General features: G+C 40.6%; 2 protein-coding genes across 15 annotated transcripts; one reads left to right on the top strand and one right to left on the bottom strand.

The window, feature by feature from the left end:
• Positions 1 to 60,636: 60,636 nt before the first annotated feature.
• LNP1 (leukemia NUP98 fusion partner 1) lies at positions 60,637 to 102,900 on the bottom strand. 13 transcript variants are annotated; one of them, XM_069551382.1, is made up of 7 exons: positions 102,098 to 102,835; positions 84,344 to 84,715; positions 82,908 to 82,956; positions 81,855 to 81,968; positions 76,661 to 76,858; positions 66,018 to 66,248; positions 60,637 to 61,796 (listed from the first exon to the last, which is right to left on the bottom strand). In XM_069551382.1, the coding sequence occupies exons 5-7, from the start codon at positions 76,817 to 76,819 to the stop codon at positions 61,647 to 61,649; spliced, it is 540 nt and encodes a 179-aa protein (XP_069407483.1). In that variant the 5' UTR covers positions 76,820 to 76,858; positions 81,855 to 81,968; positions 82,908 to 82,956; positions 84,344 to 84,715; positions 102,098 to 102,835; the 3' UTR covers positions 60,637 to 61,646. The 13 variants fall into 13 exon arrangements, with proteins under 13 accessions (XP_069407483.1, XP_069407491.1, XP_069407518.1 ...); XM_069551390.1 differs by having other exon boundaries at positions 102,634 to 102,835; XM_069551417.1 differs by lacking the exons at positions 84,344 to 84,715; positions 102,098 to 102,835 and adding an exon at positions 102,838 to 102,861.
• Positions 102,588 to 139,363, top strand: TOMM70 (translocase of outer mitochondrial membrane 70). Of its 2 annotated transcripts, XM_069551295.1 has the most exons (12): positions 102,588 to 103,432; positions 114,696 to 114,869; positions 117,322 to 117,448; positions 119,073 to 119,182; positions 119,950 to 120,098; positions 123,074 to 123,281; positions 125,494 to 125,628; positions 126,689 to 126,796; positions 127,664 to 127,780; positions 132,447 to 132,544; positions 133,150 to 133,272; positions 138,909 to 139,363. In XM_069551295.1, exons 1-12 carry the CDS (start codon positions 103,106 to 103,108, stop codon positions 139,060 to 139,062), a joined length of 1,830 nt encoding a protein of 609 aa, XP_069407396.1. In that variant the 5' UTR covers positions 102,588 to 103,105; the 3' UTR covers positions 139,063 to 139,363. The 2 variants fall into 2 exon arrangements, with proteins under 2 accessions (XP_069407396.1, XP_069407404.1); XM_069551303.1 differs by lacking the exons at positions 132,447 to 132,544; positions 133,150 to 133,272.
• Positions 139,364 to 142,929: the final 3,566 nt, after the last annotated feature.

Genomic DNA, 142,929 nt, shown 5'->3' with positions numbered 1-142,929 from the left:
GCTTTGGTGTAGTCAATAAAGCAGAAATAGACATTTTTCTGGAACTCTCTTGCTTTTTTGATGATCCAACGGATGTTGGCAACTTGATCTCTGGTTCTTCTGCCTTTTCTAAATCCAGCTTGAACATCTGGAAGTTCACGGTTCACATACTGTTGAAGCATGGCAGAGAATTTTGAGCATTACTTTGCCAGCATGTGAGATGAGCACAAATGTGTGGTAGTTTGAGCATTCTTTCACATTGCCTTTCTTTGAGATTGGAATGAAAACTGACCTTTTCCAGTCCTGTGGCCACTGCTGAGTTTTCCAAATTTCATGGCATATTGGGTGCAGCACTTTCATAGCATCATCTTTTAGGATCTGAAATAGCTCAACTGGAATTCCATCACCCCCACTAGCTTTGTTCATAGTGACGCATTCTAAGGCCCACTTGACCTTGCATTCCAGGATGTCTGGCTCTAGGTGAATGATCACACCATCGTGTTATCTGGGTCATAAAGATCTTTTGTGTATAGTTCTTCTGTGTATTCTTGCCAGCTCTTCTTAATATCTTCTGCTTCTGTTAGGTCCATAACATTTCTGTCCTTTATTGAGCCATCTTTGCATGAAATGTTCCTTTGTTATCTCCAATGTTTTTAACGAGATCTCTAGTCTTTTCCATTCTATTGTTTTCCTCTAATTCTTTACATTGATCACTGAGGAAGGCTTTCTTATCTCTCCTTGCTATTCTTTGGAACTCTGCATTCAAATGGGTATATCTTTCCTTTTCTCCTTTGCCTCTAGCTTCTCTTCTTTTCTCAGCTATTTCTAAGTCCTCCTCAGACAACCGTTTTGCCTTTTTGCATTTCTTTTTCTTGGGGATGATCTAGATCACTGCCTCCTGTACAATGTCATGAGCCTCCGTCCATAATTCTTCAGGCACTCTGTCTATCAGATCTAATCTTTTGAGTCTACTTCTCACTTCCACTGTATAAGCATAAGGGATTTTATTTTGGTCATACCTGAATGGTCTAGTGGTTTTCCCTACTTTCTTCAATTTAAGTCTGAATTTGGCAATAAGGAGCTCATGATCTGAGCCATAGTCAGTCAGCTCCCTCTCTTGTTTTTGCTGACTGTATATAGTTCCTCTGTCTTCAGCCACAAAGAATATAATCAGCCTGAATTCAGTATTGACCATCTGATGATGTCCATGTGTAGAGTCTTCTCTTGTGTTGTTGGAAGAGGGTGTTTGCTATGATCAATGCATTCTCTTGGCAAAACTCTATTAACCTTTGCCCTGCTTCATTCTGTACTCCAAGACCAAATTTGCCTGTTACTCCAGGTATTTCTTGACTTCCTACTTTTTTCCAGTCCCCTGTAATGAAAAGGACATCTTTTTTGGGTGTTAGTTCTATAAGGTCTTGTAGGTCTACATAGAATCATTCAACTTCTTCAGCATTACTGGTTGGGGCATAGACATGGATTACTATGGTATTGAATGGTTTGCCTTGAAAATGAACAGAGATCATTCTGTCTTTTTTGAGATCACATCCAGGTACTGCATTTCAGACTCTTTTGTTGACCATGATGGCTACTCCATTTCTTGTAAGGGATTCTTGCTCACAGTAGTAGATATATGGTCATCTGAGTTAAATTCACCCATTTCGGTTCATTTTGGTTTGCTGATTCCTAAAATGTTGATGTTCACTCTTGCCATCTCCTGTTTGACCACTTCCAGTTTGCCTTGATTCATGGAACTAACATTCCAGGTTCCTATGCAATATCGCTCTTTACAGCATCAGACTTTACTTCCATCACCAGTCACATCCACAACTGCATATCGTTTCTGCTTTGGCTCCATCTCTTCATACTTTCTGGAGTTATTTCTCCACTGATCTCCAGCAGCATATTTGGCACCTACTGACCTGGGGAGTTCATCTTTCAGTGTCCTATCTTTTTGTCTTTTCATTCTGTTCATGCCGGGAGAAATATTAATAACCTCACCTATGCTGATGATACCATTCTTATGGCAGAAAGTGAAAAAGAACCAAAGAGCCTCTTGATGAAAGTAAAAGAGGAGAGTGAAAAAGTTTGCCTAAAACTCAAGTTTCAAAAACTGAGATCATGGCATTTGGTCCCATCATTTCATAGCAAATAGATGGAGAAACAATGGAAACAGTAAAGAACTTTATTTTCTTGGACTCCAAAATCACTGTGGACAATGACTGCAGCCATGAAATTAAAAGATGCTTGCTCCTTGGAGAAAAGCTATGAAAAACACAGACAGCATATTAAAATGCAGAGACATTACTTTGCTGACAAAGGTCCATCTAGTCAAAGCTATGGTTTTTCCAGTATTTATGTCTGGATGTGAGAGTTGGACCATAAAGAAAGGTGAGCACCAAAGAATTGATGCTTTTGAACTGTGGTGCTGAAGAAGACTCTTGAGAGTCCCTTGGACTGCCAGCAGATCCAACCAGTCCATCCTAAAGGAAATCAGTCCTGAATGGACTGATGCTGAAGCTCGAAAACTTTGGCCACCTGATACAAAGAACTGACTCATTGGGAAAGACCCTGATTCTGGGAAAGATTGAAGGCAGGAGGAGAAGGGGACGACAGAGGATGAGATTGCTGGATGGCTTCACTGACTCAATGGACATGAGTTTGAGCAAGCTCCAGGAGCTGGTGAAGGACAGGGAAGCCTGGCGTGTTTCAGTCCATGGAGTGGCAAAGCGTCCAACATGATGAAGGCCTGAACTGAATTGATAGAAAACCAGGCTTGAACTGTATTGCTACATGATCAAAATAAAAAACAATAAAAAACAGAAATATCTTCCTTTTTGGGTCAGTGCTATAGAAAATCAGAGTCTTCCCTAGTGGCTCAGACAGTAAAGAGTTTGCCTACAAATTGGAATACCTGGGTTTGATCCCTGAGTGGGGAAGATCCCCTGGAGAAGGCAATGGCAATCTACTCCAGTATTCTTGCCTGGAAAATCCCATGGATGAAGGAGCTTGGTGAGCCCCAGACCATGGGGTGGCAAAGAATCAGACACAACTGAGTGATTAACACACTCATAGAAAATCAGTCTTTAGTTATATGAGTTTTGAATTACATGAGCAGCCTTTTGTTCAAAGGTATTGTATCATCTACAGAATAACAACGAGAGTGTTCAGAATCACCCCCTGTGGATCCTACAGTGGGCCAGTGCAGGAGAACTCATGAAAGGGGATTTCAGGATTCCCTTCAGCTCAGCAGGGGTGGGTGATGGATCTCTCAGTTCAGGGAAAATCCCTTTGAGTTACTTCCACATCCCTCTGACAGAACTGTGAAGTTTCAAAGATGAACTATGAAGCTGACTCAAACACTAAAAGGCTCTTAAATCCCAGCTGAGACGCCCGATAGACATTTTAGCAACCCCAGAATCATCCATACCATCCTAGAGACTCTGCCTCAGTGTATCACAAAGTGCCAAATGCAGCTTCTTATCCAGACTGACTCTAATGAGGGGTGTGACCTGGATGAGGTCCCTTAAGCTCTCTGAGCCTTGGTCCTTAATTAATAAAGAAGGAGGTGGCTACCTGACACCTGGAGTTCCTTCCTGCTCTAACAGATTCACTGATTCATTATCCTAACCACCATCTTTATCACAGTGTCACTGAGTCCTCTTGTATGTCATGGCTTAGACAATCACATGAGATTGAAATATACTTCTATGTGGGATTGAGAAGTACACACAGACTCTAAATATTTTTAACTTTTCTGAAAAAGAATCTGATATATTCTAAAGGAAGCTTAAAATTTACATTCTTTGGTACAGGGAATCCACTTCCAGGAATTTATCCTAAACATCTAACCAGAAATCAGGAACCAAATTAGAAGCAACATACATGTCTGAAATTAAGAAAGAGGGGATATATTTACTTAAAAAAAAAAAGGTTGTTAAAAACTGAGGAGAGGGGACTTTAGATTCAGATTGACTAGAGATGAATCCTAACTTTACTGTTTAACAGTTCCATGACTTTGGGAAAGTTATTTAACCTCTCAGGGTTTTAGCTCCCCCTTCTATAAAATAAAACAAAGTTTCAACCTTATAAAATTAAAATGAGTGGTTCCAAAGCAAATAACCCACAGTATTATTAGACGAGCTCCCGCTATACTCAACATCACAAACTATGAAAGTAAAGCCAAATGAGAGATCCTACTTGTATAACAATTGCAGAAAAGCAGGAAGCACCTACACAATTCACTTAGCACTCATTCATGGACTGCCTGTAACATTGCTCCTGCTGCTGACTTAGAGAGTCACTAGCTACTGCAATTAGAGAATAAGCTCCTTGAAAGCAGGAACCATAAATCTACTCTTCCATTCCCCACAGAGCCTGTACAGTGCACTATATACTGTGAAGTTGTAAGTTAAGGGTAAAGAAGTCCTTCTTGTAACACAGGATCACATATTTACTCAACACCACCATTAAACTTGGGGGCTTCCCTTGTAGCTCAGTCGGTAAAGGATCTGCCTGCAGTGCAGGAGGCCTCGGTTCAGTTCCTGGGCTGGGAAGAGCCCCTGGAGAAGGAAATCGCAACCCACTCCAGCATCCTTGCCTGGAAAATCTCATGGACAGAGGAGCCTGGTGGGCTGCAGTCCATGGGGTCGCAAAGAGTCAGACACGACTGAGTGACTAACACTAACACCATTAAACTAATTATCTTATTTAGCACCCAATACCAGAAAATAATTTTCCTCTAGTTACCACCATTCACCTGCTTGCTCAAATCCAAAATATGCAGGTCATCCTAGAGTCCATGTATGTCCCTGAAAACTAGTTGATTATCGAGATTTCTGCCTCTGCTTCTCTATGTGAACCCTCTCCTGCCCTAAACTAGGCTGACTTACCTTAGCCTCTTAAATTTTTCTGATTGGTGAATCTGCCCTGATGGCCCAGACAGGAGATGCTAATACCTTCTCAACGTACTGAGTTCTTACCTTACTGCGTTCTTTCTGTAATTAGTCACTGGAAGCTGGCCTTCTCCATTAGTCTCTATATTTGTTACTATGTTGTGAGTGCCTGTGAGGCAGGCAATTGAGGCCTCTCAGAGGTCAAATGCCTAAACCATCCTTATTTATTTTTTTAGGCTTCAGGTACATGAGAAAAAGGGGAAGAAAATTCCAAAACAGGTTACCAAAACTGGCTGCTTTTAAATGTTTAGGTTTCCCTAGTAAATACTTTGAATCCACACATAGAATTTATTGCCTATCTTGGTAATAACATGAAAGTTTCTGAATTGTGCAGCCCTAGGCCAAATCCACCTCTACGACCAGCTAACAGATTACCACACCCCCAAAAGCTGAACACACCAAAGTATCTTAGAACAGCCCCTGGGATGTGATAGGGTGGCAATGAGGAATAGTTAGTTGAAAGATTTTGAGATGATCAGAATGGGGTGAGAAATGACTTCTTTTCCTATGTCAATTTTAGATCTTCTGTATCTTTAGCTTTTTAATCTGAAACACTCTGGTGGTTCCGATCTTTCTTTGTTTAAAAAAGCCAAACAAAATGAAGTCAAAGCAGGGTTGCTATATTCGCCTGGTTAAGGGACCCAGGAGACCCAGTTTCTCCTAGCAACAAAAATGGCACTCATTTGATTTCACTTCCATTGTGGAGAGAGAAAGCTCACTCAGAACCTCAAACATCACTCCAGTCAACTTCTAGACCACCACCACCTGTATATCAGTCCATTGTTCCCTGCTTTACTATTGCCTGCAGGTGCAACTGCTGGTAAGAACCTAGGAATCCAAGTTTAATTAGATCTCAGTCCATAAAGCAGATATGTTGCCCTTGGAAGGAGAACACGGGGCCCTCCTCCACAAAGCAGAGCATACCTGCCAGGCAGACAGCAGAAACCCCAGGGAAATCACCAGGCTAGCAAAGCAGAAGGTCCTTCCTCAGCATCCTCCCTGCTTGATTGCACCACTTGCAATCTCGTGCAGAAGAGGTTCAGGCAGCCCTAAAGTGGTGGGCTTCAAGGTTCAATCACTAGCTTCCAGCTGCCAGCCATCCTAAAAATGTATACCCTTCCCCATCCAGGAAAAAAACCTCCCTCCTAATGACACCAAACATCACCCCCTGAGCTAAGACAAGAAACAATACCTGCAACCCACATTGGCTGCTTTTTTCTGAACACCCCCTGACATACACGAATACTCACCACTCAAAAGGGAAATGTTTTTAAACTCTCTCACTTAAGGAGAATGGGAAAATTTCAAGGTCTAAATCAGGTGTTAGGGATTCATTCCCATTAACCAAAGCCACTTAAACCAATGGCCAGGCCTGTGTATGGAAAGAGAGAACTCCAAATAGCCTAGAGATAGAGATTCTACAATTTACTTATTGGATTTGCAACCTCAATATAAAATGAATACTATGGAGAAAAACTTAAACTAAAAATTCAGCTTGAACCATCACCAAGATGAAGTATTCTTAAATCTTAGTGATTCATATTTCAAGACATATACATATTCAAATACACTAAACCAATTTGAACTATTTCCTGAGTTCATTTTACCTCTTGTCTTAATTCTCAAAGCAACGTATATACAAGTATATGTAGCTTTAATTATATTTTATTTTCCATCATTCCATACCAGTTCTTTCTCTCCCAAATTTCAACTGTTTTTAAAGACTCTTCTTATTTATTAGTAGTATTCTGAATAAATATATTATTAATAAGTTAGCCTTACATTCACACTTTCCTCGGTGTCAAGTCCTATGCAATTCTCTTCTTCTAGAAGAGAATTTACAATGGTCCCAGTCTCAGGAAGGAAAGGCAGATACTGACTGACTTAAATCTAAAACTGCCCCCTCTTCCTTCTTGGAGACTATTCCAATGTCCTCACATCTTTCCAGCTTGAACTTGAGCAGATACGTCTTCCGAACCTGTCACAATGCCTGCATAAATGTGAATCTAAGGACCACCCCCTTTTGAACACCATACCTTCCGGTCCAAATGTGCCATAGAGTATTTCTCAATGAGACTCACCTTGACACTCCATTCACACGACCACAGTCATGTCCCACCTGCTGTGAAAACCAGAGCCAGAGCGCATGTCTGGTCTTTACCCTCTCTCTTCCAGGCCATCAAGATGGATAGACGAAAAGGCAATAGCAGCGGTAACATAATAAAGCCTGACTGAAAAGACTGATAATGACAAACCATTCTAACATACAGTGCCTCAAGCAAGAGATTGGCACAGGTGCTTAAGTTGGGAGCCACAGCCAAAACAAAGTTATAGGAATAAGAAAAGATGATGGGAAAACATTTAACTAGGTCAATACTGAAGGTCACTTGTCTTCAAAGAATACACAAACTGAGCTGGGTGAATAAGTAAGTTAGAATACATTTTTATAAATCAATATGAAGCTTGCACAAAGTGATGTGAACAAGAAAGAAGCAATGGTCTGACTCTAACCTGGAGAGCCAGAAACTGCTACCTATCTGCATTCAAGTCTTATTTCCTCCTTCAGTGGAAACTCTTGGTGAACAAGGGCCATGTCCCCTAGAATGCTTCACACCTAGTTAGCACTCAATAAGTAGCCGATGAATGATGAGCTCCTGCTTGGGACCCCACCTCCCTGAAACCCTGGCCTGGGTGGCAACCAAGATCAGAAAGAGTCAGAGTGACTAATTGCAAATTCCCGGGCTCACTTCATATCTACTAACTCAGATTTCAATGTGGCCTCCCCATCAGCATACCCAGAGGCATTTGTCTCCCATCAGTACGTAAGCCGTGATGTGTCTGCTCATATCAGGCTTCGTATCAGACAAGGGTGGATGGTGCAATAGCTGCTCTTGAGACCAAACGATAATCTGGCTCTGTCACATGACAATAACCATTCTAGAGTGCTTCCATTCTATTTATTTTACTCTATTTTATCATGTATTACTAAGACATTATTTTATTTTGCTCTCTTCTGTACAGTTCAGTTAGGTTCAGTCACTCAGGTGTGTCCGACTCTTTACCCCCGCCATGGACTGCAGCACGCCAGGCTTCCCTGTTCATCAACAACTCCCAGAGCTTTCTCAAACTCATGTCCATTGAGTCAGTAATGCCACCCAACCATCTCATCCTCTGTCACCCCCTTCTCCTGCCTTCAATCTTGCCCAGCATCAGGATCTTTTCCAGTGAGTCAGTTCTCTGCACCAAGTGGCCAAAGTTCTAGAGCTTCAGCTTCAGCATCATTCCTTCCAATGAATATTCAGGACTGATTTCCTTTAGGATTGACTATTTGGATCTCCTTGCAGTCCAAGGGACTCTCAAGAGTCTTCTCCAACACCACAGTTCAAAAGCATCAGTTCTTCGGTGCTCAGCTTTCTTTATAGTCCAACTCTCACATCCATACATGACTACTGGGAAAACCATAGCTTTGACTAGACAGAACTATGTTGGCAAAGTAATGTCTCTGCCTTTTAATATGCTGTCTAGGCTGGTCATAGTTTTTCTTCCAAGGAGCAAGTGTCTTTTAATTTCATGGCTGCAGTCACCATCTGCAGTGATTTTGGACCCCAAGAAAATAAAGTCTGTCACTGTTTCCATTGTTTCCCCATCTATTTGCCATGAAGTGATGGGACTGGATACCACGATCTTAGTTTTTTGAATGTTGAATTTTAAGCCAGCTTTTTCACTCTCCTCTTTCATCAAGAGGCTTTTTAGTTCCTCTTCAATTTCTGCCATAAGGGTGGTGTCATCTGCATATCTGAGGTTATTGATATTTCTCCCGGCAATCTTGATTCCAGCTTGTGTTTCATTCAGCTCTTCTGTACACTTGGTTCTTATTCCCATAATTCTTTGCATTAAACATTCCCATAACTCTTTGAGTTAAACATTGAGATGTTTAAATAACTAAAACCATCCATGTCACATACATGGGCTATCCTTAACCACACATTCAGAACAACAAACAGAACACTTAACCTGAAAATATAAGACAGGATAAGGCAATCCAAAGACTTATATCTTGAAAAATAAAACCGACAAGTAGTAAGAACAAGTATCATGTCACATTACCTGCCTGTAGCCAACTCTTCAAAATGTAGAGGCCTAGATTGTTTCTGTTAGAAGTGTTGCACCTGAGGTAGGTAGGAAGCTAGCATCTACTATGTGCTAAACTTTTCATGTATTTGATTATCCTTTGAGAAAACCCAAGAAGTATTCTTTCTACCACAGGTGTGAGTAATATGAGACACCAAGAGATTAACTAACCAACACTAGGGCACAGAGGCTCCTCCCAGGTAGCACTAGTGGTAAAGAACCCTCCTGCCAATGCAGGAGACCTGGGTTCTATCCCTGGGTCAGGAAGATCCCTTGGAGAAGGACATGGCAGCCCGCTCCTGCAGTCTTGCCTGGAGAATCCCATGGGCAGAGGAGTCTGGCGGGCTGCAGTCCTTGGGGTCACAAAGAGTCGGACATGACTGAGAGACTAACACAAGGCACAGAGTCGGTTAAAGATCAGAGCCAGGATTTCAAGTTCTTTATATGTCTGACTCCAAATCCCATTCTGTCCCCCTAGATCAGGGCAAAGACTAGAAAAATCTTCTGAGCTAGCCCCATCAGACAATCTTCATCAACTACATTTGTGTAGGTTAAACATAGTAGGGAGAGGGCTCCTCCGTCTAGGACTGTCTATAACTGAATTGTCAGCACATGTGAAGGAGGTGAAGCTTTGCACGTAGTCAGAGCGTTTATTTACCACTGTGGTAATGAAAGTCAGAATGCACAGGGCTGCCAGCAAAAAAAAGAACTGAGTAGCCTGAGACATCATTTGACAAAGGTCTAGACACTGAGATGAGTATCAGCGATGTGGTAAGAATCTAAAGCAGTCATCTATAGTTCCAGGCTTCATGCTACTTCACAAATCATATCAACGAAAAATGTCAAAAATATGTTGTCAAAAATCGTCAAATTACACACTTAAAATTTAGGGCTAAACTTTATTGTATGTAAATCATACTTCAATTGAAAAGGGAGAATGAACTGTTCTGCACTTCCTTCTCCCCTGGCAGCCAGGAACACAATTTTGATGGATGGAGCCTTAGCAACTATTTTAGATTATAAGGCCCAAGTTGACGAGAAGGAGCAGTGAATCTGAAAGCAGCTTATTCCTGACAACTTTGTCAGGATCCATTCCATTCCTGAATACTTCTGTTGTTATGAATGTTTTATGTAATATGCAAATAAATTCTATAGTGTATAAAAGAAAAAATCTTTAAATCTATCTTATATAGCAAAAAAATAAAAATTATATGTGTCAAAATAATAGCTAACATTTACTGATTGCTTTCTGTATACCAATCTCCATTCAAGTAAGTGCTTTGCATTTTAACTAACATAACCTTCATAAGAAACCTCTGAAGTAGATACTATCAGATACTATTGTCACTCTAATTTTGCAGATAAAGAACCTAAAGCAAAATTAGGAACTAAAATGTCTATAATCACACAGGTGATAAGCAATAGAACTGGAATTCATATCCAGCTCTGGGTCTATAGCACCTCTATGACAATATACCATAAATACAGTTAAAAGACACATGACCAAGAAGATATTGACAATTAACATAAAACTGACAAAGGCTGAGTAGGCAGAATGTCATTTTTAATCAAAAAAAAATCTGCTCCCCTATACCCCTCTACCATGGGCAAGGAATTGTTCTTAACAGACAATTCAACACAGAGAAAACCTTAATGCCTGATAATCAAATGAAAAAAGTCCAATCTCATGAGAAATCAAAGAAAATTAAATTTAAATCAGAGCTATTTTTCTACTTATTGGATTAGAAAAATTAAAAAGATATTATATCAAGTGTTGGTGATAGTATGAGGAAATGGGAATGCTTATACACTGTCAGAAGTATAAATTTGATTGCTGACTACAGTCCAGCATGTCCATTTGTACTATATACTCTAACAAGTCATAGATATGTTCTCTTGACTATAAAAAAAAACTATTTTTGCATTGGTAGTAGTAACATGAAATTAGAAATAATTTGAATATCCATCAACAGAGAAATAGAAAAATAACATGAAGTAACCTATACAGTAGAATATGATGTGTGTGTGTGTGTAAAAGTCACTCAGTCATTGTCTGACTCTTTGTGACCCCGTGGACTATACAGCACATGGAATTCTCTAGGCCAGAATCCCGGAGTGGGTGTCCTTTCCCTTCTCCAGGGGATCTTCCCAACCCAGGGATCAAACCCAGATCTCCCGTATTGCTGGTGGATTCTTTACCAGCTGAGCCACAAGGGAAACCCAAGAATACTGGAGTGGGTAGTCTATCCCTTCTCCAGCGGTAGAATACGATACTAGAGTTTAAAAAGACCTTTTTAAAGATAAAAGCATTAGATCTATATTGAGCAACATGGATAGGTTTTTTTAAAGCATTAAGTTGAATGAAAATTGCAGGTTGCCAAATACAATTATGGTTTGATGTAACTTACGTAGTTCTTGAACACCCGAAACATAATACAATTAACTGCTCAAGCACATATGTGAATATAAAAACATAAAAGCAAGGATAGGCATTAGTAATAGTAGTTTCCTTTGGGGAGAGTGAAGGAGACTAGAAATGAGGGATGTCATGGAGTGCTTGTTCTGTAATACCGTATTTCCTTTATTTAAAAGAAAAACTTGAAGCAAATAATACAAAATGTCAGTTCTGCATGGTAGGAAGACTAGAGTATGCCATACATTATTTTTATGCTTTCAATTTTTTAAATTGATATACTCTATTTTTTAGAAAAGCTTTCGGTTTAGAGAAAACGGCAAAAATTACAGAGTTCCATGATTTTTTCTCCCCAACTCTCACAATTTCCCAATTATTTACTTCTTGCATTAATGTGGTATCTTTGTTACAACTGGAGAACCAATCAATACACTTTTATCACTGAAGTTCATCATTTACATTAGGGTTCACTTTGTGTTTTACAGTTCTTTGCATTTCACAAATGCATCACGTCATGTATCTCTCATTACAGTAGCATGCAGAATGTGCCACAAAAACCTCCTTTGTTCCACCTACTCATCCCTTTCTTCCTGCCCCTGAGCCCTTGGCAACCATTGATCTTTTTACTTTTTCTATAGTTTTGTCTTTTCTAGAACGTCATATAATTGGAATCATACAATATGTAGCCTTTTCAGACTAAACCCTTTTATTTAGCAATAGTGCATTTAAAGTTCATCCATGTCTTTTTCTGGTTTGATAGTTCATTTCTTTGTAGTGCTGAATAATATTCCATTGTATGAGTGTATCACTGGGCTTTTTGTGGGTTTTTTTTTTTTGCTGTAGTTGTTGCTTGTTTTTGTTTTTTATCCATCCCCCCTATTGAAGGGGGGGGGGTGTTTGTTCCAGTTTGGGGTGACTATATTATACAGCTGCTATAAACATTTAAACATTTATGTGCAGGTTTTTGTATGGACATTAGTTCCCAACTCATCTGAGTAAACACCTAGGAGCCTATTCCTGAATCATATGATTAGGGTACGATTTATTTTGTAAGAAGCTGCCAAACTGTCTTCCAACATGGCTGTATCATTTTGCATTTCCAACAATAAATGCAGAGAGCTGTTTCTCCAAAGCTTCTCTAGCATCTGATTTTGTCAATGTTCTAGACTTCAGCCTTTCAAATAGGTGTACAATAGTACCTCATTGTCGTTTCCATTTGCAGATCAATCAAGATACACAATCATTTGCCATCTGCATATCTCCTTTGATGAAGTGGCTTACTTTTTACTTGGGTTATTTATTTTCTTATTGTTGACTTTTAAGAGTTCTTTGTATATTTGGATATCTATCTTTTTATCAGACACATGAATTGCATGTATTTCCTCCCACTTTGTCGTTTGTCTTTTCAGTCTCTTAAAAGTGTCTTTCACAGATTCTGAGTCAAAATCTGAGTTAAGTCTGAGTTAAAAGTTTCAAATAATACGGTATAAATTATATATGCTTTTCTTTGATGGGTTGTGCACTTGATGCTGTATCTAAAAACATCATACCCAAGGTCATCTTGATTTTCTCCTATGTTATCTTCTAGAAGTTTTATAGCTTTGCTTTTATATTTAGGTCTATGATAAGAAAGCTCTCTTCAATGCAAAGAAATAGAGGAAAAGAACAGAATGGGAAAGACTAGAGATCTCTTCAAGAAAATTAGAGATACCAAGGGAACATTTCATGCAAAGATGGGCTCGATAAAGGACAGAAATGTTATGGACCTAACAGAAGCAGAAGAAATTAAGAAGAGGTGGCAAGAATACACAGAAGAACTGTACAAAAAAGATCTTCACGACCCAGATAATCATGATGGTGTGATCACTCATCTAGAGCCAGACATCCTGGAATGTGAAGTCAAGTGGGCTTTAGAAAGCATCACTACGAACAAAGCTAGTGGAGATGATGGAATTCCAGTAGAGCTATTTCAAATCCTGAAAGATGATGCTGTGAAAGTGCTGCACTCAATATGCCAGCAAATGTGGAAAACTCAGCAGTGGCCACAGGACTGGAAAAGGTCAGTTTTCATTCCAATCCCAAAGAAAGGTAATGCCAAGGAATGCTCAAAGTGAAAGTGAAAGTGAAGTCGCTCAGTCATGTCCGACTCTTTGCGACCCCATGGACTGTAACCCACCAGACTCCTCCGTCCCTCGGATTTTGCAGGCAAGATACTGGGGTGGGTTGCCATTTCCTTCTCAAGGAGACCTTCCCGACCCAGAGATTGAAACTACCACACAACTGCACTCATCTCACATGCTAGTAAAGTAATGCTCAAAATTCTCCAAGCCAGGCTTCAGCAATACATGAACCATGAACTTCCTGATGTTCAAGCTGGTTTTAGAAAAGGCAGAGGAACCAGAGATCAAATTGCCAACATCCACTGGATCATGGAAAAAGCAAGAGAGTTCCAGAAACACATCTATTTCTGCTTTATTGACTATGCCAAAGCCTTTGACTGTGTGGATCACAATAAACTGTGGAAAATTCTGAGAGATGGGAATCCCAGACCACCTAACCTGCCTCTTGAGAAATCTGTATGCAGGTCAGGAAGCAACAGCTAGAACTGGACATGGAACAACAGACTGGTTCCAAATAGGAAAAGGAGTACGTCAAGGCTGTATATTGTCACCCTGCTTATTTAACTTATGTACAGAGTACATCTTGAGAAATGCTGGACTGGAAGAAACACAAGCTGGAATCAAGATTGCCAGGAGAAATAACAATAACCTCAGATATGCAGATGATACCACCCTTATGGCAGAAAGTGAAGAGAAACTAAAGAGCCTCTTGATGAAAGTGAAAGAGGAGAGTGAAAAAGTTGGCTTAAAGCTCAACATTCAGAAAACGAAGATCATGGCATCTGGTCCCATCACTTCATGGGAAATAGATGGGGAAACAGTGGAAACAGTGTCAGACTTTATTTTTGGGGGTTCCAAAATCACTGCAGATGGTGATTGCAGCCATGAAATTAAAAGACACTTACTCCTTAGAAGAAAGGTTATGACTGACCTAGACAGCATATTCAAAAGCGGAGACATTACTTTGCCGACTAAGGTCTGTCTAGTCAAGGCTATGGTTTTTCCAGTAGTCATGTGGATGTGAGAGCTGGACTGTGAGGAAAGCTGAGTGCCGAAGAATTGATGCTTTTGAACTGTGGTGTTGGAGAAGACTCTTGAGAGTCCCTTGGACTGCAAGGACATCCAACCAGTCCATTCTAAAGGAGATCAGTCCTGGGATTTCTTTGGAAGGAATGATGCTAAAGCTGAAACTCCAGTACTTTGGCCACCTCATGCGAAGAGTTGACTCACTGGAAAAGACTTTGATGCTGGGAGGGATTGGGGGCAGGAGGAGAAGGGGACGACCGAGGATGAGATGGCTGGATGGCATCACGGACTCGATGGACATGAGTCTGAGTGAACTCTGGGAGTTGGTGATGGACAGGGAGACCTGGCGTGCCGCGATTCATGAGGTCGCAAAGAGTCAGACATGACTGAGCAACTGAACTTAAAAAATTTGTTGTATGAATAAAAGGCATATGCATCTAGAAATTATGAAATGGTTTATTCATAATTTGCCAATCTGCTATAAAATGTTGATATGTGACAGTTCAAAGTTGTGAATCTTAGTTTTCACTGAAAATTAGGGTTACTAGAGATTAAATTTTTAAATAATATATGTAATTAAAACTATTAAAATAATAAGAAAGCTCTATATGCAAAGTATATAAGGAAAGTAAGATGTACTTTTGGTAAGAAAAGGTATGAGGTATGAAGATGCTTTTTTGTTCACGGAAATGGGGAGTAATTTTGTCCTGGCTTAGAGGTTATTTAAAGGCTGTTTCAGAATAATAAAGAAGAGAAAGAGAGGAAAAAATAAAGGAGAACAACTGAAAATATTTAGAAAGTTGGAAATAGAAAATCTTGTATAGTCAAGTTGGTTTAAATTGAATGAATTTATCAGAATTTTCTTTTTAATAAGCTTTAATATAAAAATGTGGATATATATGAAACTAAAATTTAATTGTGTTTCTCTGTTCAAAGAACAAAGTCTTTTTGAGGTTTTTCTCTTTACCTTCTAAGCAATCAGCTTAGGAAAAAAGTCCATAAAACCAAGAATTTATGTCTTATCAAAATATTTCTTATGCTTCATGTTACCTTTACGAGGTGTTCAATTACTTAAGAAAAACTGAGTCAATATTAAGAGAGTTAAGATTTTTATTACAACATAGGTAATTGTCTTATTTGCCTTTGAAATCTTTTTATTGTCACCTTGGTTAAATCGGTAAATATTAATTCACTGTGACCTGTGGTCCTATTAATGTTTCAAACCTTTTGATATTTTTTTTACAAACTTCCCAAAACCAAATTCTAAGTGAAATCTTTTATATTTGGAACTAACTGTGGGATTTTCCCAGAGAGTCCCGGGAAAACTTCAAAGAATTTGTTCTCTCAAAAGAAAAATGTTAAATTAATTAGGCTTATTTGATATGTCTAATTACATGAGAATAAGAAATGATGCTAAACCTTCTTTAGGTTATATTTGTACGACTGCATGTTACTATTTTAAGTGTTACCAAGTCCAAGCTCACTCTGCTCACCACACGATAGGCCAACAAATCCAAGAAATGAGTTGTTGAGGCAAAGAATATGACTTTATTCAGAGAGCTGGCTGACAGAGAAGATGGCAGACTGAAGTCTCAAAGTCATCATCTTGTTGGGGGCCTTGACGTCAGGTTCTTTTATGGATCAGAGATGGAGAGAGGCGAGGAAACAAAGTAAAAAGGCCATTTGATTCTGGCAGATTTCTCTGAGAATGACACGCCTGACAGGGTCAGATTGTGTCCCTGTGAGCTAAATAAAAGCACCTTAAGGGTTGGGCTTCCCCGGTGGCTCAGGGGTTAAAGCGTCTGACTGCAATGCAGAAGACCTGGGTTCGATCCCTGGGTCGGGAAGATCCCCTGGAGAAGGAAATGGCACCCCACTCCAGTATTCTTGCCTGGAGAATCCCATGGACAGAGGGGCCTGGTGGGCTACAGTCCATGGGGTCACAAAGAGTTGGACACAACTTAGCGACTTCACTTTCACTTAAGGGTCAGGCAGAGGGGGCAGGATTCTCTGAGGCAGGCCATTATGTATGATTTTCATAACAAAAATGGCAAAAATAAGGTTAAAGTCACAGCATGAAGTCAAAATTAACCCTTCCCAGTTCCAATTCCCCACTGTCAATGGCCATCTCACAATCTTGTGGGGAAAGGGGGTAACAACTGTTCTGCTTGTCAGATGGATCTTTCTGGGAGTGTCTGTCTTCAGTGCCAATGTTTCAAATGTCATGATTTGTCTTCTTTTTGTTCTTTTTCGCAAAGTGTCCATTTTACACTTGTAGACTTAGAAATATCGAACTTCAAACCCAAGAGGCAGCAACTCAAGTTAAGAAATTCAGCGCTTCTCTCTACGGAAAGATGCAAGAGTCGGGGCTCATTCGAATGATTTCTGTGGTGTGTACCTCATCTGTCTTGGGACACTACTCCTATATTCTCAGTTTCCTCAGAGTTCACCATAGGAAGTGACTTCAGTCTAATTCACCTTCCTCGGGGCTCACTGGCTCATGCTGAAGGGCTGCAATCCCTGATTCCATTTCTCAGGTCTTTCTTCTTAGTTGTGGATTTGACCGATATTTGGGAAACATTTCCTGATTAACTTTTGTCTCATGGTGCTGAGAAGCTCATCCCAGATCAGGCCAAAATGCTTGATATATCACACCTGTTGGTAAATTTTGAAACAGGCCCCGTCAATAATTGAAATTCTCTGGCTTCTGTCTAACTGTTAATATAATCCAGGAGACATTTCCCCTTGTTGTTTCTTCTCATACCCAGAATCATATTATTACAATTATTTCCTCAAAATATTTAGCCACAGAAGTTTCATTGGAGGCCTGATTTGCACATTACTGCAAGAGATAACAGTCATAAATTGGACAGAATGTAAGTAGTGCAGCCAGGAACACTGACAATGACCTGGTGCAGCAGTGAGACACAAAGCGCAATTTGAAGGCAAAGAACAAACTTAAACAATGATTAAATTTATAATCCAATTGCAATGGCTGAGAGACCCAAAGCAGGCATAACTGATTTATTGAGCTGTTCACAGTTTCAGTGTACTGGCCATATGTACTTAGACATTCATAGCTTAATCTTTGAGACAAGTATATGTTACTGGTAGGATCAACAAAGTAGAGAGAAAAAGATACATATTTCAATTTTGCTCACAAAAGATATAACTTACCAAGTTGTTATAAGCCATAATTTAAGGAGAAGATTTTCCTTATACTTGGAAAACACAGATTTAAATCAGTAATCCTTTTAGATAAAAACCATAAAAATTACAGTTTACTCAGTCCTATGTAACTAATCCTTTTTGTTAACAGCTTTATGAAGTCATCGGCTTTCTCATTAGAATTCTTTAATTCATTACTCAGTTCATCATTGTGGTCTGAAAGTCAGAAATTTGTATTTATCCTAAAGTCCTTTTTATAAATCTTGAGGAGGAGACATTTTTGCAAAGGTATTAGACTGAAACCATAACTGTCTGCAAATAACTTTAAAAAGGCACAGTTTAAATCTGAAAGTGAAAGTGAAGTCACTCAGTCGTGTCCGACTCTTTGTGACCCCATGGACTGTAGCCTACCAGGCAATTGACAGAGCCATCCGTTTGCTACTGTGACATTCAACACTTTCAGAAAATAACTAGAATTATGACTGACAATATTCCACCAGGATATATCAGATTATTAGGAACTCCATATAATCTCTAGAATATCTGCATCATTTATCATATAATGTAAAATTTATTAGGTGGCACTAGTGATAAGAACCCACCTGCCAATGCAGGAGACATTAGAGCTGCAGGTTTGATCCCTGGGTTAGGAAGATCCCTTGCAGAAGGACATGCCAACCCACTCCAATACTCTTGCCTGGAGAATTCCATGGACAGAGGACCCTGGCAGGCAATATTCCATGGGGTCCCAAAGAGTTGGACACGAGTGAAGCAACCTAGCACAAAATTTATAATTCATTTGACATCCCCCTTACAGTTAGGGCTTCCCTGGTAGCTCAGCTGGTAAAAAAAAATCTGCCTACAATGCAGAAGACCCCGGTTCAATTCCTGGAAGATCCCCTGAAGAAGGAATAAGCTACCCACTCCAGTATTCTTGGGCTTCCACGGTGGCTCAGATGGTAAAGAATCCATCTGCAATATGAGAGACCTGGGTTCAATCCTTGGGTTGGGAAAACCTCCTGGACGAGGTCATGGCAACCCACTCCTGTATCCTTACCTGGAGAATCCCCATGGACAGAGGAGCCTGGTGGGCTACAATCTATGGGGTCCCAAATAGTCAGACACGACTGAATGACTAAAGCACAGCATAGCACAGCCCTTACAGATAAATATACCGAGTGAACCTAATTAATATCTCCTTTTGGTGTGCCTCAGGGGCCCTTTGAAGCACACCAAAGTTAGCTTAAGGTCAAAGAAACTATATTATAATTTGATTTGGGAAGTTTTGTCAAAGGAACACCAAAAAACTTTTAAAAATACAATAGGACCATGAAAGTGAAAGTGAAAGGGTTAGTCACAGAATCATGTTGGACTCTTTGTCATTCCATGGACTGCAGACTGCCAGGCTCCTCTGTCCATGGAATTCCATCCACTGGAGTGGATAGCCATGCCCTTCTCCAGGGGATCTTCCCTATCTAAGAATCGGACCTGGGTCTCCCATATTGCAGACAGATTCTTTACCATCTGAGCCACAAGGGAAGGCCATAGGTCACTGTGAAACTTTGCCAAAGTGACAATAAAAGATTTCAAAGGCAAATACAGATTACTACAGAACTAAATTAACTTAAAATCTGTTATCAAAGGCAGTTTAGCATCTTCAGAAAACGTGTCTGTTTTAACAGGGAGCAAAGCCAAATTTATGTTTTGCCTCAGTTTACTTTAAAGTTTCATTTACTGAATTAAACTTGTTTTAATTTGGCCACCTCATGCGAAGAGTTGACTCATTGGAAAAGACTGATGCTGGGAGGGATTGGGGGCAGGAGGAGAAGGGGACGACAGAGGATGAGATGGCCGGATGGCATCAGTGACTCAATGGATGTGAGTCTGAGTGAACTCCGGGAGTTGGTGATGGACAGGGAGGCCTGGCGTGCTGCAATTCTTGGGGCTGCAAAGAGTGGGAGACAACTGAGAGACTGAACTGAACTGAACTGAACTGAACTGAAACTTAGTCAATCCTGACTGATCATGTACAAAACCCTTTTGGGGTTCCATTTTCCATAAACCTTTCATCCCTTCAATTATTTTAGCACAATTTTAACTTTTAAGTTGTAGAATATCTGGAGAGATCCTAAAAGATGTATTTCTAAAGGTCTACTCAAAAACTCTTTTCTCATTTGCACTTTCTTTCCTCAAAACTTTCTTCACATTAAGTTACTTTCCTTGCTGACAAATTTGCAACAGATACAACAAATCTTATTTAGCTGATACTAACCTAATGCTGGGAAAGTGTAAAGACAGGAGGAGAGGGGGATGACAGAGAATGAGATGGTTGGATGGCATCACTGACTCCACAGACATGAGTTTGAGCAAACTCAGGGAAGCCTAGTGTGCTACAGTCCATGGGGTCGCAAAGAGTCAGACACGACTGAGCAAGTGGACAACAAAACCTAGGCACAATGAAAGCATTATATTTAATATTTTATTTCATGTTGATATAGACATGCCTGTTAGATCAACTAACTTAAATTTTAATGTGCATGCATGCTAAGTTGTTTTAGTCATGTCTGACTCTGTATGACCCCATGGACTGTAGCCTGCCAGGATCCTCTGTCCATGGGATTCTCCAGGCAAGAATACTGGGTGGGTTGCCATTCCCTCCTCCAGGGGATCTTCCTGACCCAGGGATGGAACCCACTTCTCTTATGTGTCCTGCTTTGCAAGTGGATTCTTTACCACTGAGTTACCAGGGAAGCCCCTTGTTCGTAGGATAACCCGAACCCACTTTGATAGCCAGTTCAGCAGGTTTGTTTATTTGTGCTTTTGTGTATCCTTTTGTGTTGCAAGTTGATGAACCCAATTTTGTAGGCTAAGTTGCTCCAGTGTGCACATCAAAAACACATTTCCCCCTCAGTCTGGGCTTTTCCTTTACAGGATAAGCCAAATTGTTCGGGCACCCTGTTGGAGGTGGGGAGATTTTGTTGGTTTCTACTTGAGTGTGAACTGGTTCATTGGGGAGCTAGTATCGTGTGGTGAGCTACCTGGTTGGAATTAGTTCTTTTTTTTTTTTTTCTTTGTAGGGTAAATTTATTTACCTGAGTTGGGAGCTGGTTCATCTGTGCATTGATACAATCTGTTTGTGCCATTTTTGTTGAGATTTGTCTATGTCTTTTGTGTTTTCGTGTTACCAAACTTATAAAAATGGGAAATGTTTCGTCTGTCCCATAGGATAGCTCTTTGGGGAGCATATTAGATATGTTAAGATCAGAAGGCCCCTGAGTGACTCACAAGTATACAATCTCATAGTTAGCAGTGCTTTGCCAAGGAGAGGAACACTGATAATGAACAGGCATGGCGTCTCCCTTGGACTTGAGACATCCAATTATAATTTTCCCTACAGGAGCCCCAGGTAACTTTGGCAGTGGGAGCTTCAGCTCCAGTTTGGGAACTCTCCCAGCGAAGTAAAACTACAACATTATAGAGAAACATCCAAGGCTCAGTGGGACTTCGAGTCACATTTGGAGCATTCTTGCCATTTGGTTTTTGGGTTTCTGGGCATCTTTATGCTACTTGCTTTTTTTTTTTTTTTTTTGGTGATTTCCTGTTAGTGTGGTTTGGTAACACACAGACCTCTGGTACTAACTGCTCAAGGTAAAATGAAAAGTATGAAAAGTACTTCCTGTAAGGCTTGTTTCTTAGCAGAAGGCCTTCTCCCCTAGGCTATAGTAGGAGGGGGTGAAGCTTTACAAGAGGGGTGGATGGGTGTGTCAGTCCTTTGGTTTCATTGAGGTGGCCACTGATGCTGAAGCACCAATACTTTGGCCACCTGATGCACAGAACTGACTCATTGGAAAAGACCCTGATGCTGGGAAAGACTGATGGCAGAAGGAGAAGGGGATGACAGAGGATGAGACGGTTGGATGGCATCGATGACTCAATAGACATGAGTTTGAGCAAGCTCTGGGAGTTGGTGATGGATAGGGAAGCCTGGCATGCTGCAGTCTATGGGTTGCAAAGAGTCAGACACCACTGAGTGACTGAACTGAAGACAAATAGAAATCCTAAATGCTTTTTTTTTTCTGCAAATATTTAGCTGTCTAGTTGAGTGAGCTTGATTTGTTCCATCTGTGAAAAATCCAACTTTAATCCAACCCCTTTTGTAAACTTATAGGTTTTACACTGCTGTACCTAACTCAGGATTAAAGTCTTGAAATAAGAACTGAGGTCTTACTGTTTGTGTGTCTGTACATGTCTTTGTCTTAGTATAACATTGCTGTGGTTGATCTGTAAAAGAGCTCTATTTAATTGGCTTAAACAAAAGTTAGCACTTGCAAACCCAACAATTCTAAATACAAGAGAAATTAAGCAAAGTAAATTTCAGGTTCACATGAATGGGAAATACTAGGCTTCCCAGGTGGTGCTGGTGATAACCCGCCTGCCAATGCAGGAGACGTAAGAGACATGGGTTCAATCCCTGGGTCGGGAAGATCCCCTGGAGAAGGAAATGGCAGCCCACTCTAGTATTCTTGCCTAGAGAATCCCATGGACAGAGGATCCTGGCAGGCTACAGTCCACGGGTCGCTACGAGTCGGCCATGATTGAGCGCATATGCTAGGAACCTACCAATGAAATTGACTTGTAGTTTTGTCAGTTCCTTATACCAACTGCCAAGCACTGTGCAGCCAGTGCAGTTTCCATGAAATTAAAAGACGCTTACTCCTTGGAAGAAAAGTTATGACCAACCTAGATAGTATATTCAAAAGCAGAGACATTACTTTGCTGACTAAGGTCCGTCTAGTCAAGGCTATGGTTTTTCCTGTGGTCATGTATGGATGTGAGAGTTGGACTGTGAAGAAGGCTGAGCGCCAAAGAATTGATGCTTTTGAACTGTGGTGTTGGAGAAGACTCTTGAGAGTCCCTTGGACTGCAAGGAGATCCAACCACTCCATTCTAAAGGAGATCAACCCTGGGATTTCTTTGGAAGGAATGATGCTAAAGCTGAAACTCCAGTACTTTGGCCACCTCATGCGAAGGGTTGACTCATTGGAAAAGACTCTGATGCTGGGAGGGATTGGGGGCAGGAGGAGAAGGGGACAACAGAGGATGAGATGGCTGGATGGCATCACGGACTCAATGGACGTGAGTCTGAGTGAACTCCGGAAGATGGTGATGGACAGGGAGGCCTGGAGTGTTGCGATTCATGGGGTCACAAAGAGTCGGACAAAACTGAGCGACTGAACTGAACTTTCCCAAAACGACTGAAACTAGACAACCTGATATAAACAGAAATATCATCCACAACAGCCCATGTATGAATAACCTTCATGCCTGTTGTTGTGTAAGTCACTCAGAAGGTTCACTGGAACACACCTGATGGCAGCCTCAGAAACATTCAAACTGCAAAACATACTTTGAGCTCAATATCTTGAAATCTGCTCAGCTGGCTGTCATCTGGACTCAAAAACCAGTTTTACAGTCTACTCCAACCATTAAACTTCATTTTCCTTTTGTTTCTATAGAAATGCCTCTTACTAAATCCCTGATTGCTCAGATCATATAGTGGAAACCCACGCAAACATCACCTCCTGAAATGAGACACAACTGTTGAACCAAAATGACCTATTACCAAATTAACAGACAGTCTCAATCAAACAGAAAACAATGTTCTTAAATTCACTCTATTCTGCTTGTTCCTGTCTATATTTTTCTCCCCCTGTGCTGATCTCTTATCTCACAACTTCTAACCCAATTCAGCTTTAATATGTTCAGTTCAGTTCAGTCCCTCAGTTGTATCTGACTCTTTGCGACCCCATGACTACAGCATGCCAGGTTTCCCTGTCCACACCAACTCCAAGAGCTGCTCAAGTGAAAGAAAGAAAGTGAAAAGTGAAGTCGCTCAGTCGTGTCCAGACTTGTTGAGACCCCATGGACTGTAGCCTACCAGGCTCTTCCATCCATGGGATTTTCCAGGCAAGAATACTGGAGTGGGATGCTATTTCCTTCTCCAGGAGATCTTCCCAACCCAGGGTCTGAACCCAGTCTCCTACATTGTAGGCAGATGCTTTACCATCTGAGCCACAAACTCGTGTCCATTGAGTTGGTGATGCCATCCAACCATCTCATCCTCTGTTGTCCCCTTCTCCTCCTGCCTTCAATCTTTCCCAACATCAGGATTTTTTCCATTGAGTCAGTTCTGCGCATCAGGTGGCCAAAGTATTGGAGTTTTGACTTCAGCATCAGTCCTTCCAATGAATATTCAGGACTGATTTCCTTTGACTGGTTTGATCTTCTTGCCATCCAAGGGACTCTCAAGAGTCTTCTCCAACACCACACTTCAAAAGCATCAATTCTTCAGTGCTCAGCCTTCTTTATGGTCTAACTCTCATATCCATACATGACTACTGGAAAAACCATAGCTTTGACTAGACAGACCTTTGTTGGCAAAGTAATGTCTCTGCTTTTTAATAACCTATCTAGGTTGGTCATGTGATACTTTCTAAAAACATGCAACAGTTTATAGAAATAAAGCTACAAACTGGGAACTAAAAGAATCTATAATACACCATCCCAAAGTATGCCTATTTGACATAAAAATATTTTTGAGCTGAAGGGTGGCTCAGTGGGTAAAGCGTCTGCCTACAATGCGGGAGACCCGGGTTCGATCCCTCGGTTGGGAAGATCACCTGGAGAAGGAAATGGCAACCCACTCCAGTACTCTTGCCTGGAAAATCCCATGGACTGAGAAGCCTAGAGTTGGACACAACTGAGCAACTTTCCTATTCCCTTCCCTTGAAGGAAATTAAGAAGCAGCAAACGGAGGAAAAGATTTTTCTTTTTCCCTCCTTTCTGCCTAGAGGCAGGATATACATTCTTTCACTAGAAACAGATTCTTATCAGCGCAGAGGTGGCAAGTAGAATCTGCAAACAAATCTTAGCCAAACTTAAACAAATCTTAGTTCCCTCCCATATGTTTATATTTCCACAGTTCACTGCCCTTGAAAACCAAAATTGTTTTCTTTTGTCTTATCATTTCTCTACAAATTCATTGTTTTTCATTGAAGACGCTCTATAAGTCAGAATTCTAAACTGTCACTTTGAGTTATTTTTCATTGAGGTTTCTCCTGCGTGATGTGTGCTGCACATGTTTAAACAAAAACAACAAAGACTGTTAATTTTTCCTCCTGTTAATCTTTTTGTTAAAAATACCAGTTGAAAATCTAAAACGCATAGAGATCCAGTGTTGCCGTCCCAATATATGTTGTTGTTGTTATTGTTCAGTCGCTCAGTCGTGTCTGACTCTTTGCGACCCCATGGACTGCGGCACACCAGGCTCCCCTATCCATCACCAACTCCCGGAGCTCGCTCAAACTCATGTCGAATGAGTCAGTGATGCCATCCAACCATCTCATCCTCTTTCGTACCCAATACATGTAAGGCAACACATTCTTATTTCCAGAGATTAGAATTTGCCCATCTTTGAGCCAGAGGGCAGGGGGACCTTATTCAGATTGCCATATCCTGTTAGGAATGCCAGTCAGAGGGAGGGCCTCTGACCATCATAAAAGTAAAAACTTTAAAAATCACCAGCAGATGGTGGGGAGAGAAGAGAACAGAAATAGAAATGTTACAACAGAAATGCGAACTGGGTTTTTCTGCTAAGTGAAAGTGAAAGTGTTAGTTGCTCAGTCTAGTCTGACTCTGCAACCCCATGGACTGGAGCCCATCAGGCTCCTCTGTCCATGGAATTCTCTGTCCATGGAATTCTCCCAGGCAAGAATACTGGCGTGGGTTGCCATTTCCTTCTCCAGGGGATCTTCCTGACCCAGGGATTGACCTCAGGCCTCCTGTGCTAACAAGCAAGGAAAACAAAGGAATGAGTACAGAAATCCCCAGAACAGGCCTGTAGGAATTAAGCAATCCTGATTTTACTTTGACTGTTTCTAATCTTTGGTGCACATAACTAGACCTTTCCTTCACAAAGTTAATTTCTTAATCACTGTCTGACCCTAGGCATCCTGCCCCTGCATTCTTCCCCCACACACCCTTGTAACACTCCCTAGCAGCATTCTTCAGAAAGAAAGTCACAGGCCAATAACCTCAGGGATGACCAAACCCAGTGTTATGGCTGTGTTAGAACTTTGCAGAAGAAAGAAGAAAGTAAAACCGTCCCTGCCCTGATCCTTATCATATACCGCTGATGAAAACATCAAACTATAACACCACTCCCTATTTCCCAGGGAGAGGGGCACAGTTGAGGTGCTAGCCTGATGCGGTCCCTCCTTGCCTGGCAAAGGAATAAAGCTACCCTTTCTTTCTCCTCCATAACTGTCTCTGTACTTCTGTTTGTCATCGGCGCACAGAGAGCCAGATTTCGGCAGCAGCAGGAGCCCCGTTAGACTCTCAGATTCCATCATTGAAGAAAATTCAAGGGCTTAGTATTGTCTACTTCTCAATCCTGGCTGCACCAGAGAATCCCCTGAAGAGCTCATAAAAAATAACTAATTCCTGGACCTCAATTGCTAGAGATTCAGCTTCAATTATACCAAAATCTGCCTTTATATATAGAAATAAGTCTGCTTTTGTGTGTGTATATACATATATAAACTAAGATCACGGCATGCAGTCCCATCACTTTCATGGCAAACAGATGAGGAAAAGATGGAAGCAGTGACAAAGAGTTCCTCTTCTTGGGCTCTAAAATCTCTGCAGATGGTGACTGCAGCCATAAAATTAGAAGCCAATTGCTTCTTGGAAGGAAAGCTATGACAAACCTAGACAGTGTATTAAAAAGCAAAGACATCATTTTGCAGACAAAGGTCTGTGCAGTCAAAGCTATGGTTTTTCCATAGGCTTGCATGTATGCATCCAGCCTCACATGTACGGATGTGAGAGCTGGAACATAAAGAAGGCAGAGCACCAGGGAATTGATACTTTTGAACTGTGGTGTTGGGTAAGACTCTTGAGAGTCCCATGGACAGCAAAGAGATTAAACGAGTCAATCTTAACCAAAATGAACCCTGAATATTCATTGGAAGGACTGATGATGAAGCTGAAGCTCCAATACTTTGGCCATCTGATGTGAAGAGCTGACTTGTTGGAAAAGACCCTGGTTCTGGGAAAGATTGCGGGCAGGATGAGAAGGGAGCGGCAGAGGATGAGATGGTTGGATGGCATCACTATTTCGAAGGATGTGAACTTGGGCAAACTCTGGAAGATACTGAGGGACAGGGAAGCCTGGTGTGCTGCAGTCCATGGGGTTGCAAATAGTCAGACACAACTTGGCAACTGAACAGCAACAAACTGTATATACATCTCCTGGCTTCTCTTTGAAGCAGTTTCTCAGAGCTACTGTGAAGCTATTTTCCAGACTAGACAATAGCCTCAGTAACTGAAAGTGAGTGAAGTCACTCAGTCGTGTCCGACGCTGCGACCCCATGGACTACAGCCTACCAGGCTCCTCCCTCCATGGGATTCTCCAGGCAAGAGTACTAGAATGGGTGCCATTTCCTTCTCCAGGGAATCTTACTGACCCAGGGATTGAACCTGGGTCTCCTGCATTCCAGACGCTTTAACCTCTGAGCCACCAGGGAAACCCTCAGTAAGACCCTGAATAAAACTCAAACTCACAACTCGCATGTTGTACATTTTTGTTTAAGTGGACGGTTTGTTAGCTCTCCAGATGATACTTGTTAACTAGAGGTTAAACTGCTAAGCCCTCTTCTTATTCCTGGTATCTGAGTTTCATTAGCCTCACCAATTTCAACAGTAAATGCAGGAAGGGAGGGGAAAGAGTGGCTCGCCATGAATAACCGGTTCCTATTATGTGTCAACACCTAATACATTCTGTAAGCTCCAATTAAGTTAACCTCTTGATTATCGTTTACATTTTTAAAGATAAGATAATGATCAGTTCAGTCACTCAGTCATGTCCGACTCTTTGCGACCCCAAGAATTGCAGCATGCTAGGCTTTCCTGTCAATCACCAACACCCAGAGTTCACTCAAACTCACGTCCATTGAGTCGGTGATGCCATCCAACCATCTCATTCTCTGTCGTCCCCTTCTCCTCCTGCCCCCAATCCCTCCCAGCATCAGAGTCTTTTCCAATGAGTCAACTCTTTGCATGAGGCGGCCAAAGTATTGGAGTTTCAGCTACAGCATCAGTCCTTCCAAGGAAACCCAGGACTGATCTCCTTTAGAATGGAGTGGTTGGATCTCCTTGCAGTCCAAGGGACTAGGGTCTTCTCCAACACCACAGTTCAAAAGCATCAATTCTTCGGTGCTCAGCCTTCTTCACAGTCCAACTCTTACATCCATACATGACCACTGGAAAAACCATAGCTTTGACTAGATGGACTTTTGTTGGCAAAGTAATGTCTCTGCTTTTGAATATGCTATCTAAGTTGGTCATAACTTTCCTTCCAAAGAGTAAGCATCTTTTAATTTCATGGCTGCAGTCACCATCTGCAGTGGTTTTGGAGCCCAAAAAAATAAAGTCTGACACTGTTTCCACTGTTTCCCCATCTATTTCCCATGAAGTGATGGGACCAGATGCCATCATCTTCGTTTTCTAAATATTGAGCTTGAAGCAAACTTTTTCACTCTCCTCTTTCACTTTCATCAAGAGGCTTTTTTGTTCCTCTTCACTTTCTGCCATAAGGGTGGCGTCATCTGCATATCTGAGGTTATTGATATTTCTCCCAGCAATCTTGAGTCCAGCTTGTGCTTCTTCCAGCCCAGCGTTTTTAATGATGTACTCTGCATATAGGTTAAATAAGCAGGGTGACAATAGACAGCCTTGACATACTTCTTTTCCTATTTAGAACCAGTCTGTTGTTTCATGTCCAGTTCTAACTGTTGCTTCCTGACCTGCATACACATTTCTCAAAAGGCAGGTCAGGTGGTCTGGTATTCCCATCTCTTACAGAATTTTCCATAGTTTCTTGTGATCCACACAGTCAAAGGTTTTGGCATAGTCAATAAAGCAGAAATAGATGTTTTTCTGGAACTCTCTTGCTTTGTCCATGATCCAGTGGATGTTGGCAATTTGATCTCTGGTTCCTCTGCCTTTTCTAAAATCAGTTTGAATATCTGGAAGTTCATGGTTCACGTGTTGCTGAAGCCTGGCTTGGAGACTTTTGAGCATTACTTTACTAGCGTGTGAGATGAGTGCAATTGTGTGGTAGTTCGAGCATTCTTTGGCATTGCCTTTCTTTGGGATTGGAATGAAAACCGACCTTTTCCAGTCCTGTGGCCACTGCTGAGTTTTCCAAATTTGCTGGCATATTGAGTGCAGCACTTTCACAGCATCATCTTTCAGGATTTGAAAGAGCTCAACTGGAATTCCATCACCTCCACTAGCTTTGTTCCTGGTGATGCTTTCTAAGGCCCACTTGACTTCACATTCCAGGATGTCTGGCTCTAGGTGAGTGATCACACCATCATGTTTATCTGGGTCATGAAGATCTTTTTTGTACAGTTCTGTGTATTCTTGCCACCTCTTCTTAATATCTTCTGCTTCTGTTAAGTCCATACCATTTCTGTCCTTTATCAAGCCCATCTTTGCATGAAATGTTCCCTTGGTATCTCTAATTTTCTTGAAGAGATCTCTAGTCTTTCCCATTCTATTTTTTTCCTCTATATCTTTGCATTGATCACTGAGGAAGGCTTTCTTATCTCGTCTTGCTATTCTTTGGAACTCTGCATTCAGATGCTTATATCTTTCCTTTTCTCCTTGGCTTTTCACTTCTCTTCTTTTCACAGCTATTTGTAAGGCCTCCTCAGACAGCCATTTTGCTTTTTTGCATTTCTTTTTTCTTGGGGATGGTCTTGATCCCTGTCTCCTGTATAACGTCACAAACCTCTGTCCATAGTTCATCAGGCACTCTGTCTATCAGATCTAGTCCCTTAAATCTATTTCTCACTTCCACTGTATAATCATAAGGGATTTGATTTAGGTCATATCTGAATGGTCTAGTGGTTTTCCCTACTTTCTTCCATTTAAGTTTGAATTTGGCAATAAGGAGTTTATGATCTGAGCCACAGTCAGCTCCCAGTATTTTTTTTTTTTTTTTTTGCTGACTGTATAGAGCTTCTCCATCTTTGGCTGCAAGGAATATAATCAATCTGATTTTGGTGTTGGGCATCTGGTGATGTCCATGTGTAGAGTCTTCTCTTGTGATTTTGGAAGAGGGTGTTTACTATGACCAGTGAGTTCTCTTGGCAAAACGCTATTAGCCTTTGCCCTGCTTCATTCCATACTCCAAGGCCAAATTTGCTTGTTACTCCAGGTGTTTCTTGACTTCCTACTTTTGCATTCCAGTCCCCTATAATGAAAAGGAGAGTGCCAGGCTGCGAAGGTGCATGAGCGGCTGAGAGGAGCTACCCCATGCCCAAGGTCAGGGGTGGCCGCTGAAAGGAGCCACCCCACGTCCAAGGAGCAGTGGCTGTGTGAGTGCAGGAGGGCTGAGAAGAGCTACTCCACATTCAAGGTCAGGAGCGGCGGCCCTGAGGAGATACTCCTCATCCAAGGTAAGGAGCAGCAGCTGAGCTTTGCTGGAGCAGACATGAAGAGATACCCCACATCCAACGTAAGAAAAACCCAAGTAAGATGGTAGGTGTTGCAAGAGGGCATCAGAGGGCAGACACACTGAAACCATAATCACAGAAAACTAGCCAATATGATCACATGGATCACTGCCTTGTCTAACTTGATGAAACTAAGCCATGCCATGCGGGGCCACCCAAGACAGGTGGGGGTCATGGTGGAGAGGTCTGACAGAATGTGGTCCACTGGAGAAGGGAATGGCAAACAACTTCAGTATTCTGGCCTTGAGAACCCCATGAACAGTATGAAAAGGCAAAATGATAGGATACTGAAGGAGGAACTCCCCAGGTTGGTAGGTGCCCAATATGCTACTGGAGATCAGTGGAGAAATAACTCCAGAAAGAAAGAAGGGATGAAGCCAAAGCAAAAACAATACCCAAGTGTGGATGTGATTGGTGATAGAAGCAAGGTCCAATGCTGTAAAGAGCAATATTGCATAGGAACCTGGAATGTTAGGCCCATGAATCAAAGCAAATTGGAAGTGGTCAAACAGGAGATGGCAAGAGTGAATGTCGACATTCTAGGAATCAGAGAACTAAAATGGACTGGAATGGGTGAATTTAACTCAGTTCAGTTCAGTTCAGTTCAGTTCAGTTGCTCAGTCGTGTCCAACTCTTTGCGACCCCATGAATTGCAGCACGCCAGGCCTCCCTGTCCATCACCATCTCCCGGAGTTCACTCAAACTCACGTCCATCGAGTCGATGATGCCATCCAGCCATCTCATCCTCTGTTGTTCCCTTTTCCTCCTGCCCCCAACCCCTCCCAGCATCAGAGTCTTTTCCAATGAGTCAGCTCTTCGCGTGAGGTGGCCAAAGTATTGAAGTTTCAGCTTCAACATCAGTCCTTCCAATGAACACCCAGGGCTGATCTCCTTTAGAATGGACTGGTTGGATCTCCCTGCAGTCCACAGGACTCTCAAGAGTCTTCTCCAACACCACAGTTCAAAAGCATCAATTCTTCAGTGCTCAGCTTTCTTCACAGTCCAACTCTCGCATTCATACGTGACCGCTGGAGAAACTATAGCCTTGATTAGACGGACCTTTGTTAGCAAAGTAATGTCTCTGCTTTTGAATATGCTATCTAGGTTGGTCATAACTTTCCTTCCAAGGAGTAAGCGTCTTTTAATTTCATGGCTGCCGTCACCCTCTGACCATCGTATCTACTACTGTGGGCAGGAATCCCTTAGAAGAAATGGAGTCATCATCATGGTCAACAAAAGAGTCTGAAATGCAGTACTTGGATGCAATCTCAAAAACAATAGAATGATCTCTGCTCGTTTCCGAGGCAAACTATTCAATATCACGGTAATCCAAGCCTATGCCCCAACCAGTAATGCTGAGTAAGCTGAAGTTGAACGATTCTATGAAGACCTACAGGACCTTTTAGAACTAACACCCAAAAGAGATGTCCAAAAAAGATAATGAAAAAGAGATGCACTTCATAAAGATTACAACACCTATCACAATAATGTTGTGACAGAACCAAGATTCAATTCCAAAGCCTATGTCCAAAGGGGACAAAAAGGAAAAATAATATTTTTTGAACATCCACCCATCTAGGAACTCTACAGAATCTTCTCAATTCCATGAGGTAATATTTTCCTCCTAGGTCAGTAACTTGAAAGGCTAGCTAGCTTGTCCAGGCCACACTACTTTATACGTTTTCTCCTCTGGGTGAGAAAGCCCAGCTCCTGTAAGATGTTACCTTGAACTTCACAGACACTCTCATTTCAAAAATATAGTCTGACCATTGCAGGTTCACATGGGAGTGTCCCCTTCACCCTTCAAACTTATTTTAGAGGGATTCTTATCCCACTGCTGCTGTCCATTAACAGTCTGCTATGCTTAAGCGAAGAATTGATGCTTTTGAACTGTGGTGCTGGAGAAGACTCTTGAGAGTCCCTTGGACTGCAAGGAGATCCAACCAGTCCATTCTGAAGGAGATCAGCCCTGGGTGTTCTTTGGAAGGAATGATGCTAAAGCTGAAACTCCAGTACTTTGGCCACCTCATGTGAAGGGTTGACTCATTGGCAAAGACTCTGATGCTGGGAGGGATTGGGGGCAGGAGGAGAAGGGGACAACAGAGGATGAGATGGCTGGATGGCATCACTGACTTGATGGACGTGAGTTTGAGTGAACTCCGGGAGATGGTGATGGACAGGGAGGCCTGGCGTACTGTGATTCATTGGGTCTCAAAGAGTCAGACATGACTGAGTGACTGAACTGAACTGAACTGACTGATACTCAAAATAGTGGCACTTTGAAGAGTTGACTCATTGAAAAAGACTTTGATGCTGGGAGGGATTGGGGGCAGGAGGAGAAGGGGACAACAGAGGATGAGATGGCTGGATGGCTTCACTGACTCGAAGGACATGAATCTGAGTGAACTCCGTCAGTTGGTGATGGACAGGGAGGCCTGGCATGCTGCGATTCATGGGGTTGCAAAGAGTCTGACGCGACTGAGCGATTGTACTGAACTGAAAGTTCCCCAAATATTCCAAACTCTCTAACATGCTTCCTTAGCTCTCTACAGTCTTACTGCTGCTTGGAACCCTTCCTTCCCTCAACCAATGACATACATCCTGCATGACTCAGTTCAAGAAAAAAGGAGGAAGAAAGAGATAGAAAAACTCCATTCAACAGTCATTTCATCTCAGTCAAGCAATCTCCCTGATCCACCGTGCAGGTGTGAGGAACCCTATTCTGTGTTCCCAAGGCACTCTCACGGAAATTTCCTGAATGCCATCATTACACATCTAGGGTCTCTCTCACTGCACTGCGAGCTTCTAAAAAGCAAGAACTATGTCTCTGTCTTTACATTCTCATTGCCCAGCATTTACTGAATGAGTTGTTAAACAGGTAAATAAATGATTGGTTGGGTCGGTGAGTATGCTTATAGCTCTGTCTGAGTATAAGAAGCAATACCCAATACCACATAGTCTTAAGAGTTAAAAGAGAACTAGAGTGCTCTTGCAACATTGGCATCCCAACAGACCAGGTGTCAGGGTATTTGTCATAGGGACAGGAACAGACAGTCTCCACAGGGCATCTGGTGATGCCCTCAACCATTTCATAAGAAGCGATGTTCTAAGCCACGAGTCCTCAACCTTTTTGGCACCAGGAACCAGTTTCACAGGAACTTTTTCCGTGGGCGGGAGTGGGATGGTTTCAGGATGATTTAAGCACATTACATTCATTGTGCTCCTATGATAATCTGATGCTGCCTCTGATGTGACAAGAGGTGGAATTCAGGTGGTAATGCAAGCGATGGGGAGTAGCTGTAAATACATCACTCCTTGGCCACCACTCACCCCCTGCTCTACAGGCCAGTTCCTAACAGGGCACAGACTGGTACTGCACCATGGCCCAGGGGGTGGGGACCCCTGCTCTAAGCTGTGCAGAAGATGTAGCAAATCCGGGACTAGCCCCATGTTAGCTCCCAGGGGGCAGGAATGTGTGGAAATGGTGAAATACCTCATAAAGTAGTGAGTAGGAAGAAGCCTGCTAAGCATCACATTGTGGCCATAGAGGCAAGGAGCCCAGGCTCACTGACCTGGAAGGGACAGGGGACAGAAAGTGTTGGCATCCATCTATGTCTAGAATAGCAGATGGTGGCAAACTGTACTGAGCAAGGGGCAGGACCACCGGAACTTAGTTCTCCCTAACTCACAACACTTGGGTAAGTATGCTGAGAGATGTTCCTGGATACCTTAAAAGATGTTTACAGATGTTGACTGCACTGAGATAGTGGTCTACACCAGGTCTTGGACCTGAACCTCTAACCTTTGATGCAGCACACGGGTGTGCCCCTGAGGGGTGCAGCTGTGGCAGAAGAAAATACAAATGCACTCAGGCCCAAGAGCAGTCAGCTGAGTGCAGGGGATCCAAAGCCTATGAAGGCAGACCTCCCCTGGCCTGTTCTCTAAGAGTGAGCCCTCTCATCTACATGGTGTCATGTTCTATGTATAGTGTGACAGAAATAAATGATGAGACTCGTCGGGTTAGACTATATGAGACTGATGAGCAGCACCAGGGGTTGGGGATGTCAAAAAAAAGGATTTCACTTTGTAACTAGGACAAGAATTGTGACCTCTCAAATGTACAGACCAAGGTCAGCCTATTTGTGTGAGGGTTTCTGTGAGTTCAGATGGAAGATGGGACACTAGAGTGTTGTACCATTAAAAAGAGCGTAACAGTAGTAACCCACAAGAGTAAGTCCCATGTTCTCAGCAAAGGTTCTCAGCAGGAGTTATTTACTCCTGAAAAGCAAATAAATGAATGTGAGTGGCATGTCATCCCCCAAATAGCCCATATTTCCTCATCCCAAGAAGAAGATCAGGGGCCAGAGCAGCCTACAACCACCGCCTGGCACCCACTCTCCTGCCTCTACTGCAGAATGGCCCAGGGAGAAATTAATTCTTAGGAATTGCAAATTCTCATGGAATTTCTCATGAGAAGCATCATTATAGCATCATGGGCCAGGTGGCAAGTGAGGGAGAAGAGGGCATGATTGTCAAGGAGCTGATGGCTCAGTGGTAAAGAATCTTCCTGCCAATGTAGGAGACGCAGGAAACATGGGTTCAGTCTCTGGGTTGGGACAATCCCCTGGAGGAAGGCATGGCAACCCACTTCAGTATTCTTGCCTGGAAAATCCCATGGACAGAGGAGCCTGGTGGTTTGCAAAGTCCATGGGGTAGCAAAGAGTCAGATGCAACTGAGCTACTGAGCATGCACCCGTGGGCCATTATCCCCATGGAAATTTACTCACCAAGCACTATTTGGCTTTTTTTTTTTTAACTCTGTTTATGGGTTCTCAGTTCCCAGACCAGGGATGAACCCAAGCACAGCAGTGAAAGCACGGAGTCCTAACCACTAGGCAACCAGGAACTCCCTGCCTTGGTCTTCTTAAGGGCAGATCTGAACTCAGGATTGGACACTGCTGGGCAGGGATCCAACTGGAGAACCAGAGTGCTCCCTGAGAGAGGACTAGAGGTGTTAGGCTTCTATTGAAATCCTGTTCAACCAGAAACAATAAATAATTGACAACAAACACATCCCCCCACATTACTAAGCTGATTAGATATACTCTTCAGAGTCATGCTAAATGGCTTAGAGATATCCTGGAGCCTGGGTGCAGGCACCAAATGTGGCAAGGAGGCTCTGGTCACTCCCCACAGGTGTCAGAGCAGTCCCACCTGTCTGAGTGGTTCTGGCTACCATTGCTCTGCTGTGACCTGAGTGGGCAGGAGAAGGCCAGACCCAGCTGGTACAGAGTAATAGGAGTCAATAGCCCCAGGGGTCTGTGTGTACGTGCTGAAGTGAGCGTGGCACTATAACAGCCCTAGCCTAGAAGCAGCTAGCTCAGAATAAATAAATAAACAAACAAGTGTGTCATCTAAAAAAGCAGCTGACAACTGATATCCAAATACACCCTGCCAAGGTGGGGCTGATACCAAATAGAGGAAGCTAAAGCTAATTAAAACACATCCAACCTCAGCCAGAGGTGCCGATGTCCCCTGTACTGCATCTGTCAAACACTGCCAGTTGGACTTAAACTCTTCTACATCCCACATTAAAAGACCTCCAGGACTTCCCTAGTGCTCCAGGGGTTAAGAATCTGCCAGCAAATGCTGGGGACACACCTGGTCCAAGAGAATTTCATGTCCCGTGGAATATATGTGCATCACAATTCCTGAGCCTGCACTCCAGAGCCCATGAGCCACAGCTACTGAAGCCCACGCACCCTGCTTCCCATGCTGAGCCACAAGATAAGCCCCAGCAATGAGAAGACCACACACTGCAATGAGAGAGAGGCTCCCGCTTGCTGCAACTAGAGAAAGCCCGCACACCGCCATGAAGACCCAGTGCAGCAAGAAATTAATAAATGAATGAATGAATAAACAAATAAAGCAAAAATACCATGTGATATAGCGATTCCACTTCTGAGTATTTACACAAGAGAAACAAAAATCGCTATCTCAAAAAGACATATGTACCCCCATGTTCCCTGCAGTATTATTTATTGTAGCAAAGACATGGAAACAATATAAGTGTCAATTGATATAAGTGTCAACTGACAAATAAATGGATAAAGATGTGATACACATATCACACACACATACATACAATGGAATATTATTCAACCATAAAAAGGAAGGAAATCCTGTCATTTGTGATAACATGGATGGACCTTGAGGGCATTATGCTAAGTCAGACATATACACAAACACTACTCCATGAGAATATATGTGACCTTAATTATACATGGAATCTACAAAACCATAAACTCATAGATACAGAGAACAGTCTGGTGACTGCCACAGGCTAGTGGGAGAGGAGGGGTAAAAGAATAAAGGTGGTCAAAAGGTATAGCTATCCAGTCATAAGAAAAATAAAACCTAGGAATGTAATATTCTGCATGGTGACTGTAGTTAATAATACTATAGTGTGAATTTGAAAATTGCTTAGAGAATGGGGTTTAAAGTTCTCATCTCGCACACAAAAAATATGTACCTGTATGTGATGATGGATGTTATCTAAGTTTTTTGTGGTGATCATTTCTCAGTAGATATGGGATGGACAAAAATGTTCACTTAGAACAGCTTATGAAAAAACCCAAACAAACTTTTTGGTCAACCCAATACATATATCAAATTATTATCTTATACACCTAAAACTAACACAATGTAATCTGTCAATTTTATCTCAATAAAAAAGAAAGGAAAACAAAACAAACAGCCAATTTAAAAGTAGGCAAAAGGGCTTCCCTGGTGGCTCATTGGTAAAGAATCCACGGAAGACACCAATTGTCTCTGCCAGTGCAGAGACACAGGTTTGATCCCTGGTCTAGAATATTGTAATGTAATTAGCCTCCAATTAAAATAAATAAATTTATATTAAAAAAAAAAAAGAAAGATTCCACACGCTGCAGAACTATGCCTGTCCCCCACCCCCGCAACCTCGGGATCAGGCAGGTAGTCACATTTCTACCTCCAGATGTGAAGGGAAGAAACAATCAGCTCTGTACCCCAACAGAGGCTCCCTGTTTGGCGGAGCATCCCATCCTGCTGGCTTGGTAGCCCATTCCAAAAGAATTGAAGGTTGCTTACAACAATTAATGGAATTGGCAAAATAAGATAAAGATGAATCAGAAAAATGGGAAGGTGAAGGGCTTGGTTCCTCTGGATTGGGAGTGAGGAAGACTGGTAGCAATTTAATGGTCACTAACTTCATCTCTCCCTGCTTCAACCTGTCCCTTCTTTACTGGACCTTCCTGATTCTAGCTCTCTTGTCCAGGTCACTGAAATCCCAACTTGCTGCATTCAACCGCCAATTCTGTCCTCATCTTACTTGAGCCACTAGCAGAAATTCACAGAGTGGATCAGGGCCTTCTGCTGGAAAATATTTTGCCCCTGTTTTTCCTCCTTTCTGGTTCCTCCTTCTTTTCTGCTTTCTTTTATCTCACAGGTCCTTAAAATTAGCAACTCCTCTGGCTCAGTTTTTAGAACTCTTTTCTACCTGCCCTCCGTACTGGGGTATCTAATTCTGCTTCACAGCTTTAAATACTACATCACGTGTCCACCACTCCTAGATTTCTATCTTGAGCCCAGCCTTCACTGCTTAACTCTCAACTCCCAAATCCAGCTTCCCACTCAGTATCTCCACTCAGGTGTCTGACTTACACCTCAAATCCCAAACCATCCAAAATAGATCTCCTAACACCCGGGACGAGATCTGCTCCAGTTTTTCCCACTCAATGACAGCTTCATCTTTCTAGTTACTTGCCCTCTCCCTAAAATGTAGAGTCATCCTTAACTCCTCTCTTTCTCTCACTACTCACATCTAATCCAATAGAAAATCCTGTTGGCTCTATCTCCAAAATATTCCCTGGGGCTGTCTACTCTTCACCCCTTCCCTGTAACCACTTTATACAGGTCTGTGTTATTACAATGGTCAAAGTAGACTCTGCATCCACCTCTGCCCTTCACGTTGTCCTCAACACAGGAGCCAGTGTTACTCTATTGAAGTGCCAGTTGCGCTCAGGTTTTCACAAGAACCTCCATAGCCCCAAGTGATTTAGCCGCTGTCCCAGACTTCTCTCGTCCTCTCCTCCACCAGCCACACCGGCTTCCCTGTTTCTCCTTGCACAACAGGCTTGCATCCACCTTCCAGCCTTTGCACTTGCCACTTCTCCTGCTTGAAATGTTCTTCCCCTTTTCTCCTTTTAGCCTTTGCTCAACAACTTTCTCAGGGAGGCCTTCCCTGATTCACCTTGTTGAAAAACTGTAGGGTGCCTCAAACCCCAACCCTTTTTCTTGCTTTACTTTCCCCATAATAATTCTGCATCTAACACACTACAGACTTTGCTGATTTATTTTGTTGATTGCATCATGGCTCGCTAGAATAAACGCTTCAGGAATGCGGGGGTTTTTTTTCCTAGTTTTCTTTATTGCTTAATCTCTGGTTCTTAGAGCTGTGCTTGGCATACACTGATTCAGTACACAAATGTTGGATTGATAAATGGATGAATGGATAGATGAAAGAGTGGACAGCTGGATGGATAAATAAATGGCTGGCTGGCTGGCTGGCTGGCTGGCTGAATGGATGGATGGATGGATGATGGATGAATGGAAAGAGTGGATAGCAGAACCTATGCTTTAGTTGCCACATCCTGAAAGATCTCAGAAGGAAAAAATGCTCCACATCAAGCAAAGTAGAATTCAGCGTTTGAGACACATTTCTTCCCACATTTACTCTGCCTATCTAACTACACTGCTAGAGTCTAACATGAAAGGAAAGGTCCATAGAATCATTCAATTAGGCTAGTCTTAGCTTTGTCTTAATCTGCCACAACCTACAATTAGTCAGCTGTGGAAACACCATTAAGGGAGTTGAGAATGGCAGGACGTGACTCCAGTGCTGGGGAAGCAGAGCTAGAGAAAGAGTTGATAAACTGGAGGTAACCATTGCTGCGTTTCTACCAGGAGACAGCTGCTGCACTAGGCTCTTTGCGGGCATTATTTCATTAAATCCATACCACTCTGCAAGTTCAGAAAGATTAAGTTATTTGCACAATGTCACACATACACAGAAGAGTCAAGCTAGGTCAGTGTGAATGAAAAGTTCTTGCTCTTTCACACTAAAGACTACTCTAGAAATGGTGAACTACTTTTGACCATTTCAAACCAGTTCTCCGTCTAATCATTTATCATCCATGGTCTGAGTAACACCTTAGATTTGAGGCAGAAGAGTTAGGGAATACGAAGTTAAAACAAAGCCTTCATGTCTTGGTTAATGCTGAAAATGTGCCAACAGAATAAAGAAAAAAAATCAATAGACTGTAACCTGACAACTTTCAGTCAGTTTTATACACATATACACATCCAGGTGCACACCAAACCCAAAGAGTAGGAAAACACAGTATTAAAATATGCCACACTCTTACCTTTGCCCGCATTCCCCATAGTTCATGAGTACGGAGACGTGCTTCTTAGTAGCTGACAATCCTGGCAGATGCTGTTTTAATGCTCGAGAAAGACAAGCATCTTTCACCAGCATCAGCCTTGGAACAGCTCCAGAGAAATCCTTTTCTTCCTCCCACTCACACATTTCTCCCTGGGCATGGCACACATTGCCAGTGGCCTCCACCTCCACCCAACCTACAGAAACCTGGCCCATAACACCCTGTAATTAATGTCATCAGACAAGCAACACTGAGTGCCACTCCACTATGCACGCTCTCTGCTTAGCAAAAGACACTGTCCTTTGCAATCAGGGAGGCACTCCCCAGCCACTGTCAGCAGGTGCTTCTCCAGGTCCTGAGAAGGATTTACAGCCTTTATGCCCACTCTCACCAAGTCTGCCTCCTGACTAACCATTTCTATGAAACTGCTCAGTCATCCAGCTTAGGTAGCCAATGTGTAAGCACAGGAATAGTGGAGGCTTCCACAGGGATAAGGCCTACTACCCATGACCCTGCTTCTCTCTCCTGGGCCAGTCCACCAAGCCAGGCTACTCACACCCATTCCCACCCAAGGGAAATAGATAAAAGCTGCAGGGTACAGCCCTCACCTGTGCACAGCCTATGAAGATTAAGAAAACTCAGGAAAGAATATTCACAATCACTGGGGCTGGTTTCAGTATTTGGACCCACCAGCCAATAAGAATATTTCTTAGTTCTTGCTTAAAAAATAAGACATACTGAACTGTGTGTAAAATGCACCCATGAAATTGAGGTTGTGCTAGATAAAGACCATAACACAAAGTAAACCAAGGAGATGTAGAAAATTCATCTTTTCAAAGGATATTGCCAAGACCTAAATCATTCTATTAACTAGAGTTTCTGAATCATTATGGAGATGGTTCTAAAAGGGGAAAAGAGACCTCTGAAAACTTCCTTTTAAAGGAGGTTAAATATGCTATCAATTAAGATCAAGGGGAGGAAAAAAGGGAAGTAATGACAGATTTTCTCTTCTTGGGCTTCAAAATCACTGTGGATGATGACTGCAGCCATGAAATTAGAAGACGTTTGCTCCTTGGAAGAAAAGCTATGACAAACATAGACAGCATATTAAAAAGCAAAGACATTACTTTGCTGATAAAGGTCTGTATAGTCAAATCTATGGTATTTCCAGTAGTCATGTACAGATGTGAGACTTGGACCATAAAGAAGGCTGAGGGCTAAAGAATTAATCCTTTTGAAATGTGGTCCTGGAGAAGACTCTTGAGAATCCCTTGGACAGCAAGGAGATCAAACCAGTTAATTCTAAAGGAGATAAACCCTGAATTTTCATTGAAAGGACTGATGCTGAAGCTCAAGCTCCAATACTTTGCCCACCTGATGCAAAAAGCCAACTCACTGGAAAAGATTCCAATGCTGGGAAAGACTGAGGACAAGAGGAGAAGAGGGCAGCAGAGGATGAGATGATTGGATGGCATCACCAACTCAATGGACATGAACTTGGGCAAACTACAGGAAATAGTGAGGGACAGGGAGGCCTGGCATGCTATAGTCCACGAAGTCACAAAGAGTCAGACACGACTTAGCGACTGAACAACAGCAACAGAGGTCAAGGAATGGGTAGCAGTTTCATTAGGCGCTTATCTGGATATATAAACTCAGAGGAAGATGACAATAGAGGTTCTTATTTTTTTTTTCTCACTCTTATTACCTCACTCTTGCATGACCTTGGATGCATAGAAGCAGAACCAGCTTCAAGGTTTGTATGGCCAAGAACAAAATGAAAATGTGGGTCCTGTGTCTATAAGTTGTTGTGATGTTGACAACAGTAACAGTAGAGCATTAAAATAAGACTGGAGCTCTCCCATCTAAAACTGGACACTGTACAACTATACAAGTTGCACAAACACGAAGCTGGCTCTGAAGATAAATAATTTCTCTTTCTGTTTTTAGAGCAACCTGCATGGAAACTACAGTGTAAATAAATGCTCTTGGGCACCATCAATCCTGGGTAGAGTGCCTGAAAGCTCAGTGTCCCTGTGAAGCATCACTCCATGCTGGTATCACTTGGAGAGAAGAGTAACTCCTGCCATCTGACAGAATCCTGAACTGGACTTCCACAAACATGGCTGTTCCGCTGGAGATTCAAAAGCTTTCTGCCCCTGAGACTAAATAGACATTTCTCCAAAGAAGACATACAGATGGCCAATAGGCAGAGGAAACCATGCTCAACATCATTATTAGAGAAATATCAATCAAAAGCACAGTGAAGTACCACCTCATACTGATCAGAATGTCCATTATTAAAAAGTCTAGAAATAACAAAAGCTGGAGAGGATGTGGAGAAAAGGGAACTCTCCTATATTGTTGATGGGAATCTAAGTTGGTGCAGCCACTATGGAGAATGGTATGGCGGTTCCTTGAAAAATTGAAACAGAATTACTACATGATCCTGCAATCCCAGTCCTGGGCAATATACAGAGATAACTATAATTTGAACAGATACATGCCTCCCATTGTTCACAGCAGCACTATTTACAATAGCTCAGACATGGAAACAACCTAAATGTCCCTCAATGAATGAATGGATAAAGAAGATGTGCTCTGTATACAGAATGGAATACTACTCGGCCATAAAAAAAGAAAATAATGCCATTTGCAGCAACGTGGGTGACCTAGAGATTATCATACTAAATGAAATAAATCAGAAAGAGAGAGACTGTACCATATGATATTACTTATATGTACAATCCAAAATGAGACACAAATGAACTTATTTACAAAACAGAAACAGTCTCAGAGAAATAAAAAACAAACTTAGCTATCAAAGGAAAAGGGAAGGGAGGGTTAAATTAGGAATCTGGGATTAGCAAATACAAAGTACTATGTATAAAACAGATAAACAGCAAGATCCTACTGTATAGTTGTGTGTGTGTGTGTGTGTGTTTGTGTGTATATATATATATATAACTGAATCATTTTGCTGTACACCACAGATTAACACAACATTGTTACACAATGTAATGCAACATTAACACAATAAATCACCTACACTTCAAATATAAAATATAAAAGAAAAAAGCTTTCTTCATTGTCAGGAGAAATATCAACAACCTCAGATACCACAGATGATATCACTCTAAAGACAGAAATTGAAGAACTAAAGAGCCTCTTGATGAGGATGAAAGAGGAGAGTGAAAAAACTGGCTTACAATTCAACATTGAAAAAACTCAGAGCATGGCATCCAGTCCCATCACCTCAAGGCAAATAGAAGGGGAAAAGTGGAAGCAGGGGCAGATTTTATTTTCCTGGGCTCCAAAATCATTGTGGATGGTAACCAGAGCCATGAAATTAAAAGATACTTGTTCTTTGGAAGGAAAGCTATGACAAACCTAGACAGTGTATTAAAAAGAAAAAAAGAAGTAACATCATTTTGCCAACAAAGATTTATATAGCCAAAGCTATGGTTTTTCCAGTAGTCATGTATGTATGTGACAGCTGGACCATTAAAGAAGGCTGAGCACTGAAGAATTGATATTTTCAAATTGTGGTGCTGGAGAAGACTCTTGAGAGTCCTTTGGACTGCAAGGAGATCAAATCAGTCAATCCTAAAGGAAATGAACCCTGAATATTCATTGGAAGAACTGATGTCGAAGCTGAAGCTCCAATACTTTGGCCACCTGATGTGAAGACCTGACTCATTGGAAAAGACCCTGATGTCAGGAAAGATTGAAGGCAAGATGAGAAGGTGACAACAGAGGATGACATCTTTTTTAGGTGGCACCACTGACTCAATGAACTTGACTTTGAGCAAACTCAGGGAGATCATGAAGGACAGGGAAGCCTGGCGTGCTGTAGTTCATGGAGTTGCAGAGAGTCAGACACAACTTACCAACTGAAGAAATAAAATTCCTGTTGTACTTAGGTTTACTAGAGGTCAAATAAGACCTTATTCTATCTGTTACAAATTTGTCAACAAAAAAAGTAACAAACTTTAAGAAAACTAAGATTTGTGCTTTCAATAAAGGGAAGTATGAAGTATAAATAAAAGTACTGAAATGAGCACAAAATTCTTTTCTCAAGATCTACTTTTCACAAAACTTTCTGTTGCATTCACTTAATTTATTCTAGCACAATTTTAACTTTTTAAGTTGTAGAATATCTGGAGAGCTCCTAAAATACATAATTATATCTAAACATTCACCCAAAACTCTTAATTCATTTTCACTTTTTTTCCTCAAAAGTTTTTTCACATAAAGTTACTTTCCTTGCTGACAAATTTGCAATGGTTGTAAAATCTTATTTCAGTTCAGTTCAGTTCAGTCACTCAGTCGTGTTTGACTCTTTGCGACCCCATGAATCGCAGCATGCCAGGCCTCCCTGTCCATCACCATCTCCCGGAGTTCACCCAAACTCATGTCCATCGAGTCGGTGATGCCATCCAGCCATCTCATCCTATGTCATCCCCTTCTCCTGCCCTCAATCCCTCCCAGCATCAGAGTCTTTTCCAATGAGTCAGCTCTTTGCATGAGGTGGCCAAAGTATTGGAGTTTCAGCTTCAGCATCAGTCCTTCCAATGAACACCCAGGACTGATCTCCTTTAGGATGGACTGGTTGGTTCTCCTTGCAGTCCAAGGGACTCTCAAGAGTCTTCTCCAACACCACAGTTCAAAAGCATCAAGTCTTCAGTGCTCAGCTTTCTTCACAGTCCAACTCTCACATCTATACATGACCACTGGAAAAACTATAGCCTTAACTAGACAGACAAACCTTTGTTGGCAAAGTAATGTCTCTGCTTTTGAATATGCTATCTAGGTTGGTCATAACTTTCCTTACAAGGAGTAAGCGTCTTTTAATTTCATAGCTGCAATCACCATCTGCAGTGATTTTGGAGCCCAGAAAAATAAAGTCTGACACTGTTTCCACTGTTTCCCCATCTTAGGTTATATTAAATGTAATGAAAGCATTTTGCTTAATATTATATTTAATGTTGATGACTTAAGACATGTCGGTTCAGTTGCTCACTCAGTCTGACTCTTTGCAGCCCCGTGGACAGCAGCATACCAGGCTTTCCTGTCCTTCACCATCTCCTGGAGCTTGAAACTCATGTCCATTAAGTAGTGATGCCATCCAGTCATCTCATTCTCTAATGTCCCCTTCTCCTCCTGCCTTCAATCTTTCCCAGCATCAGGGCCTTTTTCAGTGAGTCAATTCCTCACATCAGGTGGCCACAGTATTGGAGCTTCAGCGTCAGCATCAGCCTTCCAATGAATATTCAGGATTGATTTCCTTTAGGATTGACTGGTTGGATCTCCTTGCAGTCCAAGGGACTCTCAAGAGTCTTCTCCAGCACCAAAACTTGAAAGCATCAATTCTTCGGTACTCAGCTTTCTTTATAGTCCAACTCTCACATCCGCACATGACTACTGGAAAAACCATAGCTTACCAGGTACTAATTTAATATTGACAATTTCACAGTTCACATGAACCTGAAATTCAATTAACTTAATTTTGTTTGAACTTAGAATTGTTTGGTTTGTAAGCATTAACTTTTATTTAAGCCAATAATAATTGCCGGTTGCTTGGAAACCTCTGGAGAAATCTGGAGAATCCCATGGACAGAAACCTGAGTAAAACAAAAAAAAACAAACAAAAAAACTGGCTTAAGGAGCTTCATTTGTGATCTTTGCTTCAGCTCCTGGAAAATCCCATGGACAGAGGAGCCTGGTGGGCTGCAGTCCATGGGGTCGCTGAGGGTTGGATATGACTGAGCGACTTCACTTTCACTTTTCACTTTCATGCATTGGAGAAGGAAACAGCAACCCACTCCAGTGTTCTTGCCTGGAGAATCCCAGGGATGGTGGAGCCTGGTGGGCTGCTGTCTATGGGGTCACACAGAGTCGGACATGACTGAAGTGACTTAGCAGCAGCAGCAATGGGTCTTACAGATGCTAATAATAACATTAGAATAATTAAAAGTTAACAGAAAAAGTTTGTAAGGAAAGTCTAGATATTATTTCCAACAAGGAAAATTTTTAAAGGAATTTTCTCAATGAATAAAGAAATCTTTGGATAATTACTTAAAATGGGAAAATTAAAATGGACATTTATGTGATTAAAACAAGGAAATCAGTCCTGAATATTCATCGGAAGGACTGATGCTGAAGCTGAAACTCCAATACTTTGGCCACCTGATGTGAAGAGCTGACTCATTGGAAAAGACCCTGATGCTGGGAAAGATTGAGGGCAGGAGGAAAAGGGGACAACAGAGGATGAGATGGTTGGATGGCATCACTGACTCAATGGACATGGGTTTGAGTGGACTCTGGGAATTGGTGATGAACAGGGAGGCCTGGCGTGCTGTGGTTCCTGGTGTCGCAAAGAGTCAGACACGACTGAGCGAGTGAACTAAACTGAACTGATACTACTATACTACATAAGGTTAAATGGGCCAAAAGGGACCCCCTGTTCTGTGCTGTGCTTAGTCGCTCAGTCATGTCCAATTCTTTGCGACCCCATGGGCTGTAGCCCACCAGGCTCCTCCGTCTGTGGGGATTCTCCAGGCAAGAATACTGAAGTGGGTTGCTATGCCCTTCTCCAGGGGATCTTCCCAACCCAGGTATCGAAGCCAGGTCTCTCACATTGCAGGTGGATTCTTTACCATTTAAGCTAATAGGGAAGCCCTAAGAAAGTGGAGGAGGATGCAATCTAAATTTGGAGAGTTTACTCTCAAAAATAGTATGGCAAAAGCCAAGTTTTCAAAAACGCAAATGAGCAAAACACACAAACAACCCAAGAAGATCAGATAAAACATTTACATCTCAAAGATATAGAGAAATGTAAGTTTCTAACCAGAACTCCTTTGTTTGAAGTCTGAAAAGATATTTTACTAAGCTAGCTCATAACCTTAATGTAACTTAACTACAGAGCAATGAAAGAGCCCCTCAATTTTAAGGTCGAGATTTCCTTTAATTTCTAATTAAGTGAATACTTATAGGTTTTGTACATATATTAAGCCAGCTTGGGTGTTGGCAATCTGTTGTTCCTTTTTCTTTTATTCTTAAACCTTTATTTCCCATTTTGAAGTCAATGTTTCAAGATAAAATTGCAAGTGACAATCATGTGACAGGCCAGTGTGTGCTGCTTCGGAGCTTAGCTTCTCTGGTTTTGCTCCAGAGTTATTTTAGCCCCCTCCTACATGTCTCGGGTCTCCCAGTGAAATATAAGACTTCCCCAGGTGCTCAGATCATGGAATGGCCAAATATTGTGCATGTCCTTGGTTGAGCACTTTGTTAATTACATGAGTGGGTTTCCCTTTAGGGACAGCCTCATAGCGTGAGGTCTTGCCTCTACTTTAAATTTCCTTAAAGTTTCTCAGTTGCCTGAGGAAGCTGTTGCTGGCGAGGAGGGTAGAGTCCCTTCTTCAGAGCTCAAAACCACTCATAAGATTTCTGTTTTATTTTGACAAACTCTACTAAGGCAACCAATTCAAGGAAACACCACAGGCCAGTTTCCTTCCTAATAACTTGGTCCCACCTTGGTCATTGATTAACTAAGTAAAGTCTTCCCAGTCTCTAAATTGAGAATAACAACTACTCAGTATCCAAACTGAGGCTCCCCAGTGCCTTGCACACTGAGGATCACCTACTCAAGCAAAATCTTCCCATTGCCTTTTTATACTGAGGATACCCACTCAGTACCTAAACTGAGCAAAATCTTCCTAGTCCTACAACTGAGGATAACCCACTCAGTGCCTAAAGTGAACAATCCAAGTACCTCTTCTTGAAACCAAGTTTCAAGGATAACCTCTTTTCCCACCAAATACATCTTAGGATCATCAACCAAAACGGGAGACCCGAGAACCAGGAGAGGCTCTTTCAAATCCATCTGGACCCCCTGAGCAGGCAGATGGCACAAAGGGCCTCTGCTGGTACCAAGCCTCCGGATTTTCAGACAGCTCGGGTGGAGGGGAGAAATCTACTCTGGTCCCCTGTGGCCGCCCTAACTGTCGACTTGAAAAACAGTCACAACCTAGAAGTTGAGAGTTACTTTATTTGGTGGGAGTTTTCAGGACTGCAAGCCCGGAAGACAGCATCTCAAGTGACCCTGAAAGAACTGTTCTGAGGAGGCAGGGGGAGCGGTCCGGCTATATAAAAGCTTGCAACAAAGGGCAGGTAAAAGCGTTTTTGTGAATTAAGGAAAATCAGATATCTCAAGGAATTTAGCACTTTTCTATATGTGAGAAGATGCAAGAGTCTGGGCTCACTGAAATCATTCCTTTCAAATGCATCTCAGCTATCTAGGGCCAGTATCCTGCGTTTTTCACATTCGGAGTTCCTCAGGGCCCTCCACAGGGAGTGGCTGCAGCCTGATGGCTGCTGATCACAGGGATTCTTCTCCATCCTGAGTATCCTGGAGGGCTGGAATCGCTGATGACTGAGACATCTTTGTTGACTGACACGGCAGGAAACATTCCAATTCTCAATAGAGATGACCACAAAACTAAACTAAATTAAATTAAAATGTTAGCAAAGAAATCAGGTCTATGCATTTTGCGGCAGCAAGCAGTACTTTTCTCTCCCTGATGAAGAGAAGGCTTGTGAGAACAGCAAAAAAGAGACAGGGTAGAGATCACAGCGGGAAAAAGAGGACATCTAGCCCATATCCAAAACTTACTCAACTTGGTCTTACTCAACACTATTTGTCCCACTTTGCCAGTTTTATATCAGACAGCAGCTAGGTTTTTTGTTGTTTGGATCCCAAGAAAGTTAACCTGTGTGTTGGATAGGATCTGGCCCCATCTCGCATTAGAGGGGAGAAGTTTTAAACGTGGATTTCTCATTGCTTCTCTGGGAGAATGAAAGTAAGAAGCTACAGCACACGTGCTTCTCTCTCGTGGAGCCCAGGCTCCGGGGTGCATGGGTTCAGCAGTTGTGGCTCATGGGCTTTGCTGACCCTCAGCATGTGGAATCTTCCCAGATCAGGGATCAAACCCATGTCCGCTGCTTTGTCAGGTGGATTCTTAACCACTGGACCACCAGGGAATTCCTGCACTCTCATATTCTTAAAGCTTATCATTGCCTTTAGGGAGCCCAGCACTAAGGCAGTATCTCCTACCATCAACTCCAGCCTACAGTGGATGGCCACCACTTCTCAAAGACCCACCCCCTTACTAGTGCATTTCTTATTATCTTAGTGAATAGAGTATCCTCTGGCTCCTCTTGGATAACATGATAATGGATGTGTTCTCTGGTCTATTTTATAAATCCACTTTAATATTCTCAAGTTTTGGAGCCCTCTAGTGCCTTCTGCAGTGCTCTGCCAAGGCAGTTCTATTTTGTTATCTTTATCATGCCCAGGCTTCGAAGAGCCATGCCAGTGGCTTCTAAGACAGGCTCCAGGTATCCTTGTCTGTTCATTAAATTCTGAGTCACAAAAGTTCCCATGTCAATAAACTTTCCCTATCTGATACCCATGTACTCCAGAGCTCACACACATTCTCCTGGTTCCTTCAGTTAATATTACCTGGGTCCTCCAATTCTGGGGAGAGGCAAGGTATTTCATCTTGGTGACAGAAGTGTATTTCTCTCCTAGGCTGTTGGTGTATGGCCAGTGAGGTATAGTGGTGCAAATACTGAGAAGGCTGAACATCACTCTGTGGAGCAGCCACCTCGGGGAGTCTTTCATGGTTTCAGGCAAAGAGAGGCGATTTTACTCTAACAAAGAAAAGGCAACTGCTTCCGCCAACCTTAAGGGTTTAGGCAAAGAAATCAGGGAGGTCCAAATTCTGGGACCTAGCCACTCAAATATCTCCACTGCAGGTCTGAGTCCCACTTCTTGGTCAAGGCTCTGACTTCAGCATAAAAGACACATCAAGACTACTTTGCAGCTCTGCAGTTTTCAGTCAAATATTGGGTTTGATTTTTATGACCATCTTCTGATCCTTGCAAGTGATGGAGGTTTCTATAAACACTGCTGTTGAGGCCCTCCAGTTTTCATAGCTTGGACTGAACTTCTAGTTGTCTGAACTAAGCCTGTCATTCTCTTCAAGGTTTCTGAGGCAAATAACATATGCCATCTCTTCTCCTAATACTGTTCAAGTGCTGGCCCTATTGCATATTTGGTCTCCTCTTCCACTTATACCTCATCCTGTTGCAATAAGGAGGAGACTCTAAGTATTGTGAGAGTGTGGCCAGAGATCCTGCCCCTTTTCCACAGCAATGGAATCCTTGCTGACATCTCACCAGTAAGTGATCTGATTCTAGAGTTTCATCCCAACTACTGGCTTTTCACTAATGTTTCCAGGAACATGTCTTACTTTATGTCCTTCTCCACATAGGCAAAGGATTTAGTATAGTTAATGAAACAGAAGTAGATGTTTTTCTGGAACCCCCTTGCTTTCTTCATGATCCAATGAATGTTGGCAATTTGATCTTTGATTTCTCTGCCTTTTCTAAACACAGCTTGTACATCTGAAAGTTCTTATTTCACATACTGCTGAAGCCTAGCTTGAAGGATTTTGAGCATTACTCTGGTAGCATGTGAAATGAGCACAATTGTATGGTAGTTGAAACATCCTTTGGAATTGCCTTTCTTTGGGATCGGAATGAAAACTGACCTTTTCCAGACCTCTGGCCACTGCTGAGTTTTCCAAATTTGTTGACATATTGAGTGCAGAACTTTAAGAGCATCATCTTTTAGGATTTGAAATAACTCAGCTGGAATTTTGTCACTTCCACTAGATTTATTTGAAGTAATGCTTCCTTAGGCCCACTCAACTTCATGCTCCAAGATGCCTGGTTCTAGGTGAGTGACCACACCATCGTGGTTATACAGATCATTACGGCCTTTTTTTCGTATCTATAGTTCTGTGTATTCTTGCTTCCTCTTCCTAATCTCTTCTGCTTCTGCTGGGTCCTTACTGTTTCTGTCCTTCCTCATGCACATCCTTGCATGAACTATTCCCTTAATAGCTCCAATTTTCTTGAAGAAATCTCTAGTCTTTCCCATTCTATTGTTTTCCTCTATTGTTCTGCATAGTTCATTTAAGGCCTTCTTATTGCTCCTTGCTGTTCTCTGGATGTGTGCATTTAGCTGGGTATATTTCTCTCTTTCTCCCTTGCCTTTTACTTCTCTTCTCTCCTCAGCTGTTTGTAAGGCTCCCTCCGACAACCGTTTTGTGTTCTTGCATTTCCTTTTCTTTGGGATGGTTCTGGTCACTGCTTCCTGTCCAATGTTATGAACCTCCATCGGTGGTTCTTCTGCCACTCTGTCTACCAGATCTAACCCCCTGAATCTATTCATCACCTTCACTGTATAATCATAAGGGATGTGATTTAGTCACATCTGAATGGCCTAGTGGATTTCCCTACTTTCTTCAATTTAAGTCTGAATTTTGCAATATGAGGAGTTCATGATCTGAGCCACAGTCAGCTCCAGGTCTTGTTTTTGCTGACTGTATAGTGTCTCTCCATCTTTGACTGAAAAGAACATAATCAGTCTGATTTCAATATTGACTGACTGGTGATGTCCACGTGTAGAGCTGTCTCTTGTGTTGCTGGAAGAGTGTGTTTGTTACGATCACTGTGTTCTCTTGGCAAAACTCTGTTAACCTTTGCCCTGCATCATTCTGTACTCCAACGCCAAACTTGCCTGTTATTCCAGTTATCTTTTGACTTCCTACCTTGCATTCTAATCCCCTATGATGAAAAGGATATCTTTTTTGGTGTTAGTTCTAGAAGGTATTGTAGGTCTTCATAAAACTGATCAACTTTAGTTTCTTCAGCAACAGTGGTTGGGGCATGGACTTGGATTACTGTGAGGTTGAATGGTTTGCCTTGAAAATGAACTGAGATCACTCTGTTGTTTTTTGATGTTGCACCCAAGTACTGCATTTTGGACTCTCGTTGACTATGAGAGCTACTCCGTTTCTTGTAAGGGATTCTTGTCCACAATAGTAGCTATAATGGTCATCTGAATTAAATTTGCCCATTCCCATCCATTTTATTTCATTGAGTCCTAAGATATTGATGTTCACTCTTGCCATCTCCTGCTTGAGCACATCCAATTTACCTTCATTCATGACCTGACATTGCAGGTTCCTATATGTTATTATTCTTTACAGTATCAGACTTTGCTTTCACTACCAGACACATCCCCAACTGCACACCATTTCCCCTTTGGCCCAGCCGCGTTATTCTTTCCGGAGCTATTAGTAATCGCCCTCCACTTTTCCCCAGTAGCATACTGGACACTTTTTGGCCTGGCTGGCTCATCTCCCAGTGTCACATCTTTTTGCCTTTTCATACTGTTCACGGGATTCTCACAGCAAGAATACTGGAGTGGTTTACCATTCCCTCCTCCAGTGGACCACACTTTGTCAGAATTCTTCACTATTATCTGTCTGTATTGGGTGGCCCTGCCTGGCATGGCTCATGGCTTCACTGAGTTACAGAAGCCCCTTCCCCACAAAAAGGCTGTGATCCATGAACGGACCCAATACATATGTGCATATGCAATGGAATATTACTCAGCCACAAAATTAAATACTGCTATTTGTAGCAATGTGGATGGATTCAGAGAATATTATGTTTAGTGAAATGTCAGAGAAAGATAAATATTATGTGATATCACTTATATGTGGAACTAAAAATAATACAACTAAATAAATATACAAAAATTAGGGGTATAGGATTAACAGATACAAACTATTATACATCAAACTGGCTTCCCAGGTGGCGCTAGTGGTAAAAAACCTGCCTGCCAATGCAGGAGACATAAGAGGCCCAGATTCATTTCCTGAGCCAGGAAGATTCCCCCAAAGAAGGGCACAACAACCCATTCCAATATTCTTGCCTGGAGAATCCCATGGACAGAAAAGCCTGCTGGGCTACAGTCCATGGAGTCACAAAGACTCAGACATGACTGAAGTGACTCAGCACTCATGCATACAACAAATAGAAAAGCAACAGGGATTTACGGTATAGCACCAGGAACTATATTCAATACCTTACGATAGGGAAAAGAATCTGAATAAAATACTGGTCACTGTGCTGTATACCTGAAACACAATACCATGTATCAACTACACATAAAAGAAAAGAAGCTAGAAAGAATTTTTTTTTTTTTTAATGGAAGGGAAGAAGAGGGGAAGAAGAAAGGGAAGGAGGGCCAGAGGCATGGAGGGAACCTGGGAGGCACCTGGCAGACCCATCGCAGAGGGAGTTGTTGCCTCAAGTAGGAATTTGGATGAGACAGTCTTGAGTTAGATGACCCTTCCCTGGCCCAAGTATACAGCATAAAGTTTGACTTACATATATTGTGAAATGATAACCACAACAAGTTTAGTTAACATGCATCCCCTCATATAGATACATAAAAAGAAATGGAAAAAAAAGGCAAAAAAATTTCTTTGTGATGAGAGCTGTTAGGATTGACTCTTAATAGCTATCATATATAACACACTTGTCTTTCTTTATAAAAAGCCATTTGTTTATAAGAACATAATGAACAATCTTTACACACACAATTGCTAGTTACAGGTGACAGATTTATTAATATTTCAGAGATAAGAGAGTCCTGGGAAAGTACGTCACTGGCTCCTTGCTCAGGTTAAAATGGTTCATGACAAGTTCATTACTATTATCCCTTATGAATGGCTAACCAGCGCCCACTGCAGATGGAAAATCTAAACAAAGAGACATAGTAATCATTATGAAGATTTAATTTGTTTGCATATATCTCTCCACCAAAACACCTGAAGGTGATTTATGCAATAGCAATGAAATCATCTATAGCAATTGCAATGAAATCACTCTTGAGAGTCCCATGGAGAACGGGGAGATCAAACTGGTCAATCCTAAAAGAAATCAACCCTCAATATTCATTGGAAGGAGTGATGTTGAAGCTGAAGCTCCAATACTTTGGCCACTTGATGCGAAGAACTGACTTATTAGAAAAGATCCTGATGCTGGGAAAGATTGAGGGTAGGAGGAGAAGGGGATGACAGAGGATGAGATGGTTGGATGGCATCACCAACTCAATGGACATGAGTTTGAGTGAACTCTGGGAGATGGTGATGGACAGAGAAGCCTGGTATGTTGCAGTCCATAGGGTCACAAAGAGTCAGATATGGCTGAGCAACTGAACAGAGCTGAACTGGATGAAATCATCTGCTGTGAAGAAAGATGAATAGGACACAGAACACTGAGGAGGTATGAGAAGAAAGGGAAGGAGGCAAGAAGAGTTTGAAATAATATCTTTGTCATCAAAGTTTGAAAACCAGCTCCATGGAGGTGTTTGATGCCATGCTGGAAAGTTTTAATTCTGTAAGTAATGAGCTTGCTAAGGGCTTCAAGCTAGAGAGTGACACAATCTTTTTTTTTTTTAATTAGTTATCTCTGAGGAAATGATGTGTAGACTTTCATTTACGGTTTATCTTCCCCACTGCAATGTGAGCTCCTGAAAGAGGATTTTATCTGCTTTGCTCACTGTTGTATACCTAACACAGAGCAGGAAGTAAAACAACAACAACAACTTTTCATTGAATGAACAAGCAAATCCTGGCAATTAGTAAAAAGGGAGAGACTTAGAGATCATAAGCCAAGGTGGGGTGTGGCTATGCTCTATGGTGTAAATCACTCAAGAGTTGCTGGGCACACAGGTATGCACAAGCTGAGGAGATGAGGCTGGCTAAAATTAAGGAGCTTCACAGTTCACTATTGATTTTTGCTTGTTTACTTGTTTTTTCAATCTAGATAAAATTGACCTATAACATAATACTAATTTCAGGTGCACAATGATTCTATATCTGTATATTGCAAAATGATCACTACAATGTCTAATTAATATCCACTACCACACACAGTTACAAATCTTTTTCTTGTGATGAGTTTTTAAGATCCACCCTCTTAGCAACTTTCATTTATACAGTATAGAATTGTTAGCTATAGTCACCATGCTGTACATTATATCCCCAGGTCTTATTTTATACCTGGAAGTTGGTACCTTCTGACTCTCCTCACCCATTTCACCCACTGCCTACTCACACTACTCCCCACCTCAAGCAACCACCAATCCGTTTTCTCTTTGTTTGTTTTTGGCTTTGGGGGAAGGGGTTGAGGTACAATTGACATGTAACATTATATTGGTTTTAGGTGTATAACACAATGATTTGATATTTTTATTTACTGTGAAAAGATCACTATGATGTCATTAACATCCATCACCACACACTTACAAAATTTGTTTTTCTTGTGATAACAACTTTAAGATCTATTCTTTAAGGAACTTTCAAATATGTTTTACAATATTGTTAAATATTGTTAGTATAGGCACCATGCTGTACATTACACCCTGTGACTAATTTTTTATAGCTGGAACTTTGTACCTTTTGACTATCTTCACCCATTTTGTACACCTGGCCTGCCCCCATTCTCCCCACACCCCCCCATCCCAACTTGTTTTTGAGATTCCATATGTAAGTGAAACCATACAGTATTTGTCATTCTCTATTTGACTTATTTCACTTAGCTTAATGTCCTCAAAGTCCGTTCAAGTTGTCATGAATGGCAAGATTTCATATATATATATATATATATATATGTATATATGTATATATGTATATATGGTATATATATATATGGTATATATATGGTATATATGTGGTATATATATGGTATATATATGATATATATATGGCATATATGTGGTATATATATGGTATATATATGATATATATATATGGCATATATGTGGTATATATATGGTATATATGAGATATATATATGGCATATATGTGGTATGTATAGGGTATATATATGGCATATATGTGGTATATATATGGTATATACATATGGTATATGTATGTTATATATATGGTATTTATATATATGATGTGTACATATATGTGTGTATGTGTGTGGTATATACATATACCACATCTTCTTTATCTATTCATCCATCAGTAGAGACTTAGAATGTTTCCACGCCTTAGCTGTTGTAATACTGCAGTGAACATGGGAGTGCACAAGTGTTTTTGAGCTACTGCTTTGTTTCCTTCATATCAATACCCAGAAGTGGTATTGCTGGATTATACGGTAGCTTTATTTTTAATTCTTCCAGGAAATTCCATACGCTTGCCCACAGTGGCTGCACCATTCACCATTGCTTTTCCCTCACATCTCCATACATGCAGATGGGGCCGAACTGCGCTCAGTCAATTCTATAACTGGCTCCAAAGTTAGCAGGATTTCAGTCAAAACAGAGTTATATAATCCCAGGTTACAAAAGAATATTAAAAACTTCAAAGACAAAGAAAATAGTATTTTTAATCCCTCCCTTTGCTAGTTTAAAATCTCCCATTGTGTAAATGTAAATCATCTGCACAAGTGTTTTATGCCTTCTTTCTCTTTTTGTGCCCCATGGAGAAAACCAGTTAATCATTCCCCCTCGTGTACCTTTAAATACATTAATGTCATAAAAATTACCCAATGTCTAATTAGATTAATCCAACCTCCAAAAGTTTTGGTAAGAAACGCTGCAGTTCTCCTTTCTGTCTGAAAGTTATGGGAGTGATTTTGTCACTGCCAACAGGGAGGTTTCTCGGTGTCCAGCATCACCGTCCAAAGGTCAGCTCAAGTCTGCCCCCTAGAGCAGAGTAACCAGTGTGCCTTCACAGTAACGCTCAACCGTGTTCATTTCATTTCTGACACTGGTGTTTTCTGGAGAACAGCCACTTTCTATTTTATATGCTTCTGCATTATTTGAAAGTGTGACAGGTGTTGTTTATATAAGTAAAAGAGTTTCCATGGAGGGGTGAATATTATCTACAAACTCAATTTTTCATTTCAAGAGAGTAATCTATGACAGTTTCTTGCCTAAAATAGGCAGAATTATTCAAGTTATAGAACTCTGTTTGTTCAGAGTCACACTCTCAGACTATATATATATTGCCTCAGTACTATGAGATAGGCACCTATGGGGCTCTGGGAATGAAAAGATGATTAAGATATGGTTCCTGTGAACTCAAGAGTTCACAGTCTAGATGGGCAGACAGACATGTACATAAATCATTACATGCTAAAACCCACATGAGTTATACTACAGCACAGAAGAGAAGGGAGAGAGAGAGAGAGGGAGGAAAGAAGGAATCAAGTATAATAAACTTTAAAATGTTGTAACTACTATTAGGCCAGTTAACCCAAAAAGTAACACCATAGGTTAATCAAATTCCAATTCTTTTTAAACTCCCTAGAATTTACAAAATAAAATTCAAGTAATACAAAAAAAGCTTAGAGAATTAAGTCAGGGTGAAGATCAGTACTGCCCCAAAGAAATGAGACAGAGAGGTAAATTTAAATTTTCTAATAGCCACATTAAAACAGGGGAGGGACTTCTTTGGTAGTCCAGGGGTTAAAACTCTGTGCTCTCAATGCAGGTGGCCCAGGTTTGATCCCTGGTCAGGGAAGACATCATTTTGTTGGAATCAAGGCAAGATATATTATCTTTGTTGCAATCAAGGGGCCTGAAGTGACGTGGTGGCAGTGAGAATGGAATTTAGTAGGTTCCAGTGGAGAAGGCAATGGCACCTCATTCCAGTACTCTTGCCTGGAAAATCCCATGGATGAAGAAGCCTGGTAGGCTGCAGTCCATGGAGTCGCTAAGAGTCGGGCACGACTGAGAGACTTCACTTTCACTTTTCACTTTCATGCATTGGAGAAGGAAATGGCAACCCATTCCAGTGTTCTTGCCTGGAGAATCCCAGGGACGGCGGAGCCTGGTGGGCTGCCGTCTATGAGGTCGCACAGAGTCGGACATGACTGAAGCGACTTAGCAGCAGCAGCAGCAGCGATATTTAGAGGCAAAATAGGCAGAGGTTGATGATTATTGGAATGGAGAACCAAAGAAGCGCATAAGATGGTTTCGAACTGAACCAAGTTCTTAGTTGACAACTGGTAAATAATAATAACCATTTACTGAGATAGGGAACATAAGAGGAGGGAAAGACAGGGGACAAGAAATAATCATTTACTTTTTAAAAGTGAGTTTGAGGGAATTTCCTGGCAGTCCAGTGGTTTAGGACTCCATGATTTCACTGCTGAGAGCCCAGGTTCAATCCTGGGTCTGGGAACTAAAATCCCACCAGCCTTGTGGTATGACCATAAAATTAATTTAAAAATGAGTTTGCAATGCCTATGAAAACTGCAACTAGATATATGTCTAAGGTCTAGTTGTGTGTGTGGGTGTGGTGCTCAAGAGAAAGGTCTGCATCACAGGAAGAGATTTAGGGGCCATTTGGGGCTTCCCTGGTGGCTCAGATGGTAAAGAATCTCCCTCAAGGCAGGAGACCTGGGTTCAGTCCCTGGATCGGGAGGATCCTCTGGAGAAGGGAATGGCAACCCACCAGTATTCTTGCATGGAGAATTACATGGACAGAGGAGCCTGGCAGGCTGCAGACCATGAGGTCAATTGGACATGATCGAATGAATAACACACCACATAGGTAGCTGACCCCATGGGAATGTTTGAGATTGCTCAAAAAGAATAAAGGGAGTCAGACATATGCCTAGAACACATGCCTAGACAAAGCCTAGAGGAAAGCCAACATTTAAGGGTTAAGGATTCCTCAATAAAGACTAACCAAGAATGATCAGTGAAGTCCAAGGAACCAGAGAATACAGATCATAACAACCAGAGAGGACCTCAGAAGGGAGAGAGTGGTCAGCAATGTCAGAAGCTGCCAGATAGTCAAGCTAAGGAAGTAGAGCAATGTTTTCATACAATTTGACAGTAAAGGGGACAAGAGTGACTTTGAAGAGAACAGCTTCCAAAGAAGGTAAGGATAAAAGTCACATTGGCACAGACTGAAAATTCAGGGGGGAATGTAATAGATACTCTTCAGGAAGTTTTCTGTGAAAGAAGAGATAGCTAAGGTGGTAACTCAGGGAAAAAAAATGTTAGTCACAGCCATGTCTGTCTTTTTGCAACCCCATGGACTGAGCCCACCAGGCTCCTCTGTCCGTGGAATTCTCCATGCAAGAATATTGGAGTGGGTAGCCAATCCCTTCTCCAGGGGATCTTCCAACCCAGGGATCAAACCTGGGTCACCTGCATTGCAGGCAGATTCTTTACCATCTGAGCCACCAGGGAAGGCCAGGGTGGTAACTATTGGCTATTAAAAGTGGTACCTGCTGATATGTTATGAGGGAAACTTTCAAGACAGAAGAGACTTGAGCACATTCTAAGCATGTTTCCTTTGTAATAACCATTAAAAGTATGCACTCAACTATTTTATTGACTTTAAAAGATGTTATGACATATTGTTAATGGAAATGAGTTCATGTTTAGAAATAAGTTGTGTGCGTGTATCTGTGCACGTAGATAATATTATGAAAAGACAGAAAATAAAGTATATCTCTGAGTAAGTATAATAAGAATTTTTAATTTTTATTCTCTTTATTTTATATTTTTATTATGACAAGTATTGTTTTATTTTGAAACAAATTTTAAAAAGGCAATAAATAGGCAAAGTCATATTCAGAGAGTCCCCCCTCTTGCATGTACAATGGTCCTGAAAGTGTGCTGAAAATGGACTTTCCTCCAACTTGATAAAATATTGAATAAAATTCCTAGTTCTGATTTTTCCAGGTATCATCATCCTTGAAGGGGAAGAACCTTCACGCATATCCTGGCTGGAGTGGAAGGTGGCTACTCTCTCAGTCAGCCAGCCAACACTCCCTGAGAACTCCAGGTATTTCTCCTTCCCATGGGTGGGCCACTTCTCCCCAGACCTTTGTACTGGGGCCACAGCAATGCATAGATCATCCCTACTTCTAAAATTTGGTTAGCAAGACTGAAAAGTACCCAAAGCAAAGGTGGGGAAACCAGTATTTTCCCTACAATGACAGCAGAACACAAGCCTCAAAGGCAGGTCAGGTCCCATTCTCCACCTTGGTAGCAAACACACCAGGTACTACATTGAAGCCCTCTATTACTTGTGTGAAAAAGCATCACTGAGAGGCTACATGAAAGTATCAACCCAAAAGGGTGAAGCTAACAAGTTGTATGAATTGAAAGAATGCCAGCTAATGATCATCAATATTTTACTTTTATTTCACTGTTTTCCTCTTCTCTTTTTCCTTCTTTTTTACTAACTATGCCAAAGTTAGTTTGTTCTTACATAAGCAATCAGTTGTGGTATAGTTCTGGGAGATCTTCTTTACAAAATAGAGATTCTTGCTACCCTTGGGCATTTAAAGATCCAAGACAGAGATAAAGAATAAATAGGGGGCAGGAAGAGAGACCCAGCTATAGACAACAGACTTATGAACACAGCAGTGGAAGAAAAGGGTGGGACGGATTTGAGAGGGCGGCACTGAAACCTATATAGTACCGTATGGAAAACAGATAGCCAGTGGGAAGTTGCTGTTTGACACAGGGAGCACAAATCCAGCGTTCTGTGACAACCTAGAGGGGTGGGATGGGGAGCGGAGGGAGGTTCAAGAGGAGGGGACATATATATATATACATATATATAATATACACTTATGGCTGATTCACATTGTTATATGGCAGAAACCAACACAACATTGTTAAGCAATCATCCTCCAATTAAAAATTTTTTTAATTTTTAAAAAAAGAATAAATAGGAAGATTTCAACTATCTCTTCTTCTAGGGAAAAAAAATAGAATATGGGCTCAATGTGTTTAATTAACCTGACTGTGGTGATGGTTTCACAAAGAATGTCATATACATACACGTCGATCATCATGCTGAACAATTTAAATATACACAAATTTATTCATCAATTATACTTCAATAAAGCTGGAAAAAGAATAAAAAGTGCCTGCTTCAACAGCACATACAGTAAACTGGAACTTCTCTGGACACACAGAAGATTAGCACAGCGCGTGTGTAAGGGTGACGTGCAGGTCTGTGTGAAGCATTCCATATGTTTCAAATAAGTCATGGGGTGTAATGTACAGCAAGGTGACGATAGTCTACAATACTGTATTGTATATCTGAAAGTTGCTAAGACAGTAAGTCTTAAAAGTTCTCATCATCAAAACTATAACCCACTTCCAAGTCCTGCTTTTCTCATTCACATCGGTCCATTTACAAGCAAATCATACACAGACTAAGTCAGGACCCACTGCCAAAGGGAAAAAGATGTCCTGCCTCAGGTTAGGAACAGGAGTCAGAATGAGCTGAGCTCTGGCCCTAACTCTGATTACCACCTCAGCAGTGAAAGACGGAACTTTCCTAAACTCCAGTTTCCTCTGCCAGCAAGTAAAAAGACTACACCCCACCTCGGGAGTGGTGAGGGCTATTTCAGGTCATGCATTCAAACTCTCCACATAGTACCTGGCACCTTTAATTACCAGTTCTCATTAAATAATGGCCATTAGACATATATAATAACTTCTAGTAAGGAGTTCGAGTCACACCAATGACTTTTATTTAAGATTATTTGTGAGGCTGATGTGGAAGAAGGGTTGGTGAAGATGTGTAGGTGGCTCTTTAAATATCTCTCTTTATATTTTCAAGAATAACTTTATTCTATTAAAATACCTTTTATTCTTTTTATTTCCCTAAAAGGGCAACAGAGCAGCTCATACTCTGAAAAGCAGGTGGGGTATGATGCAAGCTGTCTTGGGGAGCAGCTGAATCAACCACCCACCTGAGTCACTCAGCATCTGCAGACCCTCTTACAGGTACCGTTCCTGGGTCTGGTAAATTGGGGCTCAAAAAACACAGCAGCATCGGTAGTCGTGGTGTGGAAGCAAAGGGTTATTTGAGCGCTTTTTCAGACAGGGTGGGCAGGTACACTCCTCCGTGCTCTTCCTCCCTAGAGCTCCTTTTTTCCTCCACTTTCTTGCGAGACCTCACTTCCAGAAACCGGCGTTCTCTCTCATTTCTCTCCTTTCTGCTCTCAGGTCCCTGATAAAGAAGGGTTGGAAAAGGGTAGATAGCTGACAACATTCAACATTTTTCCTAATTATCAGAAATGTACAAAACGCTAATCATTCAGGAAACTTTCACATCTTGGTTTTTAGTAATAAATTAGCACAAGCCTAGAGGTGTTACTAAAGCTTTAGTCATAAATAAAGGAAGAGAGGCCTTGGGCATCAGCAGATGGTCTGTGGAGGACACTCAGCCTGCACATGACTCTGCCTCTAAGGCACAAAGGGATGTGATTTCACAGTAAAATTAATATTCTTCTGGTACTTTTTGAAAAAGAATGTGGCAAGGGAATCATACATTGAATGATTCTAACCTCCTCACGGTCACTAAGGCTTTGCAGTAAGTTTTCAGATAAGGACTAGGTAAAGAATGAAGTGTCAAGAATGACATTCAACCACACTAACATTCCCCAACTAGTTGTCCAGGGGTCCACATTCAATGATCAAATGAACACATACTGTTGTTCTAGGATGGGGTGATATGACACCAACTAGACTAGAGACCCTACTTCTTAGATTCTACACCTGCGTGGAGGGAGACAATCAACCAATAAGACTGAAAGGAAATTCAAAAAATAACAGGCAGTTATAAATGTAATGATAACTATAAATAGCGTGACGTGATAGGGAACGGTGTGGAGACTGGGGGCAAGGGGGGAGGTGTGCCTCTATGGTTTCCATGGTCAGAGGGTTACTTTCAAAGGAATTACTTACAAAAGACGAGTACTGATAAATGTGGTGATGGTATCTATTTACACTTCAGTTTTTTAAATAAATGAAATCATGATTCCCCCATCATCCACTTGAATTGGAAATGCTGCAGAACTCCTGAGTGCCTAAGAGGTGAACATAAGCAGTAGCACTCAGATGAGCAAGGGCATGACTAGCCCTGCAGGGTGAGTTATGGGGATGTCTGGTTACTGAGGGGGTGTTATCCTCTGTACAGTGTTAAATTGTTTTCATACTGAGATTATCTCATTTCTATCTATAATGGTCCACTAGTCAAAATCAGAAAGCAAAACAAATGATGACGCTGAGATACAGGTTAAGAGGGGCTTAAAAATTGTACTAGCCCTGTAAATGTGCCTCCAGATTATTTTCATTAGTTCCAGCACTTGTATTAAATCCATCAATCTGCTCATAATTCATATTTAGCGGCCAGGAAAGTCCCTAATCCTTATAAGAACAGCATAAAACAGAGAAAATACAGTGATGATTATTTGTAATTTGGCTTTTTCCTCATTGAGAATAAAGACTATGTGAAAACTGCTCATAATAATGACCTGAAATATTTTTTTCTTATCTTATCACTTAGAAACAAAGTGAGAAAAATTATTTTTAAAAGCCAGTTGAGTTTTTCAATGTCAAAAGGAAAAACTTTCATGTTGTTGGTCATGAACAGATCAAAAAGCAGTTTTCTGGCTCTTCTTGATGCTAAAAGATGTAAAATTTAAATCTACATAGTACTATACATTTGGCCCCCATATAAAAGGTAATATACATCATTTTTAAATTTGCTGACAAATCACAATTTTTAATGTAGTTAGTTTCAGAAAATTGCATTAACTGTTAAACAGAAAAATGTTTTAAAGTATGCATTTTCCAAATTGTTTTATTTGGAATGAAGAAAATTTTTAGAATATAAAAATAACAAAATTTAAAATATTTAATTTAAAATTATTTATCATATATATTGATCACATAATAGGAAAAGAGTTTTAATGATTTTGTAAATTCCTAGCAGGTTTCTCGGTTATTATACAGTTGTTCCTCAGTATCCTCAAGGGGACTGGTTCCAAAACCACCTATGGGTACCAAAATGCATGGATGCCCAAGTTCACAAGTGCAGAACCCAAGGACATGAGGGCCAACTACATATAACTATGAACAGAGTTCTTGAGGCAAAAAAGTTGAAAAGGCTGCCTTGGTTATCTTGGCACTCAAAAGGAAGAACTTGAGAAACGAATGAAACAAACATTATTATATTTTAAGGATAAGGTAATGACATCTCTTTAAGTAAGAAAATTGATTTCAACTTTACACACTTATGTAAACAGATGACATGATTTTTTTCTGTGGCCATCAGAATCAACAAAGAATTGTTCTGATTAAAACTTTTTTCAAAACATATTTATATTCTTCCTTATTCTAGAAAGAATTTAAAGCAAGTCAGTTCCCTGATTAATATAATTAATGACTTTAACAAGCAGTTTGGAAATAGATGCGAAAAAATATTTTATTCCCGCCAAAAGCTCATAATGTGAATCTAATCATGAGGAAATATCAGATGATTTCAAACTGAGCTTCATTCTAAAACATAACCAGCCAGTCTTATAAAAGATAAAGACTGAGGCATTGCTGCAGAAATAAAATAGCTTAAAGGGACACAAAAATCAGCTGCAACACATGATCTGGAATCTTGATATAAAAAATATTATTGGGACAACTGGAAAAATATGAATAAGGCCAATAGATAAGACATTGTGTTGGTGTTCATTTCCTGAGTTTAATTACCATACTATATTTATATCCTTGTGCCATTGGGGATGGGAAGGAAAGAGAGAATAAACGTAAATGGGATAATATGTTCACGTTTAGCGGGAATCTAGGTGAAAGGTGTAGTCTTGGCACTATTCTTGCAACTTTGTCTGAAAGCATATCTAAAAAAAAATATGAAAGCATATGCTGTCTTTATCTTTCATAAGACTGGCTGGTTATGTTTCAGAATGAAGCTCAGTTTGAAATCATCTGATATTTCCTCATGATTAGATTCACATTATGAGCTTTTGGCAGGAATAAAAGCATACCTAAAAGCATATAAGCATATCCAAAAGTCTGAAAGCATATCTAAAAAAAAAAGTATTAAAAAAAAAAAGACAAAAATAGAAACCCTTAATAAGGTTTAGACACAGTAAGTGACAGCTGTTCACTATTCCTTCCTTATTCCTTTTTTGATCCAGTAGAGATAGCACTTACTGAAGGGGAGTCATAGATATACAAGGTCACTGTGACAAAAGTGAAGAGCCACCATGAGGCAAAAATGCACAGTGACAATCCCAGCAGCCATCTCAGCTAGGCAGAAAGCATGGTGCTTGCGGGAGCATGAGGTGGGAAGCCCCTGAGTGTCTTCCCCAGCCAGTCACAGAGCGCAGCTCAAGATCCAGGTGGATCTAGCCTTACTTATTCACTCCATCTACTACATGGCAGAAACATACCATTATTCTTCTTTTGCAAAATAAAACCAAAATCAAAGACCCACCAAAAAAGAAGTATGTTGCTCAAGGCTGCTCAGTGAACACATTGCAAAGTTGAAAAACTAACCTCCAATTAATTGGTCTCTAGTTCGGTCCTTTATGTATCAGTTTGGGCGTCATCAGTGGTGCTTCTATTCTTCCCCCGTTTCCTGCCTGTGTTTCCTGCCTGTGTTTCCCTTATGCCTCACTTGGATTCCCACGAGGCCACTGTGACCACTCCTGCTCCTGCTCTCCATGGTGTCCAGAGAGTTCCTCCCCCGTGCTTTTTAAAGATACAGGGGGCACAACGCCATCACAAACTATTTCCTACCAGATTACATAGGAGAGGACAAGAGCATTAGGGACAGTTTTTTCTTCTTCAGATAGTGAAAGGAGAACAAATCACAATTAGTTGTAATAAGGGTGATAGAAACAGTCTCAAAGAACTAGAGGACATTGGTAACAAAGCATTCCAGCCAGTACTTCTTCAGGAATTCTTCCTATACTGGCTGTCTTTAAATAATAATAATTTAAAACTTTTATGTACATCTGGGCTATCTAAAATGGGTGTCATTTTCCAAAGATCTCAATGCTTCTGCTGCTGCTGCTGCTAAGTTGCTTCAGTCATGTCCGACTCTGTGCCACCCCATGGACTGCAGCCCACCAGGCTCCCCCACCCCTGGGATTCTCCAGGCAAGAATACTGGAGTGGGCTGCCATTTCCTTCTCCAATGCGTGAAAGTGAAGTCACTCAGTCATGTCCGACTCTGTGTGACCCCCATGGACTGCAGCCCACCAGGCTCCCCTGTCCCTGGGATTTTCCAGGCAAGAGTACTGGAGTGGGGTGCCATTGCCTTCTCTGAAAGATCTCAATGCCAAATTGTAAATAAGAAGTTAGATTTGTTCTCCTCCCTTTGAGTTTCCTTTTCTAAGACAGCTTAAATATTCAATAACTCTGTTACATACCAAAGAGACGGAACGTTTGGTTCTAAAGCACAGTTGCTGTTCAAAGGAGTCTGAAAATGACTGAATTTTGGAATGGGATCTTCCTTTTGATTCCAGTGGCTCCTTGAATGACCCATCCCCTGAGCACTTTCTGTGATCCCGCACTTGAGTGTGGCATCGAAATCCCTGGTCCTCATAAGAATACCTTCTAGGATGGCTGGCAGACGACATCATTCTGGGAAGCACAGGAAACTGGGAACACAGAATAAAAAATGTTACAATATAAAGAGACTGCACAATATTAGCACAGAGACAGAATGTCCATAGATTACTAACCAAACGAATCTCATGTTGAACTGAAATTTTATCTTCTTGATCAGTAGGACCTTTCTACAGCAGTGAGGCAGTGGAGTCAACTGGTCAAAACATTAAATATCCCAAGATAAGCTTTGTTGCTCCTGTATCATTAGGGTGGTATAATCAAGTGTCCCAAGCCTTAAACTGACATGTAAAAAAAAAATTTCAAAATAATCAAATGAAAAATTTTTTTAAAGCCATGAACATTAAAAAAAATAATACAAAGATGAATAGTTGTGTGATTTCTGTATGGAGAAGGAATTTCTAAGAGCAAAGAACAATAGAAAAAGTCAAAAGGAAAAAAATTAATTTAATTACACAAGTAAAGCTAATAAACATGAAAACATAAAATTATGCAGTGGACAAAAAACACAAAATATTTGCTACAAGTTACTAATATGTAATAAATACTCTGAAGATAAATAAGTATACTCACATATACATACAAACATAGAGGTCAGATAACACAATGACAGCAATAGAAAATGATCAACAACAACTGGAAAATGATTAAAAGACAGAGTTCAGAGAAGCCAAACTTTTGAAAGAATTGTGACATTTGCTCTCTCAATTTCTCTCACTCTCCAAACCACTCCAATCCAGCTTTTGCAACCACGTTAGGATATTGGTCTCCATGTTGCCAAATGCTGTGCATGTTTTAGCCTTTCGTTCTTTCTGTAGCTTTCAACCCAGGTGCCTAGGAGCCATTCTGAAACAGTCTTTCTCTTGCCTTCTGCCATGGCACCTTCTTGGTTTCCCCTTTACCTTTCTGCCACTGTGTTTTAGATGTTTGCTCACTTCTCCCTTCTACCTGCTCACAACTGTTGGAGTCCCCAGCACTCTAAACCAGTCCTCCTTCCCTTCCTTTGCTTTCTCATTTAACACTGTCTCCCTAAATGTCTCACCCCCAGACTTCAATTTCTATCTATACCCTAGTTTCCTCATTTATACTGACTTCTCCGAACTTCTGCCCGCTCAAAACTTCTCCTCTTGGTTTCCTATAGGCACACAACCTGATCCGTCCAAATTCAAACTCATTGCCTCTCCTCCCCAAACCTGCTTCTCAAGTGCCCCTCAATTTGGAAAAGGCACCACCATTCACCTGGTTGCTTGGGCCACCTTCCACATCCAATTGCCAAGTCAGTAGAATCCACCTCTCAAGTGTCTCTGAAAACCATTGACTTTTTTCCAGTGCCACTGCTACTACCCTAATCCAAGTCATCATTGCCTTTCGCCCAGATTACAGTAGTAGCCTCCTTCCTAGTTGGAGCTATCCTGGGTTCACTCTTACTCACTTTATTTCACTTTCCCCACAGCAGCCAGCATAGTTAAAACAACCTCAACAAACACACCCCATCACGCTTCATCTTGCACCACCCTCACCTGTTCAGGGGCACAGCCTCACTGGTCACTTCCTCCAGCTCACTTGCTCCTAGCCAGCACAGGCATTTTCACAAGAGGTCCTCTCTGGCTGTGACCCCACCCCTTCACGTCATCACCGGCTAATCGCACTTCACTCACAATGGAAACCACACCCCCCAGAAAGCCTTGCCTACCCCCTTGATTGGTTCAGGCCCCGGAAGCACTGTTAGACTCTTCCTGAGGTCTCATACTTCAGGACACTTTTCACAACTGTCGTCGATCTTTTGGTTAATTTTGTTACACGTCTCTCTTCTCCGGTAGACTGTGTGCTCCACCGTGTCAAGGGCTACATTTCATTCTCTCCTAGAAACTCAGTACACAGCACTTTGCTGCCTTCACAGCATGAGTTTATTAAACATACGTTCAATGAATAAAAGCATAAAGAATGAAAGAAAAAGAAATACCAAGTGGTGAAAACTGTTTAGGCTTATTAGTAGTCAAAAATTGTATTAAAATGAAAGAACATACAATTTTGCCTTTCAGGCAAAAAAAAAAAGTTGTTGTTGGTTTTTGTTTTTTTTTTAATAATACTAACACTAGCAAGTGTGCAAGGGGATAGGCACTGTCATTCCTTGCTGGTAGCAGGACTATAAATGGATACAGCTTTCTTGAAAAGCTGTTGACAATATGAATCAAAAGGCTTAAAATAAGGTCCTCATTGCACATGGGCTGAATTGCGTCATCCCTCCCCACCAACCTGCCCCACCAAATTCACATATTGAAGCCCCATGTGAATAGTTCACCATGTGACTGTATTTGGGGGTAGGGCCTTTAAAAATTAACTTAAAATGAGGCCATCAGGGTGGCCCTAATCCACTCTGACTAGTGTTCTTACAAGAGGAAGAAATTGAGAGATACGAGGGACATACTCATATGGAGGAGAGACCACGTGAAAACACAGGCAGTAGATGGCCATCTACAAGTCAAGGAGAGAGGCCTCAGAAGAAACCAAAACTGCGGACACCTTCATCTTGGACTTCCAGCCCCCAGAGCTGTGAGGAGATGAATATCTGTTGTTCAGGCCACCTAGTCTGTGGTGTTTTGCTATGGCAGCCTGAGCAAGCTAATACATACATCTAGAAACTCGCTCTCAAACAATAATCAGAAATATGGTTAAAGATTTATAAAACTGCTAAGATACATGAGGTAAGTCTGTACATATTGGTCCATTTACTGTAGGTCAGACGTGGTACTTGGTGGAAGATAAATTGAGGAGCAAAACAGAGTGTCCCCCTCTCAGATCATATGTCTACATGGGAGATAAATGCTAAATAAATGGGGCACATGCCGGCATCCTTGGTCAAATGCTATAAAGGGAATGTCCAGGGTAAAATGAGAGGGTACAGTAGAGTAAAACCTCATATATTTGGGTGGGTGTTGGGGTAGCTGAATCAGGAGAGACTTCTGGAAGGTATGACAATTAAGCGACAACCTGAAGGATAAGCAGGGTTCATTAGGGAGCAGAGAATGCTTAAGGAGGAGACCATGTGTGCAGAAGCCCTGCCACAGAAAGAGCCTGCTGACGTGGAAGGAAGGGAGGCCTGGTGGGGAGCGCCTGAGGGGAGTGGGGAGTCTGGGATGGAAAGGCAACGAGGGGCTGGAAATCAGGGGACATCATAAGATGGGTAACCCTGAAACACACCTAAGTGTGATAAAAGGCTCTGTCTGTGATCTGGGGTCATTTTCTTGCTTTTCCTGTTTAGTATTGTACGTGTTTTCTATACTGATCACTTATTATATTGTCAGTTTAAAAAAAAAAAAGAAGAATAATACGCTAAAGAATTGAGACTGGGACACAGAAGGACAAATACTTCATGATTCCACTTATATGACATATCAGAAATGGTCAAGCTCCTAGAAGCAAGGAATAGAATGGTGGATGCCAAGGGCTGGAGAGGGGTCTACTGGGGCAGTTGCTAATTAACAGGTATAACATTTCAGTGCACTGGTTAAGACTCCACACTTCCCCTGCAGGGGGCGTGGTACCACCCTTTGTCAGAGGACTGAGATTCCACATGCCTCACGGTGCCCCCAAAATAAACACATAAATAATAAGTTCTAGAGTTCTGCTGTACAACATTGTGCCTAAAGGTAACAATACTGTATCGTATACTTAAAAATCTGCCAAAGAGAGTAAATCTCTTGTTACATGTTCTTACCACATCAAAAATCTTAAAAATAAAATTCAAAAGATGTGAGACTGGGAGTGAAATGTATGTGTTCGTATAAATGTTCTCTTCCATTGAGAGGCATAAAAAAATGGCAGGGGTTTCCATCACAATGTAAATAAAGCGTACCCTTAATATCTCCTTACGTCAGATGAAATTTCCAGCTAGTCTGTTTAGGTGTGGAAGCTTGTGAGAAACAAGCTTTAAAAGCACTCTTATTGGTAACATAGAAACATATATTACCATACGTAAAATAGATAGACAATGGGAATTTGTGTAAGTCTCAGGGAACTCAAACTGGGGCTTGGTGACAACCTAGAGGGGTGGGATGGGGAGGGAGGCGGAAGGGAGGTTCAAGAGGGAGGTGACACATGTATACCTGTGGCTGACTCAAATGCAGAAACCAACTTAATACTGTAAACCAATTATCCTTTGATTAAAAATAAATAAACACATAAAAAGCACTCGAATTGGTTACATGGAAATTTTCCCACTTTTAAAAGTGTTTTCTTAGTAAGCAAGCTTTACTATTGGAATTCTATATGCCCTCCTAATGCAATTTCCCCCACAAAGACTTGAATCAATGCCCTAAATAGCTTTTTTTTTTTTCCCAAGGTGTGGAATGTCACCTCCATGTCCATGGATCAACCTGATCCATCCATCTCCTGTGCTGTGACGCAGGTCCTCATGTGAGGCATGGGATCCCCCACACTCTGAGCTCATGACATAGGCTCCCCGGCTCCCAGGCTCCAAAGCCTGCAGCAGGCATGGACTTGTGGAACAGTTACCACCCAGGAGTTAATAGTGCTGACTCTCACTAGAAAATAGTGCTCTGAACAACCTTGCTATTTCCCACAGGGATGCCAAAAAACCATTTCTGTCAAAAAAAAAAAAAAAATCCTATGCACTCTTGACTCCAAGCCATAGGTTCTTGCCTTTTGAAAATATAGTTATGTAACACCTTCACTCCAAGAACTACTTGAAGTTCTTTATTCTGGGTTTAATTATAATCACCCTTCAATTGTACCCCTCCTGCCCTCTGAGTAAATGCAAGCACCTGAGCATGATGAGAAATAAGTGGGGAAAAGATCCAGGTGTTGAGATAATTGAGGCCCATGTTGAATCTTAGTGCACTGTGTGTATCAGGCACCCTGGGGACCAGGCCTTATCTCTAATGTCTGAACAAATCCTACAAGGGAATCATTCTTCCCCTTTCACAGATGAGGAAAACGAATCTTAGTTTGGCTAAGAGACTTGCCTAAGACTTACATGACTAGTGACTTTATGGAGAGGTAAATGCTTAAGCATAAGACGTCTCTTCCTTGGATTATTGTTGTTGTTGTTGTTTAGTGACTAAGTCACATCTGACTCTGTGACCCCACAGAATGGAACCTGCCAGGCTCCTCTGTCTATAAGATTTTCCAGGCAAGAATACCGGAGTGGGTTGCCATTCCCTTCTCCAGGGGATCTTCCCAACCCAGGGATCAAACCTGCATCTCCTGCTTGGAAGGCTGATTCTTTACCACTGAGCCACCTGGGAAGCCCCTTAATCAGATTAATAATACCAAACTTTTATCTTCAACAACAGCAACAGATTCATTCTAAGTGAAACATGGCTTTAAATAATGTACCAGTTATAACAAAATCCTATTACAAAAGTAATAATAATTTGTAGGTCTTTAGGAAATAGTCTAAATGAATTTTATATAAGGAATATTAACTGCCTATCAACAGAGCTTCCCTGGTGGCTCAGAGGATAAAGCGTCTGCCTGCAAAGCAGGAGACCTGGGTTTGATCCCTCAGTTGGGAAGATCCCCTGGAGAAGGAAATGGCAACCCACTCCAGTATTCTTGCCTGGAGAATCCCATGGACAGAGGAGCCTGGCGGGCTACAGTCCACAGGGTCGCAAAGAGTCGGACACGACTGAGCAACTTCACACACACATCACACACATCAACAGAGCCAAGAGATTTATAAATTAGTCAACTAGCATTATACGGAAACAGCATCAGGAAAAAAGATTCAAGTGTTCAACTGGTAAAATGGTAGGCCAATACCATCCACTGGACCTCCTTTAGAGAAACTAAAAGACAATTTAAACTCTGACACATAAGGAAAAAGAGGAGGAGGAGGGAGAGGAGGTAGGAAAGAGAGGAGGAGGAAAAGTGCTTACTAGGTGCCAGGCACTGTTCTAAGCACACTGCACACATTACTCACTGAATGCTAACAAGACCTGCATCATGCATGTACTGTTTTCATCAATCCCATTTACACAGAGGGACTCTGAGACAGAGGCTATGCTGCCAGTAGTAAACACTGGGAGGCACCTCAGAGCCCTTGCTCTTACTCCACTCTGCTGCCTTCCCAGAAACTCCTCTATCTAGGCATCTATTGATAGTAGAAGAGAGGAAACAAGTCCAGGGAACATTATGATAAAAGCTCCCCTGTAGAATTGCCACTGATGCCCGAAATTTATTACTAATTTCTCTGGATCAAGTTTGTCTCCTCTTGAAATGGAATACAAATTTAAGCTGAAAAACAAGGAACCACATTAGTCAAGAAACTTTAGGGCATTCCCCTCTCTTCAGGTGTGAGAAACCCTCTAAGGGGTCCAAGGCCCACCCTACCCCTGTAGTGAGCAACTACTAGAGAACCACCACTGCAGTGAGATACTACAGTGGCGAGAGTGTGCAACAACCCTTAGGTCAGTTCAGTCCAGTCCAGTCGCTCAGTCGTGTCCGACTCTTTGCGACCCCATGAATCGCAGCACGCCAGGCCTCCCTGTCCATCACCATCTCCCAGAGTTCACTCAGACTCAACGTCCATCGAGTTCATGATGCCATCCAGCCATCTCATCCTCGGTCATCCCCTTCTCCTCCTGCCCCCAATCCCTCCCAGCATCAGAGTCTTTTCCAATGAGTCAACTCTTCACATGAGGTGGCCAAAGTACTGGAGTTTCAGCTTTAGCATCATTCCTTCCAAAGAAATCCCAGGGTTGATCTCCTTCAGAATGGACTGGTTGGATCTCCTTGCAGTCCAAGGGACTCTCAAGAGTCTTCTCCAACACCACAGTTCAAAAGCATCAATTCTTGGGCGCTCAGCCTTCTTCACAGTCCAACTCTCACATCCATACATGACCACAGGAAAAACCATAGCCTTGGCTAGACGGACCTTAGTCGGTAAAGTAGTGTCTCTGCTTTTGAATTACTATCTAGGTTGGTCATAACTTTTCTTCCAAGGAGTAAGCATCTTTTAATTTCATGGCTGCAGTCACCATCTACAGTGATTTTGGAGCCCCCCAAAATAAAGTCTGACACTGTTTCCACTGTTTCCCCATCTATTTCCCATGAAGTGATGGGACCGGATGCCATGATCTTCGTTTTCAGAATGTTGAGCTTTAAGCCAACTTTTTTGCTCTCCTTTTTCAGTTTCATCAAGAGGCTTTTTAGCTCCTCTTCACTTTCTGCCATAAGGTCAATCAGGGGAAAAAAATTAAAATTAGATATATCTTCTACAGCTTTCTTCCCTGGTAGCTCAGCTGGGAAAGAATCTGCCTGAATGCTGGAGATCCTGGTTCAATTCCTGGGTCAGGAAGATCTGCTGGAGAAGGGATAGGCTACCCACTCCAGTATTCTTGGGCTTCCCTGGTGGCTCAGATGGTAAAGAATCTGCCTGCAATACGGAAGACCTGAGTTCGATCTCTGGGTTGGGAAGAGCCTCTGGAAAAGGAAACAGTTACCCACTCCAGTATTCTGGCCTGGAGAATTCCATGGACAGAGGAGCCTGGTGGGATACACTCCATGGGGTCACAAAGAGTCGGACATGACTGAGCAACTTTCACTTCACTTCACTTCTGCAGCTTTAAATTGAGACTATAAAGACAGAATATTAAATTAGTTAAAGGTGGTTGTTTTTAAAAAGGGGAAAAAAATCCCTTGGGGTGCAGATAGGTAAGAGGTTTATTTTGAACCCTCTCAAATGATACGATGTGGGCCAGCACATGTTGTACCTATGTGAGCATCGAAGAAGCACTGAGAAAGCCCAAGGCCAGGGAATCAGTTCCCCCTTGAAAAGGTCTATCATCCGGCATAATCCTCACTTCCACTAGGCCCTAACTGTGTAGAACAAGGCTAAGAGAACCACATTAATCTGAAGATGACTAGAAAGTCAAATCAACTATTTAAAATTCACTTTCACTGAGTAGAATAAATAAGGGATATGGAGATTTTTCTACTTCAAGTTTGTATTCATGTGACAATGGAGGGTCGAAGATTTGTTCAATAATGAGAAAGAAGAAAATATTTTTTTTTTCACATAAGCACCTCAGGACAGTAAAGTTAGGTTTTTAATTTGATGTAAATCAGCAATCACAGATTATAATGAGTCTTGTCAAAAAGTAGCATGTGTTCTCTATAATCCAAGAAATTAGTAATAAATTTTAGGCATCAGAGACAATTCTACAGGGGAGCTTTTATCATAACGCTCCATGGACTTGTTTCCTCTCTTCTACTATCAGTAGACGCCAAAAGTAGTAGGGTTCTCTAAGATGGAGCAAGCTTTATACCTTGTCTACCTCATTGTTTCTGCCAAATTTGTATTTTCCACTAGCTTGGACAGGCCACAAGCACAGAAGAAGCCATATATGTCTTCTTTTCCCCTGTAATCCTATTGTGCCTTGAACAACAACTGGCGCACAGTCGGTGTTCAATAAATATGTTTAATGATTTAATGGTCCATCACTATGGTTTTGCAAGAATCGTGAGGCTGAAGAGCCATAGTGAAACCACATGCAAATAGGAAAGGGGAAAATTATTTGCATGAATATAAAACTGATGGATGTAGGCTACTAACAGGTTGCAACAAGGGAGGAGCCTTTGAGTGGAGCAGTGGGGAGAGAAAAAAAAGATAACGCTAAGAGTAAGCTTTTTTCTTTTAAGTTATTTTTTCTGAGCTCAAAGCAAAACACAAAACTTGAAAACCTAATTGTTCTCATATCTCTAAAGTAAGAAAAATTTGAGCACATTTTAGAGTCAGGAAAAGTTAAGTATCCAGCTACATATTCACTTCAGAAATACATGGCATTGTGTGAGTAGGGATGAAGAAGCAGGCCCTCCATTCTCCAGGACTCTGCCTATTTTGCCCGGGGTCCCCCAATCTGCGTCTGTGTTTTGTGCTTTCTCTACTCAGTTAGGTCGTCATGTTTCACCTGTGCTTTTATTTCCTTAAATAAACACATGCTTTCCGCATGCTAGTCTGCTAATTATGGAATTGTCAACTCAGAGAACCTAAACAGGTTAACTTGGCCAAATGCCCAAAGCCAGTATGAGCAGGAAAAGATATATGGACCCTCTTTAGAAATGTTATACAAAGAAATTCTGCTATTCTCCAGTAGTTTAAGGCAAACAACACTGCAACCCACAAGTGGATTCTCTAAATAAGGTAGATCATCCTAGTTTTTAAAGTCTAATAAATGCTAAAATCTATTCAAGAAGCTATATTTTATGTCGTGTTTATTTGTTTTCATATTTTGGTGGCTCCAAAGGGCTGTTGTGACAAACTGTGAACCCCATTTTTTTCTCTTTGTTTCTCTCTGGTTCTCACTATTTGGCTAAACACTAGTCATATTCCTGGTTCACTCATTATGAATACCTCCTTCAGTGCGGGCCATAAAAGATTAAAACATGAGCATAATAAGCAAGGGTTTATTTTATAACGGAATTGTGGAAAGTGAGACTAGAAGGGTTCTTGTAGATCCTCCAGTGCAACCTCTGCCCTTTTTCACTTAAAGAACCTGAATTTCAGTGAAGTGTTGAAATGCATACTTGGTCCCTGATTATGCTTTTTAAGAGAACTATTTTCAAATATTTGTGTCTCAAAGAGGTCTCATTCCTCAAACTTGCTGATCATTGGGAGTAAAAGACTGCTTTACATGCTTTAATATACTTCACATACATTATGCTTCTGGGAACTTCAGAGCTAAAAATAAAATAACATCACTCCCAAACCTTATTTGGTTCTGGAGTTAGCATAGCAGGGGGTTGGGGAAATATTCTCTGGTACCTGGAATTCTAAGTGCACGTATACCCACTGCCGAGTCCACACCTGGTCAGGTCCACCCATTCCCCCCTCAAGAGCTCTCCTGTCCCCTGCCTAGCCATGGAAAACCAGCGCTGAGGGTGGTAGAAGACTGGCTTTCTCTCCCACCAGGAAACTAAATGAGAACCAGAAGAAAGAGTACATCAAATTGATCAGAGGTAGTGATTTATTAAGTAGAATCCCCAATTCCTTAGATGCCACCAAATAGTGGAGCTATTTTCAGTATTTCAAAAAGACTGCTGGAAAAAAAAAAAAAGACTGCTGGAAATCAAACAGTGATCCACACCAGTGCTACACAGACTATAACATCAGGTTTCTTTCCTTTGGCTCGAATTATATTACCTCTCAATAGGATTATCCCAGGCTTATCAGGAGCTCTGAGTAGCAGTTAAATATATCTTAGGTTGCTAAAAGTGAAGGAATCATTACTTAATAGATGAAAATCGGGTCCCTTGGAGGACAAGATAAAATGATAAAAGGGATTTTTTGTGAGTATGAAAAAAGGTTTGGAAGCACTCATTTCAACCAAAGAAAACTTTATATCATTGGACCCTCAAAAAAATCAAAGAGAAACCCCCTCCCCTAGTTTGGTTCTCCCCTGGTTCCATTGTAACAACTCACTGGGCAGGGCAGGGAGCTTTTCCTGTAACTGGTGTCTTGTGATCCACGGCGGTCCCGGACTCCTCGCTCATCCTCCTCTATCCAGCTGTGACCCCAGAAGCTGCTCATCCATTTGGCAAAAGACACATCATCATCATCATCGTCATCTTTGTGCTCCATGTAAAGGTGCTTCAGAATATCCAAGGCCTGTCCCTAAATCTAGCAGAGAGAAATATCACCCAACAGGGCTGACTCGATGAAACCCAGGATCTCCCCAAGAGACAAAACGAAACTGATGTTTTCAAATGGTCTCTTATAATGGAATCCTTAAAGGAGAAAGATTTACTAAACAACCACTTCACAATCAGGCAGCCTCTGGTAATGTCTATTTATAAATTGTGCAGCCCACAGTCCCCTCCCCTCCCCCTGTCTTTTTAAATTGAGAGGCTTTTTAATCCTTCCATTGCTGGGGTTGTGCCTCGCAGCCGAAGGGTGGGAAGTACAGTCCACTGCCTGGTTTTCCCTGTGCTTTGTTGCTGATGGCATGTGATGGCCTCTCCAGCTGTCAATGGTGATAGAGCATGACCCTCATAACATGCCTGTCAGCTCCAGGCCAGCTCTAAAACGGGGCCACTTACAAGGGACAGACTGCAGCCTGCAAGATCGCCGGCTATTGGTATGTCATATCTAGAGCCAGATTCTCCTAATAAATAAATTTGATACTGAAATAAAATCTAGCTCCTGGGGCAAAAAGGTTTTTTTTGTTTTTGTTTTTGTTTTGACGTGCTATTTATACATGTACAAAGGTAAAGGATATACATATGCAATGTGCAAATCTTAAGTGTACAGTCTGATGAATTTGTACATACATATACCCCTCTAATGACCCACAACTACTCAGTGAAGACATTCCCAGTACCCTGGCAGTCTCCCTCTTTCCCCATTCTAATCTCATCTCCCTCCAAAAGGTTAAGATTTCTGACCTCTATCACTGTAGGTTAAGTTTGCCTGTTTGGACCTTTCAATGGAATTATATAGTATGTATTATTCTGTGTCACAACATTATGTTAGTGAGGTTTATCCTCGCTTTTATAGTAACAATAGTTCATGCTACATAGTATTGTACAGTATGGTTATCAACTTTTTAAAAAGTCAGTCTACTATTGATGGTCTTTTGGGGCTGTCATATTTGGGTTGTTTCCATTTGGGGCTGTTATTAATAGAGCTTCTATGAACATTAGAGTCTCTCTGAGTAGGCTTTTTCTTCCCTAAGGTAAGGAGGATATTACATTTATTGAGCCCCTACTTTGTGCCAGGTATGGCGTCAAGTATCTTACATATGTTATTTTCATTATTAACAAACCTGTGCTTGGGGTATTTTCATCATATTTTATAGATGAGGGAACTTAATTTATAGATCATCACTTTCCCAAGGTGAAATTACTTTTGAGCAGCATAGCCAAGTTTGAAGCAAGAAGTAAGCCCAGGTTCTCTCCACTGTTCTGCCAGTATTCCAAGAAAGTTTTGATAAATTTTATATTTTTAAATAGAAGCGTTCTTGGACATTTTCCATATAAAGTTTCTTCCTTGAGCTGTAAAAATTGACTTAACTATAACCAATGTTCCTAGAGTACTATGCTACAATTTACCCTACTAAGGGAAAGTAACCAGTGCACCAGATGGCTTATATTTTTATTGTTTGCTTTAAATTACAGGGTTCATGCTTGTTACTTTGTAATATTTTTATTAAAGAATGGAGAAAGCCTGGCTTCTCAGTGACCCAGATGAGAAAGGAAAATATATAATTCTATATCATCACTGTTGGTTGTCTCTGTCATTAAAGAAAGAAATCAGATAATTTTCCTTGGGGAAACAGAACCAGGTTTGTCCACAAAAGATGACTATGGAGGGACTTCTTTTTTTCTGTTTCTCTTAAGACAAAACTGTTTTCTTCCAATTTCTGGGAAAAAAAAAAAAAAAATCTGGGCAGGGGGTGGAGAACCCAGAGCAGATAATATCTAATTACTTCAAAGTATTGTAGGGGAAAGGAAATAGGACTTCATCTTAAAACCTCTTTGAATAATATCTGCCTCTTGCACTTCTGAGTGCGAAAGTCATTCAGTGGAGTCTGATTCTTTGTGACCCCATGGACTATACAATCCATGGAATTCTCCAGGCCAGAATACTGGAGTGGGTAGCCTTTCCCTTCTCCAGGGGATCTTCCCAACCCAGGGATTGAACCCAGGTCTCCCACATTGCAGGTGAATTCTTTACCAACTGAGTCACCAGGGAAGCCCAAGAATACTGGACTGGGTGGCCTATCCCTTCTCCAGGGGATCGTCCTGACCCAGGAATTGAACCAGGGCCTCCTGCATTGCAGGCAGATTCTTTACCAGCTGAGCTACCAGGGAGCTCTCCCCTTAACATCCTATGTGCTCATAGGGTATGAGTGCTCACTCACTATGTGCTCACTCAGTCATATCCAAGTATTTGCGACCCTATGGACTGTAGACCCCGAGGCTTCTCTGTCCACGAGATTTTTCCAGGCAATACTGGAGTGGATTGCCATTTCCTACTCCAGGGTATTTTCCCAACTCAGGAACTGAACCTGAGTCGCTTGCAACTCCTATCTTGACAGGCAGTTTCTTTACCACTAATGCCACCTGGGAAGCCCTTAATGCCTTACAGGCAAAAACAAATCAGATATTGGAAATGTGCAGAAAAAAGGTATGTGTTTATATATATATATATATATATATATATATATACACACACATATACATATACATACATATACACACACACACATATATATATGAATTTATTCTGAGGAATTGGTTCATGAAATTATAGACTGGAAACCCCACAATCTGCCAGTCTGCTAGCTGGAGACCCAAGAAAGCAAGTGGTGTAATTCAATCTGAGTCCAAGGGCCTCCATGGAAAGCAAGGATGTAAGTCCCAGTCCACGTACAGAGACGATGAGATGAGATAGCTCAGTGCAAGCAGTGAGGAAAGAAAAAAGGGTGAATTTCACCTTCATTTGCCTTCTGTTCTATGCCAGTCCTCAACTGATTGTATGATGCCCACCCACAATGACCAATTTACTTTACTGAGCCCACTGATTCAAATGCTAATCTTATCTGGAAACATCCTCACAGATATCTCCCCAAATAATGTTTAGTGTAGCTACCCCCATAGCCAGTAAAATTGACATATAAAATTATCACAAAGGAACTAATCCCATTCCCAAGACTCCACCCTCAGGATCTACTTATCTTCTAAAAGGCCCCATCTCCAAATAACATCTCTCACAATTAGAATCAAGCTTTAACACAAGAACTTTGGAGGACCACAGACATTCAGTTCACAGGAAGCTGCCTACATCACCAGTACCCAGTAAAAACCCTGGGCATTAAGTCTTTAATGAGCATTTGAACAATGTTTCACACATTTCATTTCACACTTACTGCTGGTAAAATTAAGCACATCTTATGGGAGTGAAATGGAAAGGGAATTTGGAGGCTTATTCCTGGTATCCTTCAGACTTCACCCAATATGTCTTTCCCTGATTCTATATCCTCTCAGTGCCAATAACTTTTATCCACAAGTACAACTATGTGATGAGTCTTGTGGATTATTCCAGCAAATCTCTGAACTAGGGGGTGGCAGTTGGTGTCAAAAGTAGGATTCACTAAAACAACCCCAACTCACTGAAATGTGGCTAAAGCAGTGTCTGGAAAAAGGATGAAGGGGACATAATAATAAACTTTTGATGCAAACTGGCTACCTAGTCATCTGTGGTATGAAACATCAGCAGAGATGATGTCTGTTGTGAAAGGTAAAGATTACCTATGGAATTTCAAAATGATACAGGCAAGTCCAGGAGAATCCGCTCATTGAAGGTATTGATTGCTTTTGGCAATGGTAGCTAAAGTGACAAGATTAAAATTTGCAGTTGCAACCTGGATGATGCCTTAGGGTTTTGTTCTCTCCTCCCAGTGGGAGGGGAAAAGACTGCCAGTGCCAAGGCTAAAGCAAGCTTCAGATAAACCAGAAATAAAGGGGAAGGGAAAAGCAATACTCTGTCCTCTGGTACAGCTGCTGCTGCTGCTAAGTCGCTTCTGACTCTGTGTGACCCCATAGACGGCAGCCCACCAGGCTTCCCCGTCCCTGGGGTTCTCCAGGCAAGAACACTGGAGTGGGTTGCCATTTCCTTCTCCAATGCATGAAAGTGAAAAGTGAAAGTGAAGTCGCTCAGTTGTGTCCGACTCTTAGCGACCCCATGGACTGCAGCCCACCAGGCTCCTCCATCCTTGGGATTTTCCCAGCAAGGACACTGGAGTGGCGTGCCATCACCTTCTCCGTCTGGTACAGCAGCCCCTTACATTCTAGCTGGGATTTCTCAGCAGCTGTAATGCCAGTCCTGAAAAGTGTTCAGGGGGTTGTACAAACTTGCAATGAAAAAAAGGAAGAGGGAGAGAGAAAGAATCTGGATGTATGATAAAAACTGATGTAAAATACTATATGCCTATAATATCATACATGTTAGAGGGATTATCCCAATCAGGGAAAGCTCCCCAATAAAAGGTGTTGGTAGAACATAAAATCCTTGCGTTTTGGTGCTGGTGGATGGGTTAAAATTTAAATGCTAGTTATTGAAATCTCACAGCTGATTATTTTTGCTAAGATTTTTGCCTATTGAAGCCTATGAGAAAGGTAGGCAACATATAAAGAGAGAAAATCTCTATAGGAAAATCTACTTTTGAGTTTTAAAAGTCAGGTTTTAATTTGCTCATAAAATGAAGTCACTCAGTCGTGTCCGACTCTTTGCGACCCCATGGACTGTAGCCTACCAGGCTCCTCCCTCCATGGGATTCTCCAGGCAAGAGTACTGGAGTGGGTTGCCATTTCCTTCTCCAGGGGATCTTCCCGGCCCAGGGATCAAACCCAGGTCTCCTGCATTCCAGGCAGATGCTTTAACCTCTGAGCCACCAGGGAAGCCCAAGTTCTTGTAAAATCAGATGTCTAATTCTTAGAGGCTGATAATTTTCCAGCCTAATGTGCATATTTTTGAGTGGGTCAATTTGAACTTTAAGTCTGGCAGGATAAAAGGGGCTTTGAACCTCACTGTCTGGCCCAGTAGTCCCTTGGCTTTGCTGCTGCTAAAGAAGAAAAGTCCTTTTTGGAATCCTGGATTCAGAGATCCTATTTACCTGGACCTCACGGGAGGCTGAGGGGCTTGCCAGGTGGCTCAGTGGTAAAGAATCTGGCTGCCAGTGCAGGAGCCATAGGAGATGTGGGTTCGATCCCTGGGTCGGGAAGATCCCCTGGAGGAGGAAACAGCAACACACTTCAGTATTCATGGCTGGGAAATCCCATGGACAGAGGAACCTGGCGGCTCCAAGGAGGTTGCAAAGTGCTGGACACAACTGAGTGAATGAGCATGCATGCAGCGCCACATAATGATCGTGAGAGACTGTTCCGACTTCTGAAAGCAGACATAGGCTCTGTGAATAGAATTCAGGCTCTGGGAGATAAAAGACATCCTCCCCATCCACCTCGTGGGGCCGTAAACTATAAAAACACTATGGATGCTTACTGAACCCCATGGGTCACTTGCAGATGTCCATGGGAAAGGGTTTGTTCTCTGACGGACCATCTGAAACCAAGATGCTAGTAACTTTATCAAATGTAGGGACGAATTGCATCTGAGATGATTAATCATAAGAAACTTGTGATTCCTGTCAAAACTCCAAGTTGGGAGAGAGCACATTACGGGGAGTGGGATCTCTCCACCCACTCCTAAAAGACAGGGTTCTCACCCCCCTTCCCAAGGATATCTCACAGTTATTGACTTGTGTTTGGGTTTTACTAACAACATTATTGACAACAGTGGACTGGTAACCTGACTCTAATTCATTCACCTTTCTTTCTTAGTTAGGAATTTTTAGTATTAAATCCCCAAACAGAGATTGAGCTTCTCCAGGCTATTTACCAAATAAATGATCAGGATGATAGGGATTGGGGTTATGTAAATCACATTCTGCAAACTTGAAAATTCAGGATTTTGTCCTGCAAGTTCCTGAATATGATGTGTCTTTCTGGTTAAGTTTATTAAAAATGTTTTTCTATCTAAATTCATCTATTTCTCTGTTTGAATTTATTAAATGAACACTTATTAAGTGGACTGCAGGGTGTCAGTTGTGAGCTGCACTTCAACAACAGATCACAAGAGAAATTAAAATAGAGAAAAATTAAATACTTACAGGTCCCATGGGTAGGTCAAGGCAGAGTGCAGACGGAGAGATGCAGGGCCTGGGGAACATGTTTTTATTAGAGTTTATAGGGTAGAGAGCTTTGCAGTTTCCAGGCTAAGGCCAGATTGGTCAGTTCAAACCAAAAAAGCAGTGCTCTGATAAGTCCCATTATGACCAACCTAGATAGCATATTGAAAAGCAGAGACAATACTTTATATGGATTTTAGAAAGATGGTAATGATAACCCTGGATGCGAGACAGCAAAAGAGACACAGATGTATAGAACAGTCTTTAGGACTCTGTGGGAGAGGGAGAGGGTAGGATGATTTGGGAGAATGGCATTGAAACATGTATACTATCATATAAGAAATGAATTGCCAGTCTAGGTTCGATGCAGGATACAGGATGCTTGGGGCTGGTGCACTGGGATGACCCAGAGAGATGGTATGGGGAGGGAGGAGGGAGGGGGGTTCAGAATGGGGAACACATGTACATCCGTGGCAAATTCATGTTGATGTATGGCAAAACCAATACAGTATTGTAAAGTTAAAAAAAAAAAAAAAAAGTTCAAAAAAAAAAAAGAAAATCAGAGACATTACTTTGCCAACAAAGGTCCATCTAGTCAAGGCTATGGTTTTTCCAGTGGTCATGTATGGATGTGAGAGTTGGACTGTAAAGAAGGCTGAGTGCCAAAGAATTGATGCTTTTGAACTGTGGTGTTGGAGAAGACTCTTGAGAGTCCCTTGGACTGCAAGGAGATCCAACCAGTCCATTCTAAAGGAGATCAGCCCTAGGATTTCTTTGGAAGGGATGACACTAAAGCTGAAACTCCAGTACTTTGGCCACCTCATGTGAAGAGTTGACTCACTGGAAAAGACTCTGATGTTGGGAGGGATTGGGGGCAGGAGGAGAAGGGGACGACAGAGGATGAGATGGCTGGATGGCATCACGGACTCGATGGACGTGAGTCTGAGTGAACTCTGGGAGTTGGTGATGGACAGGGAGGCCTGGTGTGCTGCGATTCATGGGGTCGCAAAGAGTCAGACACGACTGAGCGACTGAACTGAACCGAACTGAAAAGAGTGTAAGAAGAAGGCACTGGGAGGCAGGGGAGATTGTTGATTGCAAGGGCCTTTGAGGAAGTCATATCAGGAACTTACATTTCCTTGTGATTCTGTGAGCTGCCATCTAGGGCATGGGTTGACCTAAGGGGACTACTGTCAGTTTAAGGTCACTGCTGGCCCCTTGGCCAAACAAAATGATGTTGAGACACAATAGCATGGAGAAGCTTAGCTAAATTCTCAACAGTCTCCTTATTCCAAACCCTTCCTGCTGAAAAGTCTAGATCAGAATAAAACATGATTGGGAAAAAATATAAAGTTAAGATTACTGCATGAGACATACTGATTAAGTGATAACACAGAAAAAACAAAACACACCAATACCTGTGAGATGCAGGAATAGGTGGGCATCAGTGATTTCTACTTTTCATAACTGCTGTCTTTCAGAACTGCTCCTGGGGGAATTCTCTGGCAGTCCAGCGGTTAGGACTCTGTGCTTTCACTTCCAGGGCCTAGAATTCAATCCCTATTCGGGGAACTAAGATCCCATAACTCTCCTGGCACAGCCAGAGAGAGAGAGAGAGACAAAAGAACTGCTCCTCCACGTCAATATTGCCTTCACAAGATGCTTCGAGGTCTTGAATGCAAACAGACAGCGGAGCCTATGACCACACCTAACAGTGCTGACTGCGACACCGCAGGGGATGTCCTCCGCCTCCGCGTTTCCATGAAGAACACCTGTAGATGCTGTCCCCACTCATGAAGCAAATGAACTGATGTCAAAGACAAGCAAAACTGATCGAAACTGCCTCCCTCCTGGAAATGCTTCCCCAACTAGGGACTCGGGACTTTCCCGGCAGTCCAGTGGTTAGGACTTCAAGCTTCCACTGCTGGGGGCATGGGTTCAACCCCTGGTTGGGGAACTAAGATCCCAGTGCTGCATGGTGCCACCCAAATAAATAAATAAAACTAGGAACTCAACTGAATTATTTGGACTGGAAAGAAAGCCCTAAGGCATAAGGACTCACAGTGGGAAGCCACACCGGAGGGCCCGTTAACCTGTTTTGCCTGGCTCCTGTGCCTTCATTGGTGTGACTTAACAAGTGCACACTCTTTGTTTCCAAGGGTGCTCTCTGGAATTGTTATTTCTTGTATGTGTACCTTGACTATCATGGACCACCTCAACTTACCAGAATTGTGTTGTGCCTAAATTGATGGCTCAGGCCAGATTAAGAAAAGGTTAATATAAATACTTAAGGAGAAAGCCATCTAGCTTTCTAAGACTGACCTTTATTTTTAACAGGATTTGTCTAAATTGGCTAAATCCAGGATCCCTGGAGGGCCATAATGAAAAGTCAATATTGCAGGATGCTTTCATCCTACTGCATGGGTCCTACTGATAGTAATTTTGCTCTAGAAATGCCTTGACCAAGAAGGTGGATGCTGCAGGAAAAAAAGTAACCTAGTAGTCTGATGCTGCCTATCCTTAGAAAGGACTCCTTGCAAGGTTGGCCCTTACCTGCTATTTGGGCACTTGGCTGGCCATCTGTCCTCTGTAGTGATGTAAAACTTTCCCTAACTGGAACCCTCCTACACTGTTGGTGGGAACATAAATTGGTGCAGCCACTATGGAAAACAATATGGAGGTTCCTCAAAAAACTAAAACTAGAGTTGCCATATGATCCAGCAATCCCACTTCTGGGCATATGCTGCTGCTGCTGCTGCTGCTGCTAAGTCGCTTCAGTCATGTCCGACTCTGTGCAACCCCATAGATGGCAGCCCACTAGGCTTCTCTGTCCCTGGAATTCTCCAGGCAAGAACACTGGAGTGTGTTACCATTTCCTTCTACAGTGCACGCATGCATGCTAAGTTGCTTCCGTCTCTGCGCGACTCTATGGACAGCAGCCCACCAGGCTCCTCTGACCACGGGATTCTCTATGCAAGAATACTGGAGTGGGTTGCCATTTCCTTCTCCATCTGGGCATATATCCAGACAGAACTATAATTCAAAAAGATAAATGTAGCCTTATGTTAATCAGTTCAGTCGCTCAGTCGTGTCCGACTCTTTGCGACCCCATGACTCGCAGCACGCCAGGCCTCCCTGTCCATCACCAACTCCCAGAGTTCACTCAAACTTACATCCATCGAGTCAATGATGCCATCCAGCCATCTCATCCTCTGTCGCCCCTCTTCCTCCTGCCCCCAATCCCTCCCAGCATCAGAGTCTTTTCCAATGAGTCAACACTTCGCATGAGGTGGCCAAAGTATTGGAGCTTCAGCTTTAGCACCATTCCTTCCAAAGAACACCCAGGGCTGATCTCCTTCAGAATGGACTGGCTGGATCTCCTTGCAGTCCAAGGGACTCTCAAGAGTCTTCTCCAACACCACAGTTCAAAAGCATCAATTCTTTGGCACTCAGCCTTCTTCACAGTCCAACTCTCACATCCATACATGACCACAGGAAAAAACCATAGCCTTGACTAGATGGACCTTAGTCAGCAAAGCAATGTCTCTGCTTTTCAATATGCAGAACTATTTACAAGAGCCAAGATTGGAAACAACCTGTCAGTTGACAGATGAATGGATAAAGAAGATGTGGTTTATATATACAATGGAGTACTACTTGGTCATAAAAAGAACAAAATAATGCCATCTGCAGCTACACAGATGGGCCTAGGGATTATTATACTGAGTGAACAAGTCAGAAAGGGAAAGACAAATACCATATCATAACACTTATATGTAGAATCTAAAATATAAGAATGAATTCATTTACAAACAGAAGCAGACACACAGAGAAGAGACTTGTGGTTGCCAGGGTAGGGGGCAGGGGATGACTGGATTGGGAGTTTGGAAGTAGAAGATGCAAACTACTATATATACAATGAATAAACAAGGTCCTACTATATAGCACAGAAAACTATATCCAATATCCTGTAATAAACCATAAGGGAAAACAATATGAAAAGGAATATATATATGTATGTATGTGTATAACTGAGTCACTTTGCTGTACAGCAGTAATTAATACAACTGTAAATCAACTAGACTTTAATCAAAATAAATAAATTTAAATATATATATATACACAAAACTAAATCAATTTGCTATATACCAGAAACTAACAATACTATAAATTAACTATACTCAATTTAAAAAGAAAGAAAAAAACCTTTCCCTAAGTTATAAGAGTGGCCTAAACTGCTTATACAACCAATGTGTTTTATGCTGAGCAACTGCCTTTCTCGTGAAAGTCTAGACTTTTGGTACATGCCAGGCAGTGCATGCCTACATGACCAGCCTCCAGTAAAAGCTTTGGGTTCTAAGGCACCAGTGAGCTTCCCTGGGAAACTACACTTGGCACATGAAATCACAACTCATTGATGGAGGAATTAAGCACACAGTGTGTGACTCCACTAGGAAAGGACTTCTGGAAGCCTGAGATACGTTTCCTCTAGACTTGACCTAAGCACATTTTCACTTTGCTGATTTTGCTTCGTCTCTTTTCACTGTTATAAATCTTAGCTATGATTACAGCTACATGCTGAGCCCTGTGAGTTTTTTAGTAAGCCAGCAAATGTAGCGGTATTCTCTGGGACTGCCCAGTGCAGGAAGGAAAGACAATTCTTCAAACATGTGGCCAAAAAATTCCCCAAGTAAACAGATAAGTTTACCACCAAAAGAAAAAATATTCAGCCTCCATTATATGGAATTAGTCCATCTCCATTTCCTCCCCTCTCCACCATCCCCACCCAGTTAAGCCGATTTCTTTAAAAGTATGAGAGAAACACGGTTCTCCACTTTGCCTGTCCTAAAGTTCTTACGACAAACCTAGTGCAGCAAAGGAGCCGCAGCAAATGTCAAGTCTCAGCAGCTGGGGGAGAACGGCTCTTTGTCCTGTCCTGGAAGCCAGGGCCCGAGAGGAAGCCATGCAGCACTCTGCGAGCCCGGCTGCCAGCCTGACCGGGCAGAGGTTTGGACACCTGCCTTGGGGAGATGCTGCCAGGGGCACAGGACCAAAGGGAGCTGCCCTTTTGACCCTGCTCTAACGCTCTGCCTTGCCAAGCCAGTGTTTACACAGTGTCAAGTGGCTGAGACAGCTGCAGTTTTCTAGACAGTTTGAGTGTGCTTTTTAATTTTTCTTGTACTTATTGTGAAAGGAATTATCTTCTCATAGACGGTAGAACACTAGTAGTGTGTGTGTTCTCAAAAAGTGATCAGACATAAAGGGTGCCCAAGTGACAATGATCCTTGGCCTGTGTAAAAATGAAGTGGCTTTGCAGTGCCCTCTTTCATATTCACTGCTTCAGGAGACTGCAGTAATGAAAAGATGATTTTGCTTTTATTTCATTCTTCATTTATTTCATTATTTCATTTCATTCCCTTTATTTATTTCATTCTCCATAGCCCCTACCTATTCATTTATTTTTAGTTCATTTTTTCTTTTTATTCTTGACAGTTAAAAGGAAGAATTATTCATTACACTGCTTTCAAGTTTGCCAAGTCAGTTTCACTCTGGAAAAGAAATGCTATGTACAGAGCTAAGGTGCTACTTTTTTTTTTTTAGTACATCAATGGTTTTGAGACAGTTTTCACTTGCCAGAGAGCAGTGCTTGACTACTTGACACTGTGTGCTGTGTTCTATTTAATGTCCTAATTATCAGAATGCTCTTTTGCATGCAACATATCCTAATATCATCCATTTCCATGATTCTTATCCAGTTACACTTTGAAGTGTGCAACCCTTTTGAGGTGACTACCAAAGATACTGATTGTTGCCTAACCAAGTGTCTTAAAGCATGCATATGAAAGTACATCATGATCGATTTTTATTCTACAAAGTTGTATAATTTACATAATGAAAACTAATTTTAAAGTATTCAACAGCTGATGCAAAAAAAAGGGAACGAAGGTATGTTTTCAGAGGTTTGCCTACTAGAATATTGGTTGTATAAATATCCAGTTACTTTGGCATTAAGCAATCATTAAGTTCTGCAGGACTTTGGCTAATGAGACTTTATGACAGTCCAAGCTTTTAGATGTTGTAAAAGTTTTTTAAAAAACAATACCTCACCTGTTTCATAAGAGACCTTTAGAGACAGCATTAATTCTCATCTGCCAGAGACGGAATCTCTGTGGCTTTGTCTCCAGGAGTATTATTAATTGTATGATTTCTCAAGATCTTTTTGATCTCTGAGCACCTATTACTCTATAAAAGATTAAACACACTATTTGTTAAAATTTATCACTTTGTAAAAAACTTCATCAGTTCAGCTCACCAGTGTGTCATACTTCAGAAAAGACTTCCTCCCAGTTATTAACTGCAATTTCACACAGTTTAAGGGTGGTGCCTTAGCACCTCCTCTTGTGTCCACAAGCCTCCCCATAAAAAGTGCTTCAGAGAAGAACTGGGGGAATTAGACTCCTGTGAGCCTGACTTCTTCTTCTCTTTTTTTGTCACACCAAGTAGCACGCGGGATCTTAGTTCCCAGGCCAGGGATTGAACCTGTGCCCCTGCAGTGGAAGCTTGGAGTTTTAACCACTGGATTTCCGAGGAAGTCCCTGTGAGTCTCACTTCTTAATAGGATCAAATTTTGCAATGTAAAATAAAGAAGTGGATCACAGAACATTTAACAGAAATCATGACAAAATACTTAAGACATTTAGAAAAATAAACTGGAAAAATTAAATTTTGAGTCAATAGACAATGGGAAGTCTTCAGAATATTAAAAAGAAAAACTTTAATGAAGCTCTAGAACAATCTCTTCTGAGGATCAAATGCCATATACTATTAGTCTGAACATAGCCTTTACGAAAAGAAATATTGCAAGGTGTATTAAGAAGCTATAAAAAATATTATCATCCCTTGACTAAAAAATTTCACTTAAAAGTATTGTAAGTATATAATCAGAGGTTCATACAAAGGATATTTGTTTACCATAACATTATTTTAAACAGCAATAATGTGGAACTATCTTAAGAATAGAATTTGAAGATCAGGCTAATAAATTATGACATACTCATATGATGGAATTCTTTGCAGTCATTAAAAAAATCATAGGATTTAATGACACAACCAACTTCTCAGAATAAAATATTTGGTGACAAAACCAAAATATAATATAGTGTGATGGTCAATCTTATTTATCAACTTGGTTAACCCATGGTGCCCAGATATTTGGTCAAAAATTATTCCAGATGTTTCTTCTTCAAAAAAATATTCTGAAGAGTGTTTTTTTTGGATGAGATTTAAAATTAAATCAATGGACTTTGAGTAAAGTAGATTGATCTCCATTCATAGGTAAATCTCATCCAAATAGCTGATGGCCTAAATAGAACAAAAGACCAAACTTCTCAGAACAGGAGGTAATTGTGCCAGCAAACTGCCTTTAGACTTCAAGCACAGTACTGCCTCCTCCGGGGTCTCCAGCCTGTGAGCCCCTCCTGCAGATTTTGGACTTGCCAGCTTGCACAGTCATGTGAGCCAATCCTAAAATCAATCAATCAATCTGCCTCTCTATAAAAAACAGTGGGAGTCACACAAAGCTATACATGTGTTAAAGTTTCACCAAGTTCTGTGTGTATATTGCTGGTGAAATCTGAATAAGCTCTCCAGATTATATCTATGTCAATTTCCTGGTTTTGATATTGCCTTACAGTGATGAAAGTTGTCGATGTTGGGAAAGGTGGGGGTGAAAGGTACATGAGACCTCCATATACATGTATTTGCAGCTTCTATAATTATTTCATTGTAAAAGTAAAATGAAAAATTATTGCTACCAAGAAAAGTTCTCTAAATGGGTAGCGACTAGATCAAAATGCTATTAAACTACAGGTATTCTTGGAATATAACAATAAAGATAGCATAGCTTTTCAATCTCTCTGAATCCCTACAGAAAAACCAACAGAGCAAGCTCTAAATGAAATCATCCATGGACAACTCTACAACAGATACAAGACGTCCCCCACCCCCAAGTGGAAGAGGTGGGGTCACACAACCAACTATGAGTTGTCCACGCTGAAGGATACAGTTGTCCACGCTGAAGGAAGAAGGAAGTAAAAGGCCATCTGTTAGATCTAAGAATCAGAGAATCACAAAACAGTCAATAGTTCAGAAAGCACAAGAAATCAGGCTAAGAACAGTGCTATCCTTTATCCACAATGTTGTTGAACTGTTTTTTTAGATCTAGATTACAGATTTTCTTGGATTTTCAATATGGAGACATATTGTCTGTGAATAATAAAAAGCTACTTCTTCCTTTCCACTATTCTTTATTTATTTATTTTTTTGTCTTACTAACACCTTCAGTAATGTAATAAACCTAAAAAGTCTTGACTGGTTCTTAACTTCAAAAAGAATACTAATGTTTCACTCTTAGATATGATGTTTATTTAGACTTTCAGATGATTTTTATCAAGGTTCTATAATGAAAATGTTTTCTAATTGGATCACAAGTAGATAGGGCAAAATACAACTTTGGTTAAATCTGGGTAGAAGATCATGGTATATTAAAAATAACTGCAACTTTTTGCTACTTCTTCCATTGAGAGTTGCAGTCTAATTCACTTCCCCATGAATCTGTGCTGGTCTTACTAACATGCTTGACCCACAAAATGTAGTAGAAGTGAAGTTTTAGAAAGCTTTGCAACTTCTGCCTGCAACTCTTAGGACATACACACTGGGAACCATGAGATGTAACAGAAGTCTGACGACCCTGACTCCTACGCTGGAAAGACCACAAGGAGGTGCTCCACTTGATAGTCTCAAATGAGTCCAGTCTTCAGGCTATCTTCGCCAAGGTGTCAGACACCAAGGGAAGCCACCAGCAACCCTCCAGACCAGCCCATCCACCAGGAGAGTAAATTCTGTTGACACCAGCAGAAGAGAAGACTCAATCAAGCCTTGCCCCAATTCCTGAGCAACAAAATTGTGAGATAAAATAGTTGTTTTAAACCTCTACCAGGCTCCCTAGGTGTCGCTAGTGATAAAGAACAACCCACCTCCCAAAGCAGGAGGCATAAGAGACACAGGTTCCATCCCTAGGTCAGGAAGAGCTCCAGAGGAGGCAAGGCAACCCACTCCAGTATTCTTGCCTGGAGAATCCCATGGATAGAACCTGGCAGGCTATGGTCCATAGGGTCACAAAGAGTTGGACGGGGTGAAGAAACTTAGCACAGAACAGCAGAAACCACTACCACTTGGGACAGTCTGTCAAGCAGCAATAGATAACTGGAACACAGATATGTAAACTATTTTTATGGTTTTACACTTTTTCATAATTTAACAAAATTGAGTCTCCTCCTTATTATTGGAATTGAGGCAATTTCCCACTGGTTAGGAAAAACAACAAAAGGTAAAGACAGGCGAGTATAGCATGAGAATCTCAGGTTCAGCACTAGACCAATGCTAAGAGCAGGTCTACGTAACAAAGGTTACTAGTCTAATAGGAATGAATTAGAAAATGGGTAGATACTTCACTAAGGGCCCATCACTCAGTGATGGGTCAGCACCTTCATGCAAATCAGAAAAAAGGAACACCTTTTTTCATAGCCACAGTCTGACATGAGACTGAGATGAACAAAGTGCAGGCTGAATCTCAGCCTCCACTTCTTCCAGCTTCCTTGCACAAGGCACAATTAGTATAACCTACATGCAATACCTTTATAAAGTACAAAGAAATATTTCTATATTTGCAAATGACATAAATTCTTGTGGGCGGCAATGAACTAAGTTGATGAGGATGGAAAGATCTTAGGAATCTGTGTGAGTGGGCAGAAAGGTGGCAAATGAAGTGCACAAAGTATAAATATGAGCTAACATCACAGCTAAGGAGAGGATCTAGGCTTGTTGCGGATTGTTCTTCAGATTGTTCCCTGAAGATAACACAGAGGCTTCCTTTGACAGCAAAAAGAGCAACTACTTGATTGAATCATTAAAGTGACATTCCCCCTGAGAAGTAAAGTAGTACCACCCACTCAACTGATGCTCTGATGGAAGCTGAATAAGAGAGAAACCATTAAGAGTGGAGAAAAATTAATAGCACTAGGGCTCAAAAGAAACAAGGACTTCTATATATGAGTAGAACATAAAGGACAAATTAATCAGGTCCCAGGGAAAGGAACAGCAGTGGTGGAGGTGGTAGCAGCGAACACAGCAAGCTTGGGACTGGGAACTAGTACCTATGATGATGGTGGTGATGGAAGCAGACAGTTTCTGGGGATGGCAGCAGCTGCAGCGAGTGAGCTGGTTTCCCAGCTCTCCCAGTGGTCTTGACCAGCAGTGTGGCACCAGACCATCAATGCTAGCGACAGGAATAGAGATAAAGCAGTAATCAGGAAACTGCCCAACACATACTTCATTAACTCTTTACTCAGCACTGACCATATTTCAGGTATCACGTTCAGCAGATAAATGTTAACAAATAATTATTATATGCCCAGCCCTGTAATAGATGTGGGAATACAAAGATGATTAGATTAACGGTCCCCATCCTTCACAAACTCAAAATTGAGTATGGGGAGCACATATGAAAAAAAAAAAATTGTGGCAATGTGGTAATTGTGAAAAAGAGACATAAAGTTTTGTGTAATTCAAAGTAAACAGATAAAACATATTCCTTTGTTCTGACACAGCATTAGAGCAGACACTGGGTTAGGCACTATATAAAACACGAAATAAATCAGATATATATCCTGATCTGGGATGCTTATAGTCCAGTTGATGAAGCAGGGCAAATATTCATTCTTAAAAACAAGTAGGAAAGTGATATGTTGTAGAAAGTTCCAGAAAAGTATTTTAGGTTTTTAAAGGAAAGCCTGCATATAGTAGATACTCAGTATTGTCTTAAGTAAAGCTACATTCTACCTACTCAGTCTTGAATGCTACTTTCTCCTTTGATGCCCTTTAATATAGTTTACTTTAAAAAATCTTTACCAAGTGCCTCTTATATTGAGTGCCTGCTCTATACTGAATATCCCCCTCCACACACACCAATCATATATTGAAGCCCTAACCCCCAATGTGATAATACTGGGAGGTGGGACCTTTGAGATGTAATTAAAATTAGATGAGGTCATGGGAGTTGGGCCCTGGTCCACTGGGATTAGTGTTCTTATAAGAAGAGACACTAAAGAGCTTGCACCTTTCCCCACCTTGAGAAAAAAAAAGAGGGAAAGAAAGGAAGCAAGGAAGAGAAGGAGGGAGAGCAAGGGCAAGAGTGAGAAAAACAGGAAGAAAAAGAACCAAAGAAGAACCAAAGAAAGAAAATCACCTGAGGACACAGCAAGAAGATTGACACCTGCAAGCCGGGAATCGGGCCCTCACCAGAAACCTAACTGGCCAGAACCTCGATCTTGGCCTTCTCAGCTTACAGAACTGTAAGAAATAAATTTCTGTTCATTAGCCCAACAAACCTAGCATATTTGATTATAGCAGTCTACTACCAATAACCTCAGATATGCAAATGACACCACCCCAAAGGCAGAAAGTGGACAGGAACTAAAGAGCCTCTTGATGAGGGTGAAAGAGAAGAGAGGAAAAAGCTGGCTTAAAACTCAACATTCAAAACACTAAGATCATGGCATCTGATCCCATTACTTCATGGCATATAGATGGGGAAACAATGGAAAGTTTCAGACTTTACTTTTTTGGGCACCAAAATTACTGCAGATGGTGACTGCAGCTATGAAATTAAAAGACACTTGCTCCTTGGAAGAAAATCTATGCCGACCTAGACAGCATATTAAAAAGTAGAGACATTACTTTGCTGACAAAGGTCTGTATAGTCAAAGCTATGGTTTTTCCAGTAGTCATGTACGGATGTGAGAGTTGGGCCATAAAGAAGGCTGTAGAATTGATGCTTTCAAAATGTGGTGTGTTGGAGAAAGCTCTTAAGAGTCCCATGGACTGAAAGGAGATCAAACCAGTCAATCTTAACAGAAATCAACCCTGAATATTCATTGGAAGGACTGATGCTGAAGCTGAAGCTCCAATACTTTGGCCACCTGATGTGAAGAGCCAACTCATTAGAAAAGACCCTGATGCTGGGAAAGATTGAAAACGGGAGGAGAAGGGGATGACAGAGGATGAGATGGTTGGATGACAGCACCAATGCGATGGACATGAGTTTGAGCAAACTCTGGGAGATGGTGAAGGACAGAGAAGTCTGGCATGCTGCAGTTCATGGGGTTCCAAAGAGTCAGACACAACTGAGTGACTGAACAACAAGCCATCCCTCCCAGACTAACGTCCTTCTCATCCAAAATTCACATCCTTGTCACATGCAAAATACATTAATTCCATCCCAACAGCCCCCAAAGTTAACTCATTCCAGCATCCACTCAGAAATCTAAGGTCCAAAGTTTCACTTAAATATCATATAAATCAGGTATGGGTGGGTCTTGAGACATGATTCATCCTGAGGCAAAAATTCCTCTCCAGTTATGAACTTGGAAAACCAGGCATGTTACATGCTTCCAAAATATAAATGGCCCTTGAACAAAAGAGTTCTGAGCTGTGAAGGTCCACTTACACATGGATTTTCTTCAATAAATATGTGTAACACTATGGTGCTTCCCTGATAGCTCACCTGTAACGAATCCGCCTGCAATGCAGGAACCCCAGTCCAATTCCTGGGTTGGAAAGATCCCCTGGAGAAGGGACAGGCTACCTACTCCAGTATTCTTGGGCTTCCCTGATGGCTCAGATAGTAAAGAATCTGCTTGCAATGCAAGAGACCTGGGTTTGATTCCTAGGATAGGAAGATCCCCTGGAGGAGGGCATGGCAATCCACTCCAGTATTCTTGCCTAGAGAATCCCTTTGGACAGAGACTGCCCAGCTACAGTCCATAGGGTTGCAAAGAGTCAGACATGACTGAGTGACTAAGCACAGCACAACTCTTCAGAGGTAACTGAGTCTGCGGATGCAGGACCACACACATGGAGGGAGAGCCAACAGTAAAGTCATATTCAGATGTTCACCTGTACAGGGTGGGGGCAGCACCTCTAACCCCCCCTCATTGTTCAAGGGTGAAGTGTACAATGACAGGCATATTACAGATATGCCCATTCCAAAAGGGAAAAAATAGGAAAGAAGGGCTGATATAGCAAGTACAAATTTAGCAAAGCAAATTGCATTAGATCTTAAAGCTCAGCAATAACCCTCTTTGGTTTGATACTCCGCCCTCCAGGCCCACAGGGGTGGCAGTGTCGCCTCCACAGCCTGGAGTAAAAGGTGGCCCTGCTCATGCAGCTCTCTGCAAGGGTGGTCCTGTCTCTAAGGCACTGGGCAGACCGGTCGTGGTGGATCTGTGGTAGGAGTAGTAGCCCTGCCATCTGAACAGCCCTTAGCATTCTTCCTTTTTCCTGAACATAAAGCAAGTTCACAGCTGAATAACTGTATGGTCCTATCCTGTAAAAGCCCCAGACTACAACAGCCTTCTTCATTCCATCCTATTTTGGGGGGTCCTCTTTAGTTCCAGCTGGCAGTGTTTTTGCTGATAAAACCCTGTTTCTATTCCTGGCTTCTGCTGATATTGACAATTAAGTCCATAAGTTGTACTAATTATCCATCGAATAGTCTTTCAGCCACATCCTAGTGTTCTCTTCAGAATAAGCTTTCTTTCTCTCTCTTTCTGCAGAAGGCTCAGAATTTTCCAAATCTCCTAGTTCCTTTTTATTTAAAGTTTCTTCTTCAATTCATCTTGCTTCTCTTACATTTTACTGTAAATAGTAAGGACTACCCAAGGCACACCTTCAACACTTTGCTTAGAAATCTCCTCTGCTAAATATCCAATCATCACTCACACTTCTAACTTTTAGAAAACACTGGGACACAATTCAGCCAAGTTTTCTTTGGACGCTTTACAAGAAGGATCTCTTTGCCCCAATTTCCAATAACCTTTCCCTCATTTCTACTTGAGATCTCACTGGAATGGCCTTTATCATTCACATTTCTACCAACATTCCATGACTATTCATGCGGCAGTTTTGTCTCCTGTTTGCCTCTTTTCTTTCTGAGCCCTCACCAGAAACACCTTTAATGTCCTCATATCTATCAACAGTTTCTTCATAGCAATCTCAGCTTTTTTCTAGCACATGCCTCAAAACTGTTTCAGCCTTTACCCATCACACAATTCCAAAGTCACTTTCACATTTTTGGTATTTGTTACAGCAGTACTCTAGCCTAGAACCAAAATGTATAGGTATTTCATGGGGCTCTCCAGAGAAACAGAAATAGAAATTTATAAAAAGGAACAGATTCATGCAATTATAGAGGCTGAGAAGTCCCAAGATCTGCACTCAACAACCAGAAACCCAATAGAACTGACAGTATAAATTCCAGTGTGAAAGCTGGCAAGTTCAAGACCCCCAAAGAGCCAATGCTTCAGTTCAAATCCAAAAGCAGAAAAGATCAATGTCCCAACTCAAGGGAACGCTGAAGTTCCCTCTTGCACAATCAATCTTTTTTTCTATTCAGGTCTTCAACCAATTAGGGAAGGCAATCTGCTTCATTCAGTAAAATTGATTCAAATGTTAATTTCATCACCACCAACAACAGCCAAAAACCCAACCCTCTCAGAAGCACCCAGAATAATGTTTGACCATATACCTGGGCACCTTATGGCCGGGTTGACACATAAAATCAGTCATTAACACTGACTATTTTTGGAGCTCTGGAAGCAAAAGATAAACAAAGTTTCTACTGGTATGGAGCTTATGTCCTAAATAAATAATTTCAAACACTTGTGCTAAGAATGGGGACCAAGGAAACAGACAAAAGTGTGAGAAAGGAGATGGGGGTAGGTAGAGACATTTATAGGAAGTGGAGCAATTCTGAAAGTCTGAGAGCTAAAGAATGAAATTGGAGTTACACTTTGGGAAGAAGAATCTAGTATCAAGCTGCAAAGTGGCACATGGGAGAGGTACCACAAACAGGGAAGCTAATACAGCATACAGGAAGGATGAAGGTAATGGAAAAAAAATAGAGGAAGAAGGAAAGAAACTATTTATCGAGCATCTACTATGTGTCAGACATACTTTTAAGTGTCTTCACATATTTGAACTGGAAGTGGCAAAGAGCAGAGAAAGGAAAAAAAAATCAAAAAGATATTACAATCAGCAAGACTTCATAGCTGATTTTGTTTCAGTTCAGTTCAGTTCATTTCAGTCACTCAGTCGTGTCCGACTCTTTGCAACCCCATGAATTGCAGCACGCCAGGCCTCCCTGTCCATCACCAACTCCAGGAGTTCACTCAGACTCACGTCCATCGAGTCAGTGATGCCATCCAGCCATCTCATCCTCCGTCATCCCCTTCTCCTCCTGCCCCCAATCCCTCCCAGGATCAGGTATGTGTATATTGGAAATGGCAACCCACTCTAGAATTCTTGCCTTGAAAAGTCCATGGACAGAAGAGCCTGGCGGGCTAACAGTCCATGGGGTTGCAAAGAGTCAGGCACAACTGCGTGACTGAGCATGCACGCGCAAGTGTATACTGGGACATTTACTTGTGCTTGGGTAGACAGGCTGGAAAAAAGAAAGGTTCAAAAATGTCTAAGGTTTCAAGTATGAGTAACCAGTAAGACAACAGAGATATTATGAGGAAAAAAAGGATTACACAAAGGAAGAGAATGAGGAGCAAAGACAATGTGTTATATTTTTTTAAAAATGAGATATCCAGGCAAAGCTGCTCAATGAACAGTAGGAAATTACAGGGCTGGAGGTGAAGAGATAAGTCATACCAGGAGATGTGTAGATAGAGATTATGTGCAGATAACCTCTGAAGTTGAAGCAATGTACATCGGTTACTAATGCAGATAAAGAAGAGGATATATTTTTATGGATTCTCATACTTGAGGAAGATCTATAGGTGTGCTGTCCATAGTAGGCACTATTAATCACATGAAGGTACTCAAATCAATTTAAATTGAAATGAAAAATTTAGTTAGTTGTACTAAATACATTTCAAATGGCTACCATATTGGATATCAGAGATAGAAAACATTTCCAACATCACAGAAAGTTTTATTGGGCAATATGTATCTAGAGGTTTGTCAGTAAAAGAAAGAGGAGAATTTAGTCTCATGAAGAGACCAACCTAGACAGCATATTAAAAAGCAGAGACGTTATTTTTCCAAAAAAGGTCTGTCTAGTCCCTTGGACTGCAAGGAGATCCAACCAGTCCATCCTAAAGGAAATCAGTCCTGAATATTCATTGGAAGGACTGATAAAAGACGAAGCTCCAATACTTTGTTTGGTCACCCGATGTGAAGAACTGATTTATTGGAAAAGACCCTGATGCTGGGAAAGACTGAAGGCAGAAGGGGATGACAGAGGATGAGATGGCTGGATGGCATCACCGACGCAATGGACATGAGTTTGAGCAAGCTTCAGGAATCGGTGATAGACAGGGAAGCCTGGTGTGCTGTAGTCCATAGGGTCGCGAAGTACTGGACACAACTGAGTGACTAAACTGAACTGACTCTCCTGAAAGCCAGGAAAAACAACATTACAAATAGAAAATGACCCATGGTATCCAGTAAAAGCATATGAAAACTAAAAGCAATAACTTGTGACCTCTAAAGCAGTTTCAGACTAGTAATAAAGTTAGAAACTGCTTATAAGAGATTTTGGATGAAATGAGTGATAAATAGGTTAAGGTAACAAGTATAAACAATTCTTTCAAGTAATTTTTCAGTGAAGAAAAACAAAGAATGGACCTAAGGAAGAGTTGAAAGAGAATCAAGCTAGATGTATGCCTAAAATGAGCACGTCTGTGGTCTCATTAGACGGCTTGGCCATCAACCAATCAACCAACTATCCACTAACTTCACCAATCAAAAAGGCTTTCATGTGGCAACGACAATTGGAAGGATAGAATTATACAAAGTTAAAACTATGAGAAGCTTTGCTGTTGTTTAGTCACTAAATTGTTACCCACTCTTTTGAGACCCCATGGACTGTAACCTGCTAGGCTCATGAGTTCATGGGATCTTCCCCAGCAAGAATACTGGAGTAGGTTGTCATTTCCTCCTCCAGGGGACATTCCCAACCCCAAGAATCGAACCCACACCTCCTCCATTGCAGGAGAATTCTTTACTTCTGAGCCACCAGGAAAGCCCCAAAAGAAGCTTTGAAAGCCGCCTCATCATGTCCGACTCTTTGTGACCCCATGGACACAGCCTGCCAATCTCCTCTGTCCAACAAATTCTCCAGGCCAGAATATTGGAGTGGGTAGGTGTTCCCTTCTCCAGGGGATCTTCTCAACCCAGGGATCAAACCCAGGTCTCCCGCATTGCAGGCAGATTCTTAACCATCTGAGCCACCAGGGAAGCCCAAAAGCATAGAAAGCAGGTGTCCAGTCACACCCACAGCTTAGTACTATTAAAATCTAGATTAAGAACTCAAGTGTTTTGCATCCCACACTATTAGATGTTCAGCCTCATTCAAATGCCTCCTAAGACACAGACCAGAGAAGAGTTTCATCTATTGAGTTCCTTCAATCTAGAAAGAAAATATCTGTTCACATACATAAAATTTCAATTAAAAAAAATGAAACATAATTCTTTTACTTCTCTCCTTTAAAATTTAGAGAAACAGAGAACTAAGCATTGAGTGTCTACTATTTTGCAACATTACACTAAAAAGACCTTGCTGCTGCTACTGCTGCTAAGTCACTTCAGTCATGTCCGACTCTGTGCGATCCCATAGACGCCAGCCCACCAGGCTCCCTCGTCCTGGGACTCTCCTGTCAAGAACACTGGAGTGGGTTGCCATTTCCTTCTCCAATGCATGAAACTGAAAAGTGAAAGTGAAGTTGCTCAGTCGTGTGCAACGCTTTGTGACCCAGTGGACTGCAGCCTACCAGGCTCCTCCATCCATGGGATTTTCCAGGCAAGAGTACTGGAGTTACCGTAAATACCATCTAATTAAATCTTTAACATATAACCTGTTTTCAGTATTTCACAGCTTAGAAATGCATGCATCAGTTCAGTGAGGTCACAAAGATAGTGACAACTTTTACTCAGTTTCACATTATATTCAATTAGGAAATGGAATAGACTAGGGAGTGGAAATTACATGTTTAACAAGGTAAAAAAGTAACAAGGACAAATTCATTCACTGTTGCCAATCTTAAAAATAAAACCAACTCTTTAGATAAACAATAGCTACTTAAATAAAATGTTTCAAGAAATTCTTAACATTGTCTTTGGAGGTAACCCGGTGGCTGGGAAACCCCGTAGAAAGGAGACTGCACGGTAACTTTTGTAACTTTTGATTGCAACTATAACAATCCACTGCCTATTACGATAAACAAGTTTCCTTTAAAAACTTTAAATGTTTTAGTTCCTACCAATAATTTGTAATTACTAGCATTCTACAATCCCCTGAGGCTGCAGAAAAACTGAAATTCCAAGAGAGAGTCTAACTTTGTTCTGAAAAGGCTGGGGGAAAATTACATTAACGGATCAAAGACTTGCTTTTGGAGGTTGGGAATCAGGAAGTGAGAGAAGTCATTGCCTGCAACAATCACTATTTGATCAATTCTACTGCTATTATTTTTAGCTCATCTTTTTAGCCTGTTGCTAAGGAACTCTACAGCCTGAAAGCAATGTACCAATAGGAACCCTTATGAAGCAAGAGAAAAGCAATTATCCTGACTTTCAAATTAGGCCATTCAGTCTATTTTGGTACCATTTAATAAATTATCTCCCTTCAATCTTTATGCAGCCGCTATAGTCTGCACATGCATATTTTCGCGTGTCGAAAATCCTCGGTTGTACCCAAAAGCAAAATCTTCATTTGTAAATTTTTATTATGAGGGTCTGCAGATCAGTATACCTGAAATGGAGAGCCACAGTTCTGGACTCTGATTTTCTATTAATACTTGTCTTTTATTCTTGCAAATACTCTGAATTCTAAACTTCTTGCAAGGAAAATTTTTGTATTTTTAAGAAATCTGGTGCAGAACACGGTGACAGGACTTGACAAAGCTGTTAGATACATAAAGCTGAAATTTCTACTTGGCAAGATGGCAGGACAGTGGGTGGATCAGAGCACTGGGGAGGGCGCGGAGGCTCCAAAGAGCGAGATGTGGGCTGGGGTGTCAAGTGAAATCCAGTATGACACAAATACGTACAGGAAAGATGGGAACTCTGGGTCTTCTCATTTCTACCCTCTCACTTCCAGAACCTCGTAACACCCAGACGTCATCGCTCTCGTAATTGGTGCAGAAGGTGAGTCGCAGGGACCCCGTTAAAGCTGTTTCAACTGGAGCCAACCTAGATTTCCACCGAGTCTGACTTCTGCCACCCCCCGTTGCCCTCAATAACCTCAAATTCTTCCGAACTAAAATCTGGCCAAGGAAGAGCTAAGAAGACCGGTGATACCGGGCTATCTTCAGCTTTTGGCTTTCCTCCTACATTTTTAAAAGTCCTTCCAACCCAATGGTTTCCCGAGACACTCGCACGGACAGCCGAGTTAACTGCCGCCGGGCTCTAAGCAGCGCCAACGTGGCGGTAACGAGAAAACGAGGGGTCCAAATTCCACCAATGAACTAGGCGGCTGGGCCTACGCCCCGCCCACCACTCCTGCCAGCCAATAATCTTCAAAACTCCTGTGTTACTCCCGCCCATTCTTAGCGCAGCTTAAGAGCTTGAAGCTTCCTCTGCTCACCCGAACACTTTAACCCGCTGTTTATGCGCCCTTCCTCCGCTTCGCTAGCTCAAAGGGCCATCGGCCCTTCTTTACTGAAGGCGTAGGGAGCGGCATCGGCTATCACCGGAGGCCCCGGACCCCAGAAGTTAGTCTTACAATCAGCAGCGGTACGAAAGGAAAGAAAAAGGACTGCCTAGGACGTTCAGATCACGCCCAGTTTACCTTGACCCGGAAGTGATTTTCCACTCCTCTTTTCTCCCTGCCCCTCCTCCCTTTTTTGAGAAGGGAAAAGAAGGACGGCTAGGTCTGGCCCGGCATGCCTTGGGCTTCCGGTGACCTCTGGCCCTTTTCTGTCGTCCGCGCTTGCTGCCTAGCGTGCTTGTTCGCTCACTGCTTTCCTTCCCTACCTCCCTCCCGTTTTCCTTGGGACGCTACCTGGTGACTGTGGCTCCCGCGACCAGCAGGGAGGCGGTGGCGGAGGACACTCGTTATGGCCGCCTCTAAGCCTGTGGAGGCGGCAGTGGTCGCAGCTGCTGGACCCGGTTCCGGGAGTGGGGTGGGCGGCAGCAGTGCGACTTCGGGCCCGGGCACCGGGAGCCTGCCGAGATGGCAGCTGGCGCTGGCGGTCGGGGCGCCCCTGCTGCTAGGAGCGGGTGCCCTGTACCTATGGAGCCGGCAGCGGCGGCGCCGGGAGACCGGGGCCCGAGGCGACTCCGGCGGCCTGAAGCGCAACAGTGAACGGAAGACCCCGGAGGGCAGGGCCAGTCCGGCCCCGGGCAGCGGACACCCCGATGGCCCCGGTACTCACCTGGAAATGGTGAGAAGCAGCCCCGGGCATGGAGGTAGAACCCGGCGGGTGCAGCCTTTCCTTGACGGGGTTGTGCCCCTCAAGGGGCTTCCCATCAGATGGAAGCTGCCAAGCGGCCGCGCATGGGTTTAGGGAAACTCAGTTCTGGCTGCCGTTATAGGGAATGGAGTAGCCCGAGGGCACAGGTTAGCAACATTCGTTGACAGTTTCCTTTTGGTTTCAGAAAAATATTTGCTTTTCTTCTCAGTGACACAGCGTTTATCTCTATCGTTGTGGGTAAGGGGACATTTGCTAATGTGATGATTATCTCTAACTAGTGAAGGAAGCCAAATTCCCTTAACGATCGGTACATTGTGATATGAATTGCCTTGATCATTTCTAAGGCCTAGGACTTAATCAGTAATAATCTTTTAATAACAAATGACTCCCTCGGTTGGGGAGTAAATACAGTGGCTTGGTGGACAAGAGTAAAATGGTGTTCAGAGGTATTTATTTCATCTGTAGGAATGAGTTCTTAAACTTGGGTTAGAAGCATCTTAAAATTTATTTTTTTTTATTTTACCTGGAAACTTAACATGACCAAGCCTGACTGCGTGATACGGATTCTCTGACGTTAAGCCAAGCTTCAGAGTGCCTGATAAACTGCTCTGTATGGTTTTGTTGGAACTATTAAATCCTTCTGGTATCTGACAGCTGTTGGGGGAGATGGGAGGGAGTGGAATTGGCCTGGCTGCATTCAACAATACAGGAGTGAGCTGAGGGGGGTGGGGAGGATTTTTCTGAGTCTGAAATTGTATAATGCCAGTTACAGTTACAGAGTGAATCAGTTCAGAGGAAACTTTGGTCAGAAAACTCTCAGTTATATATATTTTCAAGTTATTTCCAGATTATACTATCCAGAGTGAAGACATGTTTTTATTGAGTGAGTGAGTGAAAGTCGGTCAGTCTGTCTGACTCTTTGCTACTTCATGGACTATACAGTCCTTGGAATTCTCTGGGCAAGAATACTGGAGTGTGGGTAGTCTTTCTCTTTTACAGGGGATGTTCCCAACCCAGGGATGGAACCCAGGTCTCCCGCATTGAGGGCTGATTCTTTACCAGCTGAGCTACAAGGGAAGCCCAAGAATGCTGGGTAGCCTATCCCTTCTCCAGAGGATCTTCCCAACCCAGGAATCGAACTGGGGTCTCCTGCATTGCATTCGAATTCTTCACCAGCTGAACTATCAGGGAAGCTCCTGATAAATGGTCAATTTTAAAGGAAGTTCTGATGTGGAAGCAAACTACCTTAGTTTAGTGCATCCTACCTCCTATATATCAGGCATTGTGCTAGGCCCTGAGAGAATCAAATAGTCTTTCTAAGGGGAGAGTAACATACTGCTTTTAAAAAAAGTATAGCAAAGATGCAGTACGACTATGCTGGAAAAAACCTATGGACTGTGAGAACCAGGAAATGTATGTGTGTTTTATATTGGGGTCTCCACCAGAGTTACCTTGGAAAGTCATTTAATCTCTCAGATGTTGGTGTCATCCCTGTAAGAGAAGAGAATTAAAATATTAGATCTCTTTTATTTCAGCCCTGGGAGTGGTGATCACGGCACCATGAATTAGTCATCAGTTGTCTTGTTTTCATGTTTCTGAAAGTCTCTGGCCATTTCCTATTTTGTTTGTTTTTAATCACGGAAGAACAGTGGATAAATAAAAAATACGTAAAAGTTCTCAGTTCTATGTGCTGTGCTGTGCTGTGCTAAGTTGTGTCTGACTCTCTTTGACCTTATGGACTATAGCTCGCCAGGCTCCTCTGTCCATGGGCATTCTCCAGCCAAGAATATTGGAGTGGGTTGCCATGCCCTCCTCTAAATTACCAAAAAAAAGCTAGGCTCTGATATTGCAGTTTCAAAAATGACCTACTCCATCTCACCTTTTCGGCATTTGATAGAATTTAGCATACTGTCAGATTTTAGATTTCCTTAAGCCCTATTTTCAGATTTTCAGCATTGTCTAGGTCAACACTGTGATAATTTTTAAATTTCATGGCGTTTGTAGTTTTACCAGAACAGTTTTTTAGTTCACATCATTGTTGCTGAAAATTAGACTTCAATATTGGCTTCTTTGTATAACTTGAACTGCTTTAAAAAAATGATTACTTCTGACCCAAAATAAAACTGAGCAAAACACTTGCCCATACTGTTCTTGCAGATTTTATGGAATTGTACCTATAATCTTACTTTGAGTTACTAGATGTTACTTTAGTAAAGCAACAGTAAAAATGTCTTTGCCATTTTTTTTAATGGAAATTTGTCTTGTAACTCATGATGATCAATGTATATTGAAAGACTTTGTTCATTTTTTTATATCCCGATCCTTAGTTATTATTAGATTATTTGATGACAAATGGTAATTTATTATTTATCTGTGGTTGGAGAAATTGTTTTATATTTGAATAGCACCTTTAAATTGTCAACCTCAGTGGGCTTTGTAAATAAGAAAACGTTTGTTTGAACTGATGGGAAAACTGACAGAATCCTGATGCTCAATTCTTTTCCACTTAATCAATAGTTGTAATTTTTAAGGGAATGCAGGAATGGACAAATATTGTCAGTTTAGGGCTCAGTATCAGTGAGCAGAATGGAAAATCAGTGGTTATTGTTTGTTGGCTTATGTTTGCCTTAATGTAAAACTGAACTAATTACTGGGCTCCTGTCTATTGGGTTTGTGATACTCATGTCCAAACAGACTATACCAAATTGGCTTTTTCTGGGATAGCAAATACTTGTAAAGCAAAAAAAATCCTATTTTTGTTTAATTAATGGGATTTCAGGATTTCACCGACTAATTACAGTTGATAGTGTGAGACAGAGGTAAAGTATTAAATCATTTTCCACTTTGGGACATTATAAAATCTACCATGACTTGCCATTTTGTTTCAGCAGTTTATTTTGAAAACTTGAGAATTAACAGATTTTTCAAAGTTCGTAAGGTTCTTTGCGAATCATCTAATCCACAGAACTTCTCGGTCTCTGGGCCTGAGTTATCACAGGGCAGCATCATTCAGATACACACCAGCCATGGCATCTGGCTGCACAAATGTCTTACACATTTCTCTTTTCAAACAACCTGTGAATTTTTAAAAGTGCATTTATTTACTACTGACTTTATAGTAGTGTTTTATCCAATTGTTCATTTGATTACTTAAAAAAGCAGTTATACCAGTTCAGGTGTTTTTTTAATGTTGCACAAGAGTGAAATGTTTAGGAACCACTAATCTAAGTCAATCCTTTAAAATAGGAAGGGAGAGATGTGTGTAAACATTTTAATAAAGAGGTCAAAACTGATAACCTGCTGTTATCAGTCATGGTTGAAATTAAATAATTCCTACCCCAGCTCCAGTGAACTGTTTCTAATCTTTTTTTTTTTTCATCAAAGTGACATAAGACATAAGACCACCTTTCACTCTTCATCTTACTTGATTCTTCATAGTATTTCACATTATTTTCTCTTAATTTTGTGATTTTTCTTTTGGTTTCTGAGACACTATGTTCTCTGATTTTAGTTGGTCACTTTTGTGTCTATCACAGGCTTTCTTAATGTTCCATACCTTCACTGGATGCTTATTTGCCCTCTAGAAGCTTCACTTAACACTTACATGATGACCCCCTAATTTCTAGCTCAGACCCCTCAAAAGACCCAAATTTAAAGGAAATCTTCACCTCATTACCTTTTAAGTGTTTAACATCGGATTCTCTTGAAAATATTTCTTATCAATGTGGTTCATCTAACTAGTTTTCCAAGCCAGAAACTTGTATAACTATCTTCCCTAACTGTCTATTCTTTTCATGTTCTCCACATCCAACCTAGAAAAATATCCAGAACATTCTACTTCTTAAGTATCTGACTACTCGTCCGTTCCCACTGCTGTTATATCCTGACTAAATAACTGATACTCTTTATTGTCTTCCTCCAATCCATTTTGTCACTAATAGAGTAAATCCTAACAGTTCCATGTTTAAAACTTGTTAAGCGGTATTCTGTTCATTGCTCACAGATAAGTTCAAATTCATCATGATTTAAGACTCTGTGGTCTTGTTCTCGCTTATCTCTTATCTTCATCTCTTGCACTTCCTCTTGTTTCTTGCCTTTGGATGTTCTGTAACACTGTCCATTATGCCTCCCTTTTTATCCTTCAGGGAGAAGGCAGTGGCACCCCACTCCAGTACTCTTGCCTGGAAAATCCCATGGACAGAGGAGCCTGGTGGGCTGCAGTCCATGGGGGTGCTAAGAGTCAGACACGACTGAGACTTCACTTTCATGCATTGGAGAAGGCAATGGCAACCCACATTTTATCCTTCAGGTCACAATATATAGGTCATTTCACCTTTTCTGAAACCCTTTTATACCTATACATACTGTTGTGTGATTGAGTACATCACACTCTGAACTGTTCTCTTCCAAAGCACTTAGCACTAGAGTACTAGAGTCATTTATTCATGTTGCTACTGAACTTGTGAATCTGTGAAGACTGGGGCTTGCTCTATCTTTGTCATTTTTCAGAACTAGCACTTAGAAGGTGTGAGTAAATGAACCAGTGAAGCGTCATTATTTGACATTTTTTTTTAAATTCACAGAAATTGAATACTTTTTCAAAATTTCCAGCTTTTCATTTGTATTCTATCCTGGGGAAATTTGTGTTAACAGTCTTAAACCTCATTTAGGCATTTTTTAAATAAATTGCTTGATTTTGTATGAACTCAAACCATAATCCTGCAGAGGTAGCATCCTTATAAGTGAAAGTGAAAGTCACTCAGTCATGGCTGATTCTTTATGACCCCATGGACTGTAGCCCACCTGGTTCCTCTGTCATGGAATTCTCCAGGCAGGAATACTGGAATGGGTAGCCATTTCCTTCCTTCTCCAGGGGATTTTTCCCAACTCAGGGATTGAACCCAGGTCTCCTGCAGGCAGATTCTTTACCATCTGAGCCACCAGGGAATCCCTCCTTACAAGTATATTCTTCTTAAAGAGTTCTCTGTATTGTGATTTAGTAGGTGGGGTTGTAGATTTTTTACATTTCAGGACATAATCTAGAAAAGAACTTTCTTGTTATCTTTAGGTATCTTTTATCTTAAACTTCATTTTTATAAAAGTAGCAATTGGTCAATAAAGTACTGAAAGATTGTTTCTTATGTGGTAAGTGTTCCAGACTTGATTGCTACTTTCATAAAGCTAGGTTTCAAATTTTAAAGTATGCCTCTGGAATTTGGTCAATTTAAGGGAATAAAACCATTTAAAAGAAACAGTATGGAACCACCTGATGTATATTCTAACTGAATGTAAATGTGTAATTATGGTGATAAGTTCCCTGTTACCCACTGTTTCAGCTTTCTGTAGTTTCAGTTAACCACAGTAAACCATGATTTGAAAATGTTAAATGGAAAATTCCAGAAGTAAATAGTTCATAAATTTTAAATTGTGTGCCATTCTGAGTAGCATTATGAAGTTCCACACAGTCCCACTTGGTCCTGCTCTGGATGTGAATCATCCCTTTGTCCAGCACATCCCGCCCCTTAGCATTCAGTTAGCTGTCAGATTGACTGTTGGACTAGTAACCTGTATTTTACTTAATAGCCCAGAGCGCAAGATTAGTGATGCTGGCAATTAGGACATACTGAAGAGAAGCCATTAAAGTGCTTCTTTTCAGTAAAAAGGTGAATGTTCTTGACTTAATAAGGAAAGGAAAAATAATCATATGGTGAGGTTGCTAAGATATATGGTAAGAATAAATCTATTTCTGAAATTGTGAAAGAACGAGAAAGCTGTGCTAGTTTTGCTGACACAGACTGCAGAAAGATACAGCTACGGTGTGTTAAGATGGAAAAGGCATTAAATTTGTACAGTGAGCTATTTTGAGAAAGAGACCACATTCACATAACTTTTATTACAGCGTATTGTAATTGTTCTACTTTGTTATTACTTACGAATCTCTTATTGTGCCTAATGTATAAGTTAAGCTTTATCCTTGATACATGTATGTAGGAAAAAAATGTATATATGGGCTTTGGTACTATTTGCCGTTTCAGGCAGTCACTGGAGACGGGTCTTCAAATGTATCTCCTGCAGATTATTCTGTCTCCTTACACATGGATTAATGTACCTGATTCTAGCTCATTCTTTTTACAATGACTATGTTTCTGATCACCAGAGTGTTTTTTAAACACTTGCTGAGAATTTACAGTGATTCCTAGTGCCAAATTTATATCATTGAAAATTCTAAAGGTTCTTACTATAACTTGAGAAAGTAGACAGAGTTGGGTAGAAAGTAACTGAAAAGCAGTGCAAAGGATTCCTGGGAGTTGGGATTAAAATCCCCTATATTATAAAGAATTGGGTAGTTGTATATTTTCCAGTTTAAACTTTTTCTTCCAATAAATTTAATTTCTGCTTGGTATTGGCCTCAAAGCTTGTGAAAATAATGTCTAATTATTATCTAATTACTATTATTAATGTCTAATTGTTATCTTTAGGTATCTTTTATCTTAAACTTGAGTTTTATAAAAGTAGCAATTGGTCAATAAAATATTGAAAGATTGTTTTTTATGTGGTAAGTGTTCCAGACTTGATTGCTACTTTTGTAAAGCTACCTAAAGTTGTACGTGACGTTTCCTAATCACTATGTTTCGAGACAAGAGTAGAAGGCTGGTGTTGATTGATAAGCTCACATTTTGTCCTAAATTTTATCATTGGGCCAAAATAATTAGCTTTTCTGTATTGTCCCTGTGGTAATGCCATTCTTTCTCTTCATTTTTATTAATGAAGGGAAGCAGTTAGAAAGTAATGTGGCTGTGGAGGGAGTGTGGTGAGCAGAAGGTGATAGGTTCACGGAGACATTGCTCTTCCCAGCTGTGGTTTGGTTGCCTTCTGGAGTGACAGTGTATGAAAATTTGCAGTTTGGTGATTTGCCTGTGTAATTTGATCCTTGTCCACTCAGTGTCATTCAGAGCATCATTTTTTTTCCTAGTACAGTAAGGAAAGTAAATTAAGCAGGTTCTGATTTTGACCCTAGGAGACAAAAAAGTCTGTAATAATTTTTAAAGGGAATCTATTGTAAAACTTGACTAAATGGAGGGAAATGGTAAGTGAAAGGAGTAAACAGTCTGTAAGTGCTCTTGAACGTTTGTGTTCAAAATGTCTTGGTTGGTTTTAGGTTGATTTAGACTTTGCTGTGAGGGCTTCCCTGATAGATTTGCTGACTGCTATCAGGGCTTCCCTGCAATGCAGGAGACCCCAGTTCTATTCCTGAATTGGGAAGATCCTCTGGAGAAGGGCTTGGCTACCCACTCCAGTATTCTTGGGCTTCCCTTGTGGCTCAGCTGGTAAAGAATCTGCCAGCAATGTGGGAGACCTGGGTTCAATCCCTGGGTTGGGAAGATCCCGTGGAGAAGGGAAAAGCTACCCACTCCAGTATTCTGGCCTGGAGAATTCCATTGGACTATAGTCCATGGGGTCACAAAGAGTCAGACACAACTGAGCGACTTGAAAAAAAAAAAAAAAAAGACTTTGCTGAAATAAAAATAAGAAGTACCCATCTTGCTAATAAGGAGAGGAAGCCTTGTATACCTTTCCATATTTCTCTCTATTCTTTTAACTTATCTGCACTCACATGACTGCCTCTCCTTGTATTCGTGTGATATCCTGTATGTAGCCTTAAACTTCCAATAGACAGGAAAGAGTTCATTGCCTGTTTGTGCTGATGAAACAAAGTCATTACTCTGACCCAAGAAAGTTCTTTTTTAATCCTCGAATCTTTAGTAAAAATAATAACTAGTCAAACATACTTCTCACAGGCATTTAATATAGCAGCTTACTTTCTATGTCAGCAGTCCCTAGTGTATTAGGTTGTGTATTAGCCATGTTCTCAATGACTTAGAAACATTGTAAACTTTTTATAAGAAATTGAAATAATGTTTATCTTGTTGTATTTAACATCAAAAGTAATTGAGTTTCATTATTTTGAAGTTTTTTTGGAGCACATAAAAGTTTGTGGTCATGATGTTTTCTTGGTAGATTGTACCTTTTATCAATAAAACCCCACTTCTGTGCTCGATCCTTGGCATTTGAATGGTATTTTGTCTGATACTGCCTTCTTTTTTGCAAGAATTTGCATTCTGTAACTTTTTTACGTTCTTTTTTTGACCTGTCATTTTGTTTTAGCTCATGCCTGTAGGTGGCGTGTAGTTATTTTTTAATTTTAAAAGGTTATTTTTAATAGGGAGATTTAAGCTACTCACATTTATTGTTATTATTGACATGTTTGGTGATTCTTGCCATATTTACTCCACCTTTTTATCTCTCCCTTTATTCTCCCCTTCCTGCTTTTTTTGTTTTATTGATCATCTCCCCCACGTTGGAGTTCATTTTTAGTAGTAAGGAAGTTGTATACCTCAGTTTCTGTTCTTGTGTTAAACCTTAAATGCTGATTTAGCTAGGTATAAGATTTTAAGTTCAAGATAATCTTTCTTCGGGACTTTGAAGTTGTTGCTCCATTGTTTTTTAATACATAATGTCGGTGATAGTCTGACCCCAGTTTGGTTCTTTTTTCTTTGTAGGTAATCTGTGTGTGTGTGTGTGTGTGTGTGTGTATGTGTGTGTGTATGTGTGTGTGTGTGTGTATTTTTTTCTACCTGAAAACTTTAAGGATTTATACTGTGAAATTTCGCCATGATATATCTAAAAATGTGTGTCAGGAATTTTTCCTGTATTTTCTGAAGACACTCCTTTCTATGCCTTCCTTCTAACATTAGTGTGTGTGTGTGTGTGTGTGTGTGTGTGTGTGTGTGTATTTTTTTCTACCTGAAAACTTTAAGGATTTATACTGTGAAATTTCACCATGATATATCTAAAAATGTGTGTCAGGAATTTTTCTGATATTTTCTGAAGACACTCCTTTCTATGCCTTCCTTCTAACATAGAGAGATAGGTGTTGGAACTTTGGGATTCATACTCCCTGTCATCTGACTCTTTTCCGAACTTCTCCTCCCCCTGCCCTCTACTCTTCTCGCATTCTGGCAGACTCACTTGCCTCTGCCTGCTACCTGTTTGCTCCTCAGTTATGCCCATTCTGATACACAGTCCATCTATTTTTATCATGATAATTCTTAGTTTTCAAGATGTCTAATTGGCGCTCTTTAAAAGCAGCCTTTTTTAAAATGAATATGGTTACCGCTCATTCCTCTGATGTTAAATTTTCTGTTTGCTTTGTTTATCCTGCTTCCTCAAATACTAGTTTTTAAACTATGAGTGGGGTGCCTCTCTTTCGTGGTGTTAATTTTCCTTTATGTTAGCAATTCTTGACGATATGGTTTCTTGGAAGACAGACACAGTGTGTTCGTCACTGGCCTTTCGGGTGGAGGGGCTCCTCGCTCCTGGGTGATGCAGCCCTGCTCCAGTGTGGCTTCTGTTTCTCTAGTGGAATGGGAGGATTGATGAGGTTGCTTCAAGTGCAATTTTCCAGCAACTAGAAACCACAACTACATTAGAAGGTCCTAGTTCTGTTATGAATGTGCCAAGGAATTTTTTTACTGTCAAAACTTTTGCAAGATGATTAAGGCTCTTTACAGGTAAAAGATTTCATATTCATATATTACTCTTTTTGTGTCTTAGTTGACTCCTTTCACCCTTTTGCATCTCATTTTAAAATATGCACGTTTCTTATTGGTTTTCCTGGTGGCTCAGCTGGTAAAGAATCCGCCTGCAATCTGGGAGACCTGGGTTCGATCCCTGGGTTAGGAAGATCCCCTGAAGAAGGAAAAGGCTACCCACTCCAGTATTCTGGCCTGAAGAATTCCATGGACTGTATAGTCCGTAGGGTCGCAAAGAGTTGGACACGACTGAGCGACTTTGACTTCACTTATTGACACTAGCTACCTTAAACTAGCTGTTTAATATTCTGAACTTAGAGTTCCCTACATATCCTTCTTTACACACTATACTTTTTAAAAACTAACTGTAGTTTCATTTAGACTAAAGGAGAAGGGAAACAAAAGGTAAATGGAAGGGAAAAATAGCAAAAAAAAAAGAAGAAGCTTGAGTAAGGGAGAAGATAACAGATACAAAAGCTTACTCTCCTCCCATCATCTCTTCATGACTGAGATGCCCTAGGTCCCAAGCAACTTACCCTTCACAAGGGCCCTGTGAACTTACAGGGGCTTTGCGAGTTCATTGTGGGGGCAGCTACTTCTGCTTTTGCTTTGTCAGTGTTTACCTGTTGGAAATACATGGGTTCTTTCATAATCACATATTTGTTAAAATTGAATGATGTTGACAAAGTTTGGGGTGAAGACGTGCCACAGAGCTCTTGGGCCTAGTAGCTTGAACCTAAGTAACTGGATTTATCTACAAAGATGCTTCCCAGATGTTGACTGAAGCTTTTGCAACTGTCCTCAGTGGCTATTAGCTACCAATTCATGAAGTATGTGAATTGGGTCCTCTAGGAAGCAGATACTGAGACAAAGATAGGAGTGCCAAATTTTTATTCATTTGCAAATAATAGATTTGGCATAACTGTTGTAATGAGGATGGCAAAGTGTTTCTAGTATCTGTTCTACACTGTTGACCAACAACCTAATTGAAAAACACCAATACATGTGATTAAATAGTTTTCAGAATGAAAAAGTCAAATAGCCAATAAATGTGAACAGATTTTCAAATTCATTTATAGTGGATAAAATGTGAATTAAAATAATATCAGAATATTATGTTACACTGGGGTTTTGCAACTTCGACACTATTGACATTTTGGATCTGATAAGTTGTTACTGCAGGGTGCTGCCCTGTACATCGTAGAATGTTAGCAGCACTCTAGTATCTACCTACTAGATACCAGGGGCATCTCCCCCGACCCCGAGGTGTGAAAGTCCAAAATGTTGTCAGGCATTATAAAATGTACCCTAGAGGGAAAATCATCCCTGATTGAGAACTAGTTTTTTGCCCATTAGACTGGTTATGAAAACTCTTGCTGGCAGAGTTCAGTGGAAAAGTGGTATACCTTAAAGCAACACAGCCTTTTGCGGGGGGAAAGTGTGTTTTTCAAGTTAAAGATTTACTTAGCAGTCCTATTAAAGACTCCTGTCTCCCACGAAGAGATAAATATGAGTGACTTGCGTTGTGACCACCCATTCTGCCCTTCCATTTTCTTCTTCAGTGTGTCATGTAGTCACTGTGAGCTGAATCTGTTACTGCGTATTGGTAAGTGTTTCATAATTGTTCCCTTGTATTTCAGAACTCGCTTGATAGAGCCCAAGCAGCCAAGAACAAAGGCAACAAATATTTTAAAGCAGGAAAATATGAACAAGCTATTCAGTGCTATACTGAGGCTATCAGTTTGTGTCCTACAGAGAAGAATGTTGACCTTTCCACATTTTATCAAAACAGAGCTGCTGCCTTCGAGCAATTGGTATGTATCGTAGGTTGGTTTTTCTTCTTTTTGTTTCTCTTTATTTGCATAATGTTTCAGCTAATGCCACTCAAATATGTCTAATACACTTTTTGAAGTTGTTTTGAAATTATAGGGGTTTTGTTTTGGTTTTATATCCTTTAATTACATAGGTTTTTAAGAACAAGTTTTAGTTTTGCTCATTCCACATATAATCCAAAGCTGTATATATCAGATTTTATAAAATTAGATAATAAAGAAAGTTAATGTTTCTGGTGACCCCATTCACCTCAGCAGTTTAGGTCTTATTTCTTCAACTTTGCCTCCATCTATGTAATAGTAGCATATGTGGGGGGGAAAAAGACTAAAAGATCAATTCCCATTACATTGTTTGCAATGTATTTTTCCAGTTGCCACTGTATCTGGTACAACTTTTCATAGCACACACAGATCTGTTTCATTCTTTTTAAAGCCAATAGGTAGTAGCTGTTACATAGCTGTATAGTGGAAGTGAAGTGAAGTGAAGTCGCTCAGTTGTGTCTGACTCTTTGTGACCCCATGAACTGTAGCCTACCAGGATCCTCCGTCCATGGGATTTTCCAGGCAAGAGTACTGGAGTGGGTTGCCATTTCCTTCTCCAGATCTTCCCCACCCAGGGATTGAACCCGGGTCTCCCACATTGTAGCAGACGCTTTACCCTCTGAGCCACCAGAGAAGTCTACAGTGGAAAACATCTCCCTATTGATGAATATTTGAATTACTTCCTCTTTTCCCTGTTGCACTCAGTGTTGCAGTAAATATTTTTAAATACTTTTTTTGCATACTTTTCTGAGAATAAAATTCAGAAATGGAATTATAAAGAGATAGTATTAGTACCTATTCTAATAATAATATTTGAGCATACTTGTTTTCTAGTATCTCACTGTGTGAATTGGTCTTAATATTTGCCACTCTAGTAGAAGAAATATTCTATCTTCTCATTTTTAATTTGCACTTTTTGAGATATTGGTGAAGTGGACCATCTTTTTCTATGTTTATCAGTCATTTGTAGTCTCTACATTTTTTGTTTGACTGTAGTTTGTTGACTGTGTTATATATGAAAGGTTACTGTAGTAGGAGCCTGAGTATGTAAAAGCAGACAATTATGCATTGAACTCAAAGATCATGCAACAGTGAACTGTTAAATGACATCTGGGTAAGCCTTTGATTCTCTAATAGAGGAATGATTGCGGTTGGTGTGTCAAATAGTGGAAAGTAGAGTGTTACAAATGGAGAAAATAGTGTATGTAATTGCTTCTGAGGCAGAAAAGAGTTTGCCATGATTAAAGTGTGGATAAAGGATCCTGGGATATAGAGAGATGAAATTGGAGAGGTTGCAGAGGCCAGATCAGGCAAAGCCTTGCAATGGTAAGAAGTTTGGATTTGATTCTGACTGTAATGGGAAGTATTTAAGGATTTTTAATAGGGCAAGGACATCATCTAAAATTGTTCTCACTGTTCTGTCAGCATATTGGACAGAGGCAAGAGTGGAGGCAGGGGGGCTGAGGAAGGTTGTTGTAGTTGCCAAGGTGAGACATGAAGGAAAGCTGAAAACCAGTAGAACTTGCTATTGCATTGGGTGTGAAGGGTGAAGAGAAGCAGGAGTTTTAATAATAGTGGCATGAGGAAGGATTGAGACAGCCAAGCAGACGGTTGAATTGAGAAGTGTCTGTATTTTAGGAGAGTGATTTGGGTTAAAGAGATAAATTTGGGAGTCCTCTAATTTTAGGTGGTATAGGACCATAGATGTGATTACCTAATGGGATGAGTCCTTGAGCATTCCAGCAGAAATCAGATAGTGGGGAGAAGTCAGCTACAGAAATTGGCAAGGAGCAGCCATGGAAATAGGTGGAAATTAAGCAGAGTAGCTACTCCTTGGAGGTTTGGCAATAATGAGGGCTGAGAAATGGGGTGGTAACTGTAGGGAATTACAGAATCAAAGGAGGGTTTTTTAAAAGATGGGAGATACTGAAGCAAGTGTTTTATGCTAATAGGGATGATTGAGTAGAGAAGCAGATTGTTGCAGAGGCAGGAGAGCTAACAGTGAAGTCCTTGACGTGGGGGGAGTATAGATCCTACTGCAAGTGGAGGGTTGGCCTTTGATGAAGTGGGGTGCGTCCTCAGTTTTAAAAGGAGGAAGAAGGAAATGATATGCTCACATAGATGCAGGTAGGTTATCAATGTGGTAGTAGAAAGATGGCTTGTGTCCTTTACCTATTTTTAAAAATCAGATTGCTTATCTTTATTGCAGTTATTTGTATGGAGCTGTTATAATGTGTTGTGGCTATTAACTGTTTGTGTGAATTGGGAATATGTTTTCTGTTGTGGGACTGTTAATACTCAGCCTGCTGAGTTTAGAAAACTGATTTCTATTGAACAGTGCTTCCTTCAGTGTGACTTTTTTTTGTTTGTTTTTTAATACTTTCAATTACAGCAAAAATGGAAAGAGGTGGCACAAGATTGTACAAAGGCTGTTGAACTTAATCCCAAATATGTGAAAGCTCTCTTTAGACGTGCAAAAGCCCACGAGAAGCTAGACAATAAGAAGGAATGTTTAGAAGGTGAGGGTATTTTTGTGTTTACATGTGAAAATTACTAAAGGTTTTGTAGTCAATGGTAAATTTATATGCAACTCTGCCTATGAGTAGAGAAATCAGTTGTGTTTAAAAGTTTGACTCTTCCCCAACTGAAACTTTGTTCTATGGTTTCAATTGACATTGTGGATACTTGAGTACCATCTCTGTTTCCAACTATTGAATTAAATGATTTAAAGTTTATATACTGCACATTTTAAACTTGGCAACATCATCAGTGTAATTTCATGAATAAGAAATTAGAAGAGAGGTTTAGTTGAGTGTTTAAGATTCTGCATATTTTCAATTAATATCCTATATATCAATATGAAATAATTTTGAGATAAATCATTAAAGAAAACATTTGTTTTTTGCCCTTGCTATTTTCAAACATTATCCTTTACTCAAGTAGAAATTTTGTAATTGATACAAAGCATCAAGTGAATTTGCTGTTCTCAGTAAATATCATAAATATTCCTTGGCCTCTAATTAGCCATATCTGTTGCTAAAACTTCAGTTAAGATATTGGCCACTGACCTACAAAGTACATTGTTCCAGTTAATGTAGAGCTAACCCAAAATGCAGATTTCACAGTCTAAAAGTGATTTCCCACTACATATTTAAATCTTCTTTAAAAGCATCAATAATCAGAAATTTAGCCATAATTTTTTTTTAATAATATCATTATTTAAAAGGAGAAAGCTGTTTTGTTTTTTAAAATCTGGGTTACCAGTTGAGAGTGGTTTTAGAGAACATTTTAGAAAAAACTTGAGGTTTTGCGGTATTATATACTTTGGTGATGGATAGGAGGAGTGTTGCTTTGAAAAAGAGATTCCTGAGTTTTGAACCAGACCTTGAAGTTATTAAGAGCTAATCACAGAGAGCCATTTAAATGGGTTTTAGATGGAGAAATGGGATGGGGAGAAGACACTGACCCTGGCACGAGCCAGAGCATCAGGGGAACATGTAGTAGGTTGGCTTGCTTGGAGGAGCATGGGTTTGCAATTGTGAGAAAATGGATTCAAAAAGAGAGGGACAGTCTTGTTGACTACTTTGAATGAAAGGTTGGGAGGTTAAAGAAACATTGATCTTTTTCATTTCAAACCACTGTATATTGAGTTACAGCATGGCCAGGTTAAAATGATATTTTGAAGCAGATTTCATTGATAGCTCTGTGGCAAGATGGCTTTGGAGACAAGGAGTAACCTTGAGGCCTATAAAAAAAAAAAAAAGTAAGACCAGACATGAGAGAGCCACATTATGATTTGGCCTATACTTACTGTCCAGAAGAGAATATTCCCGGGTTACTTGTTTTATTTGCTATGTACAATGTTAGAGCAGTGAGAAGCATCACAAATCATGTAGTATAGTCCCTTTCATTTCACAGGTGAGGAAAGTGAATTCTGGAGAAGTAGAGTGACTTCCTGAGCTTTGAGTTTGATTGTAAAGTATGTAAAACCAAAGTGTTGAGAATAAACTTATTGAAAATGACAGCCACATAAAGCTGTGAATTTAGTTTGGCTTTCTGTGGTGACACTGAGCCCATTTGATGCTGCTAGTCATCTTTGCAATAATTTTCATACTCACTCTTTATTTTTTGCATCATTTCTAGATGTCACTGCTGTGTGTATATTAGAAGGATTCCAAAATCAACAAAGCATGCTGTTAGCTGATAAAGTTCTTAAACTTCTTGGAAAAGAGAAAGCCAAAGAAAAATATAAGGTAAATTAACCTGCATTGGTTAATAATAGAGGAAATATGCATTGTAAAGGGTCATTGCTAATTTATCCTGCTTAAATTTGGGCATGATGGTAATGACTGAAATTAGATCTGGATTATATTTATTTTTCCTATAATACTGGGCTTTTGTGGCCTTTTAAAATAAGAATGTGAACTATGTCCGGATTGTACCTAGAGAGTATTAAAAGAATTCACGTATATTAGAGGTTTCCAAACAGTGGCCTACAGGCTAAATCCAGTCTGCCACCTGTTTGATAAATGTGCCAGTAATTTTTTTTGGAACTCAGCCACTCACACATTGTTTTTGGATGCTTTTAAACTACAACAGCAGAGCTGAGTGGTTGTGACACTATATGGCATACAAAACCTAAAATATTTACTATCTGGCCTTTTACAGAAAAAAATTGCCAACTCTTGCTTTCTAAAGTGTTTAAAGGTATACTGTATAAATTGGCACAGATCTTACACAGTTAGTAGATGGTTTAATTTAGTGTGTGGTTATAAGATTCTTGACATATTGCATCTTCAGAGAGGGAAAGGCTGTCATTCAAAACGTTTTTTGAAAAGCTGGGACTGGCAGCATTACCATTTTCACTGTCTATCACCCTACAGTTTGAGCCTGATAGTCTTCAGTTATTTGAAAATGAGGTGCCAGTTTTTATGGCGTGGTTCCCAGTGTTCTACAAATGCGTCTGCTTCTTTGGTTAGTGTTTTCTATTTCGATGTATTTAAATATGATTAAATTTCAGAATCGTGAACCTCTGATGCCATCTCCACAATTTATCAAATCTTACTTCAGTTCTTTCACGGATGATATAATTTCTCAGCCAATGCTTAAAGGAGAGAAGTCTGATGAAGATAAAGACAAGGAAGGGGAGGCTTTAGAAGTAAAAGAAAAGTAAGTGTGTCTCGAGTATAGTGTCTGCTTAATGCTTTTTGTGGGGGAATTGGATTGTGGGGGTTTTTGCTGCCCTAGAGGGCTTCCCTGATAGCGCAGTTGGTAACGAATCCGCCTGCAATGCAGGAGACCCCGATTCGATTCCTGGGTTGTGAAGATCCACTGGAGAAGGGATCGGCTACCCACTCCAGTATTCTTGGGCTTCCCTTGTGGCTCAGCTGGTAAAGAATCCGCCTGCAATGTGGGAGACGTAGGTTTGATCCCTGGGTTGGGAAGATCCCCTGAAGAAGGAAAAGGCCACTTTATTCTCTAGGCCAGAATACCCACTCCAGTATTCTGGCCTAGAGAATTCCATGGACTGAATAGTCCATGGGGTCGCAAAAAGTCGGACACGACTGAGTGACTTTTGCTTTCACTTGCTGCCATAGAGCCAAAGTGGGACTCTGAGTCATCTCTTTAAAAAACTTATTTATAGATAGATATGAATATAATAGAGCTTCCCTGGTGGCTCAGACAGTAAAGCGTCTGCCTACAATGCGTGAGACCCGGGTTCAATCCCTGGGTTGGGAAGATCTGGAGAAGGAAATAGCAACCCACTCCAATATTCTTGCCTGGAAAATCCCATGGATGGAGGAACCTGGTAGGCTACAGTCCACGGGGTCGCAAAGAGTCAGACACAACTGAGCGACATCACTTTCTTTCACTTTCTTTGTGAATATAATATAATATATAATAATATTATTATTATAATAAAAATACTTCTTTTCTCACACATGTCTACTATAACCTGAGTGTTACATCTTTGGTAACTCAAGGTTTTACTGCCAGGAGTCTGCCCAGCTTTTAAGGTCTACGTAATATTCTAAAGAGAGTTCCCAGAGAGTCAAGTGGTTAAGTATATTTGAGTAGGGGGACTAACTTAAAAAATGATTGTATAGGTCAATATCCAGATGTTTTAGTGCAAGGAAGTGTCTAATTTAATTTTTAGAAGTGCCCGAAAGAGTGACTGTCTTCAAGGTTTCTCCTGCATGCCTAGGAAAATGCCATTCTTTGAGTTTGTGTTTACTCTTGTAGAGAGCTGAAGTCAAAGTACAAGGTGCTGTGTTTAAAACTGGCAGTCAAGTGATATAATATATAAGCTATCTAGCCTGCTTATCCATTTATATTTAGCAATACTTTTATTCTGCTGTTGAGGCTAGCTCACCTCTCCAAGAGAAGACACAATATTATTACCAACATGACATTTTCTAATGAGTTTGGAAGAAAAGGGAATGCTGTTCCCATAGCAAAGCATAATTTTGCCTCTATAGCATATTGGGATGTTTAAGGGAAAAGATTGCTTTTGGTTTCTATCTCTCAATTTTTCTACCATTATTGGCCACCTTTTAAGGGAGGATACTACACATAATTTTGCCAAGATGTTCTGATTTGTGTTAGTTGATGAACAATCTCTTTAAGAAAATTGTAGATGGGAAGTAAATGTTGAGGGTGATGCCAATAATTGCTTCTTCTGATTAGGTAGTCCTAATCCCAGAAAAATTACTGTGAAGTTTTAATGCCATTATTCTAAAAGCTACATTGAGACATGATTGGACATAACTGTCTCTCACCAGAACACTAACTGGAGTTGGTCCTAAGTTTTTAAATTCTACTTTACTCTGAGCCAACTTAGCTTTATCAATTTTTGAATGGAGAGATAATAATTACTTTTGAGGCTTATTGTGAGGTTTACAGGTCATGTTTGTAAGCATCTAGAACTTAGGTTCTCAGTAAATAGGAACCATTATTACTTCCAATCTAATTATTTTGTCTTAGTGCAGGAGTATTAGAATGTTAATTATAGGAAAGGTTAGCACAGAGTTTCTAAGTTTTGACTGACATAACTTTTAAGTCACTTGCCAATTCTCTCTATTCAGAGTAGGTAGCAAATGAAATAAGAAAACATGGTTTTCTTACGTAATGTGCCTTATATTGTTTCTCATGTAATATGCCTTATATGTGTGAGACCCCTTCAAGAACGTCTAGTGTAATTTCCCTTTTCAGTTCAAAAAATCCCTTCTACAAGTGTTCTGAATAAAATCATCCTAGACAAGTGATGATATTGTGGTCATTGCTTTTTGAAAAATAAGAGAAGGGTGTTTTCTTTAAGTCCTATTTGATGGAAGAGTCTGCTGCTTTGATATTCCCACCTATTCATTCTGAAAGTGATGGGCATCCCTTATAGCTCAGATGGTAAAGAAACTCCCCACAATGCAGGAGACCTGGGTTCGATTGCTGGGTTGGGAAGATCCCCTGGAAGAGGAAATGGCAACCCACTCCAGTGTTCTTGCCTGTGAATTCCATGGACAGAGGAACCTAGTGGGCTCCAGTCTGCTTCTTTGATATTCCCACCTGTTCATTCTAGGTGAAATAGCACAACTTCTAGATGAGAGCCTTTTAGCTATTCCCTTTGCTTAATGTTTACAAAGTACAACTCAGGTCACACCTCTTCTCTTGGGTTCTGGGACTCCCAACTCACCTGATTATTTTCTCTTTCTCTGTTCTTTCTTTTCATCATAAAGTAACTGTTGAGTGCCATCAGTGTGCCGCAGACAAGAAGGTGACTAAGACAGGATCCTTTCCTATGTTGCATTTCAGTCTGTCATTCGCTTACTTTTTCATGTGTCTAAATGTTGAAGCCTGGACAATAACCCTAGGTTTCTGCCATTTTCTCTGCTGTTTTCCTTTTTAAAACCCAAGGCAGCAAGAAGACCCCAGTCTACATCAAAAGTCCTAAGGTGCCACCCCCACACACACCTCCACGACCACCTCCAGTCCCGCACTGGCTGGTTAACTTGTTAAGGGGGAAAGGACAGTTCTGGTGTCCTGAGTGTGGCAAGGTTCAGCATTTGATCCTTTCTTAGTAATTTGTTATGTTTGTTTTATTAGTAACAAATGATAAAATTTATAATTTCCTCTGCTCATTTTATTTTCAGCTCTGGATATTTAAAGGCCAAACAGTATATGGAAGAAGAAAACTATGATAAAATCATAAGTGAATGCTCAAAAGAAATAGATGCTCAAGGAAAATACATGGCAGAAGCATTGTTACTACGAGCTACTTTCTACTTACTTATTGGCAATGCCAATGCAGCCAAACCAGATTTAGATCAGGTCATCAGCTTGCAAGAAGCTAATGTGAAGGTACTTTTAAAACTCTGTGTGTGTGCATGGGAAAAAAATTAATAAGAAAAGGCTTTTAGGTATGTCTTGCCAAATTTTGGGCCTTTCAGTTGCCATTCTCCGAAAGACTTATTTTTTGTTTTCAAAGGAACTACACCTGATAATGATTGAATTGGTGCAGTGAAACTAAAACAGACATATCAGTGATAGTTACTTTAACTAAGAAAGGATTGTTTTTTCTACAGCATCTTTGGCTTTAGCTTCCCTGTATAGCTTCTGCCTACTGTATTGGACTATATTTGGGTAGGAGTAAGGGTGATATAGCAGTGCTATAGATAATATAAATAACTTGCAGTATGTCATAATACTATAAATAACATGCAATGTGTAGTATAAAAATATACAATGGATTTAATAAAAAGTAACCACATTTAACGTATTCTGAAAGAGTTTATTTACATGAGGAAAAGAACAAGATCTAAAAATATATTGTAATATAGAAACATATCAAAAGTTTTTGCAGTTGTTTGGTTGGAACAGCTTTTCATTTTCTAAGTGTTCTTGTGTATATGCAGTTATTTTCATAATTTAGATTTGGTAGGGATCTGTTAAATTATATGAGCCCTCTATTTCAGCATAATAAGAACAAATGTTGGCCACCAAAGTACTGTTGGTTGATTAACATCTCTTTTCCCTCACTGAATTAAGTAAACTCTGGCTTCCTTCACCTCCAAAAGAATCATTCATGTATTGTGTGGAAAATGAAAGTTGTTTACAAGGCTTAAGTATTTGCCAGCAAATTTTATCTTAACTTCTTATAAACAAAAGTAATTTAAACTAAGTATTTGTTTAAAGTCCTTTTCAAAATGAGATTTTCAAGTTGAAGATGGCCTTGTATTAATTATCTTTATTTCCTGATAATTAGATATGTTCTGTTTTTGTTATTATCATGGGGGCATTCTTGCTTGTTTCATTGAGAACATCTGTGTACTTTTGCCTTGAAAAAAACTTTGGAGAAGAATCTTATTTCTTTTTTCCTGATCATGACTTTGTTTTAATGGCAGGTAGTAATGTACATATCATGCCATGTACAAAAATGAGCTCAGAATGGATCAGAGACCTGAATGTAAGAGCTAAAACTATAAAACTCTTAGGAAAAAACATAAGGAGGAAATCTTCAGTACTTTAAATTAAGCAGTGGTTCCTTAGGGATGACACCAGCAGCACAGATGACAAAGTGATGGTGGGGGGTACTTATTCCACAGAATGGGAGAAAATGTTCCCAAGTCACATATCTGATAATGAGCTTGTATGCATACAATATTAAGTCATCTTTATTACACAACAATAAAAAGCCTAATTTAAAAGTAGGAAAGGAGTCTGAGTAGACATTTTTCCAAAGAATATGTACAAATGACCAATAAGAACAAGAAAATATACTCAGCATCATTAGACCTTAGGGAAATGTGAATCAAAATCACAATGAGGTATAACTTTATACCCACTAGAATGGCCATAATCAGAAATTTGGACAATTAAAAGCATTGATATAGATGTAGAAAAAATTGGAACTCTCACACATTGATAGTAGGAATGTAAAATGGTAAAATCCCTTTGGAAATTAGTCGGGGGTGGTTTCTAGAGTTACCCTGTGACCCAGCAGTTACTCTCTTAGGTATATACCTATGAGGATTTATGTCAAGACAAAAACTTGTACATGAATGTTCTTAGTAGCATTATTCATAAGAGCCAAAAAGTGGAAGCAACTCAGATGTCCACCAGCTGGTGAAGAGATAAATACACTGATTTGTCTATACAATGGAATATTATTCAGCCCCTAAAATAGAATGAAGTACATGTAAGAATTAGATGAACCTTGAAGACCTGCTGTTTTGTGGAAGAAGACAGACACAGAAAGGCCACGTAGTTTACGATTCCATTTATGTGAAATGTCTGGAATATACAAATCTGTAGAAATAGAAGACGGAATGGTGGTTTCCAGGGACTGAGAATTAGAGGTGAAATAGAGAGTCCTGCTAATATGTATGAGGTTTCTCTTGGGAGCGGTGAAAACATTTCTAGTGGTGACTGGTTGCACAACATTTTAACATTCATATACTAAAAATGACTCTTATAGTATGTGAACTACATCTCAATAAAGCTGTTATTTTTTAAAAATAACTAAATTAGAATAAAAAGTAATGATGAATCTTTCCTCATTTTGGGTATATAGCTTCGAGCAAATGCGCTCATCAAAAGAGGCAGCATGTACATGCAACAGCAGCAGCCTTTGTTGTCTACTCAGGATTTTAACATGGCTGCCGACATCGATCCCCAGAATGCAGATGTTTATCACCACCGAGGACAGGTGAATTAATTTTCTTAAGGCGTTCTGATCCTTGACTTGAGGGATGTGATAGCATTTTTGAGAATGTCTTAAAGTTTTCTTATATCACTTATGATAGCTGTGAACAAAGTATCAGGGTGGTTTAGTTTGGGTTGACATTTGTTTAGTTCCATCTTGAACATTTGTCCTGATATTTACCTGTTAAAAACAGAGAAAGAGAGAAGAGGAAGGCTGCAAATGTTGGCTCGCCAGTTCAAGTTTGGTTTGTAGGCATTTCTGCTTCATAGGTTTTCAATGAGTAAAGCATTAAAAACTTAGTGACAAATTTAAAAAAACTTGTAGTGAGCATTTTGAGTTAATGCTTAGAATCAACCAAAAGACTTTTGTAGGCATCTTGTAAGGAATTATTAACCTGAGCTATCTAGACAGTATCACAAAAAATCTCTTCTGAATAGAGCTTTATAATTCTATGCATATTAGGTTTTTAGTAAAAATTCATAGTGAAGAAAACAGTTCCCAATTTCAGCCTCATCTGGAAAAACATGGCTTTGTAAATCTGTTTGTGTGATGTGGCTTCTTGGAGTGCATTAGAGTGGAAAGTATGGACTAATCCATATAATAACAGAAAAGTTCAAGTCCTTTCTAATGGAAAATTTTACCTAATATTTCTGTCTGGAGCATCTTAAGAAGTATCGTGATAACCTTAAAATTCTTGATATTTTTATCCTTACTGGTGTATCTTAAGATTAATATGAAATGTAATTATTTAATGTCTGATCTATCCCTACTTTGAAGTTTGAAAGTACAGAGACAGTTCATATTCTAGGAGAAAAATCACTTAAGAGTGATTAAAAACTGATAGGTTTATAATGCTTTAAAAAAAAATTGAACACTAGTTCTAAGTTTTAGCACCTTTCCTTTAAAATTATAAGATTTTCTGGTTCACTGTTTCTAGAAAGTAATTCTATATTAGTAATTCCATGCTTAGCTTTATGCTGATTATGCAAAAAGGCACAGTATGTGCTCAACTGGTGTAGTTTTTGTTTTGAACTGCGCTTATTTGTGTACTTTTTTTCCTTAGCTGAAAATACTGCTTGATCAAGTTGAAGAAGCAGTAGCAGATTTTGATGAATGTATTAGATTAAGACCTGAGTCTGCTCTGGCGCAAGCTCAGAAATGTTTTGCTTTGGTAGGTTCTACTTTCTCTTGTATTTTCCTAAACATCAGTGTTTCCCATTGTTAACAAAAACAAGTATCTCATTGTCTACAAAATCTTCTGTTTTTTCCTTCAATCTGTGACAAACAGGGAGAAAAACATGTCAGCTTAAAGAAATAGAAGTGTGTATGTTGCTTGAGGTTCTGCTTCAGTATTTCTCTGGGTGCTTTATTTGGTTCATCTTGATAGATGTTTGTCCCTGATTTTATGTGCCCCCTAAACAGCACTCTTCTGCCTACTCTTTGCCATAAGCCAGTACAAAGAACAAAAGCATTTCAAGGAAATACTTGGCAATCATGACACTGTATAATGCACCTCTCATTTCACCTTGTAGAGCTATTCAGAAACACAAAGTTGAAAATCAGGTAAAATAAGACCATTTCTAATGAGATGAGATATTTCCAATTAGCCCCATACCCCGAGTCCTGAAAGAATTTTCTTTTTAAATAAAAAAGTCAGTTTACAAACAAGTGAAAATGTCATCAGATGAAGGATACTATAATGCTTTTAGTAAAATGGTAATAATTTTCTTTGATATTCTTTGATTTCTTTAATATTCCCCTATTTATCTGCAAAGTTAACTTCAAGTTAGTCTGTCTGCTAGGATATTGAGCATCTGAAAATTGTATAGTGGCAATGAAGCCTTAATTGTACATAGCCTTTGAATCCCTGCTCTGCAGATATTCCTGTGGAACCCTTTTAGATGCAGCCAATTATGTTAGCAAATTACCTGCTTTTCTGGAAATATTTATGTAATTTTGAGTGACCATTATAATATGTTAACATTTCCTGAGTTTTTGAGTTCTTGATTTGATAGGCCTCTGTTGATTTTTTACACAGTATCGCCAGGCATATACAGGAAACAATTCTTCACAAATCCAAGCAGCTATGAAAGGTTTTGAAGAGGTCATAAAGAAATTTCCAAGATGTGCTGAAGGCTATGCATTATATGCCCAGGTAAATGTCATTTTTCGTATTTTTTCAGTTGCTGGTTCTGTAAAGAACTGCATTTATGTCCTGAATCCTAGAGTGAAAATCAGAAAACAGTGCTCTTGTTGCAGCTTTTGTGGAAGCAAACAACTTTGTTCCTGGTTCTCAGGATGTTCAGAATGGTCCTAAATCCCCTCAACGGGGCTTCTTTTCTGTGTTACATAATTTGAAAACTGTGGCCCTAAACTTGTAACCTGGGAAACTTTAATACAGCATTTCCCTCATGTTTTCATTTGGATTGGATTTATAAAAATTTAATTATTTTAGGAAGATTTACTGCATGCAATTGGTGGGGAAACAGTTTTCTTTCTATTTGATTACTGTTCTTTTAAATAGTTAGTCTATAACAGATCATTTTAAGGTATGATCTGTCCAAAATTCTTGAAGCTTTCCTTGATTTAGTTTTGAAACTATGGAAAATTGGATTTAAATTTGCATTATTTTCACTTTTAATCATAGTTTGAACTCTTTAAAAGTTTATTAACTTTAAATCATTCATTTAGATGAAACTGATTAGCTTCTTATACCCACAGCTAAAGAGTTTTCCCTCTAACTAAATGATATCTGAATGACTGTTGCTTAATCTTTAAGTTAAAAGCTGTTTGTGGTATCTCAAAACCCAGCCATCTCAAAATTCTATATATTTTGTCTTTTCTTTTTAGCCTAAAGAAATTTGTCCCTCCTTCTTCCTTATCCCCCCAAACATCACAGAAACAGGAAGCACTTAAAAATGACTATCCATGGTAGACTCCTACCTCCAAACATCCTTAAGTTTTATTGATTTGTTTCTGATTTCCTTCATGCTATCATTAATCAAGTTATAAGAAAATTTCCACAGGGGTAAAACTTTCTTTTTCAAGGATTATTGAGAGGGACTGTGAGAAGACTGATTTGTGTTGGATCTATTCTGTAAAAGTCCTATACACCCCTGCATAGGGGTTGAAATTCTGGGATATGAAGTACAACCCAGGAATTCTTCAACCTCAGTTTGAAATCTTAACTATTCAGTCTTTAATTCCTAGACAGAATGACAATTAAACAAATGATACATTGGTTGCTGACTGCATGCTGACTTATTAATTGTGAAAGCATGTACTGTCGGTTTTCAGTTCAGTCGCTCAGTCGTGTCCTACTCATTGTGACCCCGTGGACCACAGCACACCAGGCCTCCCTGTCCATCACCAACTCCCGGAGTTTACCCAAACTCATCTCATGTCCATTGAGTCACTGATGCCATCCACCCATCTCATTCTCTGTCATCCCCTTCTCCTCCTGCCTTCAATCTTTCCCAGCATCAGGGTCTTTTAAATGAGTCAGCTCTTCACATCAGGTGGCCAAAGTATTGGAGTTTCAGCTTCAACAGCAGTCCTTTCAATGAACACGCAGGAGTGATCTCCCTTACAATGGACTGGTTGGATCTCCTTGCAGTCCAAGGGACTCTCAAGAGTCTTTTCCAACTCCACAGTTCAAAAGCATCAATTCTTTGGCACTCAGCTTTCTTTATAGTCCAACTCTCAATCCATACATGACTACTGGAAAAGCCATAATCTTGACTAGATGGACCTTTGTTGGCAAAGTAATGTCTCTATGCTGTCTAGGTTGGTCATAACTTTCCTTCCAAGGAGTAAGCGTCTTTTAATTACATGGCTGCAGTCACCATCTGCAGTGATTTTGGAGCCCAAGAAAACAAAGTCAGCCACTGTTTTCCCCCATCTATCTGCCATGAAGTGATGGGACCAGATGTCATGATCTTAGTTTTCTAAATGTTGAGCTTTAAGCCAACTGTTTCACCCTCCTCCTTCACTTTCATCAAGAGGCTCTTTAGTTCTTCTTTACTTTCTGGCATAGGGTGGTATCATCTATATATCTGAGGTTATTGATATTTCTTTCTCCTGGCAATCTTGATTCCTGTTTGTGCTTTATCCAGCCCAGCATTTCTCATGGTGTACTTTACATATAAGTTAAATAAGCAGGGTGACAATAGACAGCCTTGATGTACTCCTTTTCCTATTTGAACTTTTCCTATTTGGAACCAGTCTGTTGTTCCATGTCCGGTTCTAACTGTTGCTTCCTGGCCTGCATACAGATTTCTCAAGAGACAGGTCAGGTTGTCTGGTATTACCATCTCTTGAAGAATTTTCCACAATTTGTTGTGATCGACTCAGTCAAAGGTTTTGGCATAGTCAATAAAGCAGAAATAGATGTTTTTCTGGAAGTCTCTTGCTTTTTCATTGATCCAGCAGAGGTTGGCAATTTGATCTCTGGTTCCTCTGCCTTTTCTAAATCCAGCTTGAACATCTGAAAGTTCACAGTTCACATACTGTTGAAGCATGGCTTGGAGAATTTTGAGCTTTACTTTACTAGCGTGTGAGATGAATGCAATTGTGCGGTAGTTTGAACATTCTTTGGCATTGCCTTTCTTTGGGATTGGAATGAAAACTGACCTTTTCCAGTCCTGTGGCCACTGCTGAGTTTTCCAAATTTGCTGGCATATTGAGTGCAGCACTTTCACAGCATCATCTTTTAGGATTTGAAATAGTTCAGCTGGAATTCTATCACCTCCACTAACTTTGTTCCTAGTGATGCTTCCTAAGGCCCACTTGACTTCCCATTCCAGGATGTCTGGCTCTAGTTGAGTGATCACACCATCATGATTATCTGGGTTGTGAAGATCTTTTTTGTACAGTTCTGTGTATTCTTGCCACCTCTTCTTAATATCTTCTGCTTCTTTTAGGTCCATATTATTTCTGTCATTTATTGAGCCCAAGATATCTTTGCATGAAATGTTCCCTGGGTATCTCTAATTTTCTTGAAGAGATCGCTAGTCTTTCCCATTCTATTGTTTTCCTCTATTTCTTTGCATTGATCGCTGAGGAAGGCTTTCTTATCTCTCCTTACTATTCTTTGGAACTCTGCATTCACATGGGTATATCTTTCCTTTTCTCCTTTGCTTTTTGCGTCTCTTCTTTTCACAGCTATTTGTAAGGCCTCCTCTGACAGCCATTGTGCTTTTTTGCATTTCTTTTTCTTGAGGATGGTCTTGATCCCTGTCTCCTGTACAATGTCACGAACCTCTGTCCATAGTTCATCAGGCACTCTGTCTATCAGATCTAGTCCTTTAAGTCTATTTCTCACTTCCACTGTATAATCATAAGGGATTTGATTTAGGTCATACCTGAATGGTCTAGTGGTTTTCCCTACTTTCTTCAATTTAAGTCTGAATTTGGCAATAAGGAGCTCATGATTTGAGCCACAGTCAGCTCCCAGTCTCGTTTTTGCTGGCTTTGTAGAGCTTCTCCATCTTTGGCTGCAAAGAATATAATCAATCTGATTTCGGTGTTGGCCATCTGGTGATGTCCGTGTGTAGAGTCTTCTCTTGTGTTTTTGGAAGAGAGTGTTTACTATGACCAGTGTGTTCTCTTGGCAAAACTCTAGTAGCCTTTGCCCTGCTTCATTCCGTACTCCAAGGTCAAGTTTGCCTGTTACTCCAAGTGTTTCTTGACTTCCTACTTTTGCATTCCAGTTCCCTATAATGGAAAGGGCATCTTTTTTTGGGTGTTAGTTCTAAAAGGTCTTTTAGGTATTCATAGAAGTATTCAATTTCAGCTTCTTCAGCATTACTGTTTGTGACATAGACTTGGATTACCGTGATATTGAATGGTTTGCCTTGAAAACGAACAGAGATCATTCTGTCGTTTTTGAGATTGCATCCAAGTACTGCATTTCGGTCTCTTGTTGACTATGATGGCTACTCCATTTCTTCTAAGAGATTCTTGCCCACAGTAGTAGATATAATGGTCATCTGAATACTATAATATATAAAATTTTATAGCATGTACAGAAATTAAAGTGAGACGAACACACATAATTTTATGACGTACGTACTAAATAGTACACTTGTGTTTCGGCTTTATATTTAATTCGAAACAAACCAGAAGGTAACCATCCTCATCCCTGAAATGAAATTCAAAAGGGCGTTTTTGGTTCAGATTTCTATAAGCAGCTAAAAGAGTAAAGTAGCTTTTAAAGAAACCAACATTAGGAACAACTCGGAGAGAGTTATATTTTAGTTACATAGTATGACTGTTTGCTTTGAACTCTGAAGCTTGAGCTTAGGTGCCCCAAGCCTTCCATTTGTGCCATGGGATTTGCCTTAAAAGCTGATTGTAGCTTTTTTTTGTTTCACCAGTTATTTTTAAGGATTAACTCTGATAACCATTAACATACCTACCTAAATTTATCCTTCCAAATAAGCATTGTTTTTAGGGTTAACATTTTTAATTAAATTTAATCCCCAAGGGCTTCCCAGGTGGCATCAGTGGTAAAGAATCCACCTGCCAATGCAGGAGACATAGGAAGACTACCTGGGTCAGGAGGATCCCCTGGAGAAGGGCATGGCTACCCACTCCAGTATTCTTGCCTGAAAAATTCCATGGACAGAAGAGCCCAGCAGGCTACAATTCATGGAGTTGCAAAAGAGCCGGACGCAACTGAGCAACTAAACAACAGTCACCCCAAAACAGTAATTTGGTAATGGTTAAATGAAGTAAATTTTAATGACTAATAAGTGACATAGTTTTAGCTCCTTAGGGATACAGTTACCTAAATTTAACTGAAGTATCTCTTCACATAGGCATTAACAGATCAACAGCAGTTTGGCAAAGCTGATGAAATGTATGATAAATGTATTAATTTGGAACCAGATAATGCCACAACATATGTTCATAAAGGGTATGTATTTTGGGGATTTGTTTGTTTCAGTAAAAAAGCTAAATTGCTTGCATAGTAATAAAATGGATTTGTTTTGCTCACTGAGAAAGGGGACTGTGGTAGAGTCAGTGAGGTAACTGAAAAATTTCTTCATTGCTATGAATGCTTCACTCTTACTTTTTTTTTAATTTAATTTTTTTAATAATGTTTCATTATTATATAATAATTAGTAAATGTGCTACTTGCACTCTAGCTTAAGGATTTCAGTTCTGGACATCCTGTCAGATGTTACTTGTATCAAAATAGGAGACACATAAATAGGTTTTTCCTGTTCTAGTATACTTAAATTATCATTTTTAAAACTTCACTTAAATTATACAAATTAAAATATTTAGCTATGCAAAGGAAGTTAACAATAGAGCCTAGACCATTATAATAAGGGATTTAGACTTCATAATAAGGAATTTAGACTACAAAACCACTATAAGTTGAGGGGGAAAAAACCAATTTGATGCTGATTGTGCTGTTTTAGATTTTGTTTTCCTTACTACTTAAATTGTAAACTCATTGAGAGCAGAACTGATACTGGGCCATGGTCGCATCTGACTGCTGTTTTGCATTTGCAGTTTACTTCAGCTTCAGTGGAAGCAAGATCTGGATAAAGGTTTGGAGCTTATCAGCAAGGCTATTGAAATTGACAATAAATGTGATTTTGCATATGAAACCATGGGAACTATTGAAGTACAAAGGTAACTTCTATAGTCTGTCCTTAGGAAAGTTAGGGAAGCTCCAGAGATATTTATCTTTTTGTTTTTTTTTTTTTTCATTATAGATAGGTTATTGTCATTATTCATTGAATTTTTAAGTCTTAACATGCCTTTGGAGGCAAGATTCTCTTGAAACTATACAACTTTGATTTGCTTGGTTTCATGTTTATTCAATTTAAAAATCAAACTTATAAAAGTTGTTTAAGTCAAGCATATGCATTAAAAGGGAAGCTTGATCTTTCTTTAACAGTTGTTGTATGGTTGTGCCTCCTGTCACCTTATCATTTCTGTTGGAGGGGGAAATGTCTGCATTGTTCGTGGGCAGTGCACTGTAGCATAAAGCTTGGCAGCCACATTGCCCAAAGACATAGATCTTGCTACAGCCAAGTGGCTGGGCAACTTGCACCATCACCTCTGAGCCCTCACGTTTTCTTTCGAATCAGGGAGCTGGGTAAGATTTTTGCAGTTCTGACTTTTTCATAACTTCTTGATTTCTGTATGTTTATCCAAAGTTACACTTGAGATTCACCATTAACAGATGACACCTGTGTGTATGTCATAGACTTTAATGTAGTATGCCATCTTGACACTGGCATTGTCATCCATTTGAGTATCTACTCTAGGGCAGGTACTGAACTTTAGGTACTTTCCAAATATTTCAGTTGATTTTTATCTGTCTTTATAAGGTTGAGATTATATGGTCTTCAATTTAATTAAAGAGTATAGAAACTGATTCCTCAGTCAGTCAGTTCAGTCACTCAGTCGTGTCCAACTCTTTGCGACCCCATGGACTGCAGCACGCCAGACCTCCCTGTCCATCACCAACTCCCAGAGTTTACTCAAACTCATGTCCATCGAGTCAGTGAAGCTATCCAATTACGTCATCCTCTTCTTCCACCTTCAATCTTTCCCAGCATCAGGGTCTTTTCAAATGAGTCAGTTCTTCACATCAGGTGGCCAAGTACTGGAGTTTCAGCTTCAGTATCAGTCCTTCCAATGAATATTCAGGACTGATTTCCTTTAAGATGGATTGGTTGGATCTCCTTGCAGTCCAAGGGACTCTCAAGAGTCTTCTCCAACACCACAGTTCAAAAACATCAATTCTTTGGCACTCAGTTTTCTTTTCAGTGCTCAGCTTTCTTCACAGTCCAACTCTCACGTCCATACATGACTACTGGGAAAACCACATCTTTGACTAGATGGACCTTTGTTGGCAAAGTAATGTCTCTGTTTTTTAATATTCTGTCTAAGTTGGTCATAACTTTTCTTCCAAGGAGCAAGCCTCTTTTAATTTCATGGCTGCAGTCACCATCTACAGTGATTTTGGAGCCCCCAGAAATAGTCTGCCACTGTTTCCACTATTTCCCCATCTATCTGCCATGAAGTGATAGGACCAGATGCCATGATCTTAGTTCTCTGAATGTTGAGTTTTAAGCCAGCTTTCACTCTCCTTTTTCACTTTCATCAAGAGGCTCTTTAGTTCTTTGCTTTCTGCCGTAAGGGTGGTGTCATCTGCATATCTGAGGTTATTGATATTTCTCCCGCCAATCTTAATTCCAGCTTGTGTTTCATCCAGCCCAACGTTTCTCATTATGTACTCTGCATATAAGTTAAATAAGTTGGGTGACAATATACAGTCTTGATGTGCTCCTTTCCCGGTGTGGAAGCAGTCTCTTGTTCCGTGTCCAGTTCTGTTGCTTCCTGACCTGCATACAGATTTCTCAAGAGGCAGGTCAAGTGGTCTGGTATTATCATCTCTTGAAGAATTTTCCACAATTTGTTGTGATCCACACAGTAAAAGGCTTTGATGTAGTCAATAAAGCAGTAGATGTTTTTCTGGAACTCTCTTGCTTTTTCAGTGATCCAATGGATTTTGGCAATTTGATCTCTGGTTCCTCTGACTTTTCTAAATCCAGCTTGAACATCTGGAAGTTCACGGTTCACATACTGTTGAAGCCTGGCTTGGAGAATTTCTGGCATTACTTTACTAGTGTGTGAAATGAGTGCAATTGTGCCGTAGTTTGAGCATTCTTTCGCATTGCCTTTCTTTGGGATTGGAATGAAAACTGACCTTTTCTAGTACTGTGGCCACTGCTGAGTTTTCCAAACTTGACATATTGAGTGCAGCACTTTTACAACATCATCTTTTAGGGTTTGAAATTGCTTAACTGGAATTCCGTCACCTCCACTAGCTTTGTTTGTAGTGATGCTTCTTAAGGCCCACTTGACTTCATATTCCAGGATGTTTGGCTCTAGGTGAGTGATCACACCTTCATGATTATCTGGGTCATGAATGTCTTTTTTGTATAGTTTTCCTGTGTATTCTTGCCACCTCTTAATATCTTCTGCTTCTGTTAGGTCCGTACCTGTTCTGCCCTCTATTGTGCTCATCTTTGTATTCCTAGAGTGGTTAAATTAATAAGGTGACATTGTGAGTCAGTAGTAGAAAGAAGAGCTGCTACTGCTGCTGCTAAGTCACTTCAGTCGTATCCGACTTTGTGTGACCCCAGAGATGGCAGCCCACCAGGTTCCCCTGTCCCTGGGATTCTCCAGGCAAGAACACTGGAGTGGGTTGCCATTTCCTTCTCCAATGAGTGAAAGTGAAAAGTGAAAGAAAGAAGAGATGAACCCATATTTCACTGATGCTGAAAGTAGCTGATCTTCCCACCATCACTTATCAGGAACCAGTAGGAGTTGTCTTAATAACATTCAGTCACTCCTGGAGTCCTCTTCTCTCTCAGCTCCAGAGGAAGCAGAATGTGTGTGTGTGGGTGTGTGTGTGGGTGTGTGTGTGTGTGTGTATGTATGTATAGGGTGGTGAAAATTTTTGTGATTCTTTGTAACCATTCTGACAGTTGCATATAAATATTAAATTATTTCTTAATTTCTAGTTAATGTGAATAAAATATTCTTATGCTAGAATATGATTGGGTAGTAGTTCTTAATCTTTTGAGCAAAGATGTGGACTTTTCCTAGAATAATGCATATATGGAAACTCTCTGCACTTAAGTTGTTCATAGGGCGTGGGTTAAGGGCCCCTGATTTATGGAGTTTGATGAATTGTGTTTGAAATGTACTTTAAGAAATCCATTCTAAATCCTGCTTTACAAATAGATAAATGTTAATGAATGAAATTGCTGGTTAACGTAAGATTTAGCAAATCTTCTGTCTACCTAATATATGAACATGAACTGTTATTTTTTTAATTGTCTATTATGCACCATATCAATATATGTAGTAGGAGATTAACTACAGTCACCCAGAGGTACATTTTACTTCTTAGAGTTTAACTGTCATATATATGTGTGTGTGTTAGTTGCTCAGTTATGTCCACCTCTTTGTGACTGCATGGACTATAGCGCTCCAGGCTCCTCTGTTTTTGAAATTCTTCAGGCAAGAATACTAGAGTGGGTAGCTGTTCTCTTCTCCAGGAGATCTTCCTAGCCCTGGGATCAAACGCAGGTCTCCTGCATGGCAGGCAGATTCTTTACCATCTGAGCCACCAGGGAAGCCCGTTATATATATAGCGGGGACTTAGTATTTATTGTAAGATTACAGGAATGTATGCATGTATACATACCCAATACTAGTTACTTTAAAACAGCTCTTGCCTCTTAGTAAGTATATAAAGCCTAGTCACAGACTGTAAGAGGTAAATTTTATGTTTTTTGACAAAATGTATTCATCCATTTATTCAAAAAATGGATAATAGTTACCAAGCATTGTACTTGGTTGTGGGAATTGAAAGGTGTCCATTAAGGATCTACTTCTGCTTCATTGACTACACTAACGCCTTTGACTGTGTGGATCACAACAAACCGTGGAAAAGTCTTAAAGAGATGGGAATACTAGAGCACCTTATCTGTCTCCTGAGAATCCTGTATGCAGGTCAAGAAGTGACAGTTAGAACCAGACATGGAACAACTGACTAGTTCAAAATTGAGAAAGGAGTACAAGGCTATATATTGTCACCCTGCTTATTATATGCAGAGTACATCATGAAAAATGCTAGGCTGGATGAGTCCCAAGATGGAATCAAGATTCCCAGGAGAAATATCAATAACTCCAGATATGAAGATGATACCACTCTAATGGCAGAAAGTGGAGAGGAACTAAAGAACCTCTTGATGAAGGGGAAAAGAGGTGAGTGGAAAAGCTGGCTTGAAACTCAACATTCAGAAAAACTAAGATCATGGCATCTGGTCCCATCACTTCATGGCGAATAGAAGGGGAAAAAAGTGGAAGCAGTGACAGTTTTTATTTTCTTGGGCTCCAAAATCACTGTGGACAGTGACTGCAGACATGAAATTAAAAGACACTTGCTCCTTGGAAGGAAAACTATGACAAACCTAGACAGCATATAAAAAGCAGACATCACTTTGCCAACAAAGGCTGATTTAGTCAAAGCTACAGTTTTTCCAGTAGTCATGTATAGATGTGAGAGTTGGACCATAAAGAAGTATGAGCGCTGAAGAACTGGTGCTTTTGAACTGTGGTGCTGGAGAAGACTCTTGAGAGTCCCTTGGACTGCAGGGAGATTAAACCAGTCAGTCCTAAAGAAGATCAACCCTGAATATTCATTGGAAGGACTGAAGCTGAGGCTTCAGTACTTTGGCCATCTGATGGGAAGAGCCAACTCATTGGAAAAGATCTTGATGCTGGTAAAGACTGAGGGCAAGCGGAGAACACAGGCAGCAGAAGATGAGATGGTTAGATACCATCACCAACTCGGTGGACATGAACAGAGGCATCTAGCATGCTACAGTCCATGGGGTTGTAAAGAGTTGAAGACTTAGTGACTTACCAACAAAGACTGGTGTAAGCATATATGTTCATCTGACTGTGCGCAGGATGATAGAATTATGGGAACAATGGAGATGGAGCAGCCAGTTCCTGCTGGGAAAGGGAAAAATATTTTTCATGAAGATGTTCTAGTCAGTATTTGAGCTGGGCCTTAGAAAGGTAAGGATTTGACTAGAATCAGACAGAGAAGCAATAAATAATCTGACCATTGTTAGCATGAGTGAACTCAAGACCTGTGTGACTGGAGTAGAGATGTGGGGGCTAACGATATGCTGGTAAGGGTTGCACAGATCTGTGAAGGTAAGGTCCCTGAATACCCTTAATGTTCTTTGAGCTTACATCACTGCTTTCTAAAGGAGCCTCATGATGAAGTAGAAATGAGCAGAATTTAGGAAACAGATGTGATTAGGATTTTAAATAAGTCAGTGAATTTTCCTAGTCTCACTGTTCTTATCTGTAAACAAAGGCCACAAGTGACATAATATAAGCACATATAGTATTCAGTCATGTCCAACCCTTTGCGATCCCATGGACTATAGTCCACCGGGCTCCTCTGTCCATGGGACGCTCCAGGCAAGCATACTGGAGTGGGTTGCCATTTCCTACTGACCCAGCAATCAAGCCCAGGTCTCCCACGTTGCAGGCAGATTCTTTACCATCTGAGCCACCAGGCAAGCCTTGTATTTGTAATAGTAGCTAACATTCATTGTTTTCTATGTGATAGGCATCATCTTGTTATAAAGAAGCATTTTATTAGTATCATGGTTGAAACTTAAAAGTCAGCTCCATTTAATTTTCGGGTTTTTTTCTTTTAGAGGAAACATGGAGAAAGCCATTGACATGTTCAACAAAGCTATTAACCTGGCCAAATCAGAAATGGAGATGGCTCATCTATACTCACTTTGTGATGCTGCCCATGCCCAGACAGAAGTTGCAAAGAAATACGGATTAAAACCACCAACATTATAAAATATGGGGGAAGGGAAATGACCCTCTTTTTAGAAGTTTACCCCTCTTCAGCTGAACCCTGAAGACACTGTTGTGAACTGTGTTGAATGGTGGGACTTCGTGTTTCCATTTGTGCTGTTGTCCTTTGTTACAGCTGTCTCATATTTAGGTATTGTGGGAGTGGCTGTTGAAGAAAGTTTGCGGTGTGGCAGCTTTTATTCCCTGTGCAACAAAAGCTTAGAACCTGTTAAAGGGATATGAAAATAAAGTTGCAAAGAGTACAAATGACAATTGGCCATGCAAAATAAAACTTTGATTTGTTGATTTGACTTTTTTTCTGAGGGGGTGGGAGGGTGAATATGTGCTGGTTGATTTTGTCTTTGTGTGCGTGTATGTGTATATATATGAATAGTCTACAGTTTTACAGCATGTTGGTTTTTTAATTAACATAGTACGTGCTGTAAAATAGGATTCTTTTAAGATTTGGTTAATCCCTTTCAGTTGATACCTCTGAAGGAAACAAAGCTTAAGTGGGGATTTTGTTTTTACGGCAGCAAAATTGAGACCCTTTAAACCACTGTCAGTCAGCATGCACAATGCCTCTGATTCTGCAGAATGTTAGACATGGTGGCAACACTTAAATCTTTTGACCCCCTTCAACTCTAATAGATAATGTACATCATTCTTAAAGTCTACAGTAGCTCTTTTTCCTACAGCAAATCATGCAGAAGTGAGATATTCTAGTTGATGTATGTGCAGAAGCCTGAGTATTCAAGGGAGAGCAGACCAGGCATGAGGTAAGAGGAAATTGTGTTTATAATTGCCATGGTTATTTTCTGTTTAATAGGTACTACTATTTAATAGTGTACTTTTTAAAGAAAACAAAGATTGGTTTTATATATATAAAGATGAAATGTAACAAGTAATTAGCTTAAAATTTCTAGTGAAGCAACTGGGGCTGACAGTTCAAAAAGGATGAAAGTCACATGTCTAGAAGCATAGTATTTCCTGAAGTGACAAGTTTAATGCTTCTTAACTATGGCTATGTGTACTTAAGGGATCGTGAGCCAGTATTTTCAAAGATGCTGAGGACACAGGGCATGTCTTTTAGTTTTGAACTGCCTTTGGTCTTTAACCATGTCCAGGTCTGTACTGGGGGCGCCGACAGCAGGCTTTTGTTTCTTTCATCTTACCTTTATCTCACCCTCGTCCTTAGCAATCACTTTGTTTTTTCAACATGTCACTTTGATAGATCATCCTTTTCTTATATGCTGGATTTTTCCTGGTGGGGGGTGGGGTGTTCTTAAAGAATGTCCTCTTTTGAGATATTTATGGTGGTTTTGAGATATTCAGGGTGGGAAGAGGTTTACTTAGGTCTGAGTAGAATAAAAAAGCAAGCTGTCAGTTGTACTTTTCTGGAAATATTATCTAATTAGAGTTTACATTGTTGGGAGTAAATGAGTATTTTACCCCCCTTTAAAAAGGTGCTTTATCCTATTAAAACCAAAAAGATTTTGTCAAAAATGCCATCTTTTTAGAAGCTACTAGAAATAACTCCATTCCAAAGTCAGAGTCTGGAAAATATTGCGAGGCCTCTAACTAATTGGTGGGGGCAGCGAACATAATTTAAGATGGCTTGGATAATGGAAAGTGGGAGAGTGCTGCCTCGTAGTGTTTAAATTAAGCACCTACTGTAATAACCCCTGAATACAGAAATGTTCTACATCTCTGAACAACCTCTGGCTTAAAACAGTTTTTATTTGCATGGCTGTAGTTACATTAACACTGATATTTTCTTCTCTCTTCCTACCCCTTGGGGTTTGGTAGAAAACACACAAAGGAAACTGAAGCATGTACCATTCGATACTGTCATTCCAGATCCTCATGGACTATTGCCTGTTCTGAAAAATATTTGAAACTGCGCTGAAAGCTGCATCTGTCTGTATCTTTTCTTTTGTAAATGACCTCACATGTAAATTTACCAAATAAATATTACATTCAAGCTTTTCAATCTATTCTTTAAATAGAAGGATAGGCAGTTTATTCATTTACCATAGTATTTGGTAAATTCATTCTCTTGTGGGCTCAAGCTAACTTTGACATATTGGACACGTTTGTATATGAAACACAGTAAGTTTTAGGTATTAAAGATGGAGTTTGCCATTCTTCCTCCTGGTGAAACAAAAGCCCTAAGGAACAGCTAGTAGAACCAGCTTACTCTATTCCTACCTTCACCTTACTTGTACTGCACAACAGCCTGGAAGGTCACCAGGCAGACCTGAGCCCTGTGGCTCAGCTTATCCTCAAACTGGTTTCACCAGTGAGGGCTTTTTTTTTCCCTCCCACCAGTGACTTTTGATCAGTCTTCAGCCACTTGGTCTTGTAATCTGAAAAATCCTACCATCCTTAGGTATTTGTGGTACGAATAAGAGATCTCAGTGCAGTACTAAGCAGCTTTGGCTTTATAACACAATTCAAATTGTGTTAGATGGAAATTCAAATTGTAAATAGTTGTTTTTCCCAGGAGAGCTCAACGAATTGTCATCTTCTTAAGGCTGTTTATAAACAGGAAGACTGTATACTTACCCAAAAAAATTTTGAGTAATAATGAAAGTAGTAGTTACCTAAGACTGTCCTGGGTAAATTGAGTTGTATGGTCTTTGTATTTATAATGAAACGATATGGTAGTGGGAGAGCTAATAACTAATCAACCGTACCTTTAATTGTCTGCAAAACTGAACAGTTCAGTCAGTTCAGTTCAGTCACTCAGTTGTGTCCAACTCTTTGTGACCCCATGAGTTGCAGCACTCCAGGCCTCCCTGTCCAAAAACAACTCCCAGAGCCTACCCAAACTCATGTCCTTTGAGTCAGTGATGCCATCCAACCATCTCATCTTCTGCCATTCCCTTCTCCTCCTGCCCTCAATCTTTCCCAGCATCAGGGTCTTGTAAATGAGTCAGCTCTTCACATCAGGTGGCCAAAGTATTGGAGTTTCAGCTTCAACATCAGTTCAGTTCAGTCGCTCAGTCGTGTCCGACTTTTTGCGACCCCATGAATCGCAGCACACCAGGCCTCCCTGTCCATCACCAACTCCCGGAGTTCACTCAGACTCACGAGAGTACTGGAGTGGGTTGCCATTTCCTTCTCCAGGGGATCTTCCCAACCCAGGGATCAAACCCGGGCCTTCTGCATTCCAGGCAGACGCTTGAACCTCTGAGCCACCAGGGAACCATGTCAACATCAGACTTTCCAATGAACACTCAGGACTGATCTCCTTTAGGATGGACTGGTTGGATCTCCTTGCAGTCCAAGGGACTCTCAAGAGTCTTCTCCAACACCACAGTTCAAAAGCATCAATCTTCGGTGTTCAGCTTTCTTCACAGTCCAACTCTCACATCCATACATGACTACTGGAAAAACCATGATCCTGACTAGACGGACCTTTGTTGGCAAAGTAACGTCTCTGCTTTTTAATATGCTGTCTAGGTTGGGCATAACTTTCCTTCCAAGGAGTAAGCGTCTTAATTTCATGGCTGCAGTCACCATCTGCAGTGATTTTGGAGCCCCCCAAAATACAGTCTCAATGTTTCCCTATTTCCCATGAAATGATGGGACCAGATGCCATGGTCTTAGTTTTCTGAATATTAATAACGGTCTATTTTTAAGGCTTTACACACAGTGATAGAATGAATAGTGGTCCTCCAGAAAATATTCATGTGATCCCTGGAACCACTGTTACCTTATAGGGCAAAAAACGGACTTAACGGGTGTTACTCAGTTAATCTCGTGATTGGGAAAATATCCTGGGTTATCTAGGTGGACCCCAGATACAGTTGCGAGTGTCTTTGTAAAAGAGATTTCAGACAGAAAAGGCAGTATGACAACAGA

The sequence above is a fragment of the Ovis canadensis genome, chromosome 1 (assembly GCF_042477335.2).
Source record: "Ovis canadensis isolate MfBH-ARS-UI-01 breed Bighorn chromosome 1, ARS-UI_OviCan_v2, whole genome shotgun sequence".
Classification (NCBI taxonomy): domain Eukaryota; kingdom Metazoa; phylum Chordata; class Mammalia; order Artiodactyla; family Bovidae; genus Ovis; species Ovis canadensis.
The sequence above is the reverse complement of the archived record's forward strand: the minus strand, read 5'-3'. Positions and strand labels throughout refer to the sequence as shown.

Excerpts from the sequence above, each read along its gene's own strand:
- LNP1 (XM_069551372.1), bottom strand. The coding sequence starts at position 76,819 with ATGGAGCACAAAGATGACGATGATGATGATGATGTGTCTTTTGCCAAA. Across the intron at positions 66,249-76,660 it reads AAAGCTCCCTGCCCTGCCCA|TTTCCTGTGCTTCCCAGAAT; the intron begins GTGAGTTGTTAC and ends CTGTGTTCCCAG. Across the intron at positions 61,797-66,017 it reads CCAAACGTTCCGTCTCTTTG|GGACCTGAGAGCAGAAAGGA; the intron begins GTATGTAACAGA and ends CTTCTTTATCAG.
- TOMM70 (XM_069551295.1), top strand. The coding sequence starts at position 103,106 with ATGGCCGCCTCTAAGCCTGTGGAGGCGGCAGTGGTCGCAGCTGCTGGA. Across the intron at positions 126,797-127,663 it reads CTCAGAAATGTTTTGCTTTG|TATCGCCAGGCATATACAGG; the intron begins GTAGGTTCTACT and ends TTTTTTACACAG. Across the intron at positions 133,273-138,908 it reads GGAACTATTGAAGTACAAAG|AGGAAACATGGAGAAAGCCA; the intron begins GTAACTTCTATA and ends TTTTTCTTTTAG.